We start from the raw sequence: 144,179 nt of genomic DNA on the forward strand, positions 1-144,179 counted from the left end.
GGACAATAACTCTGTAAGTTAATGTCAAATGATTTCCATTTTAAAACTCATTTAGATCTTGTGGATATATTGCATACAGAATTTCATCAAACTCTGTTCACATTTCAAACTTGGTTGATATTTACTCTACTTATTGAGTTCACAAGGTAATTGTTGATAGACAGACGGATGCCGGAGGCCATTGTATGGCATAAATTCACTTGGTCCTTTGAACCAGGTGAATTAAAAAATATTTACCAGTTTTAATTTCTTAAACAGTAATTTACACTCAATTATTGTTACAATAAATCAATATATGTTTTTAATGTATTTTTAAGATTGGCTGTATGATTAACACCAGTTATAAGTTGTTTTGGCAATATATTATCACGTTATAAACCATAGATGAAGTCTGGATCTGTGTATGTCACAAAAAGTTTACATGTAACATAATCAGTATTATTGCAGCTTGCATTAAAAATGGGTGTCAATATGTACTAACTTATGACAGTACGAACTTATGAGAGACATAAAAATACTTGAGAAAATTAAACCACTTGCCATCAACACATTTGATATATTTATCAAGTATTTCTTCGGCAATAGTGTGGATAAACTGGTATCTCTGTTCATCTCCAAGTGCATCAAAAAGTACTTGTTTCCTTGTGGGATCTGATTCCATTTCAGCCATGTCAAGTAAATGCATACATGCTGCAACTATATATGCATCAAGGGTGTCTTCTACAAAGGAGTAGTGTGCCCTGAAAATTCCAAAGCAGTGTATACATGTATGTGTGAAATTCATACATATACGATAAACTATAGAGTTAAAGATAGTCTTTGTAGATACCTGTAGGTTATTAGCTTAAGCCTTGTAATACAAATATATGTTTTTAAACAAAATTACCAATATGCATGTGACACTATAGTACATATTTCACCATTTTGTTGAAGCAGAGCTGTTCCTGGGACCTCTAATTCATTTCTTGTATCAATATATAATTACAAATGTATTGTGTAACAAATGCATTTCTACTTAATATAAATTTTTACCTGTATTTTTCAATCACCTGATCAGGACCCTGGATATCTACGCGTCCAATGATGTTTCTCAAATTTGCTAGAGTACCCTGGTCTGTCGCTGACTTTATCTTGTAGAATCTTTGATAAATGAACTGAATTGAAAGATAAAACAAAAAAAGATTAAATTGTAATCTATACATCTTTGTCATCAATGTGGAAAATACACAAACACATGAATACAATACACATTATTTGAAACTTATCAAAATACTGTATAAGTATATATTATACATTTGTATTTATTTTAATTCAAAACAGATTTAAAAGTTATAAGTTAGGACTGATGTGATAGTCAAGATTCATAAATATATTGATAAATGTGGACATTTTCACTGAGAGATAATTTTTTTGTACATCTTTTTACTGTTTCAGTTTGTTTTTAACAGTATAAAGTTTCATGGAAAAAAACACACACACAAAAAGAACTCCATTCTAACAAAACTGAGACCTTCCCTGTTATAAGATATATATCACTTGCAGCTTTTAAAATAACCAAAAATACATTTGTAATAAATATATATTACATACTGTATGTACCCATCCCAGTATGATTTTTGAATTTTTCATAACAGGGAAAGTGAATTTTGCAACTAATGTAATATACTACAATTCAGATTTTACAAAAGCTTAAAGAGGCTAGTACTTCTCACTCAAGTTTAAAGAACTGAAACAAAGTATAACACTTTATGTGGATGTAATTAGTTAGACCCCCTTGGCTGAAAGACATTCTATAAAAGATAATAACAATCAATGTCAATTTATCTGTGAACTTTTTTAACTTAAAATTACCACATGACTCAAATGAGCATATTAAGCCTCTTGGACCTCTTGTAAATTAAAGCCCTTTATGGCAAAAACTGCACAAATGTACAGTATTTTAACAAATTAACTTTAAGTTCTATCTATTTTCTAACAAAAGTGAATAACTGAAACAATATTAGTTAACTATTATAAACTGACACTAAGTTAATTCCTAGAAAAAATAACACATGCCTTTTCATAACAGAACAGAATCAATTGCTATGAACTCTGATACCAATAGCAGGTTCATCATCCTATGTAGGCCATCAGGTCTGTGAATGACACCTGCCAGTCTTTCATAATCTGTTGGACTGTTCAACATGGCTAACTGAGCTGAATAAGCTCGCTCATTGGTTAAGACATCACCACCAAATACTTTTCTTTGGATGACTGTTGGATTTTCGTCTTTGGTATGTGGCACATACTTCTCATGTACATGCTCCAATATGGAAATCATGTCCTCGGACTTATTTTCACTTTTATCAAGTAAGTCAAGAATAGAATAATCTGACTTTTTTGACGTTTCTTTAATATGAGGGTTAGACAGCCACTTTGGAAGACAATCACTGTATTTTTTGAAACAGACTAAGTATTTCGCCATTACCTTCATTATATGGTAAATGAAGTGTTCGTCCAATGTTTTGCATTCTGTTGTGTTTGGTACAAATTTGCTGTTTTCAATGCCCATTATATCCGATATTGGACCACTGTCATCTAAAGTAGTGTTCAGAACTCTTTTCTCAACACCAACTAAAAGGAACCAATGCCAGCTTTGCCTCTTCCTGTCTTTGGTCATCTGTGATGGACTACGCGTTATATCGATATTGTCTCCAATAATTTCAGAACATTTAAGTTCATCTCTTAACATACCTGAGGGAGCTTCAAGTTCTTCCTTCTCCTCCATCATCAACGCCTTGGTATGGACTAACTGTCTCTCCACCAGTTCCTTCTTTGTTCTGGTCATTGCAGATGTAGACACACACATTCCAAGTTTGTTGAGAATAGAAATGGTCTTAAATGAAAGAAAAATATAACTTCATTTCTTCAGTAACATTGTACAAGTACATATAAGTATTTTAACATAACAGCAGTATTCAATTAGAAAACCAGTGTGAATGCAGATGAAAAAGTGATTTTAGCAAAACCAATAAAATAGCATAAATATAAATGCTATTATCAATAATGTCTTTGTTTTAATTTTTTTTCTTCTAACAAACCCTTAATATTGTACAGTTAATGTGTGGGACCTAGTGATGGTTGAAAAAGATTCCTTAAGTTGCTAAAAAAGAAGAGTCTATGGCAGCCATCTTGGATTTCAGAATTTGCCAAAAAACTTTGTGTATTCTTTTGATTTTTAGTTTGAAGTTTTTCTGTCTTGCTATTATGATTATTTCTTTATAAATGATAAAATTAAACATTGAAAACACTGACTCTGCAAAATGATGGGCAAATATTAACTAAAGTAACATACTTCAGTCATTGGCATGGATGAGTGAAAATTACAGGTAGTACAATCTTCAGTGGCATATATGTATATATCTGCCTGAAATTATGTACGGCAACACTTAATGTACAAAAGTTCCTCATGTTTATAACAAACCTCATCAGTAGCTCCACTATGGTCCAAAATTTGGCTGATAACATGTTGAAAAGCAGTCATGTGTTTATTATGAAACTTCAATGAAATCGCAGAGACAACAGCTGTTCCAATGGCAGAGTCTTTCACAATCGTTGAGATACATTCATGAAAAAAGGGTGCCCAAATCTTGATTTCTGTATTAAGATTTGCAAATTTGAATGTTCCTAAACTTTTGCTATCATTTCTTCTTAGCACTGACATGTTCAGGGTCGATGTTAATTTGGTTCTTTCATTTCTTATCTCTTTCAAGACTCTTTTGGTAACAGCTTCCTTCAATGTAGACTCCATTATGATTTTAGCAGTTCTGTCCTTTGAATTATGCATTGCTATATTTTTGATAATTTGCTTTGACTTTCCATCCTGAACCACTTTTGCTCTTATCTTTGAGTCTTTTTTTGTTCTAAACATGACCTGAAACAAAATAAGAAATGCATATCTATGAGATTAAAAAAGTGTGGCAGAATGTTCCATGTACAAAACAATACCCATGTATGTATTGTATGGTAACAAAATTTGAAATATAGATATAATGATTATAAATCTATTTTATCTAATTAAATTTACATGTGTATATACATGTGCATGACTGTTTATACATGCACACATGTATTTTCATGCTCAATATGTATATACATGTATGTGCATGACTACTGTACATATATGTATACATGACTGTATATACATATTATTCATGACTGCAGAGACATATATACAGAGTATACATACATATATGTCTATGATGAATGTATATACATGTACATATGAGTACACATTTACATATTGTACATCACTGTGTATCCTTGACTGTATAAACGTGTGCATGGCCGTGAATATGTACATGCATTTTATATTTGTACCGTTTAAATAGTAGATTTTAATAGTAAATTTACGCAGTGAACCAAAAATGTTCAATCCTCAAGTTTTTTGACAGATTAGAATAATACATCTGACTATTAATATTAGTTATCTACTTTACCTTCACTTTGTTTGGAGAAAATGATGTCTTTAACTTCACTCTTGACTCAGGCATATTGTCTGCTATTGCCGTCGAACCCGATGCATGGACCATGACCATTTGCTTGGGAGTATCACTAGTACTTATGGAAGTCATGTCAGGTGTCGTGCGTGTCTTAGTAGGGGTCTTAAACAACGCTTTTTTTGTTTTTCTTGGTGTTGGCGAATGTAACATAACTCGTTTTTTGTGACTGCGTACTGGTGTTACAGGTGGTTTTTGTATTTGCCTGGCATTTTTAAGTTTTTCCTTCAAAGCCGAGATGATAGTTATTTTTTCAGATCTCAAAGCATCCAGCTTGTGCATTAGATCGTAATCGATTTTGTGCAGTTTATTCAACTTATTGAAGCAAAACCCGCATACAAATCTCGATAAACCGTCGTTTGGTTTAGCGACATAGCTTAGTACCTGTGACAGCTGGTCAAAAACCCCAAATGTATCACCAAATACCGTCCGTCTTTGCTTTTTAGTCAATATTTCCCCACAAACGCGACAGTCGTCGATGGGTGCAGCCATGTTTGTTATGATTTTTGGCCTGTGCTGTATTCCGCGTTATGATTGGTGCATGCAAAATGCTGTGCATCCAATCAAAACGTGCAGCGGGAGGCGTCAAATATGAAATGAACGAAGCCAAGGGTGAAATGGAGCTTAGCGTAGAGTAACCCTTGGTTAGCGAAGATGCTATTTAAGTTGTCCCACACAAATTCCCCACATGCTTCTAATGCAGATTGTCCCACACAACTTCTCCACATGCTTCTATAATGTAGGTTGTCCCATACAACTTCCCCACATGCTTCTATAATGTAGGTTGTCCCATACAACTTCCCCATATGCTTCTAATGCAAGTTGTCCCACACAAATTCCCCACATGCTTCTGTAAGTTGTCCCACACAACTTCCCTGCATGCTCCTAATGCAGGCTGTCCCACACAAATTCCCCACATGCTTCTAATGCAGGTTGTCCCACACAAATTCCCCACATGCTTCTAATGCAGGTTGTCCCACACAAATTCCCCACATGCTTCTAATGCAGGTTGTCCCACACAACTTCCCAACATGCTTCTAATGCAAGTTGTCCCACACAAATTCCCCACATGCTCCTAATGCAGGATGTCCCACACAAATTCCCCACATGCTTCTCATGCAGGTTGTCCCACACAACTTCCCTGCATGCTTCTAATGTAAGTTGTCCCACACAAATTACCCGCATGCTTCTAATGTAAGTTGTCCCACGTACACAACATCCCCACATGCTTCTAATATAAGTTTTCCCACACAAATTCCCCACATGCTTCTAATATAAGTTGTCCCACACAAATTCCCCACATGCTTCTAATGTAAGTTTTCCCACACAAATTCCCCACATGCTTCTAATGCAAGTTGTTTCATGCAAGTCTTGCATCACAGTTGAACCAGAGGTATTAGGTTTACTATTTATGCAAAATTTAAATTTATATTATTTTCAGCCATTCTGTAGCACTTGGATTTATCAAATGTTTATGGTTGCAGTCTGATACTGGTACAGACAAGTGAATTATACTGCCATTTGATCAAATAGGCCCAGAGTTCTTTGACAGCTAAACTTTACCTGGGTACTGACCAACAAATGTATTGGATTCTTTTCCAAATAAAGTTGTTGTGTCTAATTGTTGTATGCATATTCAATGATCATTATAGTTTTAGATTAATCAGTATGAATATGTCTGCTTATTTTTGTATCAGACAGGTTCATGATTGACAATAACAATGTTATTTCACTTAAATGTCTTTTGTTCAAGTCACATTACACTGTAAACTGTAGTGATTCTTCAAAGATACATTTTTATCATTTTTTATTTTGTCAAGTGTAAAGCTCGTATTTTTAAGCAAACATCTAAGGGAAATCATTTCACAGAAACAGAACAAAAACATAAAAATATTCTATTGTGCTGTACACTGAGTACTGGGATCCCAACATAAACACTTACTTTACATTAAATTTTCATTTTACAAAGTAAAATTGACATTTTAAAATTTTAAAACTGCCACTTTAGAATTAGTTATCAATACAGGTAATCTGGCATATACACATTATAATGTCATAAACATAATATACATTAGTTAACAATGATTATTGAAATAAAGCCCCAGGTACATATTTGTATGGAGAATGCTTGGAATTTTCTCCCTACATTTATAAATAGACTTTACATGAAAGTTATTATCTAGTTTTATTCATTTACCTGTAGCATGACATCACACCAGCCTATTTGTTTAGATCAGAGTTAACTTCTGATAGTATTATGTGGGAATGTACAGGGAGAGATAAAACTAACATATCTGTGTCGCCCATCACTGTCTAAATAGAGTGACCCTTAATTATAAATCTGTTAACTTGTCTGGGGGGAAAACAACATGTGAGGTTAACAAAGGAAAGGATCTGAAACCTAAAAAACAGTTTTAAATGTACTATGAGACAGTTGATATTTATATCATAATGATGTACTGAAAAAGAATATCTTGACACTTAATTTATTCAAACATTTCAACTAAAATGGCTTTTTTTTTTAACCTATCTCAACATTTATAACATTTACAACTAATCGAAAAAATTCTAACTAAAGGTAAAATTAATGACAGATACCATTAAGTCTTTGATTTCTTAAATATTCACTAGTTCAAATAGTGAGATTTATCGATATATAGAGAATACATGGTCAGTGTCTTAAAATATAAGCTGTATTTTGGCGAGGGTAAAGAAAGACAAAAGTGGCGAGCCACTTTTGTCTTTCTGTCCCGGGCCAAAAATACAGCTTATATTTTAAGACACTGACCATGTATTCTATTTATCCTGCAACAGTCATAAAAATAATCATCAAAAATAATCATTTTGAAGTGAAACGGTGTCAAAAATGACAAAATATGTTCGCCTTTTAAACGTAGTTTCACTTTGAAGTAGGTCAGTCGAACTGACGCACGTGCTAAGATTCCAAAATACAGCTGTTTTCCGTCACTGCCGTATACAGCAAAAATATATACGGTGGGTGTATTCCGACAATGCGGTGGCAGTTGCAGGATAAATGTATATATAAGACTTGAAATATGTTGTAAAATAGATCAACACATGCAGTCTAATTGTAAAATGCAAATAGTTTCATTTGTGACAAAATCAGCCCCTATTGTTTCAGCTGAAGGAATGAATATTACAGTACTTATACATCAGAGAAAACAATTCTATTGAAAACACAGCAATAGACAACTGTGCAAAAAGTTTGGTAGAGTTCTGGGACATGCCTTACTGTCGAAATAAGTCAAAAACACTTCATCTATTATAGCCGAACTACCCAGCAAGACAATGTTATGGTCATCTCTTATTGATTTCTATTGAAAGTTTTTTCCTTTCTGTTTGGCATCAGATAGCCTATACACTTCAAGACTGGGAGAGTTATCTCCCCTTCTGTACTAGACAGTATTTTCAGAAGCAGAGTGTTGGCATTAAGTTAACAAATTCATAGACCTTCCCTGGGCGTATAGTCCATGTTTCACTGTCTGAAATATCAATACTGATATTGGTAAGTGTTTTATCTGAAAATGACATTTGAACTACAGATAAACCTGCACAACATAAATCACAAATTGTATATAAACACTGGAAGATAAGATAAAAGTGACGATAACATTCTGCCATACCATCTTTATTTTTAACATTTTAACTTGATGCCCTCATGCCCTCTTCATACACAACATACTTTTTCATATATGTACCAGGGGATCAAGTGAGATCGTTTTGTAAGCGATTATGAATCCCCAAAAATCTCTCAATAATACTACCAAATGATAAAAGGCCAAATCACACCAGGTAATATTTATAAATAATATATATATATACTTGTATATATGGGGCAAAGTTATCTCTGCCTAATCCAGACTCTTTCTATTCTGCTGTCACTGAGTCAAACAACTAAATTCTTTTCACATATAATAAGAATGTTGCCTTGTTATTCAAAATAATTATTACAGTGCATGTGTGTCAGATACATCAATTGTACAATCTGCTTAAATATCCAAGCGAGACTTCCTCTTGAGGGCCCCATGATTGCGCAATACCCAAATAAGGAAATAGAGGATGATATTAATGACTCAATTGCTAAACTTTAAATTAAGGGTATTTCTTCTGAATGGGAAATTACACTTCTTGATAGTGTCTGACCTGTTTATCCTGGTTCAGACACAGATGAAGTCATGATGTCAAAATCGAAAATGAAAATGAGATGAACTGGACTACCAAGTATGTGTGATATCGATTACTGAACTCATTGATAAAATGTCAAAAAAAAAAAAAAAAACTGTTATCTACCTCATTTGGATGAACGAAAAAGAATGACAGGGGACTCGATCATTAAGATGAAGTTCTATTCAAAAGAGTCATTTTAAATTTAAAATCTTAAAGATTTTTGTATCTATCTTGCATCAAGAAATAACTAGTTAAATTCACATATATACAATGATATGCAGTGTCATGATTTGTATGTATACATTAATTACTTACATAATACAACTATATTATAATTATATTGTATTAAAATAAAAGTATAATCTCTACATTATCCAAAGCCTTCTACAAACTGAGCCCTCTACAAACCGGCCAAATCATATAGTAGTCGGAAGTCCTAATGGAGTCTTGTCTAAACTGTCCACAAACTGGCCAAATTATGTAGTCCTAATGGAGTCAGGTTAAGACATAGTCCACAGTACTTGGAAACTGTAACAGTCAGAATCCATTATGGACAGGATTAAGGGATGGACAGATATCAGTACTAACAACATCAAAAAGTAGTTACATACTGGATACAAATATACTCGGGTGTGTGGGTGATCGGGCTACCTGACTGTTAACTTCATGAATTACAGGTTAGCATTCGCCATATATAGAGATATATATTCATAGCGGATTTCAATGACTGTGGGTATATTCTGACCCCAGATTTGTTTTTGCTTTGATTATAGCCCGTTGATACCTGGTTGTTATTTACGGCCGACCAACACTGTTAAGACTGACAAAGAAACACATGAAACTGGAAAACTAAAATGGTTAAAATTCCCCTTTATATAAAAATGGTAAGAATTATAGCAATAATCATTTCAAATAAATTGCGTACAAATTGATTACATAATGATAAAGGTCCTCCTGGTTTTGGTATAAAATGTAGATCATGTTGATGAAGTATCCCATGGAATTTAAGCGTAAACTGCTGATGGTATAATCATACAAAAACTTTGATTTTAGCTAAGATTGTATATCACTTCACGTCAATCCTGCATGAATATTTCAAAACTGTTTCATTGGGCAGTGACATTGAAACAAGCAAAAACATGCACAATTCTATAAAAAGAAAATTGTCTTACTCACCAATATTTTGGACTTTAGATACTGATATCCAAGGTTTACACACCATCCAAAACAAAGGCACATGGAGACTGTTGTGGTGTGAAGCCCAGGCCTCAACTCAGTTGCTTCCTGAACTGGCAAATTTACATGTTTAGTCAACTTAACAGTATTGCACTTCAGAGACATTTAATGATTTTTGTCTGAACAGTTCAATTCATAAAAGCAGCGATGTTTTACTTTAGTGTGTTTATCTGATTATGATTAATTTCAATTCTAAATCCAACATAAAATAACTCTGCTTGTCTGAATGCTTTACCTCTAACTTTGAAGCTGGCAATAATGTGTTTTTTCCACACATTTCAGCTGAGCTAGCAATGCAGGGATTTTCCTTCATCTTCTGCTACAGTGAGTGATGTCTGGTTTCCATTACAAATTGCTGAGATGTCTGGTTTGAAAATTAAAAGAATATATTTATATTTTAGATCATTTACATAACATTATATAAGTACATGTATTGCAAAAATTCCCTGTTACATCTTTCACATAAAGATTGAGTGTTATTTTTGTTCATACTAATTTTTCAGTTTGATTATATTGAAACTTATTATTTTGATAACAGATTTGAAGCTTCTTGTGAGAACTGAAATATACTTGTTTTGTCTGTGCAAATCAATAAAGGGCAATAACTCTGTATATTATAGGACACAGGATTCCATTTAAGAATGAGATATTTTGCTGTCCCAAAAGAACTCAAATACAAATAAAGCAATTTATTACTTTCCTCGTGTATAGTCCATCTCTAATGTGTGGCAAAGCTTGATATGGCCTACAACTCACATTTAGGCCTGTACTTTAACTTCTGTGTTAATTAACATGTCTCTAAGATTGTGTCTTGTGATTTACCCATATAGCTAGATGATTGCTGTTGTAGCACTCACCCTGCCCATATACTGACCAATCAAAATATGTGTAATCTATGTCAGTTATTGCAATTGTAATATAAAAATGAATGTCAGTTAACAAAGGGCCATAACTCTGTATTAGTGCTGCAACAGTAATCTGTGGGATAATATATATTGCGATGTAAACGGCACGGTTCCGTTCACAATATTTTTTCTCACATCACAGTACGTCCCCGGTTTTCAGGATCAGGCCATTTCTGGTTTTCTGCATAATAATAAGTATCGCCCAAAACTGGCAAGACAGTAGAAGCTCTTTTGTCGATTGATTGTTTAGAATTGAGAGAATCGCCTGCTTCATTTTAATCACATATTTGGAAACATGTTGGGTTCTATGTAACTGAAACAGATGTTTGGTATCCTTTATCATCACTTTTGAGGAATACTAAACCATAGAAAGTTTTCTTTGATTTCATTTTATTAATAATTGGCTAAATAGATGCATGGTGATATGTATGGTGAGACAAGTATTGCGATACATATATTGTATCGTGAAGAAAGCGTAATATTGCAACACTACTCTGTATTTAGTAGGGTCTAAGCACTGGTTTCAGTATGTGACATGTGTCCATCATTAAACAGTACTTACAAATTAAATATCATACTAAACATTTGCATGTGACAGTGTATGAAATATGTCTAAGTAAGAAGTAATAGCAATTCAATAATGCATTGCGAAAATGACTTAATCCTCTTCAATAGTACTGGTTGGTAAGAACAATATCAGTAATGAATTTATCTTTTAATTAGTGAACATGAATGACAGGTACCAGCATCTGTCCCGGAGACATTATACCTGGTGCAGGGAACTGGCCTGAAAATTAAATTATGGTTTATAATAGTCAAGCTTGAGTTAATGAGTAGATTCTAGATATATGTGTGTGAATCATAGTGCTCAGCTAGCAGTAAGATAGATATCTTCAACAGGCCCAAAGTGAAGCAAGCATTATCTCCATATAATATGTAGGAAGCTACTTCCCCTATCAAGAACATGACTAAGTGGATGTTTATTTTTCCTACAGGATCCTGTTGTGGCTGTAAAAACATACTCATGTTCTAGACTGTAATAAAACTTAAGGTGTCACTAGCTTAAAACACACACAAACATATAGTGTAAATTATTCATTCAGTGAATTCTAATCCCTGAATTAAGTATCAAGATGAATCCGACACATTTTGCACATGTCCCTGTGTTACACACATGTATTCAGAACCTCTAAACAGATAAATGTGCCACACCTGTAATCACATACTGATGTACACTGGTCCCTGTGTCACACACCTGTAATTTGACACATACTGATGTGCACTGGTCCCTGTGTCACACACCTGTAATCACATACTGATGTGCACTGGTCCCTGTGTCACACACCTGTAATTTGACACATACTGATGTGCACTGGTCCCTGTGTCACACACCTGTAATTTGACACATACTGATGTGCACTGGTCCCTGTGTCACACACCTGTAATCACATACTGATGTGCACTGGTCCCTGTGTCACACACCTGTAATTTGACACATACTGATGTGCACTGGTCCCTGTGTCACACACCTGTAATTTGACACATACTGATGTGTACTGGTCCCTGTGTCGCACACCTGTAGTCACATACTGATGTGCACTGGTCACTGTGTCATACAACTGTAATCACATACTGATGTGCACTGGTCCTTTTGTCAAACATCTGTAGTCACATACTGATTTGCACTGGTCCTTGTGTCACACACTTTTAATCACATACTGATGTGCGCAGAGGTCCCTATGTCACATCCTGTAGTCAGGCACTGTGCACAGGTCTGTGTCAACTAATTGTACCTGAAATCACACTGTTCGCTAGTCCATATTTCACATTTGTAATCACATGATGTTTACAGGTCCCTGTGTCACACGAGTCACACCTGCAGTCACGTAGTTGCATTAGATCCTTGTGTCACTGTCACACCCGATAGCCTAATCACGCATTGTGCACAGGAAGCTTATGCGTCATAACTGCACCGTCTGCTCCCGTAAATAAAACCTTCAATCAATTATTTTCTCCGTTTACCTGTAATTTGTAATGCATATTTTATTGCGTTTTCACGGCTTTCTAAGTTTACGTTTCATCAAATGAAGTCATACCTACCCGCCATGGTACACAATTTTCTGTTCGGATTGTAACGGAATTTATTACAGCGAGTATGAAAATTCACGATATGTTCCGAATTTAAAACGGCGCGCGCAGGATTGAATTTACTTCCGTTCTCATTTTTAGCGCACATGTCAGAAAATTTGAAATAGACGTTTCACAGAATCAGGCCCTGTTGTAACGAAGACAATGCATTCCCCTAGTGTTGAAACACATGGTAATATACATTTATCGACATGGAGTCAACTTCGAATTCCAATTGCTTTGAAGCAGAATTTGAGCACACCTGTTATTTTACTGACGATGGCTGTCGGTTTCGTTTTAGAATTCGAACTATTTTAGATAAGTTTTTGTAGTAATAACACTCGCATACATGTACCATTGGTAATGAGACCTTACTCAAGTTACTGGACTGATAAGTTAGACAAGTGCCTACACTACTGCTCATTGTCAGTTTAGCTGGGCACAGAAATGGGTTTTTGTTTTGTTTGTATACTTTGGATTGGGCGTTAGGTCTATAGACTAGTTTGATTAAATTTCATTCAACAGAACAATTGTAAAGTAATACCATTACAGTACATCATGATGTATTTATATATAACTTGTATATGTAATTACTCCATAACACTGCTTGCTATAAGCATATAGACACTGGTTTTAGAGAAAGAAAGAGACGGAGAGCCAGCTAGGAAGTCTCACAAGGACTTTACGTCTGACTGACGAACAATAGAAAACCACTAAGTTATATTTATAAAAGAATACAGCAAACTACATATGCACAATTCCTGTTTAAAGTTACTCGGAACACTTCTGATTATCTAACTATATATGTTCCAAATGCACGTGTAAACAACAAACAATGCATGATAAAAGGTGGTTGGCAATAAGTCATAAATATAAAATGTTAAGTTTGAAAATAATCTCCATGCACACTTTTACATTTCTTTATTTGCAGGACCCGGAGGGTACAATTCTGGACCATTTGGTATGGAGCCTATGATGATGGGATCACCAGGAAGTCCTACTAGCCCCACAGGGGCTCACCAGTCTCAGTTCCTACCTAGCTTTCTCCTCGGGGACCAGACACCTCACTCTGTATCAGTAATTATCATAAACCACCCACTTAGTAACTTTATCTCGGTTTTTCTTTGAGTACATATGAGACCTTTTGTCTCTAGGACAAGATATCTCCTGACATTATAATATAATTAAGTCCAGAACAGATTTAGTTCATATCCAGCAATTCACTCCATAATATCATAGCATCAAGCTTTACACACACTTATATTTTGATGATCATCAGTCAAGGTTTAAAGGTGGAAGCTTTAAGGTCACATTAAATTTGACTACATTTGAAAAATTGCTACAGGTTGGTAAACATATGTATCAATGTATTTCATCAATTTATAATGAACTTTATATAATACACTGGAAGACAATGGCCTTTGACTGTGATGACATGGAACTTACGGGGGTTACCATATGTTTTTATAGCCTGGGCCAAGGATTTGGTCAGCAGCCAGTCCCAGCCCACCCAAGTCTGCCTCCAGAGCTGGTCTCATGTCCAGTAGCTTCAACACACCAGGAATGAGGTTTGTCTCTATAGTGAAAATAATTTGAGGTCATGATCACCGAGTCACTGAATAGTGAAAGTTATCCTTGTAATACCAGTGAAATGAGCAATATCCAAAACGTTATATATTTTGATGGAGACACTTATAAAGTTTCTTCTTTCATTCCTCCTAATAATCCTGTTAGTCATGCATTCAAATACTCTCTAATTGTTGTACAGAGGAGCCCACTTCTTTGCATATCGGTTATTTGAATATCCCGCTTATTTGCATAAAATTCTCAGGTCCCGATTTTTTTCTTCTTTATCTTTGTATTTCAATCCCGTGTATTTGCATTGACTAAAACACCGACTCCCGCTTATATGCAAATTCCAAAAAATCGAAAAATTTTAATTGATTTTAGGGTATTTTTGTGATTTTCCCGTAATAAAAGTTTTATGAAATGTGTTTTAACTTACATTATTGATTCGACACGATGTACAACGTTATCTTATCATTGGTTCACACTTCGTCATTACAGGTTACGTTCGATGCATCGATATCGACATTGTTATTATTTAGACCATATCAGTAGCAATGTGCAGAAGAATTACTAAATAAAATATCTATATGCCTCATCTTTTGATGAGATTTGTTTATTTATTATAGCATCGATCCAAACCTCTGTTCTGTGCACTTGAACACTCGCTGAGGCAGGTTGCGATTGCCATGATTGTTTTCTTGGCGCGTTGCATTGTGGGGGCATATGTGTAATGAACGACAACTCTTTCTGTGTGTGCGCAATTTTCCAAAACAAACCCAAACGACAATACACATGTCACGGTCATTTAAGACAGTCTATTGCTTCAGCAGTTCATCATCTATGATCAAACAACTAATATACTCATAGCAGGAACACAACGCATCTCGAGACGATAATGAATGTTAATTGAAACGATGACATTGTACATCGTAGTGCCAACCCACGCGTGTATGACCGATATCGGACCCAGAGACTCGGAGTGACAAGTAGTAAACGATGAAGTGTATGCAAATATTTGTACATTTACAAAGAATAACAATCCATGTATTTCGTATTTGCTCTTATATTTTAAATAATGTATTTTTTTTTAAATATATTTTTAATGCAAATAACGTAAACAATCATATAGCGCCCATTTTGAGTATCTACCTGACGATCTACATGTGTATAAGAGGGGCCAAAACCCAACTCCGCCTATACGAATACTCCGGTTATTTGCATATTTTGTCATGGAAAAAGGGCTATGCAAATAAGCGGGTTGCTCTGTATATTGATTTTAAATTTACACTGCCAGAACAGGTGTCCTCGGTAAGTTTTAGGTGATCTGATGAAATTGAGTCAATAAGCAGGTTGAATATTGTTATATTTTGATATAATCTATACATAAATATGACTGAAAGAGCAGTTATCCGATATAATAAAGGTCAAATAATTGTGTAAAGGTTTTATTTGATAGAAATCATAAAAATGATTTGATGAAAAATAGTATCACACTCTGATTTAGTCTGAATTTTGCTGACATTTGGATTAATTCTATAACATTGCCACAATCTATAAGAAATAACAGTTAAAATTTTTGTCATATAATTATAAGATATTCAGTTTTCAGATTGTTTTTATGAAAATCTTCATCATAGATTTTCAGATATTGTTTTTATAGCAAAACCTTAACAACACAAAAGATAAATAATTATTGCAGTTACAATCTTGTTAATCTTATTTATTTTTGTCAATTTTAGCCGAGGAGAGGTACTTAGACCGAAGGAGAAAGTTGGTGCACCACCCACAAAGAGCTTAATGAGTCATACTAGCCCGATTGGGAACACGTCCACAGCTTTTGGGACACCAAATATTCATCAGGTTTGTTGACAGAATCTTGTCTGTAGGTCCAACTTTCTGTTGTCTTGAATTTTCTAGTCTGTTTGAATGAGCATCTGTTGAGATAAGAATGTTGATTTAACGTTAAACAACTATGAAATATGAAAATATCTAGAATTAAAGATAGTTATTTTGCTGTATTCTCATAAATATCCTCATCATTAAGGACTGTGCGTCATTCTGTGTACCTTTGATAGGCACTGAAACAGAAATGTGTTTTGAGGTGTTTCCCACATTTCAATCCTTCATTCCATTGATACACTACCAAAGACAATATCCTCCCACCCCTTTTTCCAAAACAATGACAAATGTTTAATGACAACTCAGAACAGTCATATTTCTTAATACAATAAGTGACTGAAATTTAAAAACAATTAAAGAAAATATATTTTTGACAGGTGTCTCGGTCAATGCACACTCCGGGGTCCATGCCCAGTACACCAGCACCACCTATGACAGGTAAGGGCAGGCTTTGGAAGTCTGATGACTTTGCCGTATTGCATACACATCTCTGTAGTTTTCCTTTGATAGAGATTGGAAAGTTTCTTTTTCAATATTAACAATAATATCAAAAGCAGCATTTTCCTCTGACTGTGATTACTGTTTCTTACATTTTCATCATTTACTCTTGATTAGGCTTCTGTATGGTTTTGTATTTATTTAACTAATGGCCCATAGTGTCTTTGACAAATTATTTTTTCATTGATAAAGGTGTAAATGACTATGCTCCTAGTAGCAGTGACGTCCAGTTTTTCGAAAACAGCTTCAAAAGATTAAAGCCATATATAAAGAGTTGAGATGTTTTTATTAACCTGATATAAATCTTATAATATGATGGCATTATGCAAAAGATAAACTGTATAATAAAGTTAAATAGAATATTAATCATATTGATATAAGGAAGATAAAAACTTTGAAAGCACTCGCTAAAAACAGACAAAAACTTTGAAAGCACTCACTAGAAACAGACACTCTGAAAAAGGTGATTGATTCTTTTTTTGACATATGATGATGGACTATTTACAGGATTGTCACAGAGTTTATCAGAGAGTTTGGCCCAAGAACAGATGGCAGGTGGGAGGATTCCTATATCACCGGCACAGCTCGACCCATTCTACACTCAAGGGTAGGCGTATAGGTATACTGTGATAGGATAATTCGAACACAACTTCTCCAAGTCAGGAACAGGACAGCAACCTGATAAACATACCAAAACGTGTATTAAAGGCAACAAGTGTGGCAATCCCCTGTAGGATATAGGTTTGGCTTCCAATACCCGCTTCTAGTCCGGAACATGAAAACAACTAAGAAATCTAAAGAACCTATTGTAATATAACGGGTCAATATTTAAAAGTATGTAAAAGACTGGGACTCTGTAATAGAAGTATTGGGGGGTGGCAGAGGTACTCTGTAATAGAAGTATTGGCGTGTGACAGAGGGACTCTGTAATAGAAGTATTGGGGTGTGGCAGAGGGACTCTGTAATAGAAGTATTGGGGTGTGACAGAGGGACTCTGTAATAGAAGTATTGGGGTATGACAGAGGGACTCTGTAATAGAAGTATTGGGGTGTAACAGAGGGACTCTGTAATAGAAGTATTGGGGTGTGACAGAGGGACTCCGTAATAGAAGTATTGGCGTGTGACAGAGGGACTCTGTAATAGAAGTATTGGCGTGTGACAGAGGGACTCTGTAATAGAAGTATTGGGGTGTGGCAGAGGGACTCTGTAATAGAAGTATTGGGGTGTGACAGAGGGACTCTGTAATAGAAGTATTGGCGTGTGACAGAGGGACTCTGTAATAGAAGTATTGGGGGCTGGCAGAGAGACTCTGTAATAGAAGTATTGGGGTGTGGCAGAGGGACTCCGTAATAGAAGTATTGGCGTGTGGCAGAGGGACTCCGTAATAGAAGTATTGGGGGCTGGCAGAGAGACTCTGTAATAGAAGTATTGGGGTGTGGCAGAGGGACTCTGTAATAGAAGTATTGGGGTGTGACAGAGGGACTCAGTGATAGAAGTATTGGGGTGTGGCAGAGGGACTCTGTAATAGAAGTATTGGCGTGTGGCAGAGGGACTCTGTAATAGAAGTATTGGGGTGTGGCAGAGGGACTCTGTAATAGAAGTATTGGCGTGTGGGACTCTGTAATAGAAGTATTGGGGTGTGGCAGAGGGACTCTGTAATAGAAGTATTGGGGTGTGGCAGAGGGACTCTGTAATAGAAGTATTGGTGTGTGGCAGAGGGACTCCGTAATAGAAGTATTGGGGGCTGGCAGAGAGACTCTGTAATAGAAGTATTGGGGTGTGGCAGAGGGACTCCGTAATAGAAGTATTGGGGTGTGGCAGAGGGACTCTGTAATAGAAGTATTGGGGTGTGGCAGAGGGACTCCGTAATAGAAGTATTGGGGTGTGGCAGAGGGACTCTGTAATAGAAGTATTGGCGTGTGGCAGAGGGACTCTGTAATAGACGTATTTGGGTGTGACAGAGGGACTCTGTAATAGAAGTATTGGCGTGTGACAGAGGGACTCTGTAATAGAAGTATTGGGGTGTGGCAGAGGGACTCTGTAATAGAAGTATTGGGGGGTGGCAGAGGGACTCTGTAATAGAAGTATTGGCGTGTGGCAGAGGGACTCTGTAATAGAAGTATTGGGGGGTGGCAGAGGGACTCCGTAATAGAAGTACAGTCAAACCTGTCTATAGCGACCGCCCAAGGGGAGGCAGAAAAACAGTCACTATAGACAGGTTGCCTTTATAGACAGGTCAAAATTATTGCACAAACCAATTTACTTAAACCTGCCATAAACAAATTGTCATTGAACAGGGCATTCAGAAGACCAGTCAAAAGTTAAATAAATGCATAAACTTTATAAATCTGAAGGGTTTAATATTTAATGATTTGTGGACCCAAACACAAAATATAACTCAAAATGGTCTTATGGATAATTTTTTTGAATATTTTGTTCTGAAATAATGCTATGTGTATCTATCAAATTATCTCCCTTTCTTTCATAAATAAAGAAAAAGAATACACAATAATTAATAAATTAATTATATTTGTGTTACTACTAATCATTTTGTGTTATAGTCTTACTTCTTAAAACCAAAATATTTTTTTTCTGACCCAAATTGAAATCCGGATATTTGTGTCAGTTAACGACTTTTTATTAGTATTGACTAATTAAAGATGGCGGCAGTACAAACGCTAGTACCGACAGCTACGATTAAGAAAGGCATTATTGGCTTTCATGTGAGTAAATCTTGTTGACAGATATGACCAGTGTTTGTTATTGAATTGATGTATCCTAGTTGTAATCACAAAATTAACTGACCCTGTCAAATGAAGCCACCTGTGCACAGTTGTAATGGAATACCGACATGACCCGACTCCTCTCTTACCAAGCCCCAGGCCAGGGCAGCTACAGTAATTATAGGCTAACTAGGTGGTAGGGGTCTTTTGTTTATATACTCAGGCCAGGGTTGTGGTGGTCCTTTGTTTGTATAATCAAGCCAGGGTCGATGTGTCTGAATTTTCCGGGATTTTATGAGGGATGACTGCCGAGAGCAGAAGATGGCTGACAGAAATCGGTCGCTATAGAAAACAAATTAGCGACCACCGTTCCGAAATCACCGGTCGTTAGCCACATTAGACAGGTAGTCGCTATACAGAGGGTCGTTATATAGTGAAATCTCACGGGGAATCTTAAAACCGGTCGTTATAGACAGGCAGTCGTTATATACAGGGGGTCGTTAGAGCAGGTTTGACTGTATTGGGGTATGACAGAGGGACTGCATAATAGATGTATGGGGTGTGGCCGTGGGACTGCGTAATAGAAGTATTGGGTGTGGCTAAGGGACTTGGCAATTACTGTCTACACCGAAGTGGTGGTAGGTCATGGATAGTAAGGACAGTGGGGGAGTGGAAGTGGCCATCTGAAGTGTCTATGATAAGAATTTTTGCTTTTTTCAAATAAGAATAACAATATCTGCAACAATTTTTGTTATTTGCAGGGAATCATTAACATCTGAGGACATTTTGGATGAGACATGGGTGACAGTTTTTGGGTAAGTGCTCTAATCCAGTTTTGGATGAGACATGGGTGACAGTTTTTGGGTAAGTGCTCTAATCCAGTTTTGGATGAGACATGGGTGACAGTTTTTGGGTAAGTGCTCTTATCCAGTTTTGGATGAGACATGGGTGACAGTTTTTGGGTAAGTGCTCTTATCCAGTTTTGGATGAGACATGGGTGACAGTTTTTGGGTAAGTGCTCTTATCCAGTTTTGGATGAGACATGGGTGACAGTTTTTGGGTAAGTGCTCTTATCCAGTTTTGGATGAGACATGGGTGACAGTTTTTGGGTGAGTGCTCTAATCCAGTTTTGGATGAGACATGGGTGACAGTTTTTGGGTAAGTGCTCTTATCCAGTTTTGGATGAGACATGGGTGACAGTTTTTGGGTAAGTGCTCTTATCCAGTTTTGGATGAGACATGGGTGACTGTTTTTGGGTAAGTGCTCTTATCCAGTTTTGTTTTGTACATTTCCTTTGATATTAAATGAAAATTGACATTTAACGAAATGATTTTAATTTTCAAAGCTTAATTCATACATTGTGCTGTATTCTATTTATAAGTTTAAGTCATAAAGAAAAAAGTGCATGTTCGATTATCTGTCGTAGCGGCCATATGTCACTGGGGATCGGTTAGTCTTCTGTGAAATATTTTCTACAAAAGTTAAGACATTGATGGGGGAGGGGGGGATAAACAGTCTAAAATGCTGGCATGTATTAAATCTGTGATAACTTTGTTGGCTTGAAAGGTTTCCACCAGCTGCAGCTTCCTACATCCTTCAGCAGTTCTCTCAGTATGGCAACATAGTGAAACATGTGGTGAGTATGAGTTATCTCCCTTCGTACTACAAACCTAATCGGGACGACAAAATCTGTCGGACTTTGATAACTCCAGCTTACTCTTAATTATCAGACAGCTGGTGGCCTAATGTATTAAGATCCATACTCCAATGTTGATTTGGTGAGAGTTCTAAGGTCTGATTCTGATTCATAACACCTATTATTTCTACACTTTTTAACGTCGGGGACCTTTCAGGGCCTTTGGACCTTTGGTTTTATAACAGGCTTTGTTCAGGATCCTTTAAATGTCAAGTATAAGTGTAATAGAGGTATTCTTCACTGGATCATTACAAATGATGAAGTCGGAGCAAAGTATATAGTTGTCATCTAAAAGGTTGGGGAGGGGAGATATGTATACTATATACATGTACCATTGAGCTCTGTCTGAGATAAAAGGTTAAATATTCTGTGTTATACCCTCAGTGTTGATACTAAGTCAGGAGAAATGCATCTATTTTCTCTAATTAAAGCAGACTCTGTGTTCTTCATGAGGTTGTAAGAATGATACCTTGATAAATACCTGATAAAATTTTAAATGCCTATGATAGCTATTCAGATGTTGATAAAGAATTTATGTATGTTTTATGAATTTCAGGTGGCATCTGAAGGTAACTGGATGCACCTCCACTATCAGTCCAAACTGCAGGCAAAGAAAGCACTGAGTAAAAATGGGAAGGTGTTTGGGGGATGTATGATGGTCGGCGCTACGCCCTGTATAGAAAAGGTAAGTATAAAAATGGGAAGGTGTTTGGGGGATGTATGATGGTCGGGCGCTACACCCTGTATAGAAAAGGTAAGTATAAAAATGGGAAGGTGTTTGGGGGATGTATGATGGTCGGGGCTACGCCCTGTATAGAAAAGGTAAGTATAAAAATGGGAAGGTGTTTGGGGGATGTATGATGGTCGGGGCTACGCCCTGTATAGAAAAGGTAAGTGTAAAAATGGGAAGGTGTTTGGGGGATGTATGATGGTCGGGGCTAGGCCTTGTATAGGAAAGGTAAATGTAAAAATATGAAGGTCGGCGCTACGCCCTGTATAGAAAAGGTAAGTGTAAAAATAGGAAGGTGTTCGGGGGATGTATGATGGTCAGCGATACGCCATGTGTTGAAAAAAATAAATTTAAGAATGGGAAAAGACTTCAATCAATAGTGCTGGCACAGTAATTAGAATCGTTTGGTAAAGCTGTGATCTTTAAATACATTAGTGATTTCTTAAAACCATATTTTGTTTTTCAATTTTAATCCATCCAAAAACCATTATTATTAAAATCTGAAGAATAAGTCTATAATTTTGTACATTATTTATGGTGCTTTTCAAAAATCTTTCTATCTAAAAATATTATAAATTATGGATGAAATTATAAGCCATCCGAAAAATTCTACACAAAAAAAGCCATAGCCATTGAGGACATAGAATATTGTGACCTCGAATAACATTGTCAGTACGGTTTTACACTACAAGTTACATGGTGACCCAGTTGTGCATACAATGTTGTCATGGCAATAAACAATCTCTCCCCAGGGTGTGATGGAGGAAGAGAAGGAGAATAACAGTCTTATCCATCCTGTCCTTGGTACTCCAGGAGGCAACGCCACATTCCACACCCCAGGAGGCAACACTCGCAACACCCCCATCAGGCCCCTCACTGCAGCCTACAGAACAGCCCGCAGTGAAAATGAGGTGAGTTGTGACTGGCCAATAATTTTAAAATGTTTGATTAACTCAACATAGTGAAACGATAAACCATTTTTGTTTGTTTTCAAAATATTTGTTGTTGTTGTGATGTATGTAAATTTTTTTAAATGTGTGTAATTTTCAGTTAACATAAGTATCAACTGAAATTGTTCATACATGTTGTATTCTGTCTGGTTTAGGTGGTGAATAATGGTCAAGCTCCTCAGAAGAATAATACATTTGTTTCCAAGGCGATGGAATATATGTTTGGATGGTGACACATGCTGTTACATTAGGGAGTTTGATTGGATGGTGATGCATGCTGTTATAACAGGGAGTGTGCAATCTACGACAGTGCTTATCATACGAGGGATGGACTAGTGACCAGTCTGGGGGACAGTGGTGTGGGTAATTTATATGTGAGAATGGCGATATGGAGACATTTGTTGTTAATTCGTGAAGTGTGAGATTATGTTGAGTTTTGGACAGACTGAACTGAGAAGCTTACCGGTGAAGGCCTTCGTTTCCTGCTCACAGAGAGAAATGACAAATAAGGCTCCATCATCTCTTTGGTCAAGTAACTCTGCTGTTAAAATGAATTGTTGGTTAGACCCTGTTTCCTCACAAACCAGACAGGCAAATCAGGCAATCTGTTACCATGTTGAAAGAGTGACATGACAGGTTGATTAAGTTACTCTGATCATACAAGGAATTGTAGCTCAGAACTGGTATTCTGCTTGTGGAAGGAGATGACGGCTCAACCTAAAATCTTTCTTCGTGGAAGGAGTTGACAGTTCTGTTGAAGGAGTTGACAGCTCGACTCAGAAACTCTGTTTGTGGAAGGAGTTGGTTGCTCGACTCAGAAACTCTGTTTAAGGAGTTGGAGGCTTATCCCAGAATCTTCGTTGTGGAAGGAGTTGACAGTTCTGTTGAAGGAGTTGACAGCTCGACTCAGAAACTCTGTTTATGGAAGGAGTTGGTTGCTCGACTCAGAAACTCTGTTTAAGGAGTTGGAGGCTTATCCCAGAATCTTTGTTGTGGAAGGAGTTGGAGGCTCAACTCAGAAACTCTGTTTGTGGAAGGAGTTTGTGGTTTGACTCAAACCCTTTGTTCGTGGACAGAGTTGACAGCTAGACCTAGAAACTTCGTATTTGGAAAGAGTTGACAGCCCAGCCCATTTATCATCAAAGGAGCTGAGAGCTTGGCCCAACTGCACAGTAGAAATGTTGTTTTTTTTGCCAGCATTAGTGAAAATTTATTGGGGTGGGGATTCAATTGTTTATAGTTTTTTAGATATCTTAATATAGATAACTAAATGTGATACTCTCAGACAATGGAGGCTGTCAGGCTCCACATTTCAATCAGTGTACGAAATCAAAAACTTATCATACATTTCTATGAACTATTACAGGCTCATATTGGTGTCAATGTTGTCTTGTAGGAATTTGTTAAACTGCACCAAAAGATTACGTTAGCTTCTTTTATTTCTTATTATACAAACAGCGTAAGAAACAAAATCTGTGACAATTATTCTATTTTTATTTGAATTGGTTAAGCATTGGACCAATGAAAAGAGGGCACTTCACAGCACCCTGTGTACTGGCGAAGAGAATATCGATAAATGCAGAATGACTTGTATTTACGGCCGTTCTAGATCAATGTAAAGGCCGTTTATCTACGACAGGCCTAGAATTCATCTAGATATAGGTATTCAATAGCCTCCTACTCAAGATCATGTACATGTACCACAAAGAGTGTGTACCACAAAGAGTGTGTACCACAAAGATCATGTACCACAAAGATCATGTACCACAAAGAGTGAAGTTTGGACAGAAGATACAATTTATATTTCTATAACTGAAATAAAAAGATGATTGTAAAGGATTTCATAGCATTGATAATTAAGAGAATTGATTAAGGAGTTGAAGCATCTGCTATGAGGATAAAAACTACATAAAATGTCTGTTTTTTCTGATGGTGCAGTTGTTTTACCCTATAAACATTGATGAGATGTTGGGTATATATAAGACTGTCTCTGTGATATATTGTGTGTAGACTTGGATACCTGTTGTGAATGAGAATCGGTTCAGTGACCATAGTTTGGCCAATACATTTTTATTGTAAACATCTAATTCTGAGATGTTTTATTCACACTATATATGGTTAGTAAACTCTATAATTATTCATTCTTCCATCATATGTTACCTTCTGTTACTTACGATAAAACTCCTTTCGGTATGAAAAGTTTTTACTATAGACAGAACTTACACTGGTATAAAGTTTGTCAGTATTTGTAGGTATATGTGTATATTAGTGAATTACGTAAACACGAGACACATTTGTCTTTAACAATTGTTACATTGATTGTATTAAAGAGTTGAACATTAAATACATAATATATTAATGGTCATTTGCTGTAAACCGAAAGCAAGTCTCGAGCTCATGTTTGTTAACTTAAGAATCTTCCCCCTTGTGATCACATTTACTCCCATCATTCACAGATTTGACCCCCATTTGACCTGTTGATGATATCTCCATCACCACCTAGTGTATGACATCTGTCTACCCCTAGGGTACGGTAGATAGCATGTCGCGATATTAATACGATGATGTCACAGTAACGATACAATGATGTCACAGTAACAATACAATGATGTCATGGTACCAATACAATGATGTCACGGTAACAACACAATGATGTCAATACAATGATGCCACGGTAATGATACAATGAGGTCACAGTATTAATATAATGATGTCACAGTAACAATACAACAACATCACAGTAACAATACAATGACGTCACGGTATCAATACAATGATGTCATGGTAACAATACAATATTAAAGGTCACAGTAACAATACAATGATGTCACGGTAACAATACAATGATGTCATGGTAAAAATACAATGATGTCACGGTAATGATACAATGATGTCACGGTAACAATATAATGATGTCACGGTAACAATATAATGATGTCACGGTAACAATATAATGATGTCACGGTAACAATATAATGACGTCACAGTAACAATACAATGATGTCATGGTAACAATATTTATGTGAGGTCAACAATGTGTTACATTGCAATATTAGTTTTTTGTTGTATTTGAACAACTGGATCCTGCCTGAATAAAATAGAATGATGGGAGAAAAATAATCCTCCCTTACCTTGAGAACTTGACAGAGCCTCGAGTTAAACAACCAGGAATATCAGCCTCAGGTTCGAGATTTCTCCGTCAAGGTTAGTCTCACTTCACAGGAGGCAGAGATTCTGTTAACCATTTTAAAGATGTAAAAGTCTAACAGAAACAATTGTTATTGGATAGGCTAGGGCCTGTATATATGATTCTCTTAGTTAAGAGAGTTCCTTGAAGTTCAAGGTCACCTTCAGTATTGGAATAATAGGTGTTACTAGACATTACATAATTATGTGGTGTATGTTGTATATCATGTATAAATGACAGGTTTATTTGATTGTCTATGGATCATTACATATTTTAGAAATTAACCTGAATTTAATATCTGGTGTATAAGGATGCAGTGTGGAACTATGTTGGTTCATTAACGGATGGCTTGTGTTATTGAGGAAACCATTTGGTTCCTTACATGCAATGTTGTTTCAACAAATCTTCATTTCTGCTCATAACATTTAATTCTAATTCATTTAATGGATTATTGAATTCTAATTCATTGAATACAAAAAATAATGGATTTCAGAAAATATATGGTACATTCACAAAACATGTACAGTTGAAAAGTACACTAACAGATGAATGCAGATTGCTTATATGTACATTAAAATTGTTTTTAAATGATTTGTTTAAATGGTATTTTGTATAAATGTGAACACATATAGATATATATACATGAAATAAAAGTTTCTATTTTTAACAAAAAGTCTCGTGGCATTTTCTATTCCATCATTTTCATATGATGGGCTCTTTGAATCTTCATCATTTTCATATTGTGGGCTCTTTGAATCTTCATCATTTTCATATAATGGGCTCTTTGAATCTTCATCATTTTCATATTGTGGGCTCTGTGCCTCTTCCTTTGTTCATCGCCTGTCCTTAGAGAACGGTTGTATCTTCTCAAAGAAGTACAATGTGGATCCTTGTTAAATATATTTAGGTTTCCTCTGGTCTCCAAGTTTAATCATCAGAATAAGTAGATGGTGGCTGATAAATTGACAGCTTGTATTTTAACATTTGAAAATAATTATTATTTCTCGGAAAGTAATGGAAGATGGTTATCAAATTCATGTGTTTTTATATATTGATAAATTGATTGGTGTGTTAATATTTTAATGTATCGCCTCCTGATGATTCATTTACTGTTGAGTCGTATACATAGAGAATGTCTTTATAGAATGAAGTAATTTATCCATTAACATCCCATATGCTACCCTACCGATGAGTCACTGAAGAGGTGGAGGTTCAATTTGGAACGGCCATGATGTTCATCTTAACAGATATTTCAGACCTTTTCAGACATAACTGGTATATTATTACATGACTTTATATCTTGTCTATATTTTTAAAGTAGTTTTCATCAAGATATATTTGTTTAGAGCTTTAACACTTCCTCAATATGTGATACACTATAGTCATTTATTTTAGTGTGTAGTTAAAAAAAAAAAACATGAAATGGTACTTATGTCAGTTTGAGGATTCTGTATGACATAGGATCTGTGTTGTAGGATATCTGATCAGGAGGACCCTAACATTCTTTTGTATTATTTGTGTGTCAAGGCTTACGAGGTTTATACTTTGGGACTGTTTAGCGTGACCTCTATGTACCCCCATGACACTGGAACTCTACACTAATCCTCCTAGTTGGAACATGTTCAAACTCTGCCATGCTACATTACCCAATAAAACATCTGCAGTCTGACCCACTGCCTTTGGTTATAAGTATTTCTCCATATATAGGCACATCTCACAACAAATGAAAATAGGATTTCTCCATCTGTAGTCTGACCCAATGCCTTTGGTTATAAGTATTTATAAGGCACATTTCACAACATATGAAAATAGGATTTCTCCATCTACTGCCTTCAGTCATAAATATTTTTTCATATCAGATGGTTTTTTCATTCTACATTATAATCATAGTTTCTAAAGCGGTGTTTTGATTGAACATTTCATGGTACATTAATGATTTTATACATCTTGATACACGAACTTGTCACTAATTGGCATTTGAGTGTATACCGTTCTGTTGTGCAGAGCAAAAGTTATCTCCCTTCTTACAGGGTATTGACAGGCCTAGGTTTCCCAGTGAATTTCACATACTTTAGGTTTTATATTTCAGGCAGATAAGAATCTTGATATTTAACCACAAAATCCATCATTGATTTTATGGTTGCCATCCATAAAGTGACTTTTCTGTACCATTTGAATATAACCATTTTAGACAGCGTATCATCCTCCTTAAATCCTCCAGAAGTACCCTGTTCCCTGCGGTGGGGCACAAAGGGGCCGCTGTTGCTCCAATGAATCGCCCAGTAATGTGAAAATCTTTCATGTTTTTATACCTTTGTACATCGCAGTGTAACAATACACGGAACAACCTATCTAGGTCGGCACTCGTATTATGATTCAGGTAGATTCATATGGTATAAATATATATCTTTATCCGGTGATACCATATACACCTCCCTGGTATTTTTACCTGTGTACATTAATATCTATATATGTATGCTTGTTCATATCATGCGATCAATCTTTTGTGATGATATGAATGTAGAACTTCATAATCGGTGAATTACCAAGTTAATTAGCCACATCCAGGTAATTTGGATGCTGGAACGACCACACAACTTGTATCCAGGGATATTTCTGACTTTCTGGGAAGAAGATTTAAATATAGATTACTAATTCTAAACACATGTACAGCAGGTCATTTCTATGCATGTACATACAATTAACTTGTGTTGTACGATCACCTGTCTAAAGCAGACTTCCAGCTAGACTTCCTTGTGTAATGTATGTAAATCGGACATGTGCAATCTGTAAACCAATCGGGGAAAACCTGGTCCCTGTGGAGTTTGGTTGGTTTTATTGTAAGTCAGTGTTATATTTGTGCAGTATCCATTTAATTTAAAAGTAGCATGCACTAAAATGGGCTCTCCTATAGGATATGATGGAGGAGGGGCAAAAAGTTACCAGGTAAATACCCACATGGCATCTTTTTTTCGAGATGGTGTCTTATGACTCTTATATCATCAAGATATGCTACGTGATACCCTGGTAAGCTTATAGGAACATTCAGATATCAGTAAAAGACAACAAACAAACAAGATAACAATTAATTATTGTTTTATATAAATACAAATTATTTATATATATATATATATCATAGGAACAAATATATAATGTAAACGTAAACTGTATACAAATAATAATATGTTATAGTAGTACAGAGAGAAAGATTTCCCATCAATATGAGAAAGTATGCTTTATAAACATGTATGTCACAGATACCCTCATAACAACTTTTCGTTATAATCAAGTTTGCTTTCAAAGTTTTATAAAAACTTTTTGTTATAATAAATTTCACTTTCCAAGTTTTGCGCAAGTTTTCGATATAATGAAGTTCACTTTCCAAGTTTTATGACAACTTTTCAGATAATGAAGTTCACTTTCCCAGTTTTATGACAACTTTTCAGTAAAACCTGCCCTAATCATACTCTATCATTACATGCAGGTGTATCTGTGTGATCACAGAAAGAAAACACATTTTAAGTTAATATTCAGCTTATTGTTATATATTTATATTATCTATGATCTGACTTCAGCGATTTCAGATCTGATCTGATATGTAAATATGCACATTTTATAATGAAATTAAAACATGATTTCCCTTTAATTTCAAAACTATTGTTAAAGAGAAATATTGGAGATGAACCCCAGCAATCTGCATGGCTATAAACAATGCACCTCCCCAGAGCTCTGGTCTCAGAAGAAAATTTCAGAATGTTAATGTTCCAAAATGTATATGATTTAATCAGAATCTAGTGGATGGGGGAATGATTTAGCAAATCAGGACGAAATCTAATATTCTCTCTTGTTCTCTTTCGTTCAATTAATTTTCTTACACTCAGTAATGGAAGACTTTAATTCTCAAAGGACACTTTGGCTGTTTATAAACATGGATGTTAACAGTTTCCCTGGTTAAATGAAGCACTTGTGACATTAACTACTTATTATAGAATTTTCTTTCATTACATACAACACATTCATTAAAACTTTGTTCTCCACTCATTTTGTCTATAACTTAATCCCATGTTCACAATGTTATACAAGATTTTACAATATCTGCACATTATGTTTTATCTAACATGTATTTATTTTAAAATTTAAATCAATTATTTTGAAGTACATTTTATCATATATAGATGATATTAGTCTAGGTATATTCATTTATTTTAACAAGGACAAATATTACACTTTAACCTTTATATAATTTTGTAATATTTTTCTGATGTAGACATGATCCAGACCGGAACTGAGGCTATATACTTTCCTAGGTTCTAAAAAAATCTATGCTTGTTGTTATTGTCATTATGATCCTCAAACAAATGGATCACAGCACACAAAACTCCCACTTAGAACATAACCGAACAAAAGCGTGCCTGTATCTAAACTGGTACAGCTTTACACATCAATGGCAAGTTAATATCATTTGCATAGAATACACATTGTATATCTATATATCACAGATTTTCATAATGTGGGATTATGTTTACCATACGACCTAATTGACATGCTTTTAAGTTTATGTTAATTTACTGAAATATATGCAAAATTTTAATTTTGAGATTCAGAATGAAATACATAATTACAGGAAAAGAATCGCCCATTATAAACTAGTTTGTTAAGTCACAATGTATACATACAAAGTTAACAAAAATATCACAAAGTCATGATGTAAGTCTGAAAACCTGACTTTCTTGTTAAACAACAATCTATTGATATTTACCCCAGTCATCTTGAATTATTGGAGATTTAAGAGTATTCAAGCGTAAATCAAACAAAATATTTTTTTAAGAAATGTTCTGTTTACATCATCCCTGCCTTACTGGAAGAGATAGATAATTATATTTCTAAAGGTGACGGTTTCAGGATCCTAAAATTTGTTTTCCAATCTTGTGAATCCACATGATTTGTCTCATTGTGGCAGGTGAATTTCCCTCTGTAAATATCACTCTGGTAATTTTGTGTATTTAGTAATCTTACTAAACCTGGAAAACCTTCACCATTAAATCTTCAGCGAAATATCCAGTCCATAGTTTCATCAATGTTCCTTAACTTCAGGAAATTTGAAAAAAAATGAAACTATATATAAGGAACTTTCCATAACTAAGATTTTTCCCCCTTAAATCCAATAATATGGAAAATTTTAAGGGATTTTCCTTACCTGGGCACATTAAGGTATACTGATCATCAAAGAGGTCCTTTATCGTAGTCAGATGAACATTTTGTTTTCAATAACTAGTTCTAACCTTGTCATCCCTTTCTAACTTTTCATTCTGGGGAAACTGTAATACAAATCACAAAAACAAGTGTTTACAGTGACCCCTATCTGAAAAAATTGCAACTAATTTGACCTATGTATAGCTTTATGTGGTAAAGTGATCAAATTTGATCAAAAACAACTGGAGTCTCCTACAGGTAAATCTGACTCGAAAAACTGGAGTCTCCAACCACATAACTCGGAAACATGTGACCAATGTGTGTTTTCAAAAATGATTCTTGATGTATACGACACATTTGGTAGATCTCTCTCGGTTTTTAAGTTTCCTGCTAGCCAGTATACCTTATGATACAAATCTTTCTCTTACGAAGTCTTGATTTACATCTGAGTCAGTTCTATATCAGATGGAATCTCATGTCAGATCCTGTACGAAAAAAACTTCCCGAAATATGTTCGCTAGCGAGAAACACCATGTACAAGTATTATAACTTATCAAACACTCCATTTTCTTTCGAGGTAAACTTGTTCTGTGTACATTAATATAACCATGTGGACCAAAAATGAATGTTTTACACAAACATCAGATTTTCTGCAAGAACTGAAAAATCGAAACCATTATCAGAATAATTCTGATATCACCTAGAAAATATTTTCAGTAAGATGTTATCACAAGTGTTCAATTCTTTTAGACAATACTTATACGGATACGTTTTATAGTATCTTAAAGGTCTGTTTGTTATCTTACGTTAATTAACAAGTCAGTGAATATGCAATATCATCAAGTTAAGAATTAAGGTATTAAACTGTAATTGAAATTTAAAACCCAGTTAATGTGTCTATAATAGTTAGCCCGTTACATGTTCTTCAATTTTCATACCGTAATTTGACTGGTATATTTCACTATGAATCCACAACAAATTTCCAATAAATCTCAAAGCTGCTGTTTCTAAAGAAAAATATATATGAATCTGGTTAAAAATACAGAAAATTCTATAAACCGTCACAAACAGGTAACACTACAACAGGTTATCAAGTACTGTAATATATAACATCAGAAACATCATCCGAGTAACAAAACAATGAGGACTGAAAAATGATTATAGTAAGGGACGTGAGAGACAAGTTATACCATTATTGCCAATATGTTTGTATAAGACATGGCTACATCTTACACTACATGTACCTAAACTGTTTACTGTCAGAGTTAAATAATCTATGTAAAAAATAATAATTTCTAACGATGATAGATAAATAGGTCTATTAAGAATGTGTGATAAATTAGGAATACAAAACAAAATGTGAGGTTAATGACACCATGAATGCACTTTCTTTTAATGATCGTGATGATGACAGACACAGCTATAAACTTAATAATGAACTTCTAATAGATCTCTAATTAGCTGTCTATAGGTTTATACTTAACCAGTAAATTACCTGTATAGTTACAGTATTATAATTATTTTCAGAAATTTCCATTTTTCATTTACATTGGAAAAAAAATGACCTTTCTGATTAATGCCAGATTAAGTTAATAATGGCACTGGTGCCTGACTCGTTTTATAAAATAATAACATATAAGAGTACATATAAAATCTCATTTATATGTACTCTTATATGTCATTATTTTAAAAAACGAGTCAGGCACCTGTGATACCGGTAAGTCTTGGTATGCTGTGTTTCATTAAATTAGATCTGGTTTTACTCAGATTGTGATGCGGTATTTGTAAATATGGAGTCAACAAATGATATTTGCTACTTATTTACATGTTTGCTGACAAACTATAATGAGAAAGGTTATATATATTTGGCCGAGATGATATCTGTATTTTGACAGTGTGTGATATAGACAATCACTTCTATACAACTTTATTAAAGTCAATATTTTTTCATCGTGCTTTCCAAAAAATATGGAAGTTTACACCAGAATCTTTGTACAAAAAGTAATAACTGAAATTAATTAACCTCTTTCATATACAGGGTGTTGTAATTTCTCTCATACATACAACTACAAACTAACTATTCATTTTATAACAGAGTCTGCCAACTCGTCAACAAGCTCCCTAAACCCAATACTGTCTGCCATTGTCAACATTTCTGGCACTATAATTCCAAGCAGAATGACGATCATTTTCTTCACACTCAAAAACATCTGTTTCTAGCACCTGGAATTAAATTCTCTTGGGTTCACTGTCAATGTGGCAGTCCTTTGTTCCCCACATTTGACAGGCTTGTGTCAAGACACTCATGAACACAGTAGAGTAGATGTGTAAACTTAACATGGAACATTTCATAGAATATTTCTGTACATCCTCAAATATAATATCCATGAACCTTTCAACATATCCAATGAAATGATTCCTGCAGGCACCAGCTATACAGCTTAATCCACAGTATATAAATGGTCAATACCATATACAATGTGTATTGTATTTTGTAACATTTCCATAAATCACCACTCACACAGCGAATTTCTTCTCAAACATGCATTCCATAAGTCCAGACAAAATTGTGCCATTTACTGTCTTTTTACGGAATCTTTCCCATAACCTTCTGTTGAAATACCATCCGTAGCAAAATACATGGACCTCCGTGGTGTGTAAGTGTCCTACATAGAGAATCACCATGCAGCTTGGTATTCATGTTGAATTTCATGGATTATCTCCCCTGAATAGAAATTTCATTGTTTACCTCCCCTGATTGGGTTGTGGTCAGTTTGTGACTAGGTCTGTTAAACGCGAGCAGGTCATTCTGCTAGGTTTTCCACAGGGGCTGACCACTCACCAATGGTCACTTTGGGATGGAGAGGTTCCTGAATAGTCAGTTTATGTACAAAACAACCGAGGACATAGATCACCTCTCAGCACTTGTCTCACTCCCGGGCTGGGAACTGTAAAAAACAACATGGACAATCAGGAATATACGTGAAAGTACAATACGACAAATTTCTATTGACATAATTATATTAACAATATAGTCTTTTTTTATTCTTATACAAGAGATCCTAATAGGTTTACTTCTTAACTCTGAAATATTTACAGACGACTTCAGGAACTGAGACAATTCAACATTTTAAATATAGTTGGTAAGATAATTTTAATAGTTTTGCGCTGGAGTCTTTATTGAAACTGATGAACTATTCAGAATCTATTCTATCTATCAATTCAAATGTAAAGCAGAAAACTAATTAACATAACTGTATGTTGTTGCATACAGACTTAATTTACTGGTCTCCACTTAACCCTAACAAAAGAATTTGGGTACCATCTGGGACGAAAGATCTCAAATGAAGATCAGAAATGGATCTTAATGAAGTTTCATGTTCAGTTGGAATTTTAACAAAGGTCAGTGTTTCTTATGTTCATTACCAATCCAAACAAATGTCTGTGGTCAGTACCGATCCTTATAAAGGTCAAGGTGGTCAGTAGACCTTATAAAGGTCTAGCTGGTCAGTACTGACCCTTATAAAGGTCTAGGTGGTCAGTACTGACCTTATAAAGGTCTAGGTGGTCAGTACTGACATTTATAAAGGTCTAGGTGGTCAGTACTGACCTTATAAAGGTCTAGGTGGTCAGTACTGACCTTATAAAGGTCTAGGTGGTCAGTATCGATCCTCATAAAGGTCTAGGTGGTCAGTACTGACCTTATAAAGGTCTAGGTGGTCAGTACCGATCCTTATAAAGGACAAGGTGGTCGGTACCGATCCTTATAAAGGTCAAGGTGGTCAGTACTGACCTTATAAAGGTCAAGGTGGTCAGTACTATCCTTATAAAGGTCTAGGTGGTCAGTACTGAGGTCTAGGTGGTCAGTATCGATCCTTATAAAGGTCTAGGTGGTCAGTACTGACCTTATAAAGGTCTAGGTGGTCAGTACTGACCTTATAAAGGTCTAGGTGGTCAGTATCGATCCTAATAAAGGTCTAGGTGGTCAATACTGACCTTATAAAGGTCTAGGTGGTCAGTACTGATCCTTATAAAGGTCTAGGTGGTCAGTACTGATCCTTATAAAGGTCTAGGTGGTCAGTACTGACATTTATAAAGGTCTAGGTGGTCAGTACTGACATTTATAAAGGTCTAGGTGGTCAGTACTGACCTTATAAAGGTCTAGGTGGTCAGTACTGACATTTATAAAGGTCTAGGTGGTCAGTACTGACCTTATAAAGGTCTAGGTGGTCAGTACTGACCTTATAAAGGTCTAGGTGGTCAGTACTGACATTTATAAAGGTCTAGGTGGTCAGTACTGACATTTATAAAGGTCTAGGTGGTCAGTACTGACCTTATAAAGGTCTAGGTGGTCAGTACTGACCTTATAAAGGTCTAGGTGGTCAGTACTGACATTTATAAAGGTCTAGGTGGTCAGTACTGACCTTATAAAGGTCTAGGTGGTCAGTACTGACATTTATAAAGGTCTAGGTGGTCAGTACTGACATTTATAAAGGTCTAGGTGGTCAGTACTGACCTTATAAAGGTCTAGGTGGTCAGTACTGACATTTATAAAGGTCTAGGTGGTCAGTACTGACATTTATAAAGGTCTAGGTGGTCAGTACTGACATTTATAAAGGTCTAGGTGGTCAGTACTGATCCTTATAAAGGTCTAGGTGGTCAGTACTGACATTTATAAAGGTCTTGGTGGTCAGTACTGACCTTATAAAGGTCTAGGTGGTCAGTACTGACCTTATAAAGGTCTAGGTGGTCAGTACTGACATTTATAAAGGTCTTGGTGGTCAGTACTGACCTTATAAAGGTCTAGGTGGTCAGTACTGACCTTATAAAGGTCTAGGTGGTCAGTACTGACATTTATAAAGGTCTAGGTGGTCAGTACTGATCCTTATAAAGGTCTAGGTGGTCAGTACTGACATTTATAAAGGTCTAGGTGGTCAGTACTGACATTTATTAAGGTCTTGGTGGTCAGTACTGACCTTATAAAGGTCTAGGTGGTCAGTACTGACCTTATAAAGGTCTAGGTGGTCAGTACTGACATTTATAAAGGTCTTGGTGGTCAGTACTGACCTTATAAAGGTCTAGGTGGTCAGTACTGACCTTATAAAGGTCTAGGTGGTCAGTACTGACATTTATAAAGGTCTAGGTGGTCAGTACTGATCCTTATAAAGGTCTAGGTGGTCAGTACTGACATTTATAAAGGTCTAGGTGGTCAGTACTGACATTTATTAAGGTCTTGGTGGTCAGTACTGACCTTATAAAGGTCTAGGTGGTCAGTACTGACCTTATAAAGGTCTAGGTGGTCAGTACTGACATTTATAAAGGTCTTGGTGGTCAGTACTGACCTTATAAAGGTCTAGGTGGTCAGTACTGACCTTATAAAGGTCTAGGTGGTCAGTACTGACATTTATAAAGGTCTAGGTGGTCAGTACTGATCCTTATAAAGGTCTAGGTGGTCAGTACTGATCCTTATAAAGGTCTAGGTGGTCAGTACTGATCCTTATAAAGGTCTAGGTGGTCAGTACTGATCCTTATAAAGGTCTAGGTGGTCAGTACTGACCTTATAAAGGTCTAGGTGGTCAGTACTGACATTTATAAAGGTCTAGGTGGTCAGTACTGATCCTTATAAAGGTCTAGGTGGTCAGTACTGACATTTATAAAGGTCTTGGTGGTCAGTACTGACCTTATAAAGGTCTAGGTGGTCAGTACTGACATTTATAAAGGTCTTGGTGGTCAGTACTGACCTTATAAAGGTCTTGGTGGTCAGTACTGACATTTATAAAGGTCTTGGTGGTCAGTACTGACCTTATAAAGGTCTAGGTGGTCAGTACTGACATTTATAAAGGTCTTGGTGGTCAGTACTGACCTTATAAAGGTCAAGGTGGTCAGTACTGACCTTATAAAGGTCTAGGTGGTCAGTACTGACCTTATAAAGGTCTAGGTGGTCAGTACTGACATTTATAAAGGTCTAGGTGGTCAGTACTGACATTTATAAAGGTCTAGGTGGTCAGTACTGACCTTATAAAGGTCTAGGTGGTCAGTACTGACCTTATAAAGGTCTAGGTGGTCAGTACTGACCTTATAAAGGTCTAGGTGGTCAGTACTGACCTTATAAAGGTCTAGGTGGTCAGTACTGACCTTATAAAGGTCTAGGTGGTCAGTACTGACCTTATAAAGGTCTAGGTGGTCAGTACTGACATTTATAAAGGTCTTGGTGGTCAGTACTGACCTTATAAAGGTCTTGGTGGTCAGTACTGACCTTATAAAGGTCTTGGTGGTCAGTACTGACCTTATAAAGGTCTAGGTGGTCAGTACTGATCCTTATAAAGGTCTAGGTGGTCAGTACTGACATTTATAAAGGTCTAGGTGGTCAGTACTGATCCTTATAAAGGTCTAGGTGGTCAGTACTGACATTTATAAAGGTCTAGGTGGTCAGTACTGATCCTTATAAAGGTCTAGGTGGTCAGTACTGACATTTATAAAGGTCTAGGTGGTCAGTACTGATCCTTATAAAGGTCTAGGTGGTCAGTACAGATCCTAAGCAAGGTTTATATGTTACGTAGGGATCCTTTACAGAGGTTTATTTGGTCAGAATGGATTTTAAATGAAGTTAAATGTTATAAAGGTTAAGTTGACTGAGAGGAAAAACCTGTATACATATATTACAACAAATGTACATCTTTATTGATAATGAAAATTGGAGGAAAAAATCACCAGAATTTTACTACTATTATAGTCCATTATTACAGAGATAAAACAAACACCCAGGATATATACGGTGTAAACACCTACATGTGCTTTGTTAAACGTAATTAAACATTTTATAATTTTAAAATTCCAGTTACAGTGACACATTCATTTGACAAATGACATTTTAAACTAATATCAATATTTCATTTGTGATAACATATAGATTGTACTGATGTAAGTCTTTGTGACAAAAATCATTGGTGAAACAATTGAAAAATTCTTACATTCTATGTTACATTTTAGGGGGGGGGGGGGGGGGGGGGGGGAAAGCCAATTAAATTCTTTTTAGATATATCACTGATAAAAGAATTGTTGAAAAAACATGCATGAACACACAAATTCTGGCCTAGAATGTCACCAGATCTTATCGTCTATACCCAGTACAGGCAACTCCTCGAGACTCTCCCGAGAAGTACGGTAAGGAGAGGCTAAAACACCTAAACAGCTTCAGATGACATTCTATACAACAATTACAGGTACACCCTCACAGACAGGTAGACTAACGAGTTTTTCCTCAACCACTTTCAGAAATATTTAGTTTATTTTTAGCTGCATAGAATTTTTAATATGCAATAATGTATTACCTTATACAGCATGGCAAACAGTGTAGATAAAAATACATACAAATTTCTCTTAAATGACATTTGATTATTTACTAGATCACTGTAGCAAAAAGACTTTTTGTAGACAGGTTTTAGACAAGAATTTTATCACGTGCACTTCTGTTCTACAAGTTTACACTGGCCTACTTCAGGGGACAACAACAACTACAAAATATTAGATTCAGAAATTGAATGGGAGTAAGGTGTGCATTACTATAGAACAAGATTTTCTACAGGTTTTATGTCATCAATGTGTGAATTTGTCCCTCTTTAACACTGACATATACACATAGGATGGGTAGTTATACAAACTTAAATATAATCAAAACAAACTTCATGTTCTTAAATCTGTAATAAACCAAGGAAATGCAAAGAAACACAAAAATCTGGGTCTTCATTGTATTTCCAGAATGTGCTATCTCAGCTGATGGTAAATTTTTTATCAAAACATCTGACTACATATTAAAAATTTCCATTTTTTCCTTATTATCTGATTCATAATCAAAGTTGTCGGAAGAAATATAGCTTGCCGAGTGCGTTGAAATTCAAATTAAGAATTTTTTTAAAGTAGGTCAAAGGTCATGGTCAAGGTCATCAGGTCTGCAAATGTACATGTAGTACCAATGTAAAGCTCTTGTCACAAGGAAAACGTATGTCAAATACAAAAGCCCTATCTCGTATGGTTGACATACAGTGGCCAAGGTTAAAGTTTTTGAAAGTAGGTCACAATCAAAGTCAGCCTTAGCTTTCAGCAAAAGAAATCTTCTTGTTAATTACCCATGCTGTATCCTTATTAGTATTGACACAACAATTTTTTTAAAACTTCAACATAGCTGTCAACAGATGATGTCGAGGGGGTATATAGTATATCTCCCCTAGACTTTGTCCTGATGAGCTAAAAAAGCGTTCTCTACAGAAGTCTAACGGGGGGAGGGGGGGATATATAGCATAACACCCCCCCACCCCCCCACCCACCCCCACCCCCTTGACTTAATGCCAGAGAGCTAAAAAAGCTTTCTCTACAGAAGTCCAACGGGGAGATGGGGGGTATATAGCACATCTCCCCTGGACTTTATCCCAATTTCGAGCTAAAAGAGCATTCTCTATAGAAGTACAACACGGACATGTAGTGTAAAGATCATGCTAACCAGTAATTGGAACAGAAGTGAACAAAGTCACTGGATATTTGACGTAAGTACATACCCGAGCTGGTAGATAAATAGGGGTTATGGTGACGTACATGTACCTATTAACTTTTCGGTACAATGATTTTAGGGAATAGGGTCCCTATACACGCAGACGAATGGGTAAATTGATGACGTTATGTGGATTTAGGGGAATGTGGGTCTGGTACACTACTTCAAAGCATGATAGGTATATTTTTATGGTTATAATTTGGATTTTCTATTTATCAAAAATGTGGAAATTTTTATATGAATTGTTCACAGAAAAACCCATATAAAATCAACATAACATATGTGAGATAATGTTTATCAATTACCGTATTCATCATGCCCCCAAAAATTGCACATTTCTCGTTGTGCTGCTTATCTGCTATTGCCAATGTTAAGTCTGTTACCCAAAGTCTGAACCAACAAAATTAGGAAAGCAATCTATCTTTTATTTTAATCCTGATTTCATTGGAAACTTCTCCTTGCAAAAGGATTTATTAAACACATCCCACTTGTGTTTTATGTAATTACATATTGTGCTGATTAGATCAAATAGGCTATCATGACGCCAACACTGTTATGATACAAACACTAACATGATACCAAAACTAATATATGATGCCAACAAAATTCAGTCAATTTAAAGGAGTTAAAAGTGCATTTTTGAATACTTGATGAAGAACAGGAATATTACAGAAATTATAAAGTCTAGAAAAAAAAAAATTCTGTCAGTAAAACTGTCAAGCTGACTAATCATGATTAGTTATGACAGGCATAGACGATTGTATTTCACCAGGTAGAGAATTTTCAAGCACTCCTTTGCCCTCTCACCCCTTCAATACACAACCCAGCTAAATGCTTGTGTGCCCTTCAATTTTTGCCATTCCCTGATTTTAACAAGGGTCTAGTTTCCGACTGAACAAAGGTATCATTTGCCCCGATCAGGAAGGATGTCGTGTGGTAAATACAACATGCACATTAATATTTAATTTTGTAAAGTAAATGGAGTGTCCATTTAAATGTAACGCTTGTTATTTAAACCTGCTCCTTTTCTACAGGTACGTAGCTCTCACACTGACAACTAATACGTTGGATCGTGTGAAAGCTTGATAGGCATGGATACTTTTTACTTATAAAATTACTTCAAATTAAAGTTAATTTCGACATGGATGAGGTTATCTTTAGACAAACACAAATTATATAAAATAATTGAATAGGTTTAAAAGTACTTTAAAATTGAAATGTCTTTATTTTATTTACTACTTAATAGAATCTACACACATATTGAATAATTTTCACTCAAATCTAAATTTTCTGTTTTAAAGTACTACATGTTTAGACATATTTACTGATGATCATAACTCAAGTTTGGACAATGGTCAATGGTCTTGTCAATTTTAGACTTAGGATTTGGACAACTGTCGAAAGTCTTGCTTATGTTAGACTTAGATTCGGACAATGGTCAAAAGTCTTGTCAATCTTAGATTTAAGGTTGGGCAATGGTCAATGGTGTTGTCAATCTTAGATTTAATGTTTGGACAATGGTCAAAAGTCTTGTCAATTCTAGATTTAAGGTTGGACAATGGTCAATGGTTTTGTCAATCTTAGATTTAATGTTTGGACAACAGTCAACAGTTTTGTAAATCTCACACTTGTAGAGTTGGCTGATGATGGACTCTACATATAAACTTTTTCACACGCCCCTTTTTCTTTGGTGTAGTGTAATCAATACCCAGCTAAGGCTTTACACTACACAAAGCTCCAAATGAAGGTCATCTTAAACCTCAAAAAAACATAAACATGATTCACCTTTCAAGGTCAAGCTAAAATCTGTTGTCAAAAGCTTGTGTTTTTTGGAGGACATTTAGTTGTAATTTATTCCTAAAATATCCCCAAACAGACCTTACAAATAGAACAAATGGCCTGTATCTCACACTATAGCTATGGAAAACACAATATCACTTTGACTTCCGGGGAAACTCAATAGACTTACATCCTTTATTCATGAAGTTTTACAGCCCACTGTGTTAATAGTTAAAGAACAATTCTGAAAAAATTAACTTTTAAACATTTTGAAACTTGCTTTATACATTATGATAATCTATTGTTAGATGTAAAGGTCATATGTCAGGGGAATACAGAGTTTATTTATGGGGACTGGTAATATTGTCAACATCTCAATATAGAATGCAGTCTTTTTGTACAGGTGACATTATTTATTAATTAGTGTACCATTAGTCATACTACAATATAGGTACGCAATGGTTCTTGGGGGATTTTTTCCTCTTGGAGATTTTTCTGTATGAGGTACAATGTTTATGAGCTAACAATATCTCAGATGTAACATTGATTTCGGGTAAAAATGCAGATAAGAGAAAAATTTTAAATGAGACGACTGAAGCAAGGTTACTACTTTTAGACTAAACTCACAATGATGAAAGAATGGATAGCTGTATAAGTAACAATGTATCATCAAATTACAATATCCCGAACCGGATAATTAACTGTTACGTAGTATATAACACATACCTGACCGAGGAGAAGCTTGTCTGTCTGTTACAGCCTCGCTGGTTATGCAACCCGCTCACAGAGATCTTGGTCCGATGGCCCCCATCACCACCAAACCCGCTAATAATGGTGGGACCTTCATTGGTCGTTGCAGCAGCTGCTGAGGCCAAGGCAGCGTTCTGTGGCGATAGACCATCAGATGTATCCGACTCATCATCGTTAACCATAATGTTTGTCCTTATCTGACCACCACTATGAGTGGACACACGAGGCCCACTGACCGTTACAGAGTTTGAACTAACTGTCATACCACCAGACGATTGCACTATTTGAGGTGTGGGTACAACAGTTGCCTTGGAGGCAGGCTGTTTGGTAGGACCGACCCAGTTATTGAACACTTGGTTCCTGTCACTATCTAAATACTCCTGAGAGGAAGTTTTGAAATATTTAGCACTGTCCTGGTGCCCAAGCATGTGAAGTAGACCACCACCTTGCATTCTGTCAAACCCACCCTGATTGGCCAGGTTGACACTGTTTAACATGAAGGCATACTGTTGCTGTGGGTTTGGTGCAGAACCCTGCATGCCCATCATTCTCATGTACTGCGAAAAATCCTCCAGGGACATGTTGGGCATACCCGAGTACATTGGGGCCGAAAACATGGGCTGTGAGCCAAAAGGTATGTTGAAGCCCGACTGTGGAAGGTTTGACTGGGATAGTAGCTGGGAATAGTCCACGGAAGCATTGTAGCCCTGTTGGAACCCAGCTGGAGGGGGTAGGGGTGGGGCAGATAAGATACCCATCTGTTGTTGTTGCAGCAACTGCTGCTGTATTTGAGCTTGTGTTTCAAGCCTTTGGAGTCGTTCCCGAGCTTCCATTTCACGCACTCTTTCCATCTCCTTTTCCTTCACCTCCCCCTTGAGTCGCTCTTCCTCACGCTTTCCTTCCTCCCTTTTAACTTCCTCCTTCAGCATCTCCTCTCGTTTTAGCCTTTCCTTCTTACGCACCGTGTCATCAAATGTAAATTTTTTCTTTTTCTGGTAAATTTTTGGTGCATGACCTTCAAATTCACCAGTATTTTTTCTGTCCTTTCCTGTTGAAACATTTTCATATTCTGGAAGGACAACGATCTGACCTTTCTTGCCAATATAAGCAACACCAGCTCGCTTCATCTGATGTATCTCTTCTTTTTCACTGTCCTCATCTTCATCTGTTTGATCCACCTCTGGTCCAAAATTCACACGCATCTTTCCATAATCCTCATCATCAGAAGAATCAGAGTTATGGTCACTGAAGCCGTGAGGTACCATATATTTTAATGCCTGCTCCGATTCCAAATTCTGATTCATGCCCTGTGGAGCCGAAACAGAACTCCTCAGCTTCCAATTAGGTGGAGGAGGTGGTGGTTCATTCATTACCTCTAAGTCTTCAGATTTTTGTCTGTTAAGGATCTTTCCCCCGGCTTTGCTGATGGATCCAAATGCATTTCTGACACTTTTATGAACAGTTTTTTTGAATCTCTTGATGCTATCATACTTTCTCCGATCATCAGTTCCCATTTCTGAGTTTCGTTTTGTGTATTTGTTCTCCTTGCCCTTGCCCTTCTTTTCTTTAATCTTGAGATCATTGACCTTGTTTGGTACAATGGTAGACTTGAAGCCCTGAACATACCCACGTGATGTCACCATTTGATCTTTATCAGAGAGATTGTCATCCGAGTCTAGATCATCACATGGTGTCCAGTCTTCTCGTGTGTATATACTAGAGTTCCGAACATCATTCACCTCGTCCACCTCCTCATCCTCAGGTTCGGACTCCGGAGGACGCTGGCGGGAATTCTTAGCCAGAGAACCATTACTCTCAATAACTTTACTTTCCTTTTTCTTGGACTTTTTCTCAAACCTTGGTTTTGAATATTCATTTGTATCTAAGTCAAGTGTGAGAACTTCTTTCGGCTTTTTGACATTATTACTCTCTTGCTTCTTCATCACAAGTTTGTCTGACGTGAACACATTTTGTTTTCCAGTCTCCTTTTCTACTACTTTACCGGTTACTGGTACATTGTTTTCCTCCTCACGTTTCTTCTTCATCAACTCGTCGATACTCATCTCCGTCTTGCTCCTCTTTTCGCGGTCAGATGCAGCCTTAGCCAGCTGCTCTCTGAACACCTCAGCAGGATCCTTGGGCTTCTCTTTCACTTTTGTAGATTTCTTGACAATTTTAGTGGCCTTTGCTTGTGCAGCAATCTTAATGTCATGCTGTAATAAGGAGCTTAGGCGTCGCATTGCACTGTCCGCAGAACTGGATGAGGATGTTGTGGAAGGCTTTCTTTCCAATGTTGTCCCTGGTGTGGAGTTGGGGGTAGGAGCACTCATTTCTGGGGGAGGAGGGGGAGGAGGTACCTTTAACCCCTCCTCAACAGCATCCTGTTTCTGTAGAGGAGGTTTGACACTGCCACTCAAAAAGACTAAATTAGGTTCAGTGTCCTTGGAAGCACCAGTTGTGTTTGACTTTTCATGATCAGCTGCCTTTTCTTTCATTGCAACCAACTCTTTCTCTGCAGCTTTCTGCTTTATTTTTTCCTCCTCTGCCTTTATCGCCTTTTCTCGCTCTTCCTCAGCTACTCGTTGCTTTTCTTTTTCATTTTCTTCGGACATCTGTCTTCTTGCTGCCTTCTTCTCTGCCAGTCTCTGTATCTCCAGCAGCAGAGGGTCCTCCTGGCGTATTGGGGCCACAATAGGGGGAACCCTCTGACTGTTTGTTCGTGATGGTGGTTTTCTCTCCTTCATTTGCCTATCATTGTTTTCTGTTCCATTACTGTCTACATATTCAACATTGTTGGACCTAGGCTTGGGATAGGACTTGCTGGTTTTAAGAATGCCCTGCAGAGGTGGAGGAGGAGGAATAGAGATGTCCTCCATGTCATAATCAGCTGGGGGTTCAAATTGTACCGAATAACCCCGATTGTAAACAGGAGGCGGATTAGCTGGCCGTTTGGGTACTTGCTGGGACATCGATCGGATTGGTCCTCGTGGAGTTGAGGGGGCAGATTTAGAGGTAACTGGAGCAGGAGGGGCAGGAGGGCGATTCACAGGAGGAGCTGGTGCTCTTTGTTTCTTCTTTCGTCCATCTAGAGCATCCATACTCTTTGTGGACTTGGCTGAATTAGACCGAACCAAGTTAGTGACGGGGCGACTGGTGTGTTCAGATAGATCATTACTGAGATCTTCTATCCGTTTACCAGTTTTTTGTTCTATCATTGATAGAGTCTTATTGCGCCTAGCCTCTGCCAACTGGGCGTAGGTCATGTTAAGTGACGAGTCCATTTCAAATGTACTCCTGACTGGGATAGACACCTGAGGACATGATGTAGACATTGAATCTAGCTTTCCGCGCAATTCCAGGCTTTCTTTTGATTCTTCCTCAATGGTGTTCTCTCGACTGTACAGACTAGATGTTGCTGACTGTTGGCGTCGATGAACTTTGTACTTCCTTGCAGGATCAAAAGAAACACTTTGTGTTCGTCCAGATGAACTACTGTCACTAGCTACACTTCCCGTTTCAGAATGAGCCATTTTGCCATTAGGAATACTGCCATTACTATGCGGCATTTTCCCATTACTCAGTTCATGGTCCATCACATGGTTAGTTTCCAGACTATCGTTGTCGTCATCGTCGTCATCGTCGTATGCGTAGATATCTTTGTAGTTTGGAATGATCTTACTCATTTCCTGAGACACTGGGCGTAGCTGGTGCTTTGTTGGTAGCACTGCAGGGAGTACTTTGTTTACAGGGTTGTTGTAACTGGGTCCCTTAGGGCCAAGATCACTGACCGGTCGGGCACTAGGTGGAGCTGTAGGCCGTGAAGGTGGTCGCCGCACCACTGGCTCCCTACTGGCCGTCTGAGACTGTTGTTGGCCCATCCTGGTACCTCAAGTCTGAAAAAGATGTAAAGAAATGTTTAATATCTATTAATGTTTATTAGCAAATAATGCTGGTTCAATCAAAATTTATTTCAAAATTCATAATGCTATTAGGACTGACAATTGGAAAGGTCGATCATGAGATTGTTTTGTTTGGTCATCAGTTTCATGTTCAATACATGTACAAACATAAATAAATATTTTTCCAGATAATAAAATTTTTTAAATGAAATGACTAAAACCTCAGTCCTTGGAATGGAGACAGAGTTTTATGTTCCCTAATGAACTGACTGAGGACAGACAGTGGGACCATGGGAATGAGGGGGGCAGGTTGTGTCAGTTTGAACTTTCTGACAAATTTAACTCTTATCTGTCACGCCAAATAGTGTCAATTGTATAAAATAAACAAAAGCAGGTTTTAGTTTGCGTGTCATCCAGCCTTTCTTTTGGAGAATCTCAGGTGTTTGAAGTGGAACATGAGCTCTACGTCTATATATATCTAGTCATTCAGTGTAATTCATAGGACAAAATAAGGAACACATTAATACAATTAATACAACAGGGGCTTTCATGGCATTGTTAATTACTGTTGCCATTGTAAAAACCCTAAAGATAAAAAAAAACAAAAAAAACTCAATATCATTATTTTCTAACAATTTTATTTTTCATTCTTGAAATTTCTCTGAAATTTAGTTCTGTATACTTAAAGAGTTGAGAGCAGTTTTAATTTCAAATCTTTATCTAATAACAGCTTAGCTCCTTAACATGGCAATATGAACACCAGCTTCTAAATGTCAGGACCAAACACTCACTCTGAAGTGTTGAATCTAACACATTATCATCTAATTACAATGTTCAGACACATTAAGGACATCTCTTTTTAAATGGAGTTGTTCCTGAGTTAGAATCCCTATGAAAGGACAATAGAGATCACCAGTGTTGGGACTGAAGTACCAGGTAGTCTGATCTATATAAAGTAAACCACACCTAAATACATCAGTATCGGTTTTATGCTTTGAAAGCTTTTCATTATTTCCTATCACTTCAAACGCATGAGAGATAAGATTTACAGAGATTAGTGTCTCTACCTATTCTCCACAGCACCAATTAAATGATGTTTATACCAGACCCCCTCTGTCACACAAACCTACCAACCATGTTTGTACAGTAACATCATGTTTAAGATTAAGATTATATCCCACGGAAAATAAAAATAAAATAAATCCATTCATGAATATATCTCACTGAGTATGGATTGTGAAGTCTGATTTGAATATTCTTAACTTATAAATATTGCAATGTTATAGAGGTGGTTTAAGTTTGTTCTCAAATTTAAAAAAGGAGTTAAATAAAAAAGAATAATGACAAAACTATTTTATAGTACGTATTCTGTTGGTACATATATCTTTGCTCACTTTAAACTTTTAAACCCTCGTTTTTTATTAGTTACCCTAATATACTAACCCCCCCCCCCCCCCTACTACCACCAAACTTGTACAGTAAGGGAATATGTATAACAATGACTTACATCTATCATTTATTTATATTTGTAAGTTTTCCTTCTACACTTTGAACGAAAAAATGAACTTAACTTAAATTTCGAGAAGACAATGGTTGATTTATCGTCTGGACTGTTTTTTCTTTTCAATATACCTCTTATCTCTCAGTAGACGGCATTATAGTCCTCCTTTATCAAATAATTCCTTGGACAATGAAACTCAGTCAGAGAAAAGACGTTTTAGTTTCCACAAGTTTAATAGAATTTTTCAATAAAGTCTACATAAAGACTTATTGATAACAATATGCATGTGTGGTTTGTGATAGGTCCATAATTCCTTGACATAGTTTTGACTCGAGAGACTAGCACACCATTCAGATTGTCGGGTCATTCCGGTAAACCTGTCAGCATTTCTATCTTGCTATACATCAATGACTTCTAAATTTTTCTTTCAAAGTTTTGCTATTTAAATCTGCCAGTTTCCTATTTAATTTAAGGCTTTTAAGTTGAAGGCCTTGAAACTTAATACATATAAACCTGTTTGTATTAATTTTTACATGTTAGTCAATCATCTACATTGACGATATGAAAAGTGCTTACACAGCAGAAGGTCCAAACTTCTTGTCCATAGAATGTTAATCCATATACAATGTACAGGGTAAACTGAACTTTAGCTTGTTGGTGTAAAATGTGTATTCACAAATGGTACATCTATGATAAAATCATGATTTTTGTTGTATCTGACCAGAGTTTCATCAATATTCCTTAATCAACTTAAGAATATTACTTAACTTAAAATCTTATTTGAAAACATTAACGAATTTAAAGAGATTTCTTTACAATTTTCCCCTTAAACAAATAATGTTTTCATCTGCAAAATTCAAAGTTAAAGAATTTCTGTAAAGTAAAGGAACATTAACAAAACCTTTGAGCCAGATTACAATATATTATTATATTATTCTGTGAGATTAGAGAGGTCCGTTGTTATGACATTTTTACACTGTATTTAACAAGCTCAATGACAGTGCCTTCAGTCAAAGTTACTACCTTTATACATCACAATGCTTTACCTGTCAGTTACTACACCTTTATATATCACAATGCTTTACCTGTCAGTTACTACACCTTTATACATCACAATGCTTTACCTGTCAGTTACTACCTGTATATATCACAATGATTTACCTGTCAGTTACAACCTTATACATCACAATGCTTTACCTGTCAGTTACTACCTGTATATATCACAATGCTTTACCTGTCAGTTACTACCTGTATACATCACAATGCTTTACCTGTCAGTTACTACACCTTTATATATCACAATGCTTTACCTGTCAGTTACTACACCTTTATACATCACAATGCTTTACCTGTCAGTTACTACCTGTATATATCACAATGATTTACCTGTCAGTTACAACCTTATACATCACAATGCTTTACCTGTCAGTTACTACCTGTATATATCACAATGCTTTACCTGTCAGTTACTACCTGTATATATCACAATGCTTTACCTGTCAGTTACTACCTGTAAATATCACAATGCTTTACCTGTCAGTTACTACCTGTATATATCACAATGCTTTACCTGTCAGTTACTACACCTTTATATATCACAATGCTTTACCTGTCAGTTACTACCTTTATATATCACAATGCTTTACCTGTCAGTTACTACCTGTATATATCACAATGCTTTACCTGTCAGTTACTACCTGTATATATCACAATGCTTTACCTGTCAGTTACTACACCTTTATATATCACAATGCTTTACCTGTCAGTTACTACCTGTATATATCACAATACTTTACCTGTCAGTTACTACCTGTATATATCACAATGCTTTACCTGTCAGTTACTACACCTTTATATATCACAATGCTTTACCTGTCAGTTACTACCTTTATATATCACAATGCTTTACCTGTCAGTTACTACCTTATACATCACAATGATTTACCTGTCAGTTACTACCTGTATATATCACAATGCTTTACCTGTCAGTTACTACCTGTATATATCACAATGCTTTACCTGTCAGTTACTACACCTTTATATATCACAATGATTTACCTGTCAGTTACAACCTTATACATCACAATGCTTTACCTGTCAGTTACTACCTTTATATATCACAATGCTTTACCTGTCAGTTACAACCTTATACATCACAATGCTTTACCTGTCAGTTACTACCTGTATATATCACAATGCTTTACCTGTCAGTTACTACACCTTTATATATCACAATGCTTTACCTGTCAGTTACTACCTGTATATATCACAATGCTTTACCTGTCAGTTACTACACCTTTATATATCACAATGCTTTACCTGTCAGTTACTACCTGTATATATCACAATGCTTTACCTGTCAGTTACATTACATGTTTATTTTTTTTAACAGAACATGTATCATGAGCTAGTTGTCAGCCCACTTTAGAGCACAAATGCACAAGAGATAAGCCCAATCCTCATGTTACCATCCAGTAACATCAAAGACTGAACCAGGTGATATACAATACACCAAACAGAAACTCCACAAATATGTTGCCCTTGTGACAGTAACTATTGGCTTGTTTGACTGATGGTGTTCTGTGTGATTTAAAACCTAGGACTTAATTGCAGAAGGACAACAGCTAAAGTTTAACCCCAAGTTGTACTCCATGTTTATACCTATTTAAAATGGTTGACAAGTACCGCATTAACGATTTTCACTGCACGAGAACAAACAATCAATTATATTCTACAGAGTTTTCATGAGGTGATACAAATCACATCTAATCTCAAATCAACTTTCTATATCTGACATTTTAAATTGCTTTTAAACCAGAATCCATCTAAAAAAATATTTGTCGTGTCAAAACAAAATTACTTTCCTCATTTTTGTTTATTTGTACCAACACTGGAGTTATTTGGACGCCTATTAAAGTCTATTTTAGTCTTCATGCAGTAGCTGTAGTACATCTCAAGTCTTCTTTATTGCGAGTCAATACAGCTTCAACAATGTAACACAAGTCTAAATAATATCAAGCATTTTACATCCAACAATGAAGTATTCCTGTTTCTCAACTTCAGCCATTCTTTTTAAATTTGAGAAATCATACAAAAAACAGTGATACATAAACTGCTGACAGTCATCAACCCCATAATTACTGGACTCCTGTTGAGTAAATGTATACATTTATAAGTTGACAGTACCTCCTTTAAATAAGATATATACATGTTGCCAATCTAATATAAAATAATAGTCCAAATCATGACGTCTAGTCTATCGATCAGGGTAAGTAACAGAAGACAAAGACTTGTTTGGGTATAAATCTTCAGGAAGCACTTCAGATTTTTGTGTTGTCATTAAAACACTGAGGAATTCACACGGACAGTTACTAGTGGTGGTCCAAATTTAATAAATAATTCAGGAACTGAAATAAATTTTAATCTAGTGCTATTATCCTCACTGGTAACAAGAGATATTCGCTTCCATGATCTAATATTTCTTACCTGCGATCAAGCTTACATCATATTATCTATTCTTGATTAAAATAATGTTTTAAATGAATTTTTTTTAAAAGGTATATTGTAATGTATCAGAAATTTATCAATACAGACGATAATTGAATAATTATGATGATTAAAAATGATTTTTGAAATATAAAATAATCAAAAACAATTTCTCAACCACCAACATTAATTGACAAACTAGAAAATGCCTGTAACACATAAATGCTGCCGCTGCCATTTGACACCCAGAAACACAGTTTGGTGAGGATCCGTCCCATCAACAGTTCTTGAGATTATAGCTAGCTACGTTGCATGGGGATGGGACCGACGGGACCGAGGACTGACGGGACGGGAGGACTGACGGGACCGAGGACTGACGGGACTGACATGGGTAACATTATATGCTCCCAAATTCATGACGGGGGCATAATTAAGTCTAAACCACCACCAACAATCACCAACTGCAATTGACAAATCCTGTACACTTTTTTTGTATTTATATATATCATACAACAAATTGAAGGTAACTTGTAATTTTTAATCACCGACCACAATTAACCAGATAGTGTCAACTCTCCTGCCATATTTTTTGTACCAATGAAAACAAATGAATTTTATTGTTACCTGTAATTAAGGGATTTCTTTTTGTACTTGCACAGACTACCTAAGGTTAATATCTGTCTCTTTAACCTGCCCTGACTGACTGTGACCTCCAGATCCGAGACTATTATTAATTAGGGTCCGTGATGGATGGGTTATTAGTCATATATACAAGCCTGACTGGACATTGAGTGGACATTGAGTGGACACACCAGAGAAGTGAGAGTGATGCACATTAACCTATCATCGTATAATATTGTCATCATGGCCGTCACATCAAAGTGTAGACTGGCCAGCCCTACATCTGTGCCTTCAAGGAACATCGGCAGGATATGGTGTAGGTCAGAGTGAGTCAGGAACATCAAACAATTCTCAAAATATAAGGTTCATGGTCACATGAATGTTGTATGTTGGTAAACAAAACACTCAGTGTTTGTAAACAAAACTGTATGCACACATGCACATCTACCTAGTTGCATTGTGAAGGAATGAATCTGAGGGCTGAGTGAGGTAATTAACATTATATACAGTACAGCAAAGTCAGAAAACTTAGCTTTGTCTGTATATTCAATGGACGAATGAGGGTTGATACTTTCAAAATCAATGAACTATCAATCTATTTTAAGTATTTCATCAATACTCAATCCTCTTAATTAGTAGTTCATCTAAAAAATAATCAAGATTGGCCTTGGTTGTGGACAACAACCCTTTTATCTAGAGTTACCTGTACTCGGAATTTTCATATAAAAGTCATTGGTCACTATATCCTGTAGAAACGAGATATAAAACTGGTCACGCTCATATCTCAAAGGGTAACATCATGACAGATAATCAGCTAATTATGGATGACTTCACATCTCGCCATGATGGCCGCCCTCACATTCAGGGACTCCACAATCCGTCTTCCGCTAACTAAAAAGCCACTCAAAGGTAAAAATGTGTTTTGACATCGTATTCCACAAGACGAATGTCACAAAAAACAACATTCCGTGATGAACGACCAAGCGGCTCAGATTTCTGTAATCATCATCACTACTTGTTTAACATATTTTTTTACAATAAGGGAAATGAGGTGGATAGAAAATGAATGAATATATATACTATGACATTTAATGTCAACACAGAACCATCACGCTCAGATGGCGGCTTATTTAACTTCAAACTATACATCAGTAACAATCATTCCAGTTTTACATCTTCACAAACACTAATACAAAAATAATATATTTAGACAGATTAGATAATAGGACAGACCTTATTGTAAGTGGAATGGAATATCTAATTAGCAAATAAAGAAAAACAGTAGAATTCCTAAAATTTCTCCATGTGTTCAATCACTGGAAAATGGTATGTTTGATGACTTTCTGTTTTTGAACAAAATTTTCTGGAGGGCAATGTACTGTGGGAAGCCTACCTTTTCTGAAAACTCTTAAAGCCTTTGATTTGAGAATGTGACATTGCCTGAATTTGACCAAGATTAGAGAAGATGACGAAGAAGACCCTTACTCTGCTGGAACACCTGGTCTGCTTCTATTTGTACATTTTCAAGTGTTTCCGTAAAAATCTACATTTTGTTCATATTTCACCCTTGCTTTCTGTTCTGCTACCAAACAACACCCTGATATCTGTCTAAATCCTCGAGGTTCTGTTACCACACATACCCCGATATCTGTCTAAATCCTCGAGGTTCTGTTACATACCACACATACCCCGATATCTGTCTAAATCCTCGAGGTTCTGTTACCACACATACCCCGATATCTGTCTAAATCCTCGAGGTTCTGTTACCACACATACCCCAATATCTGTCTAAATCCTCGAGGTTCTGTTACCACACATACCCCGATATCTGTCTAAATCTTCGAGGTTCTGTTACCACACATACCCCGATATCTGTCTAAATCCTCGAGGTTTCCAAACTAAAGTCTTCCTTAATAACTAGTCTACATAATAATACTGTTACATCGCATGCACATACAAATTTTTGAATTTGTATTTTTATATTTGTATATGTGTAGTTATCATTTGAAGATAATATAGACTTGTGCAAAATAAAATTCCCATTTAAGTGCATGGGGCCGTTTTAACACAACATAATATTTACAATTAAGGTAAAACTGTTTAAGGGTGCATTAACTATAGCCCATTTTGGACATTTCTAGTATGCATATATTAATATCTTACATACAGGGGCTATGTATCTGCTGGCGAGTCAACTTACATACAGGGGCTATGTATCTGCTGGCGAGTCAATTTACCCTTATCAGATGGGAGTGTAATTCTAAATTTACATATAAATACTCCAACCGCTATCTCTACCTTAATAGCATATTAACAAAACAGTTTTAAGCACGTGTTCTTTTAAAATGGTTACTTTAAAGATGGATGTCAAGTAAATCATCACTTACAACAATTGTAGACCTCAGCAATGTCCAAATCTGAATGCATTAATGACCTACTGAGCCTTCATTAATGGCCTTCTAAGTCTACATTAATGACCTACTGAGCCTTCATTAATGGCCTTCTAAGTCTACATTAATGACCTACTGAGCCTTCATTAATGGCCTTCTAAGGCTACATTAATGACCTACTGAGCCTTCATTAATGGCCTTCTAAGTCTACATTAATGACCTACTGAGCCTTCATTAATGGCCTTCTAAGGCTACATTAATGACCTACTGATTCTTCATTAATGGCCTTCTAAGTCTACATTAATGACCTACTGAGTCTACATTAATGGCCTTCTAAGTCTACATTAATGACCTACTGAGCCTTCATTAATGGCCTACTGAGCCTTCATTAATGACCTACTGAGTCTACATTAATTGCCTTCTAAGTCTACATTAATGGCCTTCTAAGTCTACATTAATGGCCTACTGAGCCTTCATTAATGGCCTTCTAAGTCTACATTTATGGCCTACTGAGTCTACATTAATGGCCTTCTAAGTCTACATTAATGACCTACTGAGCCTTCATTAATGGCCTTCTAAGCCTACATTAATGGCCTACTGAGTCTACATTAATGGCCTTCTAAGTCTACATTAATGGCCTACTGAGCCTTCATTAATGGCCTTCTAAGTCTACATTAATGGCCTACTGAGTCTACATTAATGACCTACTGAGTCTACATTAATGGCCTACTGAGTCTACATTAATGGCCTTCTAAGTCTACATTAATGGCCTACTGAGTCTACATTAATGACCTACTGAGTCTACATTAATGGCCTACTGAGCCTTCATTAATGGCCTTCTAAGTCTACATTAATGACCTACTGAGTCTACATTAATGACCTACTGAGTCTACATTAATGGCCTACTGAGCCTTCATTAATGGCCTTCTAAGTCTACATTAATGACCTACTGAGTCTACATTAATGACCTACTGAGTCTACATTAATGGCCTTCTAAGTCTACATTAATGGCCTACTGAGCCTTCATTAGTGACCTACTGAGCCTTCATTAATGGCCTTCTAAGTCTACATTAATGACCTACTGAGTCTACATTAATGGCCTTCTAAGTCTACATTAATGGCCTACTGAGCCTTCATTAATGACCTACTGAGCCTTCATTAATGGCCTTCTAAGTCTACATTAATGGCCAACTGAGTCTACATTAATTGCCTTCTAAGTCTATATTAATGGCCTTCTGAGTCTTATACATTAATGGCCTCAAATCAGTGTCTACATTTATGGCCTTATGAGTCTACATTGATGGCCTTCTAAGTCTACATTATTATCCTTCTGAGTCTACATTAAAGGCCTTTTAAGTCTACATTTATGGCTTTCTGAGTCTACATTTAAAGTTGCTATATGTTCCACTGTCTCCCTACATCTTTAAGGGGCTGTGATAGCTCAGTCGATTAGAGTGACTGCCACATACCCTCAGGTAAAAATCTGAGGTGTTTGATTTGACACTCCCTACACATGTCTGTTTGTGTTTCTCGGGAAGCTGAAAAACAGACAAGTCTGTACTGTCTTGGTTGTGTCCATGGACAAGACACTTTACTCTAATTGCTCTGGATGTCATGTAATGGGCCTCCCATATCTTGTTCAGTGAGGTAGTCACCAACTACTACAAGGAGACCCCACCTCGAAATGACCCTGGCTGTTCACAAGGATACATCTAGCAAACAAATCAACCAACCAACCAACAAAACCTACATTCAAATTTGCATTAAAAGCACAACAATCAATTTTTCTGTTTTAAATGTTCAGTCCTACAACAGTTACCTAATGCCATAGCTTAACTTTCCTGTAGTCTACACAGCTATACAAAGAGGTAGAGAAAGGACTGTAAGTAATCCTTTTAGAGACTGATTGAATTGCTTGATTTGATATTTGATTTTTTTCAGGTATAGATACATTTAGTCGACACGTTTCTTTACTGTGAAGAGTATAATGTATCCTATTCTAGATTCTCTCCAAACAGACAGATGTACAGAATCAAAAAACTTTTTCTCACCTGTACAGACATATAAAAATACCTGAGAAATGATCATGTCATCCAGGTGAAAAAAACTAGTTCTCACCTAGCTTATGGTCAACAGCACTCCAGACCAATGTTAGTAGGCCATCAATTGACATCTTTGACCATCGCTCACATAAATTATCTTTGATGGTAAAAAAGGACTGTGTGTCATAAACAGTAAGCCATATATAGCACCAGGTCTTCATGTTTCCATACAGCGATATGTATAAGTCTGGTCCACAATGTCGGTCAATAGTTCAGGACATGTCCGACACTTGTCCTTGACTAGGGACAAGCAATTACTAGGGTTGTAAAGCATGGTGACCACTGGACATAATGTGATCAGACCAAACTCAGGTTCTCTAATCACTGCCTTACATACTTAAATGTATCTATACTAGATTTAATGTTCTGGCATTTTTGCATGTTAACTATGTGCATAATTCTTTCTCTATGTTTGAGGAGGCCACATTAGCCCAGTCAGTCAGAGCACCAGCCACATAACCTCAGATGAAGATGCATGGTTCGATTCTCCCTACCCGTGACGGTTTTGATTCTCCCTACCCGTGACGGTTTGTGTTCCTTAGAACGCTGAGACATATGGACGGTCTGTGCTGTCGTGGTTGTGTCCTTGGGCATTGGACACTTTACACGAAATGCTCTAGTTGGCATGCAATGAGCCGCCCATATGTTGTTCAGTGAGGTAGTCACCAACTACTACAATGAGACCCTGCCCCAAAATGTTAGGATGTTCATGGGGGCGACAAACCTAACTCTGTCTGCGTTGGATCATATTTAGGATAGAAAAGAAAATGTATTATTTTTGACAAGGTCAAATATAATTAAATATATACATGTGTAAGTTGATGTAACAAACCTTTCAGTTTAAATCTTCATTATTAATATTAAGGAGTAGATGAGTAATTGAGAATTAAGCATAGCTGTTGCTTAGACGGATGCTTTGAATGCATCATATATGATTCTTGCTACATTTGTACTTTAATTTATTCTTCATTTCACTTAAAATCATGTTCAAGAAAATCAAGGTTTCGAGCCCATGTTTTTATGCAATCAGTGATTTTTTTTACCGTTTGACAGGTAAACAAAAACTACAGCCTAAAAAACAGTTTTTCAATGGCTACTTGTAATATATGCTTATTATGGCAGAATAATGTTAATTTTTAAATGTGCTTACACAACATATTTGTTCAGGTTAGGTATGTGAAGAGCTCACCATCTATTTAAATACTGTTGTGCTTCCTAAATCAAGTTTTAAAGCATAGACGACCATTCTGTAACTTAACCTGTCCTCCACAATGACCTGAACCAGAACTGTGTGACATTTGATACTTTACATCAACATCTTCAATCCAAGACAGTACACTATCAACTGGGGTAACATAACACCCACAAACGCTGATTTAATATTAAGGAATTTCTTTACAGAACTAACCAAACAGTTCACTATTTAATGAATTTTATACCTCTGTTTGAGCACGATATCTTTTAAAAGGCTGTCAATATTTATTCAAATGTCACAGAATAAATATGGTATGTAGTATCCAACAAGCTGTGTCTAGTAATTTTGAATACAACACTTGGTTCATATCAAGTGGAAACTATTTGATCAGGAAAACACATTTTGAAGAGCCTTTCTATGGTTTGAGCAAATTGATATGAATGAGCAAATTAAAATGAATTAAACAAATAATTTGAAATTAACATGATATTGTTGACATATAGGAGACTTCAGGTGTCAATATCACTTGCCCTGAGTTTTTCGAAGTTGATGAATATTAAAAAAAGTTCAGATCTGAACTGATGTGACATTTTAATGGAGATTATACATGTCAGAATGATTTAGAATACCCCACATTTTATGATAAACTTTCAGACCATTAATAGCTATATAAGGATTTAGAATACCCCACATTTTATGATAAACTTTCTGACCATTAATAGCTATATAAGGATTTAGAATACCCCACATTTTATGATAAACTTTCTGACCATTAATAGCTATATAAGGATTTAGAATACCCCACATTTTATGATAAACTTTCTGACCATTAATAGCTATATAAGGATTTAGAATACCCCACATTTTATGATAAACTTTCAGACCATTAATAGCTATATAAGGATTTAGAATACCCCACATTTTATGATAAACTTTCAGACCATTAATAGCTATATAAGGATTTAGAATACCCCACATTTTATGATAAACTTTCAGACCATTAATAGCTATATAAGGATTTAGAATACCCCACATTTTATGATAAACTTTCAGACCATTAATAGCTATATTACTAGAACACCACAAACAGGTAATGTTGGAATAAAACACTTTAAATCCGAGACATTCGAGAAAATGAACTAGAACTTAAAACAAATGTATATCAAAAATAGGCAAATATGGACTTTTGTTACTCTTAGATCAAAAATGCCAAACATTCAAATGACTCAAGAATATTTTAACAAAATTAAAAATAAAGACATCAGAACAAACTGGCAGTAAATGTAAGTTTCCTTGGGGCGTTGTCACTGTGGAAACATTTTCATTACACCTCGGTGAATATAAAATTACAGCTGATGACATCACTGATTTTAACAAAACAATCACACCCAGAAATGAATTATTGTCCGGTCATTTGATTCATCAATGTGAACATGATCTAAACGTTGATGTGAAATTTGACACAAAGTATAAAAGATTGATTAACATTTTGTCTAAACTGCGGAAATCTGAAACAACTTAAAATCCAACATTTTAAAATACATGTGATATTTAATCTGGGGTACCCTGACAGAGAAGTACGTACCAAATTACATAACGATTTTTACACAGGTATTTACATTGGAAATTCACCATACCAGAATACTTAGTCAGGTGTTGTCCAGTACAACAGGAATTTCTTCAAAGAAAAATTTACTTAAACTTTGTCAACATCAACATGTGATATTTGGTGACTATTACACTAACAGACAGGGTAACCCACAGGCTAGTACGGATCCTTTACATCCAGTCTACCAAGGAACTCATCTTTATTGACCATTCTGTTGACATTCAACACAACCTACAGCATAATATCAGAATTGAATTTTAACCAGACCACCCCAGTCTCTGAAATCTTCCGGTGAGCCGAGTACAATTGATCAGTTTAGTTATCCCTACCTTATTTAAGGTATACATTCCTTTGGGCGCTGTGAACCAAATTACAAAGTCCTAAAATCCCTTTGTCAAAATTAAAAAAAGTTTCTACTATTCAACCAGAAGAGTCTTTTTTTTATAAATCACAAATTATCCTAACTTCCTGAATCTTCATCTCCTAAAAAAGACATTATATTGTCTAAGTAAGTCTTCATCGTGAAGTTCAGAATACTATACATGTATATGACTCACACATCAAATTGTCACTGCCCTTGGCCACCTGTACACGTTTAACACTGAATAACAATACAGTTTTTGTTATTCTATATCTATTGCCTTACCTATCTTTTTTTACCTGCTTCTTTTCAAAGTTAATTTGAATATATACTCATACAAACTTTAAATGGTAGCTGTAGGGAGTTTTCAATCCAAAAGTATAAGCTACAGACTACAAATGTATAACACACACTTAAAACAGAGTCTTTGTTTGTGTGAAACCTTAACTCAAAACAAATTTACATTGTAAACATGTGAACATGAACCTTTTATGAACCCTTTTTTCTAGAACTTCAAAGTAAAGACAATTACAACTAACAAAATGTCTGTAAAATGCCCCTGCTCCTTAATAATGCAACAATGTGTTCTGTGTAGAAAGGGTCAAAGGTGACCTTTAACCTTGAGTATGATCACCTGAATCTAATCAGAACTTGATTTTATAATATTATGGTTTAGTATGAACCAAGTCTCCCTTTTATAATACTATGGTTTAGTATGAACCAAGTCTCCCTTTTACAAGAGGCCCAGGGGCCTTAACGGTCATCTGACTCTAAATTAAAACCCTTATATTATTGTAGTATGCATTCTCTGTAGCAAGTACATGTATATAGTTGCACTGTTGGCCATGGTGGCCATCTTGGATTTCTGAACAACCCAATAAATAACAACACTTGGTGTGGACCATCTCAGGATCATTTCTGGTAAGTTAGAGCTGAATCCCACCGGTGGAATTTGAGAAAAAGTTTGAAATAGGTGTTGTTCAGGAAAACCATGATTGCACAATCATGTTACAAAATGGCCGCCATTGCTGCCTTGTCAAAGTTTTTACGAGGCCAAAAAAATAACAACACTTTGTTGGCCCTGCTTCCTTAACATCTTCACCAATTTCCAGCTCAATGGCACCAGTGGAACTGGAGAAGAAGTATAAAATGTGTTTTTCAAGATGGCTGTCATGGCAGCCATCTTGGATTTCTGGCCGACCCGATAAATAGCTACACTTGGTAAGGACCATCTCAGGATCATTTCTGGTAAGTTAGAGCTGAATTCCACCAGTGGAATTTGAGAAGAAGTTTGAAATAGGTGTTGTTCAGGAAAACCATGATTGCGCAATCTTGTTACAAAATGGCCGCCATATTGCTGCCATGTCAAAGTTTTTACGAGGCCAAAAAAAACCCACTATGTTGGCTCGCCTTCCTTGACATCCTCATCCATTCCCAGCTCAAAGGCACCAATGAACCTGGAGAAGAAGTTTAAAATGTGTTTTTCAAGATGGTGGTTATGGTGGCCATCTTGGATTTCGGACCGACCCGAAAAATAACGAAAAATAACAACACTTGGTCGGGATCATATCAGGATCATCTCAGGCAAGTTTCAGCTCAATAGCACTGATGGAACTTGAGAAGAAGTTTAAAATGTGTTTTTCAAGATGGCGGCTATGGCGGCCATCTTGGATTTCGGACCGACCCGAAAATTACAACACTTGGTCGAGATCATATCAGGATCATTTCAGGCAGGTTTCAGCTCAATAGCACTCGTAGAACTTGAGAAGAAGTTTAAAATGTGTTTTTCAAGATGGCGGCCTCAGCGGCCATCTTTGATTACGGACCGACCCGAAAAATAACAACACTTGGTCGAGATCATATCAGGATCATTTCAGGCAGGTTTCAGCTCAATAGCACTCGTAGAACTTGAGAAGAAGTTTAAAATGTGTTTTTCAAGATGGCGGCCTCAGCGGCCATCTTTGATTACGGACCGACCCGAAAAATAACAACACTTGGTCGAGATCATATCAGGATCATTTCAGGCAGGTTTCAGCTCAATAGCACTCGTAGAACTTGAGAAGAAGTTTAAAATGTGTTTTTCAAGATGGCGGCTATGGCGGCCATCTTGGATTTCGGACTGATCTAAAAAATAACAACACTTGGTCGGGATCATATCAGGATCATTTCAGGCAAGTTTCAGCTCAATAGCACTGGTGGAAGTTGAGAAGAAGTTTAAAATGTGTTTTTCAAGATGGCGGCTATGGCGGCCATCTTGGATTTTGGACTGATCTAAAAAATAACAACACTTGGTCGGGATCATATCAGGATCATTTCAGGCAAGTTTCAGCTCAATAGCACTGGTGAAACTTGAGAAGAAGTTTAAAATGTGTTTTTCAAGATGGCGGCTATGGCGGCCATCTTGGATTTCGGACTGATCTAAAAAATAACAACACTTGGTCGGGATCATATCAGGATCATTTCAGGCAAGTTTCAGCTCAATAGCACTGGTGAAACTTGAGAAGAAGTTTTAAATGTGTTTTTCAAGATGGCGGCTATGGCGGCCATCTTGGATTTCGGACCGACCCGAAAAATAACAACACTTGGTCGGGATCATATCAGGATCATCTCAGGCAAGTTTCAACTCAATAGCACAGGTGGAACTTGAGAAGAAGTTTAAAATGTGTTTTTCAAGATGGCGGCTATGGCGGCCATCTTGGATTTCGGACCGACCCGAAAAATAACAACACTTGGTCGGGATCATATCAGGATCATTTCAGGCAAGTTTCAGCTCAATAGCACTGGTGGCAGTTGAGAAGAAGTTTAAAATGTGTTTTTCAAGATGGCGGCTATGGCGGCCATCTTGGATTTTGGACTGATCTAAAAAATAACAACACTTGGTCGGGATCATATCAGGATCATTTCAGGCAAGTTTCAGCTCAATAGCACTGGTGAAACTTGAGAAGAAGTTTTTAATGTGTTTTTCAAGATGGCGGCTATGGCGGCCATCTTGGATTTCAGACCGACCCGAAAAATAACAACACTTTGTCGGGATCATGTCAGGATCATTTCTGGCAAGTTTCAGCCCAACAGCAGTGGTGGAACTTGAGAAGAAGTTTAAAATGTGTTTTCAAAATGGCGGCTATGGCGGCCATCTTGGATTTCGGACCAACCCGAAAAATAACAACACTTGGTCAGGACCATCTCAGGATCATTTCTGGCAAGTTTCATGTGAATCCCACTGGTGGAACTTGAGAAGAAGATTGAAATGTGAAAAGTTTACGGACGGCGGACGGCGCACGGCGCACGGCGCACGGCGGAAGGCGGACGGCGGACGACGACGGACGAAGCACGATGGCTATAGGTCATCCTGACCCTTCGGGTCAGATGACCTAATAATATTATATGGTTTAGTATGAACCAAGTCCCCCAAGATGCATCAGTGATTCGTAATGTGGCGAACACAACAGAGGGGCATGAATAGCCCCCACCCCCAAAATATGAGGGTGGGGAATAAAAAGTTGAATTCTGCTTATTAGAAAATATTTTGCCGATAATATATATTAATGATGACAGTCTACTTCATAATCATAATATGGAATAATATTCATAGTGAACATTAATCATAAGTGAGATTTATTACCAATATCAATAAGTCAGTCTTAAATTCTGTACTTGTAGCAGAAATAGTTCTTGTTGTTCCTGCATGGTAGGTATACCATTGTACATAAAATACTAACTTTTCTTACCAGTTTGACTTGTTTGGAATGTCAAAAATGTGGGTAACATGATAATTATGAAATTTTGCTTCAGGGGAACTACGTTCATGAGAACAGAAAGTAGAGAGAAAGGCTTCCAATGAAAATACTTGTTCCGTTGAATCCATTCCCATTGTAAAACTAAAATCTAACAACCTTTGAACCCTCTACACAATAATGTGTTCAGAGTTGTATACCAAGTATTATTATAAGGCCTATATGTCCATATAAGACATTTAAAACACCTGAGTAAAACGTTGTTCAGCCGTAACAACATACCTGTGTACCTGTAATTGACTAACAGATGTCACTAGGTATAATCACAAGGTAACTCATCCGATTTGTATTGCATGTCCTAATATGGAAAAATCAATTAAGAAGTTTGAATATCCCTTTCTGTATTAAGGTCACTTACTCAACACTTCAATGATCAATCATCTGGGTTTCAAATGATAGATAAGTTTCAAAAAGAAACTTAACTATTTTGTAACAAATTCTGCTATCATCAAGTTATAATGTAAAGAACGTATGATAAACGATCTGGAGAGAAGTTGTCACCTGCTGGTGACTGTCAGCCATTAACACAGTTGTCTAGTCACATACATGTAATTTAAAGTACTGACCGACCATTGGTCACATTCAGGTCAAGTACTGACCAACTATTGGTCACATTCAGGTCAAGTACTAAGACCGACTATTGGTCACATTCAGGTCAAGTACTGGCCGACTATTGGTTACATTCAGGTCAAGTACTGACCGACTATTGGTTACATTCAGGTCAAGTACTGACCGACTATTGGTTACATACAGGTCAAGTACTGACTGACTATTGGTTACATTAGGTCAAGTACTGGCCGACTATTGGTTACATTCAGGTCAAGTACTGGCCGACTATTGGTTACATTCAGGTCAAGTACTGGCAGACTATTGGTCACATTCAGGTGAGATAATGGCCTACTATTGGTCACAACAAATTCCTATAAAAGTTAAGAAATGGACAACATCAACCCTCCAAAAAGACTACCAATATAAGTACATATTCTTTACCCAGCATTCACATGCTGATATTGTTTTTTTCGTTACGTGGTGACTATATGTCATGTATATACTATCTACCAGATCTATATATATATATATATATACCCACTGACACACTAAACACCTGAAAATGGTCAGCTTTACGTAATCAAATAGTTTCAAAATGACGAACATCTATTGTAGCAACAAGACAAGTCTGTAAAGAATGTATAGTGGGTTGTGTGTTGTATACAGTGTATGTCCTCACACACTAGGAAGGACTAGCTTACTCGAGCACGTCTATCTCCTGTGGGCAATCTGACGACAACCTGATACCATCACCATTGGCCTTCATGCATATCATGGTAGAACGACCGCATAAAATGATCAGAGGCCTCGTAATCTCACAGCTGACGATATTCTAGTACGCTGACAGGTCCCCAGGTTATCATAATTAATATCTTAAATACTTCAATGTCTGTGTAGCTTATAACTTCGAAGACTTTCAAAGAATGCTGTATTACTAAAATAAAAAAGACACATAACTTGATACAAGAATATAGAGTTTATGTAAACCTACTCAAAACATTCATGTACTAGGAGGTACAGAACACTGAACAAAATCCATTTGGATGTTCACAAGAGTCAATTGAAATATTAGGTTGACAATTTGTGTTGCGATTGCGTCCAGCTGGTTCGACCGGATGAGTGGACACAGTATTCAAGGGGAAATACTGGTGGTGTGAAATAGTACTGATAGATCCAGCTCATTACACATGTAAAACGACCATCTCCTTGTCTCATCATCTTTGTGTGAAGTCCTAAACTCCACTCTACCATGTGATTCAATTTGTGGGAAAACACTGTACAGGCTTTAGTGAATTTTCATTTTCATCATTTGGATATTCATTACCTTTAATCAAGGTATAAAATTCCATTTGTTAGCACTTTTAAGTAAAGAATATCTTTCCATGAAAACATCTTAAGGTTTGTATAAATGAATTTATAGTTGAAATTTCTAAATATATCATTATAAGTATGCCAATAAGAATTGCAGATTTTTTTTAAGTTTTTTTTTTTAAATAATTCATTTAACAAATACTTATTCAGACGCAAAACTTTCTAAATAAATATGAATGACAAAGATCATGAAAGCAAGATTTTATACCCATTAATTGTATCAGAAATTTGATCCAGAATTGTTTACCCATTAATTACCTGAAAAGTTTGATGCAGTGCACATTTAATCTAATCTGATATTGAAACCAACACTTTTGATGACCATCCTTGACCTTTAAACACCTTTCTGTGACCTATAATGAGCACATATGACCTTTAATCTCCTACCATTGTGTTTACCCTCTCCTTAAACTTCTATTGTTGATTTCACCCCTTTGGTCTCAGTTATAGAAATGAACCGAGTAGCCTTACACTAGTCCCTGATCCCCACCAAGGTCGAAAGGACAACAAAGGATCAGACTCGCATAAAAAGGGAAGGGAGGAGTCCAGACTAGCTAGGTTTATTTGTAGTAAATGTGAAACACCTCCGACATAATTTTTACCTGAAATTCTTAATATATCTGAATTCTAAGATTTTCACATATTGATACCCATTTGATAAAGGTCAACAAAGGTTTGGAATATACTACATCCATGTAGTCATACTTGACAGTCATCAAGTATTTTAAGTGTTCATTTAATGAGGATACTGTCACCAACTACAGAGGAATTATCATCGTCTGTCATCGACTCCAGACATGTTTTGGAATTATTCATTGTTACAGTAAAAGGACATTGTGGTAGAGTCGGAAAAATCCTTCTTCAATTTCACATCAAAGACAGGATAGAGAAATTCTCACCGCTGGTACAAACACAGCTGGTCAGTATAGCTTCCATAACAAATAAAATATGTATATGTACTGGTTTTAAAAACAAATTTAGGGAAATGAATTATAAAACCTTAACCCATTTCTGATGGACATTGTTTGTTGATGTATTAGCCATCTCTCACCGGGAGGGAGACACATTTTAACCCTGTCCACAAAACCTCTAAGCCTACCCGATCAGACAGCAGTTAGGACCCAGGGAAATCAATATACAAGAATTTGAGGATCAATTCCATTTCCAACCTCACCTGTGAAATTTAAAATGAGTACATTCACAGAGGCTAAGATCTCAACATTGTGTCAACATCGGGGATCTGTTACAACCCCTATCCCTTAATGTCAGGAAAAGCTGTCAAAATTACAGTTACTATCAACACTGCAGGCTTGGTATGAATTATGTTCCCATTCATTAATCTACTACCGATTCAAGACGGACTTAAGATAACCCTGTTTGATACAAATAATGTACTGGAATGTCATAATTAAAAAATATTTAAACTGTTTATATGATTTTCAACTGTGTATACCTTGGCCTTTCGTGAGAAAATTGGCTGAAATTTGTTCAACATAAATTCTTGCTATTATGTAAGATTCTCGAATCGGACTGTGACTACCATACTTATAGATATTTACCAAACATGAATCAGTCTGATTTTAAAAGACAAATTTCATTTCAAGGTTGTACAGTTAAAATTTGAATTTTAAAGTCAATTTTAAACTTAAATGCATCAATTTATTCTTTAGAAAGTTGGACTGTATAAGTAATAGTATTGAAAATAGAATCGTTTAAATTGATATATGTTGCAGTCTGGACAGCATAAGTAATAGTACTGAATAAAGAATCATTTAAATTTATATATGTTCAGTCAAGTTGTCTGTTACCATGAACAGATGACAGACAGCATTAACCTTCCATCATATTAGAAACCATTTGAGGACAGAGAATTAAGAATAGAAGACAATTAAATAACCATCACCACTGCACAACAAAAAATTCATTATGACTAAATACATTTAACATTCTGTTTCTTTCTCGACAAATAGAAAAGGTACCGAAGGTCCCTGAATTCAATTTTAGAATGGAAAGAACATGAGTTGAGAAGAATTCTAGGACAAAATCTGTCATCATGCATCAATCTACTCACATCATCATATATATGTATAGTAAATTTTCAAAACCATCTGGTACCACTCATTCATAACACACTTCTAAATGAGCATGTGTTGTCAACAAATGCATTGTAGGCCAAAGGTGTCCCATATTAGTGGGGTCTGGAGGCATTCTTTAAAATCAGTTCACATACGTCAAAACAAATGGAAGTATGTGGACTTAAAAGAAAAAGACCTTGGTAATGGTCAGGTTTGGACCTGTAGTAGCTAACATTGATTATCCTGTCTCAGCATTCTCTCCTTACCTGTGTATGGTATTTTCCAAGCACCTGTTTAACAGGTCAGCGATGATCAAAGAAGAATGTCAACATTGTGTTGAGGTTGTTCTACACAATTCCACACACCAATCTACAATGATAAATGAGGTACATATTAACTCCAGTATTTTATCAATACGCTGTTGTACCAACAACGTAAAAACTCCAGCTAACATCTTAACTACTACACACCAATAAAAGCCCAATGATTGGCTGTCCATCACAAAATATGCACAAAAACCTCAGCTGTCATACTGGTAACTTTACCCTACCTATAATCCGCTGTATTCACACCGAAGCCCCAACACCACTGAATGGCTGACCAGGACGACTTATTTATTTTACCTGTAAATTAAAACCTTCACTGGACACTGATTAATCAAACAGTTCTATAATTTTCTTTAAACCTCCGAGCATAGTCAGCTTTCTAAATGGCCAACCAGTTCTCGGGAATGTCCATTTTGTTGACTCGTTTTACAGGTACACAGGGTTATTGTCCAATGTCCTGGTATGATGATAAAAAGTGCATTACACTGGATATATTATCTTCTATAAGAAAATATGGTCATCACCACTGAGCCAAGAACCCAGCAGCCGGACATCTGACAGGATACCTACCTGTCCAGATAGTCAGATATATGACAGGATATCTACCTGTCCAGATAGTCAGACATCTGACAGGATATCTACCTGTCCAGATAGTCAGATATATGACAGGATATCTACCTGTCCAGATAGTCAGACATCTGACAGGATATCTACCTGTCCAGATAGTCAGACATATGACAGGATATCTACCTGTCCAGATAGTCAGACATCTGACAGGATATCTACCTGTCCAGATAGTCAGACATCTGACAGTGATATCTACCTGTCCAGATAGTCAGACATCTGACAGGATATCTACCTGTCCAGATAGTCAGACATATGACAGGATATCTACCTGTCCAGATAGTCAGAGATCTGACAGGATATCTACCTGTCCAGATAGTCAGACATCTGACAGGATATCTACCTGTCCAGATAGTCAGACATCTGACAGTGTATCTACCTGTCCAGATAGTCAGACATCTGACAGGATATCTACCTGTCCAGATAGTCAGACATGTGACAGTGTATCTACCTGTCCAGATAGTCAGACATCTGACAGGATATCTACCTGTCCAGATAGTCAGACATTTGACAGTGTATCTACCTGTCCAGATAGTCAGACATGTGACAGTGTATCTACCTGTCCAGATAGTCAGACATTTGACAGTGTATCTACCTGTCCAGATAGTCAGACATCTGACAGGATATCTACCTGTCCAGATAGAGATCCAGACAGGATATCTACCTGTCCAGATAGTCAGACATATGACAGTGTATCTACCTGTCCAGATAGTCAGACATCTGACAGGATATCTACCTGTCCAGATAGTCAGACATATGACAGGATATCTACCTGTCCAGATAGTCAGACATATGACAGCTAGGATATCTACCTGTCCCGATAGTCAGAGATCTGACAGGATATCTACCTGTTCCGATAGTCAGACGTATCTACCTGTCCAGATAGTCAGAGATCCAGACAGGGCTAAGTCATAACACTCAGAAAAATCTACACTATCACCAACTAACCTAATATTTTCCAAATGTTGAATAAATCATACCTGCATTGATTTGTCCATCAGCTATAATTTGTACTTCACAAACACAATCAAAGAAATGAAATTCAATCTGTTTGAAAATTACAAATATCAATTTTCTTATTCCAAGAAGATGTGGTGGTGTAGAGGCATAGAGCCTTGATGACCGTGTTGAGAAGTATTGAGAACAGTATAAAGATACTTGGTCCATAGAACACTACCTTATAAACTGGCCGATGTGACAGATAAGGAAGATCAGCTTCATTCTGGGGAAGCTTGTCATGTTCGATCCACTGAGGGAGAAACACACACACATGACCGAATACGTCTAAAACTGTGTTTATTGTAAGGGTGAGGGATAATGTCAAGCCATCGTCCCCAAATAAATGACCAACACAACCAGCGTCAGGTGGGCCAGGTACACGGAATCACCGATGTTCAGTGTAGCGTGTAGCTGTGGTGATCCGTGGGGCGTGAAGCTGCCGTGTGTGGGCTCCTCCTGTCACGACCCCATTGTCACCCTCTAATCTTGTGTCCACTACAAACACCGTCCGCCAATTACACTGCTTAATTGTGTAACACCAAAACTTAAGTAGTACACGTATGGGCGACTGATCTATGTTCAATAAATGTTTTAAAACATTCGTATGAGTCAGACTAAACAAAAAAAAGACACGTTTTCTAACAATTGAGATTATATGCTCCACCCTTCCATTCAATTTGTACAGTTAAACGAAAACTCCACCCAAGATTCAATGAATGTTTTTTGATAGCTAGCCAATATCTTAGACAATTGATCTTACACATGACCAGTGTCCTAAAATGATTATTGGTCAAACCTGATGTATATATTATACAATTTGTCTGTATTTTTGTCGATGGAATAAATAAAGCAGAATGTTAACAATCAATATCAACAAAAACTTCTGTTTGTACTCCATTGATTATAAATAATGATATTTAATATCGAAACATGTTGCGTCATACAACATACATATACAGAGGATGAACCGTTGCTCAACAAGTTATGATTGACTTTGATTAAAATCAATTTTGTTCCAAACCATAGCCATGTGTAATGAATATAGATGAGTTTCTTTTATCAAAGAGAATTAACTGTTGAACTAAAAGAATTCATAAACATCTGGAATTTTATATAACTAGGTTATCTTACTGATCAAGATATACGACAGAGATTGTGTAAAATTATAAATTAATCTAAAATTTTTGTATTCAAGAAATCAAACCCAAAAATGATCAAACATAAAAAATTTCATATCAGTATATATATTTGACATTTGAAAATGTTTCTTGAATTCAGGAACTGAATTTTGTAACAGCCCCAATTAAGATAAAGAAACTTACTTTCAAGCGGCAGGATGAAAAATTTAATTGATAAGTGTGTTTTCCTATTATTCTGCGACACCTTCGGTGGACATATGAATATAACTTAATCTAAACAGCTATAATTAATGGCTATAGTTAATGTCACAGACTAATGCAGATATCTTTAGTGGACCAGAATCCTTGTTTACTTTATGATCAATTACTCACCGATAGCCAACACAATCTATAAATAGATACAGGGAGATTAAACTCCATGTTAATAGGTGTTATTAGTGATTAAGGTAAGTATATCGACAAGTTAAGATAGGTAATTTAATGAAGTACAGTCGCTGGCCAATGATTGACGCCTCGCTAATAATACCAACTCCACGCGGAATTCTATAACCTAAATGTAAACACTTTATAACAATACACAACCAATTCAGTACTAGATTACAAAGTAACATGTAAATCTTTAAAACTTAATCTAGTGAATTAATTAACTGCCAGGTCAAATAAAACTGCTGCTGTTGCCAAAGGAGTATATGTTGTAAGGACCAATTTTGGCCACATTTCCAAAATAAACAAAAAGCACACATTATAATTATAAAGCTAAACTGAATACGCCTTTGTACGAATTTATGTAAATTATATATGTCTAAAGCTGGTAAAGTGATACACTATTTTTTAAGTTACCCAGTAAAAATAAACAGACTTATATTACCATTCTACCATTTTATCTGAATTATATACTTTATACCACTAGTATCATCTCATTAGTCTTGATTTTTATTGAAAAAGTTTATCTGAAAATCTTTATAATCAAATCTGAATATACAGCTAGGACACCTCCCCAACCTATATGGGTGGTTACTGTATGGGTGAGTATCAATGAAATTCAGATTTTGGTCACGAACAAACAATTATGTGTATTTCCTTCAGATATGATAAGTTGATATCCTGGCCAATTACTGCTCACCCACACAACCCTACCTGAATAAGATTCAGCTAGGTTAGAAAAACTGCATACCCTCTAGATCTGGTTGGCTATGATTTACTGGTTATAATGATCCAGAACCACACTATCGTCTGATAAATGTTTAGAACCAGTTGGATTACTAAACAGATAAGTTAAATCTACAAAACTAAAGATATATGTACAAAATGTATTATACATGTACAATATGTATACCAAAGAACACGTACATTGTCTATAGGTTGGACTGTCATAAGTACGCTTCAATTTACCAGATGTTTAAGTAGCAAGGACATAAGCCAATAAAGTAATCTATTGTTCCCTGGTGTTGGAACATCTAACAATATATGTCCTAACTATAACAGGTCATGGCAAACCAATACAGAACTGTCACAGTACTCACTCACAGTACAGAACTGTCACAGTACTCACTCACAGTACAGACTGTACGAGTACATTCCTGGTGTCTGTTGTCAACTTTTAGTCCAATGTTACCTATGATTACAGTTATAAAATTATCAATATACACTAGCTAATATCAGTACCTTCAAAGGTCCTGTTTCAGCAAAATCACAAATGAATGGCAGTCAGTCCTGTGTACCTTAGTTATCCTCAAATATGCCCCCTTCCCTACAGTGCAAAAGTTTAGTAACATATTTATCCTCAAATAAGCTCCCTTTTCCATATAGTGCGAAAGTTTAGTAACATATTTATCCTCAAATAAGCTCCCTTTTCCATATAGTGCGAAAGTTTAGTAACATATTTATCCTCAAATAAGCCCCCTTTTCCCTATAATGTGCGAAAGTTTTAAGTAACATATTTATCCTCAAATAAGCCACCTTTTCCCTATAGTGCGAAAGTTTAGTAACATATTTTTATCCTCAAATAAGCCCCCTTTTCCCTATAATGTGCGAAAGTTTAGTAACATATTTATCCTCAAAAAAGCCCCCTTTTCCCTATAGTGCGAAAGTTTAGTAACATATTTATCCTCAAATAAGCCCCCTTCCCTATCGTAAAAGTTTGCCATTATATATACAGTTTGGGTAGCCAGTTTTTTTGTGAATAACTTAATTGTAGTTTACCATTATATTTTTTTGTGAATAACTTAATTGTAGTTTACCATTACAAAATTGATGATTTTTCAAAAAACGAAGAAGTTAAGTTATATTCACACTTTCATGACCAGGTAGTAATTTATTCAGTAGCCTTGAGCCAAAGTCATATTCTCTCTGTGTGGATTGAGCCAGTGACCTATTTGAAGAAAGATACAGTAACATCTCAACCTTATTTTAAGTTCTGTAAATATCACAAAACGTTAACAATCTTTTCCAAAAATGGTTCTGAACAAAATTATCCTATATTTTATCAACATAAATACATACCTGTACTCTATCTAAGAGAAAGTTTACCTTTATAAATAAACGAGTACATGACTTTTGATAAATACCAGTTATTTCCTGTTATGATTCACAGTCCTAAGTTGTATGGGTGGAATGATGTGTGGATGATTATCAAAGAGCTTGGGAAGATTCACTGGAGCGGAACAGTCTGATATGGGTGGATGGATGTGTATTCGTGTGTATTACCTCATTTATAACTTTCCCGTTTTTATACTATGTACTGAGTTATGCCAAATTGTCCATGGTCATAAAAACCTACCCATATAAATCATCAAGTATGAAGCAAAGGTTTACAGTTGAGTGACTACAGAGTGTACTAAAATGGAATATCACATCTACATGTTTATAGTTGTAGAGAATTAAAACTTTTTTCTTTTCTTTCTTTTTCTTTTTTTGTTTATTGTTTTTTTTAACTTGTTAATGTATATTGTTCTTCAAATTTGTTTAACAATAGTTTTGAAATCATTAGAACTTATAACACAAATCTCTTTGAGAGCAGTCTGGAATTCTAGAAAGGCTAGCATTATATTATTTTCAAATCTTGACTAGCTATGATAATTTATTCTGATTAAGTCTCCTTATGAGTTAAATTATTGATCACCATTAAAGTGGTCTTGAACAGACTTGAATTTTCCAGTGTAACATATATATCTTTATATGGTTACCTTTAAACCATTACCAGAATACATACTTATGTTATATATTTGTTATCCACTTACCACACACACAGTAACAACCAGACTGCTTACATATTTTTAAAAATCTTTTCCAGCAATTAGCAACTTAAGTTTTGAATCAGACAACCGTATATTGAAGGATACATTGCCATACAGATTAAATGACCACAGGTACAAACTGATCAGAAGACATAAGCTCAAACATGTACATACAGTAAATTACCTACACAAATGTTAACAAAGGTAAAGAAAACTATGTCCACTACCAACTCCCACTAAAATAATAACAAGTGACCTTGCATGACCTTGACCCCAAAACCCTGAAACTCTAACTTGATCTGTAGCTATACTCATGAAGTCACATACCAACTTTCACCAACATACCTTGAAGCATGGCTGAGAAAAAAGCGGAAAATATATTGACAATGCCAAGTAAAAAGAACAATATACAAATATTAGATCAGACACAGCAAAGGCCATCTTGGATGCAAAGAAATACTTTGACAAGTTGACATCTTCTCATCCTCATTTTTTGAAGTTTCATTAGAAAAAGAAGAAATGGAAAATTTCGCTGACTTTAAGGGGAAAATATTTCATTTGTCCTTCTGCTTGCAGACGAAAATTGAATTCAAGTCAAAAGAACAAGAGGGCACACAAAACAAAGAAGTAGACTGTACTGGAGGAAATATTCTCTCCGTAAAAGGATTGTAAATCATTGCAACTCTCTTCCTGATGCCGTGGTTATGCCACCAACAGTCAAAATATTTGATTCCTGATTCGATAAACATTTGGGGCCCTACCTGAATGCTTTTTTAACCACGAGATAGATAATAATGACCAAATTCGGGAAGTCATCATATAACCTGATGTTAACCTTTGTGATATGGATATATATAGGCATAATGCCCCGAGTTTAGTACCATTGTTATTATTATTTATTGAAGTTAAATGCTTTCTCAACAAAAACTTCTATTACTAGGGTTTTGTTTTTATTGTACATTTTCATATAACAAGAGGTACAGATACAGATATTTTAATACACAAGAGTTTTTTTTATATATATACCAGGTCTATATTTTTTTTTAAACTTAAAACAACTTTATATACCTTAAATAAGCAGAGATCTATACCAGAGAGTGTGTTTAGAATGCTGACAAGACTTTAATTAAATTCACAGGTACCGAGGTATATACCTGGAGGTTACAAGATATATCCTGTTCTGATTATCGGATGCCATATCCATCAGCCGACCTGTTGATGGCGACTTGTTGACGAGGTTTTAAGGAAGATCGTGTCCAGGAAGTTCCATCAGGTAGTGCCATCGACAGGTAAACAGGACAGTAGACACGGCTATAGTACAATACTCTGCTCACCTCCTTTAACCCAGGAAACATGATAAACGTGCAACCTGTGGAATTATCAGGGGCACCTGATGCACTGTTATCATAAACAGAATCTCGGAGTCTCTGTCTGGCCTATATTGTAAAATTATTCTATGACAGACAGACAGATGTGTAAATATTTTTTAAATATACAGAAAATATTCTGTGAAAATTCCCTTTAAAATGGTCTGTTTGGAGAATCCCTAAATCAAAAAAAAAAATTTAATGTGGGTTTTAAAACAAAACTTTCCAGACAAATCCAGGGAAGATTGATTCCAATATCTGTATCAGTTATGTTTACAATCTTTACAGCCCTGGCTTGCTACTACCAAATCAAGACAATGATGTCCGATAAAAATAATAACTATAAATATTGTTGATGTGGATCAGGACAACAGCGGGATTGTTTTTATGTTCATTCTTCAATAAATTCACTAACAAAATTATGAACCCAATCATGGGTTTGGAGTTTTCTTATGTCCATCGTACTGACGAACCAAAACATCAGAAACACTGTAGAAGATTAATTGTCTGATGGAACGAACATGTCATGTTTCACATTGCTATGAAATAAAGTGGCCAACCTCTCCAACACAACTCACCACTAATTGCATCTAATGAGGCTATTGACCGTATAAAATACTTTGACATGTACAATTAAAACAAATTGTGATGACAGTTAACCACAACACCAGGAGATGAGACAATGTACTTTGAAATATTTACATACAAACTCCTTTTTCTTGTTTATCTATACATAGTTCACTTGTAGTGACATTCAAATAAATGTAGATTTTTTTCTCGCTCAGTTAAACTTCAAGCTGTCTCCGCTGATTTTAATACAAAAATCCATAAAACATGGCACGTCAGGATTATTTTTCAGTTTGATTTGTATTTTTCAAAATAGATTTTGCAATTTTATATAATCCTACTGTAACACATTATGTATGCTAGAGTTGACAAAGCACAGCCAAACAAATGTGTACCGTATTAATTCTAACGAGTGCTCATATATAATTGTACCATACAGTAACTGTTGTTAAGAATGCCCACATATTTGATTAAAGCTGCAATTGAAAATGTCTCTACTTCTAACTAGTTTTGACCAGGTTTTACATCACAGTTCTAATTCCTATTCCTATTTTTGTTATCCCAGCGAATGATAACATATGACGGATACCGTATTGTCTATGGTAAACTAGGAGTGTCCTAGGCTATACAAAGTATTGATATACTCAATAGTGAGATCATTAAAGCTGTGTGAAGGATTTCCACATCAAACTGTAGGAATCAATATGGTGATGTTATCCACATTCAAATGAAAAGCATGTCACAGGGTAAATTTATGTTCTCACAGCCTGAAGAAGAAAGTATCTCTTTTCAACAGCTGCTAGACGCTTATAACAATCTATGTGTAAAGCTGTAATATCAGTCTTAATACTGCTTTGAAGATACTGAAAATGGTCTAGATTTCTTAAGGTTAAAACCATTGTCAGAGTTTTGTATCCCTTGTAAATATTCATGAAGAGTCTACAGTTCTGATGCTAATACATCAGTATGACTACATTGGTCCTGAAATTCCAGGTTTTTTTTAGTAAATTATCTCAACAAAGCTAAAAGGTGCTTATTTCAGCCTTGAAGTTCAATGATGGGCTGCAAGATTTTTCAAAATATGTCGTGAAGATGAAGGAATTTGAATGTAACTATTGAATATCACTTTGTGGTCAATTCTAGAGTTGACCACTCCATCACCAGTAGCCTGGGTCATTATCAGGTGGAGTATGCCTTTTGTTGTACTTGTTGTAGCTGGTGGCTACCTCACTGCTGAACAGGCGAGAGGTGTTGTATAGCTGAATTAACCAGTGCAGTGCAACTGCTTTACTGAAGGACACAACCATGACAAGGAAGAGAACTGTGATCTCCGCCTCCTAAGAAACACAAACCCTGCTGGGTAGTGATCACACCACATACATACCTCAGGAGGTCCATTGGTCTGAAATGCTCTACTGACTGAACTTTCGCAGAAAAAAATCTATGAAATCTTGGGTTAACTACTAAAACACTGTATTACCTTCCTTATAACACTGCCAATTAGATATGACAGTTTTTATCTGATATTCCTTTTTTATGAACAAGTACTACAATGTATATGTCACTTCCCAAAAGTTCTTTTTTATTTCTCTTTTAAGTGGATTTTTTTATTATCACGTCAAAAATGTCCAGATCAGATGACATTTATATTAAGTAGTCCATCTGTTATTCTGGACCTATTAGTCACAGCTGCCATAAGTATACATTATAGGATCCTACAGCTATTTATATAGGATCATACAGGTATATATATATAGGATGTCTGTGACAGTAATTACAGCAACTTCTTCAGTGCTGTCTTATACAGACACAACTAAAAAATGAGGTTCATCATTAGAAAGGCAATGTACCGTTTCCTGGATAAATTGCTGTTAAGATACAGAGGTCAAGGTCAGCTGTGGACTCTATAAACCTGATAGGCTGATACATTTTATTTCAATATAGATGTCCATGGCTGTTTTAATTTCTGCAATATATGACTTCAGATGTATCACCTTGAAACTTGAGATCCATAATATCTCCTTCAAACTTGTGGTCAACAATATGAATATCACCTTCAAGCTTGAGGTCGACAATATATAATGACACCTTCAAACTTAGGGTCAATAATATCACCTTTATATCTGTGGTCAACAATGTAATATCACCTTCTAACTTAAGGTCAAATATATATCACCTTTATACCTGCGGGGTCAACAATTTAATATCACCTTCTAACTTAAGGTCAAACATATATCACCTTTATACCTGGGGTCAACAATGTAATATCACCTTCTAACTTAAGGTCATGCAAACATATATCACCTTTATACCTGCGGGGTCAACAATGTAATATCGCCTTCTAACTTAAGGTCAAACATATATCACCTTTATACCTGGGGTCAACAATGTAATATCACCTTCTAACTTAAGGTCAAACATATATCACCTTTATACCTGGGGTCAACAATGTAATATCACCTTCAAACTTGAGTATGTATAAGTACAGGTCAAATTGGTAGGTAAATTCTCAGCTTACTGTACTTATATCTCGTCACAAAATGAAGGCTGATACTATATAATTGCACCAGTTAACTTTCAAAATAATTGCTTAAACCAAAACAATAGTAGTCACATTAACCCAGTTTTATTTACATACCAACCTTTAATTGTTTTTGCATATCAGGGAAGTACCTAAATTAGATTGATTAAGACAAATTGGGTGAACACCAGCCTAATGGCAGTATGTATGCACGTGATCAGTCAAATGTTGATAGAGACACTTTTCTGGTCGCCATTCTAAATACAAAGTGTAGAAAACTAGATCTGTCAATGTAACTGTGATATAATATATACATGGTTACCTACTTCTGTCTTCACTTATCAAGTAAACAAAGACAACAATGACAACAATGAAATCAGGCGGAAGTCTAATCAAATGAATAATAGTTGTAAAAAGGTAACTTAATTCATTCAAATTCTATAACATGTTAAATTTTGGAAAAATTAAGGGAGTTTCCAATAATAAGTTATCGTACAGAAACACAATGAAACTGCAGCCAGACATTAAACAGGGAAAACAACACAAACCAATAGTTGTGTGTTAGTTATATGTGTACTTGTATAGTATATACCATATCACAGGGTTACTGAACCTTGGTATTAACAGTACTAGTACTACACTGTAAAGTGTCCAAAGTGAGAATGACTCGTAGGTCGTAACATGTCGCCTGGTGTCATTCATAGCTACAACACGATTAGTGTCCAAATACAGTCACAGGTAATGTTATACAATATCTAAAGCATGAACACAAAAGTCAAATTAAGGCAAGCACTAGTCGTCGCAAATTAAGTGTTTAACTTTTTCAATTTGTGATAATTATCAAAAAATTGTCAAGTTGTTGGTGATAGTACTAGGGTAGGTTGTAATTGTATAAAGGTGTTTCTCATAAATACCCACGAGAAACCAGTAATGTGATCGGGGAGAACAATTTTCTTCTATATATATCACATTTGATTAACGTGGCGTTCATTATAAAGATCCAAATGTTGTCCTAGTAATGAATGGACGTGCCAAATAAACAGCCATGGAAGTTGTTCTATATTTAGTATCTGTATATATGCCATATAATTTTTCCAATACATTCCATCGCGGATAATTGTGCTTGTTGATGAACATCACTATAGATGATTTTCATGTTTTGATGAGATGTATAGCTATGGGTCACGCGAGTAAATCAGAAACTCCCCAGGATTCAGCCCACCTGCACTGATGTATCACCAAAGTACGTAAATACAGAACTCGTCTCCAATTATGACTATCAACACGGATCCACTCCTGATGTCACCAACTGTCAACTCCAACCTATCATGTCATCATTACATTTAATTGGGTCTGTTTCCTAATTTTTAGGGCACCAAACTTGATTTTTTGAAGTAGAACCGTGACCTAAATCTACAGGAATCTGACCTAGATCTACAGGAATCTGCATGTCCGAAGTACTGACAGTCAATGTAGTTGGCCATCCATATATAACGATAATCAGTGAATCGTGTCATTGGAAACTCTATGTCAACATATACATCATCAGGGACCACTGTATCCCAATGACATTCATGTATCTATATAGAAATTAATTACTGTGAGGCTCAAAGGCCATGTCACCTTATACTTTATTGCTTTTGTCGATTTATGAAAATTAATTAAGAGATCTAGAGTAGAGTCAGAATTATATATATATAGTTACTGGATACTTGTCAATAGTCTATAAATATGTCTAAATGTCCTTGAATTATAATAACATATCAGTCCTGTGCTCATCAGAGTATCATTGATTAATAACTCATTAAAATACATTGATACTCTGAGAATTTTTTAGTTTTATGGGATCAGATAACTTTAACTCTTAGTTAACCACATGCCAGCTGTAAGGTGGTACAGTGGTAACACACTCGGCTTTCACCTAGGTGACTGGGGTTCGATTCCCTGTTGGACATGAAAAGGTATGAAGGTCAACTGCCCCACCACGTGGGTTTTCCCGTACTCCAGTTTCCTCCCATAGTAAGACCCCTCACACGCTTCCATTCAGCCCAGCAAGAGTGTTCAATATATGTTAATGTAACTTTTTCACAATTTTTGTAAAATAAATAAAGTCAACTATTGTTTTTTAATATAAGCCTCACAGAGTCAGTAGGTATATATTTGAGGTGCATTTTATTCAGCAATTGTTCCCATCAGCTGGTACAATGTTGTGTACAGTAAGAGGACAACATGAGTGCCTTTGAGATGCTACCTACCATAGTATTTGTTCAGATTCAACAAGTGTATAGACAGTCTAGGAATCTATAACTGGGGACATAGTTCCATATCGATAAGATTAATCATTAAGATTGTCTTATCTTGACCATCTCCAGGTACTAGTTTATATTTAGCATTCCTAAGGTTGTAGTAAATCGAACAAATCAATTAGACTGGTCACTATCTCGTCAGCTACCTATACAGCTACCCGATGGGGACGATTTACACGGATGACCTGAAGGGCCAGGTCACATGACCTTCTATGACTATAGCTATGTAATTTCACACTTGTTCCAGCCAGGTATATCAAAGAGGTAAGGACCGAGCTGTATACTAACTAGGTATATTGTGTAGGACCTACAAGGTAGTTATGTAACAAGAAAAGTATATCACACCTACATAACAATAACACAAACATCAGCCCTGAGGAAAATCTACCACATTAGCTCGTTCCACTCCTTTAAATAAATTGTTCCTTTAAAAATCCCAAGAGACATATTGTTTTTTTTTCTATAAATCATGCAATGTTTGATTGGATTGGATACTCTATGTATTTTTAGAAATGCTTTCATTTTGGAAATCCACTGATCTCATCTATATATATGTGGCAGCTGATCCAAGTAGTTTATTTATGAATGTATTTTTAAATATAATCTTTTAAAATATTTGTCGTCAAATAAGACTCGCGTACTTCATACAGTGTGTAATAATTAAATAGCAACTACTACTTTTGACTGTCCAATGTAACAAAACTGTAAATGCTTGCAAATTTGCTTGTAAGTTCTGGGAAGAATACTTTCAATCTTATTGAAAGAAGCAAAATATAAAATTTCTGGTTAGACAAGTAATCCTTCAAACAGAAAAACATTTTCACACCCAATGGACAGCCAATATTGAAAGCATTTCAACGCAGCAGACCTACTGTAAAATATCACCCAGACCCTTTAACCTAACCCACCCCACCCTCTCTCCTGTCCTCAATAACTCCTACTCGACTACACATATAGCCACTTTATTATTTTCATAATGTGTTTAGTAATATAGCCAACACTATATCATATTACAAGCCAACATTTCTTTAACTATAATATAGTGTTTTCTATTTTACCCTCACACCTGTATCCTCTTCAGGTGAGGACCAGGTAGCCTGCCTGGATAGCACACATTCTAACTAACGAAGTTACCAGACATTTAATTAAAGGTATAAGAACATATCTGTTCATAAACAAAATAAACAAAACATATCTAAAACCAAAAACTGTTTAAGGATGATTTCTTACCTGTATTTATATCCAGTCCATACTATGATTGATGTTTAATATCAAGGCCACTTTTACTCCACATACAGGTGTTCTTAGAGAAAATCTTGTTTTGTTATTTTCTTAAATATGACTTACTTTCAAAACACACAAGTACATGAATATATCCCACAGAATTATCCCCTTGATTACAACACACTTGACGAATTTTCAAAATCTTCAGTTTTTCCGAAAACTATCTAAACCGAAAAATATTTGACAGGTGACAGAAAAAACGTCCCATACACCAATATATCAGTGGTCCCACTAACGATCTACCTGTGACTGAGTAGGTATTACCTGTGTACAGGTAAGTAGTGCTACCGACTACCTGTGTAAGTTGTGGTCAGTCGAGTGGAACTACAACTGAATGGACGCGGAACAAAAGGCGAGTCTTACCCTATACCATGGGATTACCCAGTATGTCAATACGGCCCATGGCAAGGAGGACTAATCTTCATACAATAGCTAGGAGGAACCAGTTCCTATATTTACTATGGTGTATACGTAGGTGTATATAGACAAGAAACCTGACAGAAGCTATACTACTTAACAATCTCCCTATACAATTAGTTCAGAGGAATGCAAACGGCAGCATACATTTAAACAAATTTGGGGAAAGTTGGAACACAATGTTTGACCTTGATGTTTAAGGAGTGCGATATTTAATCTGTAAATAAAAGATTTACTTATCATACACATAGGTATACTGCATTAATATAAATACCGAAAAGCTGAGTTTATTTTGATGGATGTGTTTTTTTCCATTTATTTTTATCCATAGATGTATTTATAAGAGATTGTTGTAGAATGTATAATCTCGTGTATGATTTTAGAGAAAGACTGCATGAACACTGGTAAATATAGTTGGATTAGATTATATAACAATATCTTACTTGCAAATCTTCCCAGCTAATTTGAAGGTAGACACACCAAATTTTGGAACCTTATCAATTAAGGCATATTACGTACATGACAAGAGGCCCATGGGGCCTGTATCGCTCACCTGGTTGGATTTGACCAAATGTCAAAATAATGTTCATGTTCAATTCGTTTTATTTGGCAATCTCAAACAATGCTATATATGGTTATAGTGTGGGGATTCCAACTGCTTTAAAGAAATAACTAAGTCCAGACTCGATAAGGATTGTTTTTACAACATGCATTCATAACTTGATGACTAGTTGCGATTTAAAGGAATTGCGTTTAATTCCCCTATGGGGCCCCACCCCTTTGGCCCCTTGGGGGTCAAAGTCATCATTTATGCAAAATCTGTTCCCCTTCCCCCAAGGATTTTTCTGACCAAATTGGGTTCAAATCCATTCATAACTTTATGACTAGAAGAGATTTAAAGGAATTACCTCTATTTCCCTTATTTGACCCCGCTGCTTTGGCCCCTTGGGGGTCAGTCACCATTTATGCAAAATCTGTTCCCCTTCCCCGAAGGATGTTTCTGACCAAATTAGGTTAAAATCCATTCATAACTTTATGACTAGAAGCGATTTAAAGGCATTACCCCATTTTCCCTATTGGGCCCCGCCCCTCCGGCCGCTTGGGGGTCAGAGTCACCATTTATTCATAATCTGATCCCTTTCTGCCAATGATGTTTCTGACCAAATTGGGTTCAAATCCATTCATAACTTTATGATGAGTAGCGATTTAAAGGAATTACCTCTATTTCTCCTATTGGGCCCGCCCCTCTGGCCCCTTGGGGGTCAGAGTCACCATTTATGCAAAATCTGATCCCTTTCTGCCAAGGATGTTTCTGATCAAATTGGGTCAAAATGCAATAAGAACTTTTTGACAAGTAGCGATTTGAAGCAAATGTTGACAGACGACGGACCGTCGGACGGACGGACGGACGGACGGATGACGGACGGATGGATGACGAACACCACGCTATGACATAAGCTCATCGGACCTTCTGTCCAGGTGAGCTAAAAATTAGTAGTAACACTTTTTTCTTGTCTATAATTTCAAAACTTTCATTCATCCTCCAGAAAGAACAGCTGTAGATATATATATATGTAGTTTAAAATATTATCAAAGGAAGGATTGCAGACCTGAAAACACTCCTCCATGGACATGTTAAGTGCTGTAATGCTCTACTGTACGCGTACAGGTAGATATATGTAAAACAGTCTCTTTAGTCTTAATACAAATAGGACATTCATATGATTGAATTTTACAGTAGGATCGACATATATGTATAGGTGTTGGATGGCACAGTGGTAACACACTTGCCTATCACCTAGCAGGGAGGTGGCCAGGGTTCAATTCCCCTGATCGAACACCTACTATTATGGGGTCACCTGTCGGCTATGTGGGATTGCTCCAGGTACTCTGGGTTCCTCCAATGATAAAACACTTGGTGAACTTCCATCAATACGGGTCAACAAAAATAAATATAAGTTCACAATTATTGTAAAATAATGAAGATCATATCAATGATTACAAGAGATCTAAGAGGGATCTTGAAGCCCATCACTGTATGCTGTTTATTGATTCTACAGTATGATGAAGCAAAGACAATACATATTCTCTCAATATTATTCTTTATCCAATGTACATGAAGATATGCATACTAAATGAACAGTCCAAGTAGTTCAATACTTACCCATCTGGACATATGGATGACGGATTAAGGCTTTGCCATCATCATCAGCAGTTCCCGTTGAATGAAGACTTTGCCATGTTCCCGGTCTGTATCATGGATGGCGGATTAGGTCTTTGCCATGTTCCTGGTCTGTATCATGGATGGTGGATTAGGTCTTTGCCATGTTCCCGTTGAATTAAGACTTTGCCATGTTCCGGGTCTGTATCATGGATGGTGAATTAGGTCTTTGCCATGTTCCTGGTCTGTATCATGGATGGTGGATTAGGTCTTTGCCATGTTCCTGGTCTGTATCATGGATGGTGGATTGGGTCTTTGCCATGTTCCTGGTCTGTATCATGGATGGTGGATTAAGACTTTGCCATGTTCCCGTTGAATTAAGACTTTGCCATGTTCGTGGTCTGTACCATGGATGGTGGATTAGGACTTTGCCATGTTCCCGGTCTGTATCATGGACGGTGGATTGGGTCTTTGCCATGTTCCCGGTCTGTATCATGGATGACAGATTAGGTCTTTGCCATGTTCCCTGTCTGTACCATGGACGGTGGATTGGGTCTTTGCCATGTTCCCGGTCTGTATCATGGACGGTGGATTGGGTCTTTGCCATGTTCCCGGTCTGTATCATGGATGACAGATTAGGTCTTTGCCATGTTCCCTGTCTGTACCATGGACGGTGGATTGGGTCTTTGCCATGTTCCCGGTCTGTATTATGGATGGTGGATTAGGTCTTTGCCATGTTCCCGATCTGTATCATGGATGGCGGATTAGGTCTTTGCCATGTTCCCGGTCTGTATTATGGATTACGGATTAGGTCTTTGCCATGTTCCCGGTCTGTATTATGGATGACGGATTAAGGCCTTTGCCATGTTCCCGGTCTGTATCATGGATTACGGATTAAGGCTTTGCCATGTTACTGGTCTGTATCATGGATGGCGGATTGGTTCTTTGCCATGTTCCCGTTGAATTAAGACTTTGCCATGTTCCCGGTCTGTATCATGGATGGTGAATTAAGACTTTGCCATGTTCCCGGTCTGTATCATGGATGACGGATTAAGGCTTTGCCATGTTACTGGTCTGTATCATGGATGGCGGATTAGTTCTTTGCCATGTTCCCGTTGAATTAAGACTTTGCCATGTTCCCGGTCTGTATCATGGATGGTGAATTAAGACTTTGCCATGTTCCCGGTCTGTATCATGGATGGTGGATTAGGTCTTTGCCATGTTCAGATCTTGTTGTTGAGAAGTAAAATCTGTTCAAAAACAATTAAAACTGCTTGTTGATTATGATTGCATTAATGATTGTGTAAATTATTCTACTCAAACAAAAATGTTATAATATTTGCCACTTAGATATGTGATCACAATGACCTCTGCCTTTGTATCCCTTTAGACTTTGACCTTGTAGTATTTACTGTAAGAGGTCTTGACCTTGGACTCCCTTCAATACCAGGTCAATGATTCATTTCTGTTCCACTTGATGTCTACAGACACCAAACCAGAAAAGTTTAAGCAAGATAAGCTGGATATTTTTATGGTAATCGAGATATTATCACATGTTTAGGGAATAAAACTGACCTCAGTAACAATGGTCAAGAGGTCAAGCTGATCATACGGCCAGCAATCATTCGACCAAATCAAAAGCGACCCCTGAGGATAATCTGGACAATGTCAGTTACATACCTACCAACACCTATGGAGTTTATTTTCACAATGACCTGTAGGAACCCTTGTTGTACAATATCTAATCCTGAAATGAATTAATATCATTCCTGGAGTTTCCCACAATGCACTGATGTAAATACATTTTAATCCTTACCAAATCTCCCTCGTTTGATTGGATATACATTGAAATAATGATGCTTTATATTTCTTTTTTTTTTCTTTGTTTAACATCCTTGCAACAAAAATGAGCAATCAATGAACATGTACTAAATATTACTAAGAAAATGAATCATGTTAATTATACGCTATGATAAAATTGAACAAATACAATGTATAGTATATTTTTATATAAATCATAACCTTAGAAAGTAGAGAAGCTTTATATTCTTAATTTCTAGACCTTTCCTGTTTTGTGGTCTTTGATTTTTTTGTTTTAGCTCAAAATACTTTTAACGTACCTGGTATGTGTCATTTAAGTTTTGAATTCACTGTAAATATTTCATAATTACCTAATAACAATCAGTTTGTGTACAATGGACACAATTTTATATAGTTGTTCAAATGTCAAGGATGGCAGTATCACTTCAATATCTCTAGTGTCAAGATACTAATGATGTGTGGATAGGTTACAAGGTTATAGAATGACCTTGGGCAGGATCCTCCCCTGGGCCAGGCAACATGACATCATGTTGACATGCTCAAACCTGATTCAGAATGTGACCATCTACTGTACACTAAAAACATTTACATAGTCAATAATGAATGGGTAACAACTGTATTACCACACCAACTCATATAATCAGGACAAGAGATCCATACAAGAGACAAAAAAATGTCTTTATTTCAAATTTGCAGTTTTTTAATTGTCTCCCATATAAGATATTTATTTCGGAGAAGAGATGTTTCAGAAGGAAATTTACGTTCTTTTACATTTGGCTCAGAGCGTAAGATTCAGGACTGAAGACAGAGAAATGATTGTTCCAACGAGGGAAACACATTGATACTTGTGGTCCTGTACATCAAGTGTTAACAGAAAGAATGAGGGAAGGACAAAGATGGAGAAATGAGGAAAGGATAGAGGAGAAAGACAATATTGTTTCTTTGTCTCAGGCTCTATGGAAAGGCAATGAGAGGACAGAGGGTCGAGTGAAGAGTAAAGATGGATGGCTGGGCTGAGGAGGGGGATGCAACATGTACCTTAAGGATAATCAAACATCAATATTTCAGTCTCGTTGTCTCCAATGGATTGGAAATTTGACATTTGTTGGAACCTTTGCCAGGTTATCTATCCAAAATGTAATGAAATTCTGGCCAAGAACCCAGGAACCATGCAATGGTACACCCTAATTAACAGCAGGTGGTTATTATGAGTATAAATCACATGGTGACTCATCAAAGTTCTATCCATTCCTAGAACAAAACATACAGAATACATGCATATTTGACCTTAATTTGACCTTGACACATTGGGTAGCATCCAGGACCTGTTATTGGATCCCTGCGATTTCCCGTACAATCGCGATCGATCACCTTCAGTATTTTTTACTGTGATACTACACAAACTATCATCATATAACTTAATGGTAAAAAGTGTCATGGAGGTCGTATCACTCTTGGTTTGTTTGCTGATTCTTACAGTTTTGGAGTTCCAGTTTACCAGATAAATACATCTTACACCTTTGACTGATTTCAAAGTTATGCGATGTATATAGACTTGATTATAAATCATTGATCATATTGGCCCTGTGCTGTCATTAACCATATAGTTAAGTCATTGGGACAAAATCATCTATTTCTTCAGTCAACATCTAAAGACAGTGTGACAAAAGTTCAGCATATACATAAACATTCTTGTGATTCAACATATACAAGTTAAATATATCAACAAACTTATCATTTATAGTACTGACTGGTCAGTAGATGTCCGCCTTTAGGAAAAAACACCTCATAAACAATGTCTAGTTTCCTTTTATATCTGTCCGTGTTTTAGATGTCCTTTTCATGTTGACAATAGTTTATGTACTGGTGCGAGAACGAACTTATCCCCGAGCTAAATAGGGTCCTCAACACCTAACATTCATCAACAGTCAGACGTAACCTGTTGTTGACAAAAACAACTACAGGTACAAATCACAGGTAAAACATTAACCATGTACTTTAATGTTTTCATTAATTAATCATCAAAATCACAGGATCCAGTAATTCTGTAGTTACTAATTTCTTTGGTCTCTTGGCTATTGAGAAGAAGTCATTTAAAGATTTTGGCCTATTTAACCTATATGACCTTGAATGAAGGTCAAGGTCATTCATTTGAATAAACTTGGTAGCCCTTCATCCCAGCATGCTACAGGCCCAATATTATGTCTCTGGGCCTCTTCAGGGTAGTAAGAGGAAGTTGTTTAAAGATTTCAGCATATTTAACCCCTGTGACCTTGAATGAGGGTCAAGGACATTCATTTGAACAAACTTGATAGCCTTTCATCCCAGCATGAAACATGACCAATATCAGGTCTCTAGGCCTCTTGGAATCTTGAAAAGAAGTTGTTTAAATGAAAGAGTTGATGCTGGACGGGCGGACAACATACGAACAACCGAAGCCACACCACGGCATAAGCTCACTTGCCCTTTGGGCAGGTGAGCTAAAAATAACCGAATGAGAGTCCCCAAGAAGGCTCAAGTCAAGGAGATCTCTCCTTTCATTATACAGTCATAGCTAAGCTTGTGACCGCTCAAGCTCGGGGGTTACATACCCCACTAGTATCACTAGTATTTGAACTGTATATGTGTATCTTTTCTAGTAGTGAGTTAAATTTTATTATGTAATATTGTAAGTAATTTTGATGTAATTCAGCGTAAGAATGAACAGCCCATAAAAATACCACACATGGATACATAGTTTTCAGACAATTTTTTGGCCATTCTGAATGAAGGCCTGAATGGGGCAGACAGGAGGCATAATGTCAAAAATATCTGTACATTTACATATACCTAAAGATGTCACATACATTTACATATACCTAAAGATGTCATATACATTTACATATATTTAACAGTAAAGATGTCACATACATTTACATACAATGTATACTTTACAGTAAAGATGTCACATACATTTACATATACTTTACAGTAAAGATGTCACATACATTTACATATATTTAACAGTAAAGATGTCACATACATTTACATATACTTTACAGTAAAGATGTCACATACATTTACATATAATTAACAGTAAAGATGTCACATACATTTACATATACTTTACAGTAAAGATGTCACATACATTTACATATACTTAACAGTAAAGATGTCACATACATTTACATATATTTAACAGTAAAGATGTCACATACATTTACATATACTTTACAGTAAAGATGTCATACACATTTACATATACTTTACAGTAAAGATGTCACATACATTTACATATACTTAACAGTAAAGATGTCACATACATTTACATATACTTTACAGTAAAGATGTCACATACATTTACATATACTTTACAGTAAAGATGTCATACACATTTACATATACTTTACAGTAAAGATGTCACATACATTTACATATATTTAACAGTAAAGATGTCACATACATTTACATATTTTTTGGTAGTATGTCACATACATTTACATATACTTTACAGTAAAGATGTCACATACATTTACATATATTTAACAGTAAAGATGTCACATACATTTACATATTTTTTGGTAATATGTCACATACATTTACATATACTTTACAGTAAAGATGTCACATACATTTACATATACTTTACAGTAAAGATGTCACATACATTTACATATTTTTTGGTAATATGTCACATACATTTACATATACTTTACAGTAAAGATGTCACATACATTTACATATACTTTACAGTAAAGATGTCACATACATTTACATATTTTTTGGTAATATGTCACATACATTTACATATACTTTACAGTAAAGATGTCACATACATTTACATATACTTTACAGTAAAGATGTCACATACATTTACATATACTTAACAGTAAAGATGTCACATACATTTACATATATTTAACAGTAAAGATGTCACATACATTTACATATACTTAACAGTAAAGATGTCACATACATTTACATATACTTTACAGTAAAGATGTCATACACATTTACATATACTTAACAGTAAAGATGTCACACACATTTACATATACTTAACAGTAAAGATGTCACATACATTTACATATACTTTACAGTAAAGATGTCACATACATTTACATATACTTTACAGTAAAGATGTCATACACATTTACATATACTTTACAGTAAAGATGTCACATACATTTACATATATTTAACAGTAAAGATGTCACATACATTTACATATTTTTTGGTAGTATGTCACATACATTTACATATACTTTACAGTAAAGATGTCACATACATTTACATATATTTAACAGTAAAGATGTCACATACATTTACATATTTTTTGGTAATATGTCACATACATTTACATATACTTTACAGTAAAGATGTCACATACATTTACATATACTTTACAGTAAAGATGTCACATACATTTACATATATTTAACAGTAAAGATGTCACATACATTTACATATACTTTACAGTAAAGATGTCACATACATTTACATATACTTTACAGTAAAGATGTCACATACATTTACATATTTTTTGGTAATATGTCACATACATTTACATATACTTTACAGTAAAGATGTCACATACATTTACATATACTTAACAGTAAAGATGTCACATACATTTACATATACTTTACAGTAAAGATGTCACATACATTTACATATACTTTACAGTAAAGATGTCACATACATTTACATATACTTAACAGTAAAGATGTCACATACATTTACATATACTTTACAGTAAAGATGTCACATACATTTACATATATTTAACAGTAAAGATGTCACATACATTTACATATTTTTTGGTAATATGTCACATACATTTACATATACTTTACAGTAAAGATGTCACATACATTTACATATTTTCTGGTAATATGTCACATACATTTACATATACTTTACAGTAAAGATGTCACATACATTTACATATATTTAACAGTAAAGATGTCACATACATTTACATATTTTTTGGTAATATGTCACATACATTTACATATACTTTACAGTAAAGATGTCACATACATTTACATATATTTAACAGTAAAGATGTCACATACATTTACATATTTTTTGGTAATATGTCACATACATTTACATATACTTTACAGTAAAGATGTCACATACATTTACATATACTTAACAGTAAAGATGTCACATACATTTACATATATTTAACAGTAAAGATGTCACATACATTTACATATACTTTACAGTAAAGATGTCACATACATTTACATATACTTTACAGTAAAGATGTCATACACATTTACATATACTTTACAGTAAAGATGTCACATACATTTACATATATTTAACAGTAAAGATGTCACATACATTTACATATTTTTTGGTAATATGTCACATACATTTACATATACTTAACAGTAAAGATGTCACATACATTTACATATATTTAACAGTAAAGATGTCGCATACATTTACATATTTTTTGGTAATATGTCACATACATTTACATATACTTTACAGTAAAGATGTCACATACATTTACATATACTTTACAGTAAAGATGTCACATACATTTACATATACTTTACAGTAAAGATGTCACATACATTTACATATACTTTACAGTAAAGATGTCACATACATTTACATATACTTTACAGTAAAGATGTCACATACATTTACATATACTTTACAGTAAAGATGTTACATACATTTACATATACTTTACAGTAAAGATGTCACATACATTTACATATACTTTACAGTAAAGATGTCACATACATTTACATATACTTTACAGTAAAGATGTTACATACATTTACATATACTTAACAGTAAAGATGTCACATACATTTACATATATTTAACAGTAAAGATGTCACATACATTTACATATACTTTACAGTAAAGATGTCACATACATTTACATATACTTTACAGTAAAGATGTCACATACATTTACATATACTTTACAGTAAAGATGTCACATACATTTACATATACTTTACAGTAAAGATGTTACATACATTTACACTAAAGGGGTTTTTTTAGACAGAGAATTGATATCCAGAAATACCGTCATATTAACTTATATTTATAAACATCCTTAGGTTTAGATATACAAAATCAATATTGTGTGGATGTGATAAGTAATCTTATAAAAGCAAACAAAATTGTTAACCAAGAAATGTAGTGTAACCCAGAAATGTAGTGTAACCCAGAAATGTAGTGTAACCAGAAATGTAGTGTAACCCAGAAATGTATAGTGTAACCCAGAAATGTAGTGTAACCAGAAATGTAGTGTAACCCAGAAATGTAGTGTAACCCAGAAATGTAGTGTAACCCAGAAATGTATAGTGTAACCCAGAAATGTAGTGTAACCCAGAAATGTAGTGTAACCCAGAAATGTAGTGTAACCCAGAAATGTATAGTGTAACCCAGAAATGTAGTGTAACCCAGAAATGTAGTGTAACCAGAAATGTAGTGTAACCCAGAAATGTAGTGTAACCCAGAAATGTAGTGTAACCAGAAATGTAGTGTAACCCAGAAATGTAGTGTAACCCAGAAATGTAGTGTAACCCAGAAATGTAGTGTCACCCAGAAATGTATAGTGTAACCCAGAAATGTAGTGTAACCAGAAATGTAGTGTAACCCAGAGATGTAGTGTAACCCAGAAATGTAGTGTAACCCAGAAATGTAGTGTAACCAGAAATGTAGTGTAACCCAGAAATGTAGTGTAACCCAGAAATGTAGTGTAACCCAGAAATGTATAGTGTAACCCATCAATGTAGTGTAACCAGAAATGTAGTGTAACCCAGAAATGTAGTGTAACCCAGAAATGTAGTGTAACCCAGTAATGTAGTGTAACCCAGAAATGTAGTGTAACCCAGAAATGTAGTGTAACCCAGTAATGTAGTGTAACCCAGAAATGTAGTGTAACCCAGAAATGTAGTGTAACCCAGTAATGTAGTGTAACCCAGTAATGTAGTGTAACCAGAATGGACCCTATAACACCAACAGTACAGCTGGATGATTAACTTTACTGAAGTAACATTCAACCAAATGAACATTCTATATATAGACTTGACTTTCACTACAGTTTCTTATAGATATGAGATCATAAAATTGATGCTTTTACGGCTGTTAAATTCCAGGCTGTAAACAACCTGTCTCAGGTTGTGATTTCTAAATGATTCCCCATTGGGTACATTAGAATGCTATGGTTCAGTGACTCGATAATACAATTTGGATGAAATGCTCCATCTATCTTCATCCTGATCAACATTTAGTCCATTTGAAGCCCATCATTCAATTTATCCCAGACAAACCTGTAAATGACAGCCTGAGAAAAACAAATACCAGTAAAGGTTGTCATAGTAATATTTCTGCCACCATTTTGGAATTGTTAAAAATAAAGAGAAATTTTTTCTGCTACCATTTTGGAATTGTTAAAAATAAAGAGAAATTTTGTTAACTGGAGTTAAACATCATAGCATTATAATAAGGCTTCTGTGTTTTACGTTTTGTAGAGGTGGTACAAAGGTAACTTCAGGTTTCTGTGCCCAATATCTAGTGCTTGGGACTCTTGGTTATTGAGAAGAAGTTGTTTAAAGATTTTAGCCTATTTGACCCATGTGACCGTGAATGAAAGTCAAGGTCATTCATTTGAACAAGCTTGGTAGCCCTTATAATTAACCCCAGTATGCTACAGGCCCAATAGCAAGTGCTTGAGCCTCTTGGTTATTGAGAAAAAGTCGTTTAAAGATTTTGACCTATTTCACCCATATGACCTGGAATGAAGGTCAAGGTCATTCATTTGAACAAACTTAGTAGCCCTTCTTCCCAGCATCATACAGACCCAATATCAAGTTCCTGGGCATCTTGGTTATATTACTGAGATGTAGTCATTTAAAGAGTTTGGCCTATTTGACCTATGTGACCTTGAATGAAGGTCAAGGTCATTCATTTGAACAAACTTGGTAGCCCTTCACCTAAGCATGCTACTGACCTACTATCAACTCCCAGGGACTCTTGGTTACTGAGAAGAAGTTGCTAAAATATTTTAGCCAATTTGACCCCTGTGACCTTGACTGAAGGTCAACTTCATTCATCCCAGCATGCTACAGGCCCAATATTAGGTCTCTGAGCCTCAAGGTTATTGAGAAGAAGTTGTTTAAATGGAAAAGTTGACAACAGCCGGACGGATGGACGGATGATGGACGCCACACCACAGCATAAGCTCACTTGCCTTTCATGCAGTTGAGATAAAATCATTAAAACAGACAATGTATCAAGAGGTAAACTGACTCATTTTGAGGACAAATGGGTCTAAATTACAGCAGGGGTGAGCATGTCATTTTGATCTATAGAGATACAGTAATCATCATATGGACATCCATTTTAACTCGGGCAGGAATATTAACATAAACAAGGGCCCGTTAGAGGGCCACAACATACGCCCATCGCAATATTTGACACTTGGAAGGGGGTAGTTTCACAGGTTGTAATGCTTTAAAATGAAGTATCATTGTTGGAAAGTTGGAAGGAGATATTGATACACATAATGGTGTGTAGTTGAAACCGTAGGGCAACTTTAAATAATGAGATGTCTATATGTTGCAAATATGGGAAACCTTGGTTTAAACACAACAACACAAAAATTAGTTCACATGTTTATATACAGAATATACAGAGCCTGGGTAGGGTAGTATTGAAGTTATGGTCCGGATAAGTAGAATCATCAAAGGGCAATAACTCTGCTAATAAGGGGGTAAGGGGCATAATTTTGGTATGTGACACTCCGGCTCATCTAGATGTATATTTGTGTTAAGTATGGAGAGCTCAACACCATATGTGCCTGAAGTAAAATCATCAAAGGGGAATAACTCCACAAATAAGGGGGTAAGGGGCATGATTTTGTTATGCGACACTCCGGCTCATCAATATGTATATTTGTGTCAAGTATGGAGAGCCTGGGTCGAGCAGTATTGGAGTTATGGTCCGGACACCATATGTGCCCGAACGCCCGCCCGAACGCCCGAACGCCAACATGATAACATAATACGTCCCGTCTTTCGTCGGGCGTATAAAAAGTCGTATCTAAATGAGTCCGTGACAATTGCTGTTTTAAGGCCAACATAACTATAGGGGAAAATGAAAGTTAAAATATGACAGAACTTATAACAAAAGATTTTGTTAAGGTTATACAATTTCTGTCATAATCAGGGAAATGTATATGCAGACAAGAGAAACAGGTTCAGCATGAAACAGCAATAGACTGGTTATTGATTCCAAGGTCCAATGCGCAAGTGACAAATAATCTCCTATTAAATACATGTAAATTGAAAGTAGCATTGTGAAGTATCAATTATAGCAATTCATATTTTTACATCTTTGGTGCATATCAACAAACACTGCTACCCTAACTAGATTGGCCACACAGTAGGCAATTACAGGTGTATATACATATGTACATCTACATTTCATGCTCATATAATCATGAACACACAATTGTACATGTAACAAATTGATAAATAAGTATCATCCCACACAAATACAGAATACTTTGAGTCAGTCAGCTCATGAACTTGTTCTAGGTAAGGGTATACAACAGACTGATGAATTCGTACACCCACAATATGATGATGAACCTTGCTTCACTTAATGAAACAAACAAGCAGGAAATCATAGGATTTGTTTGTTTGCTGGGTTTATCACCCCTTGAACAGCCAGGGTCATTCTGAAGTGGGTCTTTTTGTAGTAGATGGTGACTACTTCATTGAACAACACATTGGACTCATGTCGAATGCCATCCAGAGCAATTTGGGTAAGTGTCTTGCCCAAGGACACAACAATGACCGCACATTTTAACCGTCCTGAGATTGCTGAGAAATACAAACCGACACCGAATTGGAACATCGAACCAGGCACCTCGGACCTGCACCTTAGGTTACGTAATCGCCACTCTAAGTGACTGAGCTATCACGGTCCCACACGTTATATAAAACAAGATACAAAAACTACATTGAACTTTCAGGGTAATCATAATTTAGTGGAATGCTTTAGCATGAAAAGCACTAAAATAAGATTACCCCTAAAAAATGTGCATTAACAGTATCATATAATCATTTCAAGATTAGTTTGGTTTGGTTTATTTTGTTTAACGTCCTATTTACAGCCAGGGTCATTTAAGGACGTGCCAGGTTTGGAGGTGGAGGAAAGCCGGAGTACCCGGAGAAAAACATTGGCCTATGGTTAGTACCTGGCAACTGCCCACATAGGTTTCGAACTAGCAACCCATAGGTGGAGGGCTAGTGATAAAGTGTCGGGACATCTTAACCACTCTGACTCAGCCACCACGGCCCCCTCATTTCAAGACAAACGGGAAACTTTATATGAAAGTGTATATAAAAGTAGAATTCATATTCAGTAAACACTGACTTATTCTTACAAATGGTGAAATGGGTTTACGATATAGTGATACATGAGCCTATGTTGTGAGTTTCAAAGCAGTTTCCTTCAGTTGATGTTCGTAGAGATTGCTACAAAGAAAAAGCTAAATGGCATCGCGCATGGGTGTGTTTTTGTGATTATAGTCCGCACAGCGTTTGCTTATGAGCAGTAACAATTAAGCATACTTGTAGAACCTACAAAATTGTTACGTTATTGTTTTGCACTGATTTAGGTATTTACAAAACAAGGTTTTTGACACTTTTAATTTCCGTAATAAAGAGCAAGTCTTAGTTTTATGATATATTTGTTAAAGATTTTACACCTGATGATGTTTTCCAACAGTGATTTTTAGGGCTGTTGTCCCTTTGATACAATACTTACTAAAATATTGGTGGCTCCAAAGTACGTTTTGTTCTGAACAGAAATCCGATACATCATACTGATTGTGACATTTTGGGTAAAAAAACAAAATGCTACTCTTTATAATCCCTCATGTTTTTGAAGCTGCTACAAAATGGGAGATGATTACAATTTTCATATTTGTGTACCATCCCTTTTCATCAGAAGAGAAATATTAAGTTGTCCTTTAAAGAGACAATATGAAAGTAGCCAACAACACTATATAAACCTTTCTAATTTCTGTTAAAAATCTTCAAAAGAATATACCCAGGCAGCCTCAGCTTTCACAAAAGTTTTATCACATACAGGGTTTATGATCATTTTTTAAAATTGAAATTGATGTTTACAACTGTGACTTGGCATTTAGAATGAGTGATGTGTTTGAGTTCTGTAACTGAGTTTTTGTGTATTGCCCACCTTACCTAGTCTGAGGTTAATTACATCACTCCTAGACTTAACGATTACCTGGGTACAGGTATGGAGCCCAGTCAGCTACACAAGAACCCTCTCATTGATATTCATACTTTCACCTAAATATTAACTCAAAACATTTGTTCTTATTCTACACCTGTTTTTTTTTTTTTTACAACATAAAGGCTTCTTTTTGTAAAATTTTGAATCTTTTATTAAAATGTTTTAAATATCACAATCTAGTTGGAATTATGATTCAGACATGTCAAGATAACAAATATTTGTATCTTGGATCTAAAGTATGAATGAAGTTACAAAGCTTACCATAATAAAAGGGCACCTGCCAAAATAGAAATGCAATGCTACATGGTTGGCCTATATCCATCAAAAACCTAAACAGTATATAAATATACCAATAGTGTGATAGATTTTATAAATACCCCTGTCATTCATTGTCTGATGAACGATGATATCCTGGAGAGGCTTATCTGACATTGCCACAAAGAACAACCATATCATACAAAAATGTTAACAAATTCAATTTATATTTTGTTTATGAATGATAATACATTATATAGTTTGGTCCTCCGTAGACTGGGCCTTTTATTCATCTTCATTCAATGAAACAGGTCAACATCTTACACTTAGTGAAAAGGTACCCATCTCACATTCTATGAAACTGGTCTCACCATCTAAAATTCAATGAAACAGGACACCATCTCACATTCTATGAAACACTCAGGTCACCATCTCACATTCAATGAAATAGGTCACCATATCACATCCAATGAAACAGGTCACCATCTCACATTCTATGAAACAGGACACTATCTCACATTCAATTAAACACAGTTAACCATCTCACATTTAATGAAACAAATAACCATCTCACATTCAATGAAATAGGTCACCATATCACACTCAATGAAACAGGTCACCATCTCACATTCAATGAAATAGGTCACCATCTCACATTCTATGAAACAGGTCACCATATCACATTCAATGAAATAGGTAACCATATCACATCCAATGAAACAGGTCACCATCTCACATTCAATGAAATAGGTCACCATCCCACATTCAATGAAATAGGTCACCATCTCACATTCAATGAAACAGGTCACCATCTCACATTCAATGAAACAGGTCACCATCTCACATTCTATGAAACAGGTCACCATCTCACATTCAATGAAATAGGTAACCATCTCACATTCAATGAAACAGGTCACCATCTCACATTCAATGAAACAGGTCACCATCTAACATTCTATGAAACAGGACACCATCTCACATTCTATGAAACAGGTCACACTCTCACATTCAATAAAACAGGTCACCATCTCACATTCAATGAAACAGGTCACCATCTCACATTCTATGAAACAGGTCACCATTTCACATTCAGTGAATTAGGTCACCATCTCACATTCAATGAAATAGGTCACCATCTCACATTCTATTTAACAGGTCACTATCTCACATTTAATAAAACAGGTCACCATCTCACATTCAATAAAACAGGTCACCAACTCACATTCAATGAAATAGGTCACCATATCACATCCAATGAAACAGGTCACCATCTCACATTCAATGAAATAGGTCACCATCTCACATTCTATGAAACAGGTCACCATATCACATTCAATGAAATAGGTAACCATATCACATCCAATGAAACAGGTCACCATCTCACATTCAATGAAATAGGTCACCATCCCACATTCAATGAAATAGGTCACCATCTCACATTCAATGAAACAGGTCACCATCTCACATTCAATGAAACAGGTCACCATCTCACATTCTATGAAACAGGTCACCATCTCACATTCAATGAAATAGGTAACCATCTCACATTCAATGAAACAGGTCACCATCTCACATTCAATGAAATAGGTAACCATCTCACATTCAATGAAACAGGTCACCATCTCACATTCAATGAAACAGGTCACCATCTAACATTCTATGAAACAGGACACCATCTCACATTCTATGAAACAGGTCACACTCTCACATTCAATAAAACAGGTCACCATCTCACATTCAATGAAACAGGTCACCATCTCACATTCTATGAAACAGGTCACCATTTCACATTCAGTGAATTAGGTCACCATCTCACATTAAATAAAACAGGTCACCATCTCACATTCAGTGAAATAGGTCACCATCTCACATTTAATAAAACAGGTCACCATCTCACATTCAATAAAACAGGTCACCATCTCACATTCAATGAAAAAGGTCACCATCTCACATTCTATGAAACAGGTATCCATCTCTCATTCAGTGAAACAGGACACCATCTCACATTCTATGAAACAGGTCACCATTTCACATTCAGTGAATTAGGTCACCATCTCACATTCAATAAAACAGGTCACCATCCCACATTTAATGAAACAGGTCTCCATATCACATTCAATGAAACAGATAACCATCTCACATTCAATGAAATAGGTCACCATCTCACATTCAGTGAAATAGGTCACCATCTCACATTCAGTGAAACAGGTCACCATCTCACATTCTATGAAACAGGTCACCATCTCACATTCAATAAAACAGGTCACCATCTTAGACTAAAATCAAAAACTAAATTGATTGATACCTGTCATCTTTAAGACAGCCTATGAGAGCCTCAATAAGGTTTGATAATCTTTAATTGATAGGTAATGTCCAATATATCACTGGGGAAAAAATACATCAATTTGATCTGTCCTTCAAAATTGTATGGTATCTACCACACCTATTCAATATACATGTAATAAAAATATGTTATGATCATAGGAGCGTGGAAAGTTGGTTGTGATAAAAGTGACCAATATTTTCCCAGCTTGGTCTGGCGTTGTAAAGGACAACGGATGTGACAGATTCAGGGTGAATGTCAGGTGAAAGGGTGAACTAAAACATAAACAAATTGACTTTACTATTTCACTGCATCACAACAAAACAGAAACCATAAACTACCCGATTTATGTGAAAAATTAAAGACCCGTGATAAACTATATCAATCAATCTGTCCAAGTTTAGCAGTACTCTCAAATAACGCCAAGTTAAAGCGAAGTGACAAAATGTAGATTGTACATGATTCTTAAAGGGAAAGGAAATCCCCATTACGAGTAAAGCCAATTCTAGGGTGTATCTGGTATATATTACACATTAAAACAGAATCAACTGGAGGTTTATAATTCTGGAACTCCAGGAGCTCAAAATCAGTAGGCTCCTTCTATAGTATATAAGGCTAGCTCAAAATCAGTTGGGAGTAGACTCCTTCTATAATATATAAGGCTAGCTCAAAATCAGTTGGGAGTAGACTCCTTCTGTAATATATAATACTAGCTCAAAATCAGTTGGGAGTAGACTACCTCTGTAATATATAAGGCTAACTCAAAATCAGTTGGGAGTAGACTCCTTCTGTAATATATAAGGCTAACTCAAAATCAGTTGGGAGTAGACTCCTTCTGTAATATATAAGGCTAGCTCAAAATCAGTTGGGAGTAGACTCCTTCTGTAATATATAAGACTAACTCAAAATCAGTTCGGAGTAGACTACTTCTGTAATATATAAGGCTAACTCAAAATCAGTTGGGAGTAGACTCCTTCTGTAATATATAAGGCTAGCTCAAAATCAGTTGGGAGTAGACTCCTTCTGTAATATATAAGACTAACTCAAAATCAGTTCGGAGTAGACTACTTCTGTAATATATAAGGCTAACTCAAAATCAGTTGGGAGTAGACTCCTTCTATAATATATAAGACTAACTCAAAATCAGTTCGGAGTACACTACTTCTGTAATATATAAGGCTAACTCAAAATCAGTTGGGAGTAGACTACTTCTATAATATATAAGGCTAACTCAAAATCAGTTGGGAGTAGACTCCTTCTATAATATATAAGGCTAGCTCAAAATCAGTTGAGAGTAGACTACTTCTGTAATATATAAGGCTAACTCAAAATCAGTTGGGAGTAGACTCCTTCTATAATATATAAGGCCAGCTCAAAATCAGTTGGGAGTAGACTCCTTCTATAATATATAAGGCTAGCTCAAAATCAGTTGGGAGAAGACTACTTCTGTAATATATAATACTAGCTCAAAATCAGTTGGGAGTAGACTCCTTCTGTAATATATAAGACTAACTCAAAATCAGTTGGGAGAAGACTCCTTCTGTAATATATAATACTAGCTCAAAATCAGTTGGGAGAAGACTACTTCTGTAATATATAAGACTAACTCAAAATCAGTTGGGAGAAGACTACTTCTGTAATATATAATACTAGCTCAAAATCAGTTGGGAGTAGACTCCTTCTGTAATATATAAGACTAACTCAAAATCAGTTGGGAGTAGACTACTTCTGTAATATATAAGGCTAGCTCAAAATCAGTTGGGAGTAGACTCCTTCTGTAATATATAAGGCTAGCTCAAAATCAGTTGGGAGTAGACTCCTTCTGTAATATATAATACTAGCTCAAAATCAGTTGGGAGTAGACTCCTTCTGTAATATATAAGGCTAGCTCAAAATCAGTTGGGAGTAGACTCCTTCTGTAATATATAAGACTAACTCAAAATCAGTTGGGAGTAGACTCCTTCTATAATATATAAGGCTAGCTCAAAATCAGTTGGGAGTAGACTACTTCTGTAATATATGAGGCTAACTCAAAATCAGTTGGGAGTAGACTCCTTCTGTAATATATAAGGCTAGCTCAAAATCAGTTGGGAGTAGACTCCTTCTGTAATATATAATACTAGCTCAAAATCAGTTGGGAGTAGACTCCTCCTGTAATATATAAGGCTAGCTCAAAATCAGTTGGGAGTAGACTACTTCTGTAATATATAATACTAGCTCAAAATCAGTTGGGAGTAGACTCCTTCTGTAATATATAAGGCTAGCTCAAAATCAGTTGGGAGTAGACTCCTTCTGTAATATATAATACTAGCTCAAAATCAGTTGGGAGTAGACTCCTTCTGTAATATATAAGGCTAACTCAAAATCAGTTGGGAGTAGACTCCTTCTGTAATATATAAGGCTAACTCAAAATCAGTTGGGAGTAGACTCCTCCTGTAATATATAAGGCTAGCTCAAAATCAGTTGGGAGTAGACTACTTCTATAATATATAAGGCTAACTCAAAATCAGTTGGGAGTAGACTACTTCTATAATATATAAGGCTAACTCAAAATCAGTTGGGAGTAGACTCCTTCTGTAATATATAAGGCTAACTCAAAATCAGTTGGGAGTAGACTCCTTCTGTAATATATAAGGCTAACTCAAAATCAGTTGGGAGTAGACTACTTCTGTAATATATGAGGCTATAGCTATAACTCAAAATCAGTTGGGAGAAGACTACTTCTGTAATATATGAGGCTATAGCTATAACTCAAAATCAGTTGGGAGAAGACTACTTCTGTAATATATAAGGCTAGCTCAAAATCAGTTGGGAGTAGACTACTTCTGTAATATATGAGGCTATAGCTATAACTCAAAATCAGTTGGGAGTAGACTACTTCTGTAATATATAAGGCTAGCTCAAAATCAGTTGGGAGTAGACTCCTTCTGTAATATATAAGGCTAGCTCAAAATCAGTTGGGAGTAGACTACTTGTGTAATATATAAGGCTAACTCAAAATCAGGTGGGAGTAGACTCCTTCTGTAATATATAAGGCTAACTCAAAATCAGTTGGGAGTAGACTCCTTCTGTAATATATAAGGCTAGCTCAAAATCAGTTGGGAGTAGACCACTTCTGTAATATATAAGGCTAGCTCAAAATCAGTTGGGAGGGGACTACTTCTATAATATATAAGGCTAACTCAAAATCAGTTGGGAGTAGACTCCTTCTGTAATATATAAGGCTAGCTCAAAATCAGTTGGGAGTAGACTCCCTTCTGTAATATATAAGGCTAACTCAAAATCAGTTGGGAGGGGACTACTTCTGTAATATATAAGGCTAGCTCAAAATCAGTTGGGAGTAGACTCCTTCTATAATATATAAGACTAGCTCAAAATCAGTTGGGAGTAGACTCCTTCTGTTATATATAAGGCTAGCTCAAAATCAGTTGGGAGTAGACTCCTTCTATAGTATATAAGACTAGCTCAAAATCAGTTGGGAGTAGACTCCTTCTGTAATATATAAGGCTAGCTCAAAATCAGTTGGGAGTAGACTCCTTCTGTAATATATAATACTAGCTCAAAATCAGTTGGGAGTAGACTCCCTTCTGTAATATATAAGGCTAGCTCAAAATCACTTGGGAGTAGACTCCTTCTATAATATATAAGGATAGCTCAAAATCAGTTGGGAGTAGACTCCTTCTGTAATATATAAGGCTAACTCAAAATCAGTTGGGAGTAGACTCCTTCTGTAATATATAATACTAGCTCAAAATCAGTTGGGAGTAGACTCCCTTCTGTAATATATAAGGCTAACTCAAAATCAGTTGGGAGTAGACTCCTTCTGTAATATATAAGGCTAGCTCAAAATCAGTTGGGAGTAGACTCCTTCTGTTATATATAAGGCTAACTCAAAATCAGTTGGGAGTAGACTCCTTCTGTAATATATAATACTAGCTCAAAATCAGTTGGGAGTAGACTCCCTTCTGTAATATATAATACTAGCTCAAAATCAGTTGGGAGTAGACTCCCTTCTGTAATATATAAGGCTAACTCAAAATCAGTTGGGAGTAGACTCCTTCTGTAATATATAATACTAGCTCAAAATCAGTTGGGAGTAGGCTCCTTCTGTAATATATAAGGCTAGCTCAAAATCAGTTGGGAGTAGACTCCTTCTGTAATATATAAGGCTAGCTCAAAATCAGTTGGGAGTAGACTCCTTCTGTAATATATAAGGCTAGCTCAAAATCAGTTGGGAGTAGACTCCTTCTGTAATATATAATACTAGCCCAAAATCAGTTGGGAGTAGACTCCTTCTATAACATATAAGGCTAGCTCAAAATCAGTTGGGAGTAGACCACTTCTGTAATATATAAGGCTAACTCAAAATCAGTTGGGAGGGGATTACTTCTATAATATATAAGGCTAGCTCAAAATCAGTTGGGAGTAGACTCCCTTCTGTAATATATAAGGCTAACTCAAAATCAGTTGGGAGTAGACTCCTTCTGTAATATATAAGGCTAGCTCAAAATCAGTTGGGAGTAGACTCCTTCTGTTATATATAAGGCTAACTCAAAATCAGTTGGGAGTAGACTCCTTCTGTAATATATAATACTAGCTCAAAATCAGTTGGGAGTAGACTCCCTTCTGTAATATATAATACTAGCTCAAAATCAGTTGGGAGTAGACTCCCTTCTGTAATATATAAGGCTAACTCAAAATCAGTTGGGAGTAGACTACTTCTGTAATATATAAGGCTAGCTCAAAATCAGTTGGGAGTAGACTCCTTCTGAAATATATAAGGCTAGCTCAAAATCAGTTGGGAGTAGACCACTTCTGTAATATATAAGGCTAGCTCAAAATCAGTTGGGAGTAGACTCCTTCTATAACATATAAGGCTAGCTCAAAATCAGTTGGGAGTAGACTCCTTCTGTAATATATAAGGCTAGCTCAAAATCAGTTGGGAATAGACTACTTCTATAATATATAATACTAGCTCAAAATCAGTTGGAAGTAGACTCCCTTCTGTAATATATAAGGCTAACTCAAAATCAGTTGGGAGTAGACTCCTTCTGTAATATATAATACTAGCTCAAAATCAGTTGGAAGTAGACTCATTCTGTAATATATAAGGCTAGCTCAAAATCAGTTGGGAGTAGACCACTTCTGTAATATATAAGGCTAGCTCAAAATCAGTTGGGAGGGGACTACTTCTATAATATATAAGGCTAACTCAAAATCAGTTGGGAGTAGACTCCCTCTGTAATATATAAGGCTAGCTCAAAATCAGTTGGGAGGGGACTACTTCTATAATATATAAGGCTAACTCAAAATCAGTTGGGAGTAGACTCCTTCTGTAATATATAAGGCTAGCTCAAAATCAGTTGGGAGTAGACTCCTTCTATAATATATAAGGCTAGCTCAAAATCACTTGGGAGTAGACTCCTTCTATAATATATAAGGCTAGCTCAAAATCAGTTGGGAGTAGACTCCTTCTGTAATATATAAGGCTAACTCAAAATCAGTTGGGAGTAGACTCCTTCTGTAATATATAATACTAGCTCAAAATCAGTTGGGAGTAGACTCCCTTCTGTAATATATAAGGCTAACTCAAAATCAGTTGGGAGTAGACTCCTTCTGTAATATATAAGGCTAGCTCAAAATCAGTTGGGAGTAGACTCCTTCTGTTATATATAAGGCTAACTCAAAATCAGTTGGGAGTAGACTCCTTCTGTAATATATAATACTAGCTCAAAATCAGTTGGGAGTAGACTCCCTTCTGTAATATATAATACTAGCTCAAAATCAGTTGGGAGTAGACTCCCTTCTGTAATATATAAGGCTAACTCAAAATCAGTTGGGAGTAGACTCCTTCTGTAATATATAATACTAGCTCGAAATCAGTTGGGAGTAGGCTCCTTCTGTAATATATAAGGCTAGCTCAAAATCAGTTGGGAGTAGACTCCTTCTGAAATATATAAGGCTAGCTCAAAATCAGTTGGGAGTAGACTCCTTCTATAACATATAAGGCTAGCTCAAATTCAGTTGGGAGTAGACTCCTTCTGTAATATATAATACTAGCTCAAAATCAGTTGGGAGTAGAATCCTTCTATAATATATAAGGCTAGCTCAAAATCAGTTGGGAGTAGACCACTTCTGTAATATATAAGGCTAGCTCAAAATCACTTGGGAGTAGACTACTTCTATAACATATAAGGCTAGCTCAAAATCAGTTGGGAGTAGACTCCTTCTGTAATATATAAGGCTAGCTCAAAATCAGTTGGGAGTAGACTCCTTCTGTAATATATAAGGCTAGCTCAAAATCAGTTGGGAGGGGACTACTTCTGTAATATATAAGGCTAGCTCAAAATCAGTTGGGAGGGGACTACTTCTGTAATATATAAGGCTAGCTCAAAATCAGTTGGGAGTAGACTCCTTCTGTAATATATAAGGCTAGCTCAAAATCAGTTGGGAGGGGACTACTTCTGTAATATATAAGGCTAGCTCAAAATCAGTTGGGAGGGGACTACTTCTGTAATATATAAGGCTAGCTCAAAATCAGTTGGGAGTAGACTCCTTCTATAATATATAAGGCTAGCTCAAAATCACTTGGGAGTAGACTCCTTCTATAATATATAAGGCTAGCTCAAAATCAGTTGGGAGTAGACTCCTTCTGTAATATATAAGGCTAACTCAAAATCAGTTGGGAGTAGACTCCTTCTGTAATATATAATACTAGCTCAAAATCAGTTGGGAGTAGACTCCCTTCTGTAATATATAAGGCTAACTCAAAATCAGTTGGGAGTAGACTCCTTCTGTAATATATAAGGCTAGCTCAAAATCAGTTGGGAGTAGACTCCTTCTGTTATATATAATACTAGCTCAAAATCAGTTGGGAGTAGACTCCCTTCTGTAATATATAATACTAGCTCAAAATCAGTTGGGAGTAGACTCCCTTCTGTAATATATAAGGCTAACTCAAAATCAGTTGGGAGTAGACTCCTTCTGTAATATATAATACTAGCTCAAAATCAGTTGGGAGTAGGCTCCTTCTGAAATATATAAGGCTAGCTCAAAATCAGTTGGGAGTAGACTCCTTCTGTAATATATAAGGCTAGCTCAAAATCAGTTGGGAGTAGACTCCTTCTATAACATATAAGGCTAGCTCAAAATCAGTTGGGAGTAGACTCCTTCTGTAATATATAAGGCTAGCTCAAAATCAGTTGGGAGTAGACCACTTCTATAATATATAAGGCTAACTCAAAATCAGTTGGGAGTAGACTCCTTCTGTAATATATAAGGCTAGCTCAAAATCAGTTGGAAGTAGACTCATTCTGTAATATATAAGGCTAGCTCAAAATCAGTTGGGAGTAGACTCCTTCTGTAATATATAAGGCTAGCTCAAAATCAGTTGGGAGGGGACTACTTCTATAATATATAAGGCTAACTCAAAATCAGTTGGGAGTAGACTCCCTCTGTAATATATAAGGCTAGCTCAAAATCAGTTGGGAGGGGACTACTTCTATAATATATAAGGCTAACTCAAAATCAGTTGGGAGTAGACTCCTTCTGTAATATATAAGGCTAGCTCAAAATCAGTTGGGAGTAGACTCCTTCTATAATATATAAGGCTAGCTCAAAATCACTTGGGAGTAGACTCCTTCTATAATATATAAGGCTAGCTCAAAATCAGTTGGGAGTAGACTCCTTCTGTAATATATAAGGCTAACTCAAAATCAGTTGGGAGTAGACTCCTTCTGTAATATATAATACTAGCTCAAAATCAGTTGGGAGTAGACTCCCTTCTGTAATATATAAGGCTAACTCAAAATCAGTTGGGAGTAGACTCCTTCTGTAATATATAAGGCTAGCTCAAAATCAGTTGGGAGTAGACTCCTTCTGTTATATATAAGGCTAACTCAAAATCAGTTGGGAGTAGACTCATTCTGTAATATATAAGGCTAGCTCAAAATCAGTTGGGAGTAGACTCCTTCTGTAATATATAAGGCTAGCTCAAAATCAGTTGGGAGGGGACAACTTCTATAATATATAAGGCTAACTCAAAATCAGTTGGGAGTAGACTCCTTCTGTAATATATAAGGCTAGCTCAAAATCAGTTGGGAGGGGACTACTTCTATAATATATAAGGCTAACTCAAAATCAGTTGGGAGTAGACTCCTTCTGTAATATATAAGGCTAGCTCAAAATCAGTTGGGAGTAGACTCCTTCTGTAATATATAAGGCTAGCTCAAAATCAGTTGGGAGTAGACTCCTTCTATAATATATAAGGCTAGCTCAAAATCACTTGGGAGTAGACTCCTTCTATAATATATAAGGCTAGCTCAAAATCAGTTGGGAGTAGACTCCTTCTGTAATATATAAGGCTAACTCAAAATCAGTTGGGAGTAGACTCCTTCTGTAATATATAATACTAGCTCAAAATCAGTTGGGAGTAGACTCCCTTCTGTAATATATAAGGCTAACTCAAAATCAGTTGGGAGTAGACTCCTTCTGTAATATATAAGGCTAGCTCAAAATCAGTTGGGAGTAGACTCCTTCTGTTATATATAAGGCTAACTCAAAATCAGTTGGGAGTAGACTCCTTCTGTAATATATAATACTAGCTCAAAATCAGTTGGGAGTAGACTCCCTTCTGTAATATATAATACTAGCTCAAAATCAGTTGGGAGTAGACTCCCTTCTGTAATATATAAGGCTAACTCAAAATCAGTTGGGAGTAGACTCCTTCTGTAATATATAATACTAGCTCAAAATCAGTTGGGAGTAGGCTCCTTCTGTAATATATAAGGCTAGCTCAAAATCAGTTGGGAGTAGACTCCTTCTGTAATATATAATACTAGCTCAAAATCAGTTGGGAGTAGGCTCCTTCTGTAATATATAAGGCTAGCTCAAAATCAGTTGGGAGTAGACTCCTTCTGAAATATATAAGGCTAGCTCAAAATCAGTTGGGAGTAGACTCCTTCTATAACATATAAGGCTAGCTCAAAATCAGTTGGGAGTAGACTCCTTCTGTAATATATAAGGCTAGCTCAAAATCAGTTGGGAGTAGACTACTTCTGTAATATATAAGGCTAGCTCAAAATCACTTGGGAGTAGACTACTTCTATAACATATAAGGCTAGCTCAAAATCAGTTGGGAGTAGACTCCTTCTGTAATATATAAGGCTAGCTCAAAATCAGTTGGGAGTAGACTCCTTCTGTAACATATAAGGCTAGCTCAAAATCAGTTGGGAGTAGACTCCTTCTGTAATATATAAGGCTAGCTCAAAATCAGTTGGGAGTAGACCACTTCTGTAATATATAAGGCTAACTCAAAATCAGTTGGGAGGGGATTACTTCTATAATATATAAGACTAACTCAAAATCAGTTGGGAGTAGACTCCTTCTGTAATATATAAGGCTAGCTCAAAATCAGTTGGGAGTAGACCACTTCTGTAATATATAAGGCTAGCTCAAAATCACTTGGGAGTAGACTACTTCTGTAATATATAATACTAGCTCAAAATCAGTTGGGAGTAGACTCCTTCTGTAATATATAAGGCTAGCTCAAAATCAGTTGGAAGTAGACTCATTCTGTAATATATAAGGCTAGCTCAAAATCAGTTGGGAGTAGACTCCTTCTGTAATATATAAGGCTAGGTCAAAATCAGTTGGGAGTAGACTACTTCTGTAATATATAAGACTAACTCAAAATCAGTTCGGAGTAGACTACTTCTGTAATATATAAGGCTAGGTCAAAATCAGTTGGGAGTAGACTACTTCTGTAATATATAAGACTAACTCAAAATCAGTTCGGAGTAGACTACTTCTGTAATATATAAGGCTAGCTCAAAATCAGTTGGGAGTAGACTCCTTCTGTAATATATAAGACTAACTCAAAATCAGTTCGGAGTAGACTACTTCTGTAATATATAAGGCTAGCTCAAAATCAGTTGGGAGTAGACTCCTTCTGTAATATATAAGACTAACTCAAAATCAGTTCGGAGTAGACTACTTCTGTAATATATAAGGCTAGGTCAAAATCAGTTGGGAGTAGACTACTTCTGTAATATATAATACTAGCTCAAAATCAGTTGGGAGTAGACTCCTTCTGTAATATATGAGGCTAACTCAAAATCAGTTGGGAGTAGACTCCTTCTGTAATATATAAGGCTAGCTCAAAATCAGTTGGGAGTAGACTCCTTCTATAATATATAAGGCTAAGTTGTTTGTGATTTTAGGTCTTGGTGATGAGACATTTTTCCTCACAAAACAACATTCTTTATATATATATATATATATATATATAGTACTACATAATATGAACACAGTCTCTTTCCAAGTTCACACTAGATGCTAGCCTATGGTTCCTTTGCATAAATGCTTTTAAGACAGCAAGATGCCTCGCTCGTTGGAGCAGAGTGATTTTCATGGAAATTTCCCTTTAGTCTTGTGTCAGGATGCCCACTTAGAGCATGAGGGGATGCTTATTCAAGCCTACATGCATGCAGGAGATTACCAGTCATCTGTATTATTATGTATACAGATTTGGTGGCATTGCATTATTATCCTAGCATAATAAAAATTGAAGGAGTTAAAAACAGTGGGCTCATGTTCAGAGCAAAAATTAAAGGGAAAGTACTCTGTGTGCTTCCCAATTAATATTACCTATCCAAAGTTCTCCTATTCAACACGGCAAAAGGAGCATGTATTTATCATTGCCTAATAAATAACGACACATAAACCATGGTATACAAACTAATAAAATCTCGGCAAAGCCAATCACTACTACAGAACATTTTGTAGAATGTATATTCAATTTCTTATACCATCCCATAAATGGGTCTTAATTACATTTACTTGATACCCGGAAACTGTGAACAGGATCTATATATCAAACATGTAGTTTTTATTATGTATAACTGTTGTTTTTATCATGTATGTATATATATATATACAGTTTATGGCAAACAGCAAAGATCTTAAGTGTTTTCCATACATTACAAATAAATCACGAAAGTGCGCATGCAGTCTCACCGAGTAATCGTGACATTCACACTTGCGATCAAAAGATACAATTTAAAAAGAATTCCAGGAACAGCATTTGTAAAGTGTTTTCCATAATGACATCACTTTGTTACATAATGGAAAACACATTTATCACTTTACGTACCTAAATATAGAATATATATATATATATTACTTCACAGTTACCTAATATACGACAGCTTTACTGGGTATTACTCTGTAGAGGTTAATAGAGTTGCCATTTTGAAAAATGCATTATCGTAAACAAGAACTCGGGATGCACAACTACATGTTGTACTGATTATACATGCCAAGTTTTGTTGAAATCAGAACAGTACTTTAGTAGGGGGTTGTCCTGACAAGATTATGGGACAACGGACGGACAGACAGACGGGCCGATTCCAGTAAACCACAACTAACTTCGTTACGAAGGAGACTATAACAATGTATGATAATTAGAAATTAAATGACAGCTATACTGGGTATAACTCTGTATAGGTAACAATTGTATGATATATGACAGCTATACTGGGTATAACTCTGTACAGGTAACAATTGTATAATATATGACAGCTATACTGGGTATAACTCTGTATAGGTAACAATTGTATAATATATGACAGCTATACTGGGTATAACTCTGTACAGGTAACAATTGTATAATATACGACAGCTATACTGGGTATAACTCTGTACAGGTAACAATTGTATAATATATGACAGCTATACTGGGTATAACTCTGTATAGGTAACAATTGTATAATATACGACAGCTATACTGGGTATAACTCTGTATAGGTAACAATTGTATAATATACGACAGCTATACTGGGTATAACTCTGTACAGGTAACAATTGTATAATATACGACAGGTATACTGGGTATAACTCAGTATAGGTAACAATTGTATAATATACGACAGCTATACTGGGTATAACTCTGTACAGGTAACAATTGTATAATATATGACAGCTATACTGGGTATAACTCTGAACAGGTAACAATTGTATAATATACGACAGCTATACTGGGTATAACTCTGTACAGGTAACAATTGTATAATATATGACAGCTATACTGGGTATAACTCTGTACAGGTAACAATTGTATAATATATGACATCTGTACCGGTAACAATTGTATAATATATGACAGCTATACTGGGTATAACTCTGTACAGGTAACAATTGTATAATATACGACAGCTATACTGGGTATAACTCTGTACAGGTAACAATTGTATAATATATGACATCTGTACAGGTAACAATTGTATAATATATGACAGCTATACTGGGTATAACTCTGTACAGGTAACAATTGTATAATATACGACAGCTATACTGGGTATAACTCTGTACAGGTAACAATTATATAATATACGACAGCTATACTGGGTATAACTCTGTACAGGTAACAATTGTATAATATACGACAGGTATACTGGGTATAACTCTGTACAGGTAACAATTGTATAATATATGACAGCTATACTGGGTATAACTCTGAACAGGTAACAATTGTATAATATATGACAGCTATACTGGGTATAACTCTGTACAGGTAACAATTGTATAATATATGACATCTGTACAGGTAACAATTGTATAATATATGACAGCTATACTGGGTATAACTCTGCACAGGTAACAATTGTATAATATACGACAGCTATACTGGGTATAACTCTGTACAGGTAACAATTGTATAATATATGACAGCTATACTGGGTATAACTCTGAACAGGTAACAATTGTATAATATATGACAGCTATACTGGGTATAACTCTGTACAGGTAACAATTGTATAATATATGACATCTGTACAGGTAACAATTGTATAATATATGACAGCTATACTGGGTATAACTCTGTACAGGTAACAATTGTATAATATATGACAGCTATACTGGGTATAACTCTGTACAGGTAACAATTGTATAATATATGACATCTGTACAGGTAACAATTTTGAGGTTTTTAAAGTAAAACCAATTTTCATGAGGTAATACTTACCATAACTTTAGTATGCATATTCATCACTTACACCCATCTTTGTATCCCCAAAAAACAAGATTCAAAAATCCCGCCCTCCCTACCGTCACGTGACCTGTATCTTAATGATTACGCAACAGAGTGATCTCCCATCCTCAGAAACCTTTATTGAGCCACATGGGCAGCCAGGATAATGAGTTAAGGGGAGGAATAAAAGGGTGGGACTCCATAAAGTTATGGTAAGTATTACCTCATGAAAATTGGTTTTACTTTAAAAACCTCAATTTCATTTCAGTAATAATTACCATAACTTTAGTATGCGAATTCGTCTTACCGTAGTGGAGACTCGAAGCCAGGCAGCCCATAACGACAGCACAGCAACCCAGACGCAACTCCAGGTAGGTAGGGAGATAAATAGGTTCAAGAACCCCCCCAATTTTAGCCGACAATGATTAAAAAATGGCAACTACCTCCGCGTATGCAGAGCAGGTGTACCATTGTGATGCCTGATCGCATGATAAATTAAAAAACCCTACAGATTACTGTGGAGGCACAGCCACAGACTGTGCCACCACCACCGGACCAAGAGAGTACAACCCATCTGAATGCGAAGCCAATGACCGGAGATAAAAATCTGTAAAGGTATTCTGCCCACACCAGAAGGCAGCGGACATGACATCCTGAAAGGAGGAGCCATTGAGAAGAGCCCATGATGTAGCAAGGGCCCTAACCTCATGAGCTCTCACCTTGTAACGAGCCTGAACCTGATCATCAGAATGGTCATAAGCAAACTTGATAACCTGACAGATCCATCTGGAAATGGACTGGGAGGAGATCTCCTGCTGACCCTGCTTGATGGACAAGAAAAGCCGGGATCGAGTACCCCGCCCCCCCTTGGTTTTCTCAAGGTAAAACCTAAGTGCCCGACAGGGACAGAGCAGTTTATCCCGCTCCACAGAACCCATTGAGCCCTGCAAGGAAGGGATCTTGATAGGCTCAGGCAAGAAACCAGGAACCTGATTCTTAGCCAAAAAGGCAGGATCAGTGAGAAGGGTCACGGCAGAAAAGTTCCTAGCCCAACGGAGGCAAGAGGGGTGAGAGGACAAAGCATGGATCTCACTTCTCCTACGACCAGAAGCCAAGGCGATGAGGAACACCACCTTGAAAGTAAGAAACTTCAAGGTGGCCGACTCCAAAGGCTCATAAGGAGCACGCGTCAGAGAATCGAGCACCAGAGCCAGATTCCATTGAGGAGCCAACTGCCGTATTCTAGGTCTGTCCAACCCAAACCCCCTAATCAGGGCAGATAGAGAAGAGGATGAGCTCACCTCTGATCTACCCTGAAAGGAAAGCACACTGGCTATCGCCGTACGATAACCAGCAATTGTGCCCGGGGCAAGATTGCGATCTCTGAACAACCAAAGCAGAAAATCAGCAATCAGTTGTACAGATGCCTTGACCGGATCAACCTTCCTGCCGACACACCAATCACAGAAAATCTTCCATCTTGATTGGTAGACGGCAGAAGAGGAAGACCTAATCGATCGAGCGATGCGAGCTGACACGTCTCTAGAAAAGCCCGCCTGAGCGAGGCCTCCTGAGATAGCCTCCACGCGTGAAGGTGGAGTATCTCTGGACGAGAGTGCATCGTCCTGGACCGAGGCTGGCGAAGGAGATTCGTTCTGAGTGGGAGAATCAGAGGATCTTCCACCAGAAACGACAAAAGCTCCGGAAACCAAGGCTGCCTCGGCCACAGGGGTGCTATCAGGAGCAGGGAGCAATGATGCTTCCGACACTTCTGCAACACCCTGCCCACCAAATTGAAGGGGGGGGAATGCATAAGCATGCATCCCCTCCCAGTCCAGAGATAGAGCGTCCACGGCCCAAGCCCTCGGATCTGGAACCGGAGAGACAAACGTTGGCAACTGATTGTTCAGGGATGTGGCGAACAGATCTATGTGAGGTCTGTCCCACACCTGACAGACTCCCTCGAAAATCGAAGGATTCAGTTGCCATTCCGTCAACACCGGTTGGCGGCGCCTGGACAGAGTATCCGCCAACACATTCAATCTGCCCGGAAGATGCTTGACAAGGATAGTTAATTGCATCTCCTGGCACAGAAGAAGAACACGGATAGCGAGGGCACACAGGATGTGGGACCTGGTACCCCCCTGCCTCTCCAGATACGCGACAACTGTTGAGTTGTCCGTAGCCACACAAATCACCTTGGATTGCAAGATCCCCCGAAGAGACTGCAATGCCAATAGAACAGACCTCATCTGAGCTGTTCCCCAGACCACTCCCCCGACCGGCAATGCCCGTCGAGATACGCCCCCCAACCCGTCATGGAAGCATCCGTGAACAGGGTCATAGTGGGAACGGGCTTGGACAAAGGAACCCCACGGAGAACGTTGTCCTGAAGGGTCCACCAACGGGCAAACTCCTTGACCGACTGGTCCAGAGGAATCCAAGCTTCCCAGTCCCTTGACGAAGGGACCCAATTGCCAAGAAGGAACATCTGGAGAGGTCTGATGTGAAGTCTCCCCAAGGGGACCACATCTGCCAGGGAGTTGAGAAATCCCAGGAAACTGAGAAACCAACGCACCTGGACCCGAGACCAGCCGATGAAAGTCAGGGCGAGATCCCTGGCTTTCTCGAACTTCTCCATTGGTGGAAGGGCAATGCCCTGAACCGTGTTGAAACGGTTTCCCAGGAAAACGAAATCCTGAGATGGGGTCACCTCCGACTTCTCCCTGGATGGAATGAAACCGACCTTTAGGAAGAGTTTCAGGACCAATCGGGTGTCCTGCAACAAGGATCTCCTCACTAGGTGAAGCATGAGGGAATCGTCGAAATAGATGTGAACATCTATTCCCCGAGAATGCAGGAATCCCACGACCACCTGCAGCAGCTTGGTAAACACCAAAGGTGCAGTCGTGAGCCCGAATGGCATGGCCCGGAACTGAAAGACCTTCCCGTTGCAAGTGAACCGGAGGAACTTCCGTGCCGACTTCTTGATGGGGATGTGGAAGTAGGCATCCTTCAAATCTATTGAAGTGGCCCACATTCCATCTCTCACGGAGGCGATTATGCCCCGAGGAGTCTCCATCTTGAAGTGAGGAGAATCTACGTGCCTGTTGAAGGCACTTAGATCTATGATCGGGCGCCACGCCCCGGACTTTTTCCGTACCAGAAACATTCTGGAATAGAAGCCGGGGGTGCACTCCGCCAAAGGTACCTCCTCGACCGCGCCCTTGACAAGCATGGTCCTTACTTCCTCCTGGAGAGCCAAAGCCTTTCCTGGATCCCCGGGAGGAGGAAAAAAGATTGGCCTTGACGCTAACGGCGGATCCCGCAAAAGCGGAATGCCTAGCCCCTCCTTGACCACAGGCAAGGCCCAGGCGTCCTCCGTGATCTCCCTCCACTCTGGGAGGAAGGCGGATAGACGTCCCCCCACAGGAAGATCTGGCCGTGGCAGATCGAGCCCTTGCCAAGCAAGAGAGTCGTCTGCCAAGCCTGATCCTAATCCTGCGAGAGACGGACCGGAATCTGAAACGGGAGGACTGCACTCCTCCCGTACAAACTCCTCGTCTGAAAGGACCAAGGAGGGTAGAAGAGAGTCAGGAACTCTTCTTCTTACCCCCAGGAGGGTTCTTCCCTTTCTTACCTTTCCCTTTGTTGCCCTTGAAGGAAGGCTTCGCCTTTGGCTGAGCAAAAGTTTGCGTAGCCGAAGGTTTTGCCTTCTTCTTAGGAGGCGCTGACCCCTGCGAGGTGCGGGCCTTCTCAGCCTGAATCCTCTTCACCAAAAGTGCTGAGGCGACTGAGTCCTCCTTCAAATCCTTCTGAACAGAAGGAAGGGACCCTCCAAAAAGAGTGGACCCAGAGAAGGGGGCAGTCAACAACCGGGAGCGGTAAGGTTCATCGACCGGGCGGTTTTTCAAAACTGAAAAACGCCTAGCCAACAAGACATTGACCAGCAAAGACACCTGCAAGGCTGCCAGAGCTCTCAATGCCCCGTTCAGGGCAGAGGTCATCCTGTCCTGGATGTCGGCCTGTTCTGTCTCGGAAATCCGACCCTCAGGCACATCGGAAACCCTATACAGACAAACTGTCAGAAAGTCTATATATGACAGAATCTGGATGGAAAGACGCAGCAGTCTCTCCATCTTGTGGTGCTCTTTAGATCCAAACACCACCTGATCCACTGACTTACCGGGCCAAGCCGCTAGCTCTCTCGATTCCAGTCTAGCTGGTTGAGAAACAAGCAGGCCATCATGTGTGGCATAGTCAGAGGGATGAACCTCAGACAGGTCACCAACACTGAGCTGCAACCCAGCAAACCCAGGCGTACGGGTTGAAGACGAATTCTTCTCCAGAACCCGTGACTGGGCAGTGGCCAGAGCTGAAGACACAATAGTGCCTTCTGGCAGAGAGCGGTCCGACTGGGCGGATGCTCTAGGAGCCACCAAGGAACCCAAAAGGGTGGTGGACTCCGGGATAGATGACGCAGAAGGAGGTGGGCAAACCTTCTCCCCGAGAATCCGGGAAACGTCGGCCCTAAGGGCCCGCATACCGGACAAGACGTGCTGGGCCTCAGCCTCAGCAGCCTCAGGGTCACCCTCATCCTGGGAATCCCCACCTAGAGGATCGTCATCAGACGACCCGGACAGACCAGCGTCTATGTCCGAGCACCCAGGAGAGAGATGAACGACATCCTCCTCATCTGCCATACCCGCGTCCTCACAGTCCATAGCCTCCACACTAGCGGGACATGAAGTCTCGACTGCATGGAACGGGCCAGCCATAGGAACCAATTCAGGAGAATCCTGAAGGGGCTCCACAAAACGGCGTTTAGGTGCAGATCGCCTAACAACCGTGGCTGCAGGCTTAGACTTAGAAGTCACAGCCCTGCCCTTGGACCCGGAGACAAACGAGTCCGCACGCGAGGCAGAAGTCCTAAAGGTGCGGCAAACCTTCTTAGGACCGGCCACAGTGGCCCCCGAAGAAGCAGAGCGCTGGAGGGGGTCAGCGGAACTGCCAAAACGTCTCCGTGAGGGGGAGACCAAACCCCAGGGGTTCCAAGCAGGAAAAGCCATAGGGTTAAAACCATATCCCTGAGGAAATGGAAAAGGTCCCGCGGGTTGGGAGTGACCCCAGAACTGGTCAAACTGACCCGCCTGAGACTGGGGCTGGCCACCCAGTCCGAAAGACATGGGTGGACCACCACTCCCACCAGGTGGAAACCCGGACATGTGCGGGCTAGGCCCGCAACTGCCGGGATGCTGACGATACCCAAAACCATCTGCAGGCTGGTTTGGGTGGCCCAAGGATGGTTGCCCGCAGGCAACCCTATACCCTGAACCAGAGGGAAACGGCGCCTGGAACCCAGTCGCCTGTCCAGCAAAACACTCCCGTGGGAGAACACCCCCTGGGAAACCCGAACCAGCACACTCCGGGCTGGACCTAATAGGACCAGGGCCGGGTAACTGGCCAGGATGAAAAGCCGGACCAGAATTGATGCAGGAATAAGACAGCTGCGCATCCCTTACCCCAGTGGAAGTGGACAATCCCGCAAGAAAATCCGTAACCCCTGGACCTGAACTCGGAGGAACAGGCCCTGCATCAAAACTGCCCCCATTGACAACACCACCTGGATTGCCGAGATCACTGACCAAACCAGTGACCGGCGGCTGAAATTCCCTACCCAAAGGCAAGCTCGAAAGCTTACGGGAATTGTCAGCCAATTCGACCCTGGGCAGAGTTAAACCAGGGTCGGGATGTCCCTCCCCTACTCCAGGGAGTTCCTGAATGGGAAGGACCACCCTCCCGTCACGAGAAGAACCCGACGACACGGGAGCTCCCGAGATAGGAACAACAGAGTTGACAACCGACTCAGAGCCGGGAGCAACATTCTTAACATGCTTCCCTCTCTTGCCGGAAGATAAAGACGAATCCTTCCTACGGGAAGAAGAGGGTCGCCCAGGTGCTAGAGAAACCCCGTCATGAGGTTCGTCCTGAGTAGTAACGCACGGCAAATCCTCATGACCGGAACGATCAAGGGAACATATCTCATTAGAATCCCGTTCTCCGTAGAGATAGGAACGCTCATGAGACGAACCCCGTCGTAGTCCCGAACGAGACATACTACCTACTAGCACACGACGTTTGTATTCAAAAAACAACAAACACGTAAAAAACAAACTAAAACATACAACGTACGTAAACAAGAATGAACTTTACATGCAGTGTAAAACAGGAACGATGTCAAAAAAAAACAACGAAAAACTGCTACAAACGGCCGAACAAAGACCGGCGATTTACAAACGACAGCGACTGCAAAACAATGGCGGACCACGTGGTACACCGCCCGCACACGTGGAATGTAAACACCGGCCGAAAACGGCACAAAACAAAAATATGTATATACAAAATGTATGTAACTCAACACAAAAGGGGAGATGGGCAAAAAGCAAACAAGCGTTGCCAAAATTTGACCAAATAGTCAAAACAAACAGCTAAATAACAATGTCGGGATATCCACAAACTATGAGCCGTCAGCTATCAGCAAGCGCCATAAAGGAAAGAGGATGGGAGATCACTCTGTTGCGTAATCATTAAGATACAGGTCACGTGACGGTAGGGAGGGCGGGATTTTTGAATCTTGTTTTTTGGGGATACAAAGATGGGTGTAAGTGATGAATATGCATACTAAAGTTATGGTAATTATTACTGAAATGAAAGTATAATATATGACAGCTATACTGGATATAACTCTGTACAGGTAACAATTGTATAATATACGACAGCTATACTGGGTATAACTCTGTACAGGTAACAATTGTATAATATATGACATCTGTACAGGTAACAATTGTATAATATATGACAGCTATACTGGGTATAACTCTGTACAGGTAACAATTGTATAATATACGACAGCTATACTGGGTATAACTCTGTACAGGTAACAATTATATAATATAACATGTATTTTTTTCATAGTTTAAATGTTGTACTTTAAACTTGTATCGCTGTTATTTGTTCAATTTGAAAATAGAAAAGTTGATTTAATGGGTGGGGTCAGAAACATTTTAAATGACAACCCCTGTGTCCTCTTATCATATCTTGTATATCTTATAAAAGTCAAAAAAAAATTGCAAGATGTCTTCTATATCCTTAGTCAAATATTTGAGGGTTGGATCAATTTTTTTTTTTAAATCATTTTTTTAGCCCTTCAATTGGATGGGGATTTGGTGGGGTGGGGTCAGAAACATTGTAAATGACACTCCCCTTTGTTGTTGATACATATCTTCACTATTTTAGATTGATAAAGTTAAAATCAAAGATTTTTACAGGGGGGTACTTTTTATGCAAGGGCCCGGGTATGTTTTGGTAGGTGTATAAAAAGTATTATTATGCAGGAGGTACATATCATGCATGACACCAGACAGATGGATAAATACAGACTACTTCAGTGTTTCACTTTGAGGGAAATCCAAACATCCATGGTTGATCTTTGATCATGTTCTCAACTGATCATCCAAGGGTACAAGCTAAAATTTATTGCTTAGGAACCATGACCTTGACCTTTGGCAGATCATGTAGAAAATCAATAGGCATCTCCCTTCACCTGATGCAATCGATGTGCCCAATTTTTATCTATAAGCTATAGGCATTTAATGTACACACAAAGGTAAAACTCTTTGAAAGGATGCATCGAACTTTAATTATCATCCAGAAATCAGTTCTATTTTTTTTTAACAGTGGCCTCTATCTTTATGCAATGACACCCACACATTAGTAGCATTCTGCCCCTCCCCAAAGGTAACTTAATCTAATGAGATGAACTGTCATGTGTAGGTTCCAAGTTCAATCTCTATTTGTCTGTTTTGTATTTCCTTTCAAGCTTCTTTTAATTTTCACTTGAAATACTGGATCCATACCCAAACTTTCCTAGACCATAAATCTTTAAATGGCAGAAGTCCGTTAAATGTCATAACAAGATGGAAACATTTCGTAAACATGCTAGCTTATTGTCAAATATGCCTTTAACTTTATAGTTTGATTCTATACGTTTAAAAGGGACACATATTTAGCAAACAAATTGAAAAAAAAAGAAAAAAATGTCCAACTTAGATCAGATCTATAGTTAGATAGTCACTGTGACAGACAGGTCTTAGATAAGAATGGCGGGGTGAAGGTTTGTCGCACAGGTAATATTGTGATAGTCAACAGCCACCTATTTGACATTGTAGGCACTGACTGTAGTTATCTTACACAAACATCACTGCACCAAATGCACTTGTTGCCTAAATCGTCCATACCTTTTAGAATATTTCAACCCTGAAGTGATCGAGCGTATGATACATGATCAATACCCCGAGTGCTTGCCTATAGAAATGGCAATTTTACGACATATAGCTTTCACTTTTACCACCCAGTTTAGTTCTTTCAGAAATTCAATACACGTTTTTTGTAAAGATTTCTCAGATGACATCACGCATTAACAAAACACAATACAGAAAATCTCAATCTATGCCTCAGAAATGGCCATATAATCCGGGTAATATCATTATGTAAATCCTGGCATTCAGGGTCTAACACTAGTAACAGTATTTGTCTGGTGACAAACATTCTTTACCATTGTTAAAGGGTTTGTCCCATCTTTATAGGCTCCAGTATACAATGCCACAACAAATATGTTTACAACATCAAGGAATGGGATGAAGGATGTGTGGCAAAATAATTCAAATTGAATGGTCATTAAATACCAATCGAAGACAATTAATAGAAATATATATATGTAAATTACTGATGTAATGTATAAAACAGCCTGTCTGGGTCTAACTGTCCTGTAGCTTAATTGATATGGGGAGAACGATAATTGCACACAGAAAAGACAGGTGTCTAAGTGGGTAAGCACCTCTAAATTTGAATGAAGAATTGTAGAGTTTTGCATACCTATACCAGGTACTTTTTGATATAAACAAGAGGCTCAATGGGATTGTATTGCTCACCTGTAACTAATCCAATTTTTTTGAATTTCAAATTAGAATTTAGAAATGGTCTATTGTTGCACAGGTTATAAAGAACAGACTTTGCTGGATTATTTTATTCATTGAACTTTCAAAATGGGTCTATGTCATTCATGTTTTACAGATCAAATACTGTACTTAAAAAGACCCAACACATATGACCTCTGTGTCCTTGAAACTGGTCAAGGTCAAGGTCTTCATTCCAGCATCCTTTCTAGCCCGTGTAATTTTAGTTTTATAACCATGTTTCATTAAGTCTCTATAAAACATTCTAGATACCTACTACATATCAACAGTCATTGCTGTTGTAATGACTGTTAAGAGTTTAAGAATTTTGTTTATCTTGCATGTGTACTCTCTATCTAAATACAAATACAAATTCCAAAGTAATAAAGATTTAACCTATCAATTATCAATGCCTTTTATAATCAGCAATATTTATATTTGATTTTTTTTTTAAAGTTTCTAATAATGCAGATTACAAGTACATATTCTTAAGTTAATTAGGTCACCCATACCAAAATAAGTTACTGATAAATTTAATTAGGTCACCCATACCAAAATAAGTTTCTGGTAAACTTAATGAGGTCATTTCTGTAATACATTAGCTTGCCTATATTGTATCTGATAAAAATTCATTGATCAAATTCTTTACATTTCCTGGCAGTACATTTGTATATACTGTATATTCTTTTCACTGCACTGCTCATTAGCATTGCGATTTCATTGCTGTTTAGCATTTTTACTCTACAATTCCAATGCTTTCAAATTCTAATAACATTTCTGTGTAGAACATGTACTTTCACTTTTCACAATAGAACATATACTTTCACTTTTTATAAACTATGTCCCTGTTTAATTAAACAAGAGGCCCATGGGCATTAACGATCACCTGAGTTCTGAAATTGATGTTTTTGTTCTTAAATCAAGAATTCAACACAACGGTCATTCAATTGAACAAGCTTTTCAGTCTGTTATCAATGAACACCACTGTCCCAATATCATGACAGTGGGTCTCTTGGTTATTGATAGGTTAAACAAAATTGTTTACAGATTTTTACATATTTGACCTCTGTGCCTTGAAGGGAGGTCATTCATTTGAACACCTTTGGTAGCCTTTAATCCCAGCATGATACAGGCCCAAAATTTGGTCTCTGGATCTCTTCTTAATGAGTAGAAGTCATTTAAATATTTTAACATGTTTGACCCCTGTGACCTTGAAGAGAGGTTAAGGTCATTCATTTGAACAAACTTTGTAGCCCTTTTTCCAAGCATACTACAGGTCAAATACCATGACCCTAGGCCTCTTGTTTATTGAAAAGAAGTTTAAATTGTTTACAACTCCATTTCAGGTGACCTACAATGTAATGATTTTCCATTGATAACTTGTATTAATGAATTTTATTCCTCTTTGTTGCACTAAACCATTTACAGATCAAATGTGTTAAGTCTAATCTCAACAATGTATCAGTTCCAATTCAAGCTACACCCCTCAGAAAACTCATCCATACATGTATGAAGTTTCTCTTGCTCTATTGAACTGTAATGAGCACTAGCTTCTAATGACACAAATAGAGTGTGAAATTGCAATATTTATCAAAGCAAATCAATTGGGAAAATAGTCAGATAGAGAACATCTTAATTTACACAAATAACAAAACATCATACAGGACCAAACATTTTATGCATTTTTTATTTGAATCATATCTATTATATTCTATTATATATTCAACGTTTTCAAAGTGAATTTTATCTTATTTAACTTGTTAAGAGCTTTGAAAGTAGTAGATTTAAATGCCAGTAAAATGCACTCAAATAAACTTTGAAACAGCTAAGTACAATAAGGTGCTGTGACAATAATTCCTTCAGATTCAACCAGTAAGTATAAAGCACCAAAGATTTTGATCTGAAATAGAGGACCTTATAGGATTCAGTGTCACATTAAAAGTTACATTTAAGTATGTGTCTGCATGATGAGCTAAATTTAGTACTGCTAAGATAAAGTTATGTATATACATGTATATACAGTCAAACTTGTATTAAACGGTCATCCATTAAGGGACCAACATAAATCTATTGCTTCTGAAAAAAATCTCCAATTGTAGTTTGTTTGCTACATATCACATAAAGTGTGTCATGTTCAGCCTCGGTTTGCATGATAACGCTTAATCCTACAAAGACTCAACAAGTGTGAAGGGTTAGACTGTGAAGATTATCAAAAACAAAACAAATCACTTGATGATTGATAATAAAATCTGGTCATGCGGTCATCTCGGCTGTTTACCTCCGGAAACAATGACCGCTCAATACGGGATGAGATAACGACTAGGGCCAGATTTTGGTGACCACTGGCCACATTCGACAAGTGACCGCTTATTCAAGGTGACTGTTCAAGCAGGTTTGACTGTATATGTAGAGGGAGTTTTGTTCATGTTTTTATGTTCAATGTCCATGTAGCCGAGAAAATGATGTGAAAAATGTGTCATGCACATGCCTATCCTTTCACCCTTGTTTTCAAATGTCATGACATATTTTATTCTAAAAAGCTAGATCAGGTGACACTGCAAATGCTTGGAGGTAATATTGAGACGGACTGGCGTTTCACAGGATTACTCTTCTCTCTGATAATAATAGATGATAGAGTGCACTAATAAATGTTTAGGTCGAGAAATTGTTTTTTACACCAATGTACAACTTTATTGACAAAACAATTGGATCTGTAATGGAAAGTGATTACAACTGTCTCCAACTCATTACTTAGTACCATCCCATCTCATTAGATCTATAATTGTATCTGGATACCTGCAGCAGGTAACATTACACATTGATAAAACAGCGCATATATACGAGCTACTTGCACAGTATGAATGTGAAATGGGTCGTTAAGCCTTGAATTGCACCGGAGAAATTGCCACTGTTAGTGTGATAAATATGTTTCAGTAGGATAAGTCTATGCCAAGGACAAGGAACAGGCTCAGATAAAATAAAACTGGTTTTCAATAATAATTTCCGACCAGATAAAGTATGCATCTATTTTTAACTCATTTTTAGCAGATTAAGGTTACCAGTACGTCACACTCAACAGTTCTTGAATCACATCATCAAAGTACTGAGAGCACTCAGGGATGAATGTAAAAGTGTTGTAGTTATGAACGTGGATGATTTAAATTGAATTCACTGAATTTATTTATTGAATTATTGTGATTTGAACTTCTAGAACTATTCCACACCATGCAATGATATCTCCGTTTTTTGTTAGATGTGTAGTATTTTTTAATTATAAAGTGAGCCTTTAGATTTTAAACAGAACAGCATGATATCATTCTACTGTTAAGAGATATGATGCAGATAGCTACAAATATGATTACTTCAACCTGGGAAGGGTGTTATTTGCCTAGATTTTAATTTAACTACCTAGGGTACCCCGGTATAACCAGTGACCTTGATCTTTTTATTGGCCCAATTCAGGAATGTAAAATGGCCAGCATATGGTATCATGATACACTGTCTGGAGAAAATGTTTAAGATATACAATGTATGTGTCAAGTTTCACTTCATGTATCTGCAACAATGAATAGTATAAGCCTGGTTTAATATGAATTTGTGTACAGTTTAAAGTTTTAACAGCAGACATGGGGGAAGGTCAATGTTAAAAGCATTAATGACTGAGTATTGCTATAGCAACATTATTGACCTTAGAAAAAAATTTTGACTGAGGACAAAGTCTGATTTATTAATTGTTTTCTTATTTTTTTTTTCTTTTGAAAATCAGGGAGTGGCATGGGTTAGATGATACAGTATTTATAACAAGCATACTGCGTATCATTGTGTGTCCCCTATGGGCCTCTGCTAGCTATTACACTGTAATGATTTAAAAAGTTGATCATAATACTGGGCTTTTAATGTTAACTTGGAAAAATGAAAATTATACAACCATTGCTTGTAACAGATTTTAATGTAAAGATACAAGAAACTGTAATGCTATTATTTTGACTGAGGAATTAACTGGAAATAATGCAGGTGGAATTTTCTAAAAATAGTAATGGTGTACTCCTTGACCCGACAAAGCTGAAACTTGAACTTGGTGTACTCCTTGACCCGACAATGCTGAAACTTGAACTTGACCAAGGTATTAAGGTCATTTAATTCTGATTGCCAAAGTTTGATCAAAATTCCTCCAGGAATGAAGCAACTAGAGTGATGATTTTCTAAAAATAGTAAATAAACTTTCAAATTTCAAAATGGCCACCTGTTGGCAATTTTGTTTTCCTATTAATCTACAAACTGATCAAGCACAACAAGGGTCCAAGGAGAACCTTACCTATGTCATATGAAATTCAAGAAAGGTCCTTCTGATAATTCAAGAGATATAGCAATAACAAGGACTGTTTAGACAGATGGACCACAGCCAAAGGGCAATTTGAATTTGAACAGCTAAAAATGAACAAAGGTTCAAGCATGTGAATAAACAATATTCTGTCATCTCCCGAAGTACACTCCCATACAAAAGTTATTGATGAGCAACCTTTAAATATACACCAAAAACATCGGGAAATATTATTGTTTTCCAATCAGTTCAGGTCACTTTGCCATACTGAGTAATGGGAATCCAATAATGGTTTACATCAATTCCACATTACATGTATGGTATTCTATAGCTAAAGCTCTCCTTTCAGAACTGGTATAGAAAACCTACATGGGGAAAGGTATGCTATTTCTGCAAAATTGTCTGTCCAAACATTGAATGCAACTACCACGGAAGATTAATTTGAGTTTAACTTTGTGATTTTAATCTAAATATGAGGACTGAATTGCCTCTTTTGAACATCTAGAATGATTCAAAACACTTCCATTAAAAAATAGTCAAAAGATACATTTAAGTCATGAAATAGTATGAATTACCTGAAATTTAAAGGATGTATCAGTAACTTAATTTCATCATTCCTTCACTGACAACAGTTCTAGTTTTTGTTTTTTTTGTTGTTTTTTTTAATTGATTGTTTATTACCTTCTCATAATTCAGTATTTTAACTGAGTAAACATTATTATTAACTGACAATATTTGTACTTCTTGTACATTCCATAAGCTATAGTAACATAGTAACATTCACACCAATATATTTATAGGAAAACTGCAATCATCAAAATTATATTATCAGGTATGTTGCAGTTAACACAGGAGACAATATTTGTTTCACTAAATGTTAATAAACACAATATTTGATCTATCATATGGCCATTTACTTGGCAGGGTAAATCAATTCAAACAAAACATTGAGTGTTCAGTGACTTTTTGGCAACAGGTGTATAATATATTTTATCCTCAAAGACAATTCCACTCCAACATTTAGTTTTAAACACCACTGTTGATCATTCTACTTGAAATCAAAGACAGATTTTATCTCACTTTCTTTTGAATCCAAATTTCAACTAATGTATAACATAAATATTAGTTTTCTACAGAATTCATCCTTTTAATTTCACCTTTGGAAGGAGTGTCCCATTTCATATTTCAAATACTAGGACATATATTTTTCTTGAATCTACTACACACGATATATATTATTTTCATACTTAATATTGAAAATTTTCTCTGTCAAACATCAAATTTACTTAGCCATAGGTTTAAGGAAAGCTAGTGGCATTGTCCACCCCACTTCAAGTAGATTAGTTGTGTAAGCGTACCAGGTGTGATATTTTTGGGAATATCAGTCAAAGATCTGCTTTATATCTGAACACTTTTAAAAACCTGGCTCCAACTTTGGGTTTCTTCCATGACTTTGCACCAACAGAACAACTTTATACTAAATAAATGTATTGCAAATAACAGCATTCAGTAGTCTTTAAGTGTACTGTTCAAAAGAAGGCCAGTGATCATTTGTATCATCCATGGAATAATTTGCACTTAAATGTAAAGATATATAAAATATTGTTACATAAGACACCCAAATCTTGGTCTGCCCAAGGACACTCATTTACTTTTGCATTTTAAAATTTCACATAGGTGTGTTGTGGATATTACATCACCTACTGTTACACAATAATATACACAGCCATTTAAAGTGTCTGAAATCTATACTATTTAGCATTGAAAGTTTTCCACAATTATAACTACTCACACAACTAAACCATCCAATTAGCAAGTGTTTCATCTGATTGAAGTCCCTATCCTAAATGAGTTCCGGTTAATTACTGAACCACAGAAGAATTATTATGAGGAACTAAATGTCATATTTTTGTATGAACGGAATGTACATATTTAACTTTAGAAAAAACGTATGTGCAGATTTACACAGCGGAGCTAAACGTCCCCCATCAGTTCTGTTTTGGGTCACCGGTTTTGCTTGCAAACTTTTGGTTGTCAACTTCTAGAGGCTGTGACACTGAAATATGCCATTAAACCTGTCTAAAAGACATTCTGTAGCCTTTGCAAGGTATGTACATTTATGTATCTATGAATCTAGACAGTTGGCACAGGTGTTAAACTTCAAACTTTAAAGTTATTAACTGAAATGTTTAGTAACAACATATGGTCAATGATTTAGTTGTGTGAGCCCTTTAATACATGTGATACAAAGCACATTCGAGAGATGTTGCAAATTAAACAATATGCTGTATTCTCTGCTCCAAGGGGCTAGTTACATTTACTGGTATACCGGCCCAAGGGGTTAGTTATATTTACTGGTATACCGGCCCAAGGGGTTAGTTACATTTACTGGTATACCGGCCCAAGGGGTTAGTTACATTTACTGGTATACCGGCCCAAGGGGTTAGTTACATTTACTGGTATACCGGCCCAAGGGGTTAGTTACATTTACTGGTATACCGGCCCATGGGGCTAGTTACATTTACTGGTATACCGGCCCAAAGGGTTAGTTACATTTACTGGTATACCGGCGCATGGGGCTAGTTACATTTACTGGTATACCGGCCCAAGGGGCTAGTTACATTTACTGGTATACCGGCCCAAGGGGTTAGTTACATTTACTGGTATACCGACCCAAGGGGTTAGTTTCATTTACTGGTATACCGGCCCAAGGGGTTAGTTATACATTTACTGGGATACCGGCCCAAGGGGTTAGTTATACATTTACTGGTATACCGGCCCAAGGGGTTAGTTATACATTTACTGGTATACCGGCCCCAGGGGTTAGTTACATTTACTGGTATACCGGCCCATGGGGCTAGTTACATTTACTGGTATACCGGCCCAAGGGGTTAGTTACAGCATTGCTGTTACTGCCCAAGAAAAGCTACACCCTTCATTTAAACAACGTTGAATCTCCTAGCTTTGCTAGCTACCAAATGATCAAATTCCATTCAGTCCTTTAGGACAAGAAGCAAATTAACTGATTTAATTATTTTTCTCCTATTGGGCCCCACACCTCCAGCCCTAGGGGAGCTTTACCTCCATTTCTACAACAAAGGATCTCCTTTCCTTACATAATGCTCCTGACCAAATTTGATCAAAATCCATTCACTTGTTCAGGACTACAGTAGCAAGTCAAATGATTTACCTCTGTTTCCCCTTTAAGGCCCTGCCCTTCCAGGCTGAGGGGAGCAAATAGCAATAGGAACATCATAGCATAAACAGGACAGATATTGACAGTGATTATGGGTGTGTCTCTGAAGGACAGGTATTGACAGTGATTGCGGGTGTCTCTGAAGGACAGATATTGACAGTGATTGTGGGTGTGTCTCTGAAGGACAGGTATTGACAGGGACTGTGGGTGTCTCTGAAGGACAGATATTGGCAGTGATTGTGGGTGTGTCTCTGAAGGACAGGTATTGACAGTGACTGTGGGTGTGTCTCTGAAGGACAGGTATTGACAGTGACTGTGGGTGTCTCTGAAGGACAGATATTGACAGTGACTGTGGGTGTGTCTCTGAAGGACAGGTATTGACAGTGACTGTGGGTGTCTCTGAAGGACAGGTATTGACAGTGACTGTGGGTGTGTCTCTGAAGGACAGATATTGACAGTGACTGTGGGTGTCTCTGAAGGACAGATATTGACAGTGATTGTGGGTGTGTCTCTGAAGGACAGGTATTGACAGTAACTGTGAATGTCTCTGAAGGACAGATATTGACAGTGATTGTGGGTGTGTCTCTGAAGGACATATTGACAGTGACTGTGGGTGTCTCTGAAGGACAGATATTGACAGTGTCTGTGGGTGTGTCTCTGAATGAAAGGTATTGACAGTGATTGTGTCTCTGAAGGACAGGTATTGACAGTGACTGTGGGTGTCTCTGAAGGACAGGTATTGACAGTGACTGTTGGTGTGTCTCTGAAGGACAGGTATTGACAGTGTCTGTGGTTGTGTCTCTGAAGGACAGGTATTGACAGTGACTGTGGGTGTCTCTGAAGGACAGGTATTGACAGTGACTGTGGGTGTCTCTGAAGGACAGATATTGACAGTGACTGTGGGTGTGTCTCTGAAGGACAGGTATTGACAGTGACTGTGGGTGTGTCTCTGAAGGACAGATATTAACAGGGACTGTTGGTGTCTCTGAAGGACAGATATTGGCAGTGATTGTGGGTGTGTCTCTGAAGGACATATTGACAGTGACTGTGGGTGTCTCTGAAGGACAGATATTGACAGTGTCTGTGGGTGTGTCTCTGAATGACAGGTATTGACAGTGACTGTGGGTGTCTCTGAAGGACAGGTATTGACAGTGATTGTGGGTGTGTCTCTGAAGGACAGATATTGACAGTGACTGTTGGTGTGTCTCTGAAGGACAGGTATTGACAGTGATTGTGTCTCTGAAGGACAGGTATTGACAGTGACTGTTGGTGTGTCTCTGAAGGACAGGTATTGACAGTGACTGTTGGTGTGTCTCTGAAGGACAGGTATTGACAGTGACTGTGGGTGTCTCTGAAGGACAGGTATTGACAGTGACTGTTGGTGTGTCTCTGAAGGACAGGTATTGACAGTGACTGTGGGTGTGTCTCTGAAGGACAGGTATTGACAGTGACTGTGGGAGTCTCTGAAGGACAGGTATTGACAGTGACTGTTGGTGTGTCTCTGAAGGACAGATATTGACAGTGACTGTGGGTGTCTCTGAAGGACAGGTATTGACAGGGACTGTGGATGTCTCTGAAGGACAGGTATTGACAGTGACTATGAATGTCTATGAAGGACAGGTATTGACAGTGACTGTGGGTGTCTCTGAAGGACAGATATTGACAGTGATTGTGGGTGTGTCTCTGAAGGACAGATATTGACAGTGATTGTGGGCGAGTCTCTGAAGGACAGGTATTGACAGTGACTGTGGGTGTCTCTGAAGGACAGATATTGACAGTGACTGTTGGTGTGTCTCTGAAGGACAGATATTGACAGTGACTGTGGGTGTCTCTGAAGGACAGATATTGACAGTGACTGTGGGTGTGTCTCTGAAGGACAGATATTGACAGTGACTGTGGGTGTCTCTCTGAAGGACAGGTATTGACAGTGACTGTGGGTGTCTCTGAAGGACAGGTATTGACAGTGACTGTGGGTGTGTCTGAAGGACAGATATTGACAGTGTCTGTGGTTGTGTCTCTGAAGGACAGGTATTGACAGTGACTGTGGGTGTGTCTCTGAAGGACAGGTATTGACAGTGACTGTGGGTGTGTCTCTGAAGGACAGATATTGACAGTGACTGTTGGTGTGTCTCTGAAGGACAGGTATTGACAGTGACTGTGGATGTCTCTGAAGGACAGGTATTGACAGTGACTGTGGTTGTCTCTGAAGGACAGATATTGACAGTGATTGTGGGTGTGTCTCTGAAGGACAGATATTGACAGTGATAGTGGGTGTGTCTCTGAAGGACAGATATTGACAGTGACTGTGGGTGTCTCTGAAGGACAGGTATTGACAGGGACTGTGGGTGTGTCTCTGAAGGACAGGTATTGACAGTGACTGTGGGTGTCTCTGAAGGACAGGTATTGACAGGGACTGTGGGTGTTTCTCTAAAGGACAGGTATTGCTAGTGACTGTTGGTGTGTCTCTGAAGGACAGGTATTGACAGTATATGTGGGTGAGTCTCCAAAAGTCAGGTATTGACAGGGACTGTGGGCGATTTATCGAAGGACGTATTTACAATGTTTGTGGGCGAGTCTCTGAAGGACAGGTATTAGCAGTATATCTCTGTGAGACAAACAGACTCCTAAGTAAATGTCTTGGAAGATCAATCAGGACATCAAAACAGGGTTTATAATATTTTCATGGATAAAATCTGGACACAAATACTGGCCCTGCAGGGAAATTAAATGCTTGTCTGACGTATCTGATGGAATGTTAAATATGTGAAATAAGACAAATCAAGGAATATAACTCTCAGGAAGTCACTTTTATAATTTATGATATCAAAGTTGTTTATTTTAGGAATGTAAATGTTATGCAACATAAAGTATTATGCACAGAAAAATGCAATAGATCAATTTAAACTGCTGAGAAACACCATGGCTTATTGATGTAAGGTTTTATATTTAGATTTTGAATATCAAAACTACTTAACATACTCATACATTACGATTATAGTAAAACTGTTTAAGTACATATAACATTAACCAGGATGTTTACTTTAAACTTAGAGATCTGAATGTCAGCCAAAGATAAAGTTTGAATTGTATTCATTATTATGAAATCACATTTATGAGAGGATATTCAACAGTGTCTTCAGTAATACAAAATATATTTCACGAGTGGGGCTAATATTTTGATATTTTTATGAGTGCAAGGAACTCGATCAGACAGGGTAGTATAAAATAAAGCTAGTCCATCTTCAGAGAAAACATCTCCTCCATACCAACCCCAAGCAGAACTTTATCACCAGTGATGCCAAATATTGATGTGAGCCGCCCAGGGATAGAGAATATCGAAGCTACTCAAGGGACCCAGTCCACATAAAGCATCTGGTCCTACTCAATACCATCAAGGAACTTAAGGAACTAGCTGCTGAACTAACCTCCGGCACTAGGACATACCAGCTCTCCCTGGACACCTCCACCATCCCAGGAACTGCTGAACTAACCCCCGGCACTAGGACATACCAGCTCTCCCTGGACACTGCCACCATCCCAGGAACTGCTGAACTAACCCCCGGCACTAGGACATACCAGCTCTCCCTGGACACCTCCACCATCCCAGGAACTGCTGAACTAACCCCCGGCACTAGGACATACCAGCTCTCCCTGGACACCTCCACCATCCCAGGAACTGCTGAACTAACCCCCGGCACTAGGACATACCAGCTCTCCCTGGACACCTCCACCATCCCAGGAACTGCTGAACTAACCCCCGGCACTAGGACATACCAGCTCTCCCTGGACACCTCCACCATCCCAGGAACTGCTGAACTAACCCCGGCACTAGGACATACCAGCTCTCCCTGAACACCTCCACCATCCCAGGAACTGCTGAACTAACCCCCGGCACAAGGAGGATACCAGCTCTCCCTGGACACCTCCACCATCCCAGGAACTGCTGAACTAACCCCCGGCACTAGGACATACCAGCTCTCCCTGGACACCTCCACCATCCCAGGAACTGCTGAACTAACCCCGGCACTCGGAGGACATACCAGCTCTCCCTGGACACCTCCACCATCCCTGGAAACAAGCCCACATGGTTCCTATTTTCAAGGAGAGATTGAATGAAAGCAGCAAACTACAGACCTGTGTCTTGAGCTCGATCATGGCCATTAACTCCAAGTTGGTAGAGGAGATAATCAACAGCTCAGTCATGGATCACCTGGACCATCATAACATCCTGTCCGAATCAAAACATGGCTTCCGCAAAGGAAGATATTGCAAGACTCAGCTCATTCAGAACATCAATAATCTAGCAAGAGGAATTGATCTAGGGACCAGATGAACTTCATATTGCTCGATTTTAGTAAGGCTTTGATATAGTCCGCCATCAGACTCTACAGAGTCTGAAACAACATCTACGACTGCTTGAAGGACTTTCTATATGGCAGGAAACAATGTGTGATCATTGAGGGGAGCTAATCGACAGACACTGACTTTATATCAGGGGTCCCGCAAGGGACAGTGGTTGACAGCTCCTTTTCCTGTTGTAAACTCCAATGTGCTTCTATTTGCTGATGACTACATGATTTATAGATCCATCAAATACCCAGAAATCAAAGCCTCTCTCCAAAAAAGACCTTTACAACTAACAGAAGTTGGAGGATACCGGGAAAATGCAGTTCAATCCAGAGAAGTGTATCGCCATATCGGTCGGAAAAGAAAACCATGTATGTCTACCTACCATCTATACAAGTACTTGGGAGTCACCACCGCATCTGATCTCTCGTGGCATGAACACACCAACATCAGATCAGCCAGAGTAACAAGATCAATAGACTTCCTCCATAGAAACCTCCATGTATGTCCCAAAGACATCAGGGCCAAGGCGTATACCACCCTTGTCAGCCCTACCCTAGAGTATACGCTGCCTCAGCATGGGATCCATACATCAGAGCCCAAATCGACCAACTAGAGGCAACACAGAAAAGGGGAGTAAGATTTGCTGATTATAAGTCCAGGGAACGAGACAGCATGACCGCCATCCTAAAACACCTAGGCCAGGACTTTTTGGAACAAATATTGAGGGCTAGAGTGATTATGTTCTATTATATCATTCACCAACAAGTTCACTCAAACCTTGAAGAGCTACTGAAACCATCAGACTCTAGAACCAGAAAAAGCAGTCTTAACTACCAGCAAATACCAGCACAGCTTGACTTTTTCCTTTGCAGCTTCCTCCCCAGGACCGCTCATACCTGAACCAACTACCCAACAAGGGAATAATGGAACTACAGTAAACTCCGGTTTTCAAGAAGTCAGTCGGACCATGAAAACAACTTCGTAGAAACCGGACTTCGTGAAACACGACTAGTCCTCCCTGTCTAAAATTAGTCTCGATATATATACCGTTCACCAGCTGGCTAGCTAGGCCTAGCGTAAATGTGTAAACACTAACTGTATGATCAGTATTTAAAAACAACAATCACTGGACATTTTGTTAAACTTGTGTTACATTTTAATTATTATTTACAAATTGTTATTAGCACAACGTAAGCTAAACGCATGCATTGAATCATGTGTACATTATAGCCTATATACAGTACACGTGTACGTATCAGTTACACAGGAAAATATACCGGCGAGCGATCATCGAACATTTTTTTTCATACTTTCGTAAAAAAGTCAGTCATTTGTTTCTGTTTTGAAGAATAATGACACTTGTCAGCAAAGTCAGAAAGTTTGGTGATACACGCAAACATTGTTTCATCATCATTCTCGCGTGACTCTACAAACATTTTTATTTTGTCAACACTGTCCACGAACTCTACGAGAGTAGGAATTTTCAATTCAACCCCGGTATCACTATCGCTGTCCGACTCAGAGTCTTCCGATTTGTTATCCATTTTGTTTTTTATTTCCTCAATAACATCACTCTGTGTTGTTTGTTCAGTGGTGACAATATCCTCGTTGATCGTCACACTTTCGGAGTAGCCATTTTGACACCTGCCTTCGTGTATAAAGTGACAAACAAATGAACAGTGACTTGTTTTTACAGCGATTTATATCGGGTAGGGTTAATGAGTTGTTTTCACAGTTCGTACATACAGGTAAATTATCCTGTGGGGACCCCCAGACCATATCGCACAAAGCGATAGTTCGTACATAGCGACTTCGTGAATACAGGATTAATTTACAAAGGTTTATATAGAGGCTCAGTAGGGGATTTTTAAAGACTTCGTGAAATGCGGTATATCGTTAAATCCGACTTCGTGAAATGTGGAGTTTACTGTACCAGCTTTCAGATCCAGAATTACACTAATGGACTTCCTAGCCAAAAGCAACCATTGACTGTTTTCTATCGACATAGTATTTTACTACTAGCAGGGAACAATAATTATAACTATGAGCATATGATCTCCGAGAATAACTACCAGTGGTATATTTGGTGCAGAAGCTGTGTCCTATTTAGATGGAACTTCTAAACTGCTTACCGGAAGATTTCAACAATGTTTACAGATCGATATTCATCACTTAATGAGTTCTACAAGGATTCACAGGGGCTTGAATACAATGTACTAGCACTGCTATCACCAGGGTGACTATTGGTGCACCAAAGTCTATACTGACTTCTGACTTTCGGACAGATGGATGGATAGCCAAGCCTTTTCCAACGTCTATACCAACTTCTGACTTTCGGACAGATGGATGGATAGACAAGCCTTTTCCAACGTCTATACCAACTTCTTCTGACTTTCCGACTGATGAATGTATAGACAAGTTGTTTCCTCTTCCTTCCTCCTTAGCCTCAACCCCAGACACCACCCCACCCCTAAATTTATTGTGGGGAGTATATAACAAAGGAATGGATATAATTCAGGTGAGAGTATTGTCAGCTATACCTCAGGACAGTATTTACTCTACCCAGCAGAGAGTTGATTTACGGAGGCCCTAGTGAAGTGGTTCTACTGTCATCACAATGGTGCATGTTATTGACGTACTAGAGATAAGAACACAAGTACCCTTACTGCAAAACCACAATCCACTTCAGCCTCATACACAAGCATGTATATATGTAATCTACTGTCAAAATAAATAGGTTCTGGAAGAAAAAATACCCCTGGTAACTTTAATTTGGGATTAGTGAGGCGATTTATCTGCAAATACATAAACATAAATTTATAACTTTCTCCTTTCAATGTGTTTTTGTGATCTCCCATAACATTCAGCGTGGAGAGATATTTACGTTTTGAGGAGAAATTTATTATCTGTGTATCAAATTGAATACTTTGATTACATGTAGATCTCACGCAGTAGCAGTATAATTTAGATATGTCACTCTGAGAATCCTCAGAGTAACCTGGTACTAAACCTGAAATGATCTACATACATGTACCAGTACATTAACCCACCCATATTTCTGTGAGATATTGGTTGTAATCCACCCATATTTCTGTGAGATATTGGTTGTAATCCACCTATATTTCTGTGAGATATTGGTTGTAATCCACCCATATTTCTGTGATATATTGGTTGTAATCCACCCATATTTCTGTGAGATATTGGTTGTAATCCACCCATATTTCTGTGAGATATTGGTTGTAATCCACCCATATTTCTGTGAGATATTGGTTGTAATCCACCCATATTTCTGTGAGATATTGGTTGTAATCCACCCATATTTCTGTGAGATATTGGTTGTAATCCACCCATATTTCTGTGAGATATTAGTTGTAATCCACCCATATTTCTGTGAGATATTGGTTGTAATCCACCCATATTTCTGTGAGATATTGGTTGTAATCCACCCATATTTCTGTGAGATATTGGTTGTAATCCACCCATATTTCTGTGAGATATTGGTTGAAGTCCACCCATATTTCTGTGAGATATTGGTTGTAATCCACCCATATTTCTGTGAGATATTGGTTGTAATCCACCCATATTTCTGTGAGATATTGGTTGTAATCCACCCATATTTCTGTGAGATATTGGTTGTAATCCACCCATATGTCTGTGAGATATTGGTTGTAATCCACCCATATGTCTGTGAGATATTGGTTGTAATCCACCCATATTTCTGTGAGATATTGGTTGTAATCCACCCATATTTCTGTGAGATATTGGTTGTAATCCACCCATATTTATGTGAGATATTGGTTGTAATCCACCCATATTTCTGTGAGATATTGGTTGTAATCCACCCATATTTCTGTGAGATATTGACTATAATCCACCCATATTTCTGTAAGATATTGGTTGTAATCCACCCATATTTCTGTGAGATATTGGTTGTAATCCACCCATATTTCTGTGATATATTGGTTGTAATCCACCCATATTTCTGTGAGATATTGGTTGTAATCCACCCATATTTCTGTGAGATATTGGTTGTAATCCACCCATATTTCTGTGAGATATTGGTTGTAATCCACCCATATTTCTGTGAGATATTGGTTGTAATCCACCCATATTTCTGTGAGATATTGGTTGTAATCCACCCATATTTCTGTGAGATATTAGTTGTAATCCACCCATATTTCTGTGAGATATTGGTTGTAATCCACCCATATTTCTGTGAGATATTGGTTGTAATCCACCCATATTTCTGTGAGATATTGGTTGTAATCCACCCATATTTCTGTGAGATATTGGTTGAAGTCCACCCATATTTCTGTGAGATATTGGTTGTAATCCACCCATATGTCTGTGAGATATTGGTTGTAATCCACCCATATTTCTGTGAGATATTGGTTGTAATCCACCCATATTTCTGTGAGATATTGGTTGTAATCCACCCATATGTCTGTGAGATATTGGTTGTAATCCACCCATATGTCTGTGAGATATTGGTTGTAATCCACCCATATTTCTGTGAGATATTGGTTGTAATCCACCCATATTTCTGTGAGATATTGGTTGTAATCCACCCATATTTATGTGAGATATTGGTTGTAATCCACCCATATTTCTGTGAGATATTGGTTGTAATCCACCCATATTTCTGTGAGATATTGACTATAATCCACCCATATTTCTGTAAGATATTGGTTGTAATCCACCCATATTTCTGTGAGATATTGGTTGTAATCCACCCATATTTCTGTGATATATTGGTTGTAATCCACCCATATTTCTGTGATATATTGGTTGTAATCCACCCATATTTCTGTGAGATATTGGTTGTAATCCACCCATATGTCTGTGAGATATTAGTTGTAAGCCACCCATATGTCTGTGAGATATTGGTTGTAATCCACCCATATTTCTGTGAGATATTGGTTGTAATCCACCCATATTTCTGTGAGATATTGGTTGTAATCCACCCATATTTCTGTGAGATATTGGTTGTAATCCACCCATATTTCTGTGAGATATTGGTTGTAATCCACCCATATTTCTGTGAGATATTGGTTGTAATCCACCCATATTTCTGTGAGATATTGGTTGTAATCCACCCATATTTCTGTGAGATATTAGTTGTAATCCACCCATATTTCTGTGAGATATTGGTTGTAATCCACCCATATTTCTGTGAGATATTGGTTGTAATCCACCCATATTTCTGTGAGATATTAGTTGTAATCCACCCATATTTCTGTGAGATATTAGTTGTAATCCACCCATATGTCTGTGAGATATTGGTTGTAATCCACCCATATTTCTGTGAGATATTGGTTGTAATCCACCCATATTTCTGTGAGATATTGGTTGTAATCCACCCATATTTCTGTGAGATATTGGTTGTAATCCACCCATATTTCTGTGAGATATTAGTTGTAATCCACCCATATTTCTGTGAGATATTGGTTGTAATCCACCCATATTTCTGTGAGATATTGGTTGTAATCCACCCATATTTCTGTAAGATATTGGTTGTAATCCACCCATATTTCTGTAAGATATTGGTTGTAATCCACCCATATTTCTGTAGATATTGGTTGTAATCCACCCATATTTCTGTGAGGTATTGGTTGTAATCCATCCATATTTCTGTGAGATGTTGGTTGTAATCCACCCATATTTCTGTGAGATATTGGTTGAAGTCCTCTTCCTAGTTGTTTTTTTCTATAAACACTACATTTAACGATATAAAGAACAAGAATTAAGATTAAAAGGGACCACTCGAGTTTGGCTAATTGTCTGAGCTCTGATGGAGGCCGGTATACTGAGATCTTGTGTGTCCTCATTCCCGGTCTACTAAAGTGTACCCGAGTTCCATATATAAAACCCTTGAAAAGACATTGTCAGGTAGACGTAAGTATACCTGCCATATACCTACTGTACATGCAGCAGTATATCTCTAGTACTTTACAGCATTATAAACTTTGTTGACAGTAAAGGTGTTCCCTACGTTTTGAGGAGTCAGCATATTTATGACTTGGAAAAGATTCAAACTTCTGCTCTTTTAAAACTATATTTCTTCTTCAGATCTCTGTCATTGTGTTTGTGTGAAGTCTACTTCACCAAATATACACAATAAGTCATCTAAAAGTAATACGATGCAGGAGTTTTTATACGACTGCTTTTGGAAATCAAACAAATCAATGTCTTGTAAAGTGGCTTAAATAGTGCTGATTCATATAAAATGAAAAAAGCTATGCTGTCAAATCTGATAAGTATTCGATATCTGAATAAAATGTTATGAATTTTTATGAACTGAATAAATGTTATAATTATTTTCTCATTCTTAAATATATTGAGTACATTGTAACTCGTAATTGCTCATTCTATGAAGTGCAACTCAAATTTGCCAATTTTTTGTGCAAGGAACACCTAGAAATGCTTAATCTAGCTGTCTAGAGGAACTATTTTAATATTCAATATATTAATTACCCATTCTATGTATTGTAGCTCAGTATTGCTCGATCATTCTATCGTTATGTAGCTCAGTATTGCTCATTCTACATGTATTGTTATGTAGCTCAGTATTGCTCATTTTGTGTTAGGCAGCTCAGTATTGCTCATTCTATTGTTCTGTAGCTCAGTATTGCTCATTCTATTGTTCTGTAGCTCAGTATTGCTCATTCTATTGTTATGTAGCTCAGTATTGCTCACTCTATTGTTATGTAGCTCAGTATTGCTCATTCTATTGTTCTGTAGCTCAGTTAATTGCTCATTCTATTGTTCTGTAGCTCAGTATTGCTGTTATGTAGCTCAGTATTGCTCATTTTGTGTGATGTAGCTCAGTATTGCTCATTCTATTGTTATGTAGCTCAGTATTGCTCATTCTATTGTTATGTAGCTCAGTATTGCTCACTCTATTGTTATGTAGCTCAGTATTACTCATTCTATTGTTATTGTAGCTCAGTATTGCTCATTCTATTGTTATGTAGCTCAGTATTGCTCATTCTATTGTTCTGTAGATCAGTATTGCTCATTCTATTGTTATGAAGCTCAGTATTGCTCATTCTATTGTTATGTAGCTCAGTATTGCTCACTCTATTGTTATGTAGCTCAGCATTGCTCATTCTATTGTTCTGTAGCTCAGTATTGCTCATTCTATAGTTCTGTAGCTCAGTATTGCTCATTCTATTGTTATGTAGCTCAGTATTGCTCATTCTATTGTTCTGTAGCTCAGTATTGCTCATTCTATTGTTATGTAGCTCAGTATTTCTCACTCTATAGTTCTGTAGCTCAGTATTGCTCATTCTATTGTTATGTAGCTCAGTATTGCTCATTCTATTGTTATGTAGCTCAGTATTGCTCACTCTATTGTTATGTAGCTCAGTATTGCTCACTCTATTGTTAAGTAGCTCAGTATTGCTCATTCTATTGTTCTGTAGCTCAGTATTGCTCATTTTGTGTTATGCAGCTCAGTATTGCTCATTCTATTGTTCTGTAGCTCAGTATTGCTCATTCTATTGTTCTGTAGCTCAGTATTGCTCATTTTATTGTTATGTAGCTCAGTATTGCTCACTCTATTGTTATGTAGCTCATTATTGCTCACTCTATTGCTATGTAGCTCAGTATTGCTCATTCTATTGTTCTGTAGCTCAGTATTGCTCATTCTATAGTTCTGTAGCTCAGTATTGCTCATTCTATTGTTATGTAGCTCAGTATTGCTCATTCTATTGTTCTGTAGCTCAGTATTGCTCATTCTATTGTTATGTAGCTCAGTATTGCTCACTCTATAGTTCTGTAGCTCAGTATTGCTCATTCTATTGTTATGTAGCTCAGTATTGCTCATTCTATTGTTATGTAGCTCAGTATTGCTCATTCTATTGTTATGTAGCTCAGTATTGCTCACTCTATTGTTATGTAGCTCAGTATTGCTCATTCTATTGTTCTGTAGCTCAGTTAATTGCTCATTCTATTGTTCTGTAGCTCAGTATTGCTCATTCTATTGTTATGTAGCTCAGTATTTCTCACTCTATTCTTATGTAGCTCAGTATTGCTCATTCTATTGTTCTGTAGCTCAGTATTGCTCATTCTATAGTTCTGTAGCTCAGTATTGCTCATTCTATTGTTATGTAGCTCAGTATTGCTCATTCTATTGTTCTGTAGCTCAGTATTGCTCATTCTATTGTTATGTAGCTCAGTATTGCTCACTCTATTGTTATGTAGCTCAGTATTGCTCATTCTATAGTTCTGTAGCTCAGTATTGCTCATTCTATAGTTCTGTAGCTCAGTATTGCTCATTCTATTGTTATGTAGCTCAGTATTGCTCATTCTATTGTTCTGTAGCTCAGTATTGCTCATTCTATTGTTCTGTAGCTCAGTATTGCTCATTCTATTGTTATGTAGCTCAGTATTTCTCACTCTATTCTGATGTAGCTCAGTATTGCTCATTCTATTGTTCTGTAGCTCAGTATTGCTCATTCTATAGTTCTGTAGCTCAGTATTGCTCATTCTATTGTTATGTAGCTCAGTATTGCTCATTCTATTGTTCTGTAGCTCAGTATTGCTCATTCTATTGTTATGTAGCTCAGTATTGCTCACTCTATTGTTATGTAGCTCAGTATTGCTCATTCTATAGTTCTGTAGCTCAGTATTGCTCATTCTATAGTTCTGTAGCTCAGTATTGCTCATTCTATTGTTATGTAGCTCAGTATTGCTCATTCTATTGTTATGTAGCTCAGTATTGCTCATTCTATTGTTATGTAGCTCAGTATTGCTCACTCTATTGTTATGTAGCTCAGTATTGCTCATTCTATTGTTCTGTAGCTCAGTATTGCTCATTCTATTGTTATGTAGCTCAGTATTGCTCATTCTATTGTTATGTAGCTCAGTATTGCTCACTCTATTGTTATGTAGCTCAGTATTGCTCACTCTATTGTTAAGTAGCTCAGTATTGCTCATTCTATTGTTCTGTAGCTCAGTATTGCTCATTTTGTGTTATGCAGCTCAGTATTGCTCATTCTATTGTTCTGTAGCTCAGTATTGCTCATTCTATTGTTCTGTAGCTCAGTATTGCTCATTTTATTGTTATGTAGCTCAGTATTGCTCACTCTATTGTTATGTAGCTCATTATTGCTCACTCTATTGCTATGTAGCTCAGTATTGCTCATTCTATTGTTCTGTAGCTCAGTATTGCTCATTCTATAGTTCTGTAGCTCAGTATTGCTCATTCTATTGTTATGTAGCTCAGTATTGCTCATTCTATTGTTCTGTAGCTCAGTATTGCTCATTCTATTGTTATGTAGCTCAGTATTGCTCACTCTATAGTTCTGTAGCTCAGTATTGCTCATTCTATTGTTATGTAGCTCAGTATTGCTCATTCTATTGTTATGTAGCTCAGTATTGCTCATTCTATTGTTATGTAGCTCAGTATTGCTCACTCTATTGTTATGTAGCTCAGTATTGCTCATTCTATTGTTCTGTAGCTCAGTTAATTGCTCATTCTATTGTTCTGTAGCTCAGTATTGCTCATTCTATTGTTATGTAGCTCAGTATTTCTCACTCTATTCTTATGTAGCTCAGTATTGCTCATTCTATTGTTCTGTAGCTCAGTATTGCTCATTCTATAGTTCTGTAGCTCAGTATTGCTCATTCTATTGTTATGTAGCTCAGTATTGCTCATTCTATTGTTCTGTAGCTCAGTATTGCTCATTCTATTGTTATGTAGCTCAGTATTGCTCACTCTATTGTTATGTAGCTCAGTATTGCTCATTCTATAGTTCTGTAGCTCAGTATTGCTCATTCTATAGTTCTGTAGCTCAGTATTGCTCATTCTATTGTTATGTAGCTCAGTATTGCTCATTCTATTGTTATGTAGCTCAGTATTGCTCATTCTATTGTTATGTAGCTCAGTATTGCTCACTCTATTGTTATGTAGCTCAGTATTGCTCATTCTATTGTTCTGTAGCTCAGTTAATTGCTCATTCTATTGTTCTGTAGCTCAGTATTGCTCATTCTATTGTTATGTAGCTCAGTATTTCTCACTCTATTCTTATGTAGCTCAGTATTGCTCATTCTATTGTTCTGTAGCTCAGTATTGCTCATTCTATAGTTCTGTAGCTCAGTATTGCTCATTCTATTGTTATGTAGCTCAGTATTGCTCATTCTATTGTTCTGTAGCTCAGT

At 36.9% G+C, this 144,179-nt stretch overlaps 8 protein-coding genes across 13 annotated transcripts; 1 reads left to right on the forward strand and 7 right to left on the reverse strand.

Moving 5' to 3' along the window:
* Nucleotides 1-540: 540 nt before the first annotated feature.
* Nucleotides 541-4,820, reverse strand: LOC117336682. The gene is made up of 5 exons (XM_033897292.1): nucleotides 4,479-4,820; nucleotides 3,464-3,913; nucleotides 2,734-2,875; nucleotides 1,033-1,154; nucleotides 541-740 (listed from the first exon to the last, which is right to left on the reverse strand). Exons 1-4 carry the CDS (start codon nucleotides 4,818-4,820, stop codon nucleotides 1,054-1,056), a joined length of 1,035 nt encoding a protein of 344 aa, XP_033753183.1. The 3' UTR covers nucleotides 541-740; nucleotides 1,033-1,053.
* Nucleotides 4,821-13,073: 8,253 nt separating this feature from the next.
* LOC117335826 (nucleoporin NUP35-like) lies at nucleotides 13,074-25,857 on the forward strand. 4 transcript variants are annotated; one of them, XR_004534497.1, is made up of 11 exons: nucleotides 13,074-13,187; nucleotides 13,926-14,071; nucleotides 14,465-14,562; nucleotides 16,303-16,423; nucleotides 16,840-16,900; nucleotides 17,468-17,567; nucleotides 20,445-20,498; nucleotides 21,250-21,319; nucleotides 21,936-22,310; nucleotides 22,358-22,384; nucleotides 22,862-22,969. XR_004534497.1 is itself a non-coding variant. In XM_033896050.1 (11 exons), the coding sequence occupies exons 1-11, from the start codon at nucleotides 13,160-13,162 to the stop codon at nucleotides 23,290-23,292; spliced, it is 1,044 nt and encodes a 347-aa protein (XP_033751941.1). In that variant the 5' UTR covers nucleotides 13,074-13,159; the 3' UTR covers nucleotides 23,293-25,857. The 4 variants fall into 4 exon arrangements, 2 of the variants coding, with proteins under 2 accessions (XP_033751941.1, XP_033751942.1); XM_033896050.1 differs by lacking the exon at nucleotides 22,358-22,384 and adding an exon at nucleotides 23,215-25,857 and having other exon boundaries at nucleotides 21,936-22,064; nucleotides 22,862-23,020; XR_004534498.1 differs by lacking the exon at nucleotides 22,358-22,384 and having other exon boundaries at nucleotides 21,936-22,269; nucleotides 22,862-22,960.
* A 4,263-nt stretch (nucleotides 25,858-30,120) lies between these two features.
* LOC117335921 (nucleolar protein dao-5-like) lies at nucleotides 30,121-84,578 on the reverse strand. Of its 3 annotated transcripts, none has more exons than XM_033896204.1 (4): nucleotides 84,417-84,578; nucleotides 67,733-67,835; nucleotides 42,490-46,406; nucleotides 30,121-34,387 (listed from the first exon to the last, which is right to left on the reverse strand). In XM_033896204.1, exons 3-4 carry the CDS (start codon nucleotides 46,389-46,391, stop codon nucleotides 34,351-34,353), a joined length of 3,939 nt encoding a protein of 1,312 aa, XP_033752095.1. In that variant the 5' UTR covers nucleotides 46,392-46,406; nucleotides 67,733-67,835; nucleotides 84,417-84,578; the 3' UTR covers nucleotides 30,121-34,350. The 3 variants fall into 3 exon arrangements, with proteins under 3 accessions (XP_033752095.1, XP_033752094.1, XP_033752096.1); XM_033896203.1 differs by lacking the exon at nucleotides 84,417-84,578 and adding an exon at nucleotides 81,782-82,098; XM_033896205.1 differs by lacking the exon at nucleotides 84,417-84,578 and adding an exon at nucleotides 69,397-69,608.
* A 56,372-nt stretch (nucleotides 84,579-140,950) lies between these two features.
* Nucleotides 140,951-141,454, reverse strand: LOC117336683 (putative uncharacterized protein DDB_G0286901). Its single transcript, XM_033897293.1, has one exon. The coding sequence runs from the start codon at nucleotides 141,452-141,454 to the stop codon at nucleotides 140,951-140,953; it is 504 nt and encodes a 167-aa protein (XP_033753184.1).
* LOC117336684 (putative uncharacterized protein DDB_G0286901) lies at nucleotides 141,451-141,873 on the reverse strand. Its single transcript, XM_033897294.1, has one exon. The coding sequence runs from the start codon at nucleotides 141,871-141,873 to the stop codon at nucleotides 141,451-141,453; it is 423 nt and encodes a 140-aa protein (XP_033753185.1).
* An 80-nt stretch (nucleotides 141,874-141,953) lies between these two features.
* LOC117336685 (putative uncharacterized protein DDB_G0286901) lies at nucleotides 141,954-142,985 on the reverse strand. Its single transcript, XM_033897296.1, has one exon. The coding sequence runs from the start codon at nucleotides 142,983-142,985 to the stop codon at nucleotides 141,954-141,956; it is 1,032 nt and encodes a 343-aa protein (XP_033753187.1).
* LOC117336686 (putative uncharacterized protein DDB_G0286901) lies at nucleotides 142,982-143,404 on the reverse strand. Its single transcript, XM_033897297.1, has one exon. It carries the CDS (start codon nucleotides 143,402-143,404, stop codon nucleotides 142,982-142,984), a length of 423 nt encoding a protein of 140 aa, XP_033753188.1.
* Nucleotides 143,405-143,484: 80 nt separating this feature from the next.
* LOC117336687 (putative uncharacterized protein DDB_G0286901) lies at nucleotides 143,485-143,886 on the reverse strand. Its single transcript, XM_033897298.1, has one exon. It carries the CDS (start codon nucleotides 143,884-143,886, stop codon nucleotides 143,485-143,487), a length of 402 nt encoding a protein of 133 aa, XP_033753189.1.
* Between the last annotated feature and the right edge of the window lie 293 nt (nucleotides 143,887-144,179).

This window comes from Pecten maximus, chromosome 10 (assembly GCF_902652985.1).
Source record: "Pecten maximus chromosome 10, xPecMax1.1, whole genome shotgun sequence".
Taxonomy (NCBI): domain Eukaryota; kingdom Metazoa; phylum Mollusca; class Bivalvia; order Pectinida; family Pectinidae; genus Pecten; species Pecten maximus.

Excerpts from the sequence above, each read along its gene's own strand:
- LOC117336684 (XM_033897294.1), bottom strand. The coding sequence starts at position 141,873 with ATGAGCAATACTGAGCTACATAACAATAGAATGAGCAATACTGAGCTA.
- LOC117336685 (XM_033897296.1), bottom strand. The coding sequence starts at position 142,985 with ATGAGCAATACTGAGCTACAGAACAATAGAATGAGCAATACTGAGCTA.
- LOC117336687 (XM_033897298.1), bottom strand. The coding sequence starts at position 143,886 with ATGAGCAATACTGAGCTACATAACAATAGAATGAGCAATACTGAGCTA.
- LOC117336686 (XM_033897297.1), bottom strand. The coding sequence starts at position 143,404 with ATGAGCAATACTGAGCTACATAACAATAGAATGAGCAATACTGAGCTA.
- LOC117336683 (XM_033897293.1), bottom strand. The coding sequence starts at position 141,454 with ATGAGCAATACTGAGCTACAGAACAATAGAATGAGCAATACTGAGCTA.
- LOC117335921 (XM_033896204.1), bottom strand. The coding sequence starts at position 46,391 with ATGGGCCAACAACAGTCTCAGACGGCCAGTAGGGAGCCAGTGGTGCGG. Across the intron at positions 34,388-42,489 it reads ACAAGCTTCTCCTCGGTCAG|TTCCCAGCCCGGGAGTGAGA; the intron begins GTATGTGTTATA and ends TGTTTTTTACAG.
- LOC117336682 (XM_033897292.1), bottom strand. The coding sequence starts at position 4,820 with ATGCACAAGCTGGATGCTTTGAGATCTGAAAAAATAACTATCATCTCG. Across the intron at positions 3,914-4,478 it reads TTTCTCCAAACAAAGTGAAG|GTCATGTTTAGAACAAAAAA; the intron begins GTAAAGTAGATA and ends ATTTTGTTTCAG. Across the intron at positions 2,876-3,463 it reads ATAGTGGAGCTACTGATGAG|ACCATTTCTATTCTCAACAA; the intron begins GTTTGTTATAAA and ends CTTTCATTTAAG.
- LOC117335826 (XM_033896050.1), top strand. The coding sequence starts at position 13,160 with ATGCATTCCCCTAGTGTTGAAACACATG. Across the intron at positions 14,072-14,464 it reads AGACACCTCACTCTGTATCA|CCTGGGCCAAGGATTTGGTC; the intron begins GTAATTATCATA and ends ATGTTTTTATAG. Across the intron at positions 16,901-17,467 it reads ACCAGCACCACCTATGACAG|GATTGTCACAGAGTTTATCA; the intron begins GTAAGGGCAGGC and ends GACTATTTACAG.